At 36.4% G+C, this 129,012-nt stretch overlaps 1 protein-coding gene and 1 non-coding gene across 2 annotated transcripts; one reads left to right on the top strand and one right to left on the bottom strand.

The window, feature by feature from the left end:
- Nucleotides 1–10,461: 10,461 nt before the first annotated feature.
- RANBP3L (RAN binding protein 3 like) lies at nt 10,462–76,965 on the bottom strand. The gene is made up of 14 exons (XM_049768278.1): nt 76,414–76,965; nt 38,513–38,571; nt 36,717–36,756; nt 35,563–35,640; nt 34,734–34,808; nt 32,639–32,710; nt 32,154–32,293; nt 29,310–29,413; nt 27,671–27,752; nt 24,835–24,937; nt 23,853–23,983; nt 21,444–21,564; nt 20,362–20,504; nt 10,462–10,843 (listed from the first exon to the last, which is right to left on the bottom strand). Exons 1-14 carry the CDS (start codon nt 76,502–76,504, stop codon nt 10,571–10,573), a joined length of 1,512 nt encoding a protein of 503 aa, XP_049624235.1. The 5' UTR covers nt 76,505–76,965; the 3' UTR covers nt 10,462–10,570.
- Nucleotides 76,966–104,367: 27,402 nt separating this feature from the next.
- Nucleotides 104,368–104,474, top strand: LOC126002334 (U6 spliceosomal RNA). Its single transcript, XR_007493073.1, has one exon. It is a non-coding gene; the product is annotated as a U6 spliceosomal RNA (small nuclear RNA).
- Nucleotides 104,475–129,012: the final 24,538 nt, after the last annotated feature.

The raw sequence follows: 129,012 nt of genomic DNA, 5'->3' as shown, positions 1-129,012 counted from the left end.
TATGTTGATTGCTGCGTTTAAAAGGTACCACAGCTCTATTCTTACCAGGAGTATGGCCTTAAGCAACTGCTAGTAATGGAAATGTAAGCATTTCTCTTGACTCCTTTAAGATGTGAATTACCTGTTTATAGTTTGAACATTCTCTAAGTCGCTTCCTTACTACTATTCTAACACTTTGTAACCCATTAGATGTTAGGAAGAATAACTGAAAGTAATCACTGATGACAGGTTTTAAACCGGTGGAAAGGAAGATGGCAATTCCATCTGCTCCCCCCCCCCAAGAAAGAAAAAAGAAAAATGAATCTAGAAAATCAAAGTTTTAAACCAAATTCTATGAGTTTGGTTATACATATGTGAAATTGCAGTCTCCTTTTCTTTCTTCTTTAGAGATATAAACTTCAGTTTGGGGTGGGGTTTTTTGTTTGGTTGTTTGGTATGGTTGTTTTTTTGTTTGTTTGTTTGTTTGTTTGTTTTTGGATGGACCCCACTTCTAGCCACAAGCATTTTGTATATCAGTTGGGATATCCCTTTGTCATTTTTGAATCTCATTACTTATTTACCACTTTAAAATAATATCCCACCAATTTACCCTCTTAAACATATTTTCTAGATTATTATAAGTCTTCCTCCTACTGGACTTTTTTCTTTGATATTTAAAACAAACCCCTATATCTTTTAAATCGGCTTTCTAAGCCCTAATTCATTTTATTATTTGGAGCTTTTTATAGCCAATGTTTGCATTTGTTTCTTTTTTATTTAAATTTTGTTTTCTTTTGTTGTGGGGCTGCCACACCTGGCAATGCTTAAAGATTTACCCCCTGGGGCCGGAGAGATAGCACAGCGGTAAGGCGTTTGCCTTAGACCACAGAAAGACAGTGGTTCTAATCCCAGCATCCCATATGGTCCCCAGAGCCTGCCAGGAGCGATTTCTGAGCATAGAGCCTGAGTGCTGCTGGATGTGACCCAAACCCCCCCCCAAAAAAAAAAAGATTTACTCCTAACTGCACTCAGGAATTACTCCTGGTGGTGCTTGTGGGACCAGATGGGATGCTGGAATCAAACCTGGGTCAGCTGAGTGCAAGGCAAACGCCCTAACAGCAAGGTTATCATAGTTGAGTTTTAGGCATACATTGTTCCATTACCAATTCAACTACTAGTTTCAACTTCCCTTCACTAAGTGTACCCTGGTTTCCTCCCAAAACTTCAATCTGCCTCTCTAGTAGGCACACTTTAAAGTTTGGTTGTTAAGTTTGGATCTTATTCTTTCAGTGGTTTTTTTTTGTTTGTTTGTTTTTGTTTTGTTTTGTTTTGTTGGGGTTTTTTTTGGTTTAGTTTTGTTTTGTTTTTGGGTTACTCCTGGCGGTGCTCAGGGATTAATTACTCCTGGCTCTGTGCTCAGAAATCACTCCTGGCAGGCATGGGGGATCATATGGATGCCGAGATTCAAACCACTGTTGGTCCCATTCCTTTTCTTCTTTGTCCTTTTTCTTCCTGTACTGTGGGGTCATAAATGATCTAAGAAGCCTCCATTAACATCTTGTATTCTGTCATCCAGTTATTCTATATACAACAGATAAGTGAGATCACCTTGTATTTGTTCTTCTGCTTACTTCTCTAACAGGACATCATCCAGTTCCATGCAAATCGTGGTGACTTGCAGATTTCATTGTTTCTTGCAGCTCATTTGTACGAATACTCCATGTGTGTATACACCACATCTTCACAGTCCATTCAGTCCATTCCTTTGTAGTTGAACATTGGTTGATTCCATATCTTAGTTCAGCTAAGATTCTTGAAAGAGGATTGAAAGTCTCTTCCCACCACTACTGCTATTTCCATGATTACCATGATTACTAAAAATAAAAAGGTTATTGTAAACTAAGTACTTTTAAAAAGCTCTTAATAGTGATATTTATGCAAACTTTGAAATTATTATCATTCCTTCTTGGAAATTTTGTTATTTTATTAAGGCACAGGCCTCAGTTTCTGCAAAGCACTTGACTCTACCATAAATCTAGCTACATTCCAGGCCTCCACTCTTAAAATTTTTTCACTCTATCTCCCAACACATTTGTCCTTATTTCATCCTTAACTTATGTTTCTACCATCTCTCTGTTCACTTTCTGGGTTTTTCCTAGGTTCATTTTCAGAACTTACTGCTTTCCTCCCTTCCACAAGTTATACTCCCTCTTCTTACGCAAGAGTTCTTCTAGTATTGCATAATAAAGAGAGCTTGAGCTTTGAATTTTAAAAGACCTTGAATCAAATCTCAGCTTTGCCATTTATTACCTTTGTCAATTTGGATCTAGTTTTTTTTAACCTTTCTGAGCTTCTAACTTTATAAAATATAACAGTTAACAATGTAATGTACCTTTACGTACAAATGTTGTGTGCTATTCCAAATATTTACTGTCTCCTTTGTTTCAAATTCTAATTTCTAGCTTTCTATTAGATCCCTTCTTAAATCTATCTTACACTTACAGCACATCAAAATAGGATTAATTTGGTCTTTGAGAACCTCCTACAGTCCGATACTATGTCAAGTGCTGAATAAAATTAAAATATGCAGAGAATTACAAAGAATATCAGAGAAGAAAAAGGAGTTCAAACTATATTAAAATGTTCAAGACGTTGGAAAATAATCACTTCATCTCCACCTTCATACAGGGATCAGAATGAACATGAAAGAAAGATAATGATCTCTGCTCCACTTTTCTTTAACTATTTAATGAAACTCACATTCTCTTATTCTCCAAAATAATTTAACAAAATCAATTATTTTTTTTAAATTTTTATTGTGACCAAAGTGCAATACAAATCTTTCACTGCATCATTTATGGTACATAGTGACAATGAATGAGGGGCATTCCCACCACCAGTGCTGTCCTCCCTCCACCCATGTTCCCAGCATGTATCCCATATCTCCCTCCTTTACCCCCCAGAATGCTAGTGCAACTGGTCTCCACTTTACAGCTTGTTGTAGATTGAGCAACCATTCTGCCATCATTGGAGATAAAAAGGATAAGAAAAAAGAAGAAAGAAATTTAGTAACAACTACAAAAGAAAGAGAGAAAGAAAGAAAGAAGGAAGGAAGGAAGGAAGGAAGGAAGGAAGGAAGGAAGGAAGGAAGGAAGGAAGGAAGGAAGGAAGGAAGGAAGGAAGGAAGGAAGGAAGGAAGGAAGGAAGGAAGGAAGGAAGGAAGGAAGGAAGGAAGGATTTTTAGCCTGCACAGGCGGGCAGCTGGCAGACCTCCGCATGTGCCAGCGGCCTCTCCGGACCTGGGTCACCCGAACCCCCTCTCCCCCTTTCCTCCGGATCTCTAGGTGGGTTCATGGGAGGAGCTGATGGGGCACCCTGGGTTTTCCCCACTCCCAGGCCGGGTCCGGAGACTGGCCTAGGGTGGGGCTTAAATCCCTGTCCTTCGGGCTTGGGAGGGTCTCTCTCCCTTCCTGGAGCAGGATTTTTAGCCGGCACGGGTGGGCAGCTGGCAGACCTCCGCATGTGCCAGCACCTCTTTGCCCGGCCTAGGGTAGGGGGGCCCGGACCTGGGTCACCTGACCCCCCTCTCCCCCTTTCCTCCAGATCTCCAGGTGGGTTCCTGGGAGGAGCTGATGGGGCACTCTGGGTTTTCCCCACTCCCAGGCCAGCTCCAGAGGTTGGCTTAGGGGGTGGAGTTTGATCTGGGGGGTGGCAGATAACTGCTCAGCTATACTCAGGCCATCACTGGCAATTTCATACCAGTCTACATTTTGCAAACCATATGCTCCTCCCAACCATCAGTACCCCAGATTTACCCTTCTTAACTTCAGTAACACACAGTTCTAATCTCTGAGCAAAGACATACAGTAGATCTAACAAATCCCAGAACTATTTAGAAGGACACAAATTGAACACATATTGAACACATATATCTTTTGAATATTTTATGGGTATTTTCTTTAACTGCTGTAACTCTCTATATATTCTTCTACCATGATGTTTCTATCCACTTTTCATCTTGTCTTTTCTTTGTAAGCTGTTCAGTAAGGATTGTTGGTGGAACTGTCCCTCAGTTTGATGCCTATGATTGAACTATGTCATGGAAATTGCTGGTCTTATTCCTATTGCCTCCAGATGCACCAATAATGCTTCATGGCATTGATCCTTGTTTGCATAGACACATTAAAATGGGAAAACACTATACATACAGATAAGTTCTTATCTAATAAGTCTCAGTACAATGTACCTTACACCCTGAACATTGATATAATGACCTGGCACAGGCCTCAGAAGAATGGGCATCCTCCATTCACGCCGGAACCAGGCAAGCTATCTACGAAACATCCAAGGTCTTTTATAGCAACAGCTGGAAGCAGTCCTCTACCAGGAAAGACACTACCAAGGGTCTGACATCGACCTCCTAAAAAGAGACTTCCGTTTACACTGAGAAGACGTGACAACAACAATGACCTGCTCTACAGGACATGGTTCTCTCCATTGCTCCTTAAGTGTGAGGTGAAACGAAAGGATGCTCTGCACCATCCTGACTGCAATATGGGATATGCAGACTCCAGGATCTTTAATACAGAAGCATGATACCAACAACAGAGACTATGTGAGGAATGGAGGTGTATTGCCACTACAGACGATGACTTGAATTGGACAAACTAGTTTGCCTGGAGCCTAGAGTCAGTCCTGTGCCAGGAAACTTCAGGGGTAGGGTCTCCTTGTATTTAGACCATAATTTTTCTTTCCATGTCCCTTATGTTTTGGTGGGCCTATGCAAACAAATGCCACTTTAATACCATTTTTTACTATGTTCCCTCGACTCCAATCCTTAAGAAAAACAACCCACTAAAACTTTTGAGGTTAACTTAAACTAGTAAGCATGTGCATGGAACTAGATAAATGTACTTTGCCCTCAATGTTTAAGGAGTTACATAAGTCTAATGTCTTTAGATTATATTGTGTGCTGCTAAGAAATAGTATGTACTACAACTGGGGATTTGAGGGACAAAATAATTGTATTGTACATGGGTTCAGTTTTGTTTTTCTTAATGTTCTTTGGCTGAAAGTTCAAGGCTGGGATATCATCGATGGGACTACCGAGAATTCTGTTTATGGGTGATTGGGCTTCCACTGTAACTTTACCCTGTCCTCTTTCTTTGCATCTTTGTTGTCATAATTAAAATAATAAAAAATGAAAAAAAGAAAAATGCACCTGGCAAAGAAAAAAAAAACACCACCAAATAATAACCACAAGGGTGAAAAAGAAAAAGTGGAAGAAAAAAGAGAAGGAAAATAAAGTCAAAAACTAATAAATCAAAACAAAACAAGAAAAAGAAGGAGTGCTAGAGTGGCAGGGTTTGGCGTTCCCCCAACATTTTTTTTTCATAGGCACAGTAAGCATTGGGGAAGAAAGGGAATTTCGTGGCCTAAGAGATTCAGGATTTCTCCAACCTTGAAGCATACCATTATGGGATCAACCCCTGGCTCCATATATATTCATTACCCCATCCCAAAGGCTTTTTTGTGGTGCCAGGAAACTTTCCTCTCAGTTGTGGGTGAGAAAATCAAGCCACTGTAGCTAGCGATCTTGATATTTGCTCAGGTCATAGGACAGGGTCTAGGATAGAGTCTTTAAGGTACTAGAAGTTCCTATCCATCACTGTTGTTGTGTTCAGTCTTCTGTAACAATTGCTCCCTGTTTTAATTCTGTCCCTAAGCCGAAGCCTAGGATAATATGGATCCAAAGTTTCTGCTTAGTCTCTATTGTCCAAGTTGGGCCTCTGCAATAAGACATCTTGTTGTTGTTTTGTTGTTGTTGTTTTTTATAAGAGTCCTGGGGTACAGCCTAGGGTGGGTTTTCCTTATTGGTCCCAAAGTAGGTTCTGTTCAGTCACGGTTGTCAAAGTCAGTTTTCTGTTGTTAGTGCTCTTATTTTTCACTGTTCAAAGAACGATGCATCTTCTGATTTCCATTTATTGTTAGGTGATGTGATAGGACAACCTGGTCTTAGGTCAAGTTGTCATTTCCTTGTTATCATATCAAAACCGGCACAAGTTGGTGCCAGAGCAGTGTTATAAATCTCCCAATGGAGCTTAGCTCCTGGTGTTGTTGCCCAGAGCTGTATCAGTTCTAAGTCTGGGATCTGGGGTTTGGGATTGGACTAACACTGTCCAATCTCTTGGAGACTGCATTGTATCCACATGACACATGTTCAGGATGGGAGGCATCCTTCTGTTATAAAAAGTGTGATTCTTATCCCTAGAAGATAATATCTTGTTTCTGTGTCTATGGTTTCCCCTTTTTATCAAAATCAATTCTTAATGTTCTTCAAATGTGTTTCACATGTTCACATTATGCATCTAATAAAAAATTTTCCATTTGGGGACCAGAGAGATAGAACACTGGGTAAGTTGCTCATCTTGTACAGGGTGGACCTGATTTAATTCCAAGCACTCAGCTAGGAGTGACCTCTGAGTCCAAAGCCAGGAGTAAACCCTGAGCACCACCTGTGCCCCTCACACCCCCATCCATTTCATGCATTCTGCATCAGAGTTATTCTGGTTCTGAAAACAACAAACATTTTTGTTTTCTAAAAATCAACTAAATTTCCCTCCATTCGTTGACACAATGCTCAAGCTTTTCTTTTCTCTGCTTTTTCCTTTTCTCTACCATTTTTCTTTTACCCTTTCATGTTAACTTTTCTTCTTCATTTTCCAAGTGTTGCTTAAGTCTTAATTTAGAAATATGCCATTAACTACATTTCTTCTCTAAGAATTTAGGAAAATGAATGGTACTTTCAATAACTAACTTGTATAGTTATAGTTATTCAGTTTTAGGAAAAGAGCAAAGGTATGAACAATTAATGTATTAATTACAGTCTACAAGAGTTCATTCCAATTTTCATATGCTAAACAGAACTTTTAGGCAGTAACTAATATTGGTGATAAAAACACATATACTTGCTTTTATTACTACAAGAGGCACTGTAAGTACAGTTATTGATCTAACTTTAAAAAGTGTGTCCTTATACACATCTGCACCTAGTAACTTGTAAAGTTATGACATTATGCCAATTATGTTATTGAAAGCATTTTCAAAGACATTTTGAAATTGTGAAATTTGTCTTCTTGCTATGAACTGCATGCCCCCTCCAAATCTATATTTTGAAAGTGTAAGCCCCAATTTGTGATGGGGCTTTTCAAAAAAACTAGTATTAGATGAGGGCAGGTCTAAGGGGATTAGTGATTTTATAAGACACCAGAAACAAACTGAAAGTTTCTATTTACCCTCCCCCTTCTCTCTCTCTCTCTCTCTCTCTCTCTCTCTCTCTCTCTCTCTCTCTCTCTCTCTCTCTCTCTCTCTCTCTCTCTCTCTCTCTCACACACACACACACACACACCTCCCCCCAAAGATGAGGCCATTTAACTGTCACCTATATTCCCAGTGAGGAGGCTTTAGTTGTTTCTATCAAGCATACTTTGCTGGTAGTTTTATTTAGAATTTGTAACTTCTGAATCTCTGAGAATAAATTTCTGTTGTTTAATCCACTTAGTCTATATTAATTTGTTATGAGAGCCCAAACTAAGATACCTTGATAACGGGGAAATCACTTAAAGGTGGCAATCAAAGATCACTTTGAAGTTCTGGGGCAATTAAACTACATTCATGAAAACTGAAATATGACTTTAAGTACTGAGAATAATTTTTTTTGTAGCTCATGAAGTGTCTCTAAAACAGAATTTCATAAAAGGAGCCTTAGAACTCTGTTTCACAATTGTGGAGATTTCCGTAATCTACCACAATAATGCCATTTAAGAAAAAAATATTTCCTTTTTTAATGTACTTGTATGAAAAAGGTCTCCATACATAATCACAATTACTTGAATCTTACTGGCAATCTAATTACATAAAGAACAAGTTAACATACTTCACCCCGTTTACTTCGTGTTTTGATACATTGGTTAATATATTTTGCTTATTCTTTCAATTATTGGATGCTGATTCTGAGTCAAGCATATACAAAGTTGAATGATACAAGTGTAAGAACAAATACTTTTTATAGGAATTCATACCATGAATATATTACTTATAGTATTAATAAATTCAAAAATTAAATGAAAATACACATTTTTCTGAAGAAAATCTGATTTAATAAAATGTATCATGCAATATATACCATGTAATGTTTTTCAAAGATGACTGGAAATTTCATAAAATATTTGTTTTGTGGGCAGAAGATGTATGATTAAAAAGTAAATACTTAATTAGGCCCCTTTTTCTATTATCATCTATTTTACCAAATCCAACAACTTATTTTATTTATTATATTCATCAATGTGATGGATAGTTCAAATCAATTATCAAATTCTATCCTACATTAATTTCTTCAAAGTTGATACATTTTATTTCTCCACAATAATTAAATGTAAAACCAGTGTCATTAGACTGCATAAGATAAAACATTTTAATTGAGATTATTATGGTTCTTGAGCCATAAACATTCGGAGGAGTGAATAGGGTCTTAGGATGGCTTAGTTTTTTTTGAAAAGATAATTGTTTTGAAGATGTTGTCATCATTATAGTAGGTATCATTCATGAACAGGCAACTGAATGTCTGTGAGTCCACCCTGAAGTATCTGTGATATAAATTTAAATTTAAAATACTTTAATTATAATAGATTTAAATTACATGAATAATAAATAAACTGAACATCAACACTTACAAATATGTTTAATGAAATGGCATAAAATATGCAGTTAACATTTTCATAACAATAACACTAGAAAATATTGCTAGTTTTACACAGACTTCTTCAGAGAGTTATACCCTTCTTTAATTCATGGGTGAGCAAGTAAAACTTAAGCTTTTTATTGCTTCTATAACACTTTAGTATTTGTATTTAATACATTTAGAGAAGTGACTAAGTGAAAAGAGAAAGTGTTAGAAATGGGGAATTTCACAGTTACCATTTACTTTGCTTTATGTCTTTTGTTACTCATTTTTATATAGATCATTTTAAATTACCTTTCCTAAGATATAATGTAGTAAAATATAGACTACATAATTATATAATTTTTGGTGAAAGAGTTTTGCCATTTAATCTCTACTTAAGTGTTTTATATAAGTGAACACAAAAAGTTTAATGTATACAAATTTACATTATAATAGACCCCGTTTTGTTAACAATCTAAATATAATAAGATAGCTATAGTTATACATTTTACTCATTCCAAATAATAATAAACCTTTTGTTTAATAAGAAGAAAACTCATTCACTTAATTTTCTGACTCAGTCAAGCAGTTTCTGATTCTTGTCTGCATGTTTTGGGTGTTTTTTTTTCTCAATTGCATTTTTAGTAACTAGGTAAAGGGAGATTTAGGTGAAAGGAGACTGTATTCTTAGATGCATTTTTAAATTGGGTATGGTTAAAGTTAGTTTGATGATAGAAATGAATAAAAAGTTGGAAAAATATTTGCTAGCAACCCACTGCAAGAAAATTACTCAGCAGCTGGAGCAATAGTACAGCAGGTAGGGGCATTTGTTTACATGCCAGCCAACCTAGATTCAATCCCTGGCATGCTATTGGGTGCGCAAACATGGCTCTTTGTAAAGAGCCAAAAGAACTCATAAGCATCATTGGGTTTGGCCCCAAAACAAAAAGAAAAAAAAAAGAAAAATATTCGGTCTTTTGTGGAACAGAACTGAAGACTAAATAAACCCATTAATAAAAATATTGGACTGACTTCTTTTAAACAACTACAATATACATACAATTATATTATTATTTTAACAAGTTTTTCCTCCAAATAGGTAGATATATGTAAGTTTTAAGTTCATACATATTGATATGCACAAAAAATAAAATAGACTTCGTGAACAAATCTTGACCCAATTAATATATATATTATGCATATTTGAGTGTATTAAGATGCTTTACATATTAAATACATCAGTTAAATTTCAAAAAGTAAAAAGAATTGTTAGTGTTTTGAGGATCCCTAATGGTTCATTATGTGTTTTTATTATAGCACCCATGATAGGCAGTAATAGGTGAATGAGAACAAGTCAATTTCAGGGTAGTAATGTAGTATTTAAATTGTAAACATGACCTTTGTTGTGAAGGTGTAGTTGCCCAGCATTGCTTTGTTTGACGTGGTGCTTGGCCCTGTGATATAATGTCATCCCCAGCAGGGCACAGAGGTCATGCAATACCCTATCAAATTAGGACCAGTGCATGCCAAATATGTACTCCACTCCTTTGTACTATTCTCCTGGATCTGAATGTAAATACAGTCTCTTATGAAACTGATATGCAACTACCTTATTAGGATAGGACTGTTGGTAAATCCTCATACAGGACACATAGAGTAAACTAATTTTTGAGCCACTCTTCAGATTCAAACTTCTTGGGTTCTGACACCTCCACTCATTCCCAGACCTTTGGGTTTTTGGGGTTTTGTTTGTTTGTTTGTTTGGCATTACCAGAGAAAGAGATGAAACCCAGATACTCCATATGCAAGTACTAGCTTGGTCTTTCACTAAGCTATATATTTGACCCCCAACTATCCACTTTAAACAAATCAGTTCCATTTTGTGAAAAACTGATTTGATATTTTAGCATTGTGCATAGTCCTAATTTGACTAACAAAAGAAAAGTTATCACCTGATCTAATTTTGCTGACATCGATAAGATCATCTTCATCCTCATCACAGTTATCACAGCTTAATTGCTGAAGGACTGTTTCTCCCTGGGCTTCAGCTTGATATGTATCTTTCTGATTATCAAAGGCTCTAAGTGCAACAAGGCGATGATGTATTGCTGCGTACAGATATCTCGTATCTTTGGCACCAGCCTGAATAAGGAAAATTAAATTGTTAAGAATATAAATGTCAATTTATAATAGCTGCATTTTTGTCTTATTAAATTTCCACTAAAATAAGATTATATGGCATAGGTCAAAAGCTAGAATATAAGTAACCCTAGAAATTGAAAGATAAAAAGTCCACTAATCTTAAACAAATAAAATTTAATGTAATTTAATTAATAATCCCAACTTGCTCATTTTAAAATAATTCAAAATTCCAGTCTGAATTTAAGTTTAAAACCAGCCTACCAGATGGGTGTTGGAGCTTTGTATGATTGAAACTCCATCAACAACAACTTCTTAACTTGTATCTCTTGATGACTCGATTAAAATTGTTTTAATAAAACCAACCTTCCTCCCTCCATTATCTTACACCATAGAAAATTTTAGAATTGGGGGAGGTGGGAGATTTCCATTTATTTTACATCACTTTGATTAGACATCTTTGAAAAACAAATAACTATGGAAAAGTAGAGTTCATTAGAGAAGCTTAATTTACCATAAATAATTCTATTAGAAAAAAATCTGGAAAAGTTTATATTACTACCTGTCTAGCAATTAGCTAAAATTTCAAAGCAAGGAATGAGCATCAAACACTTCAGTACTTCTTGGGAAAAGTATCTGAAATTGTGTTTTTAATTGCATTTTTAAAGTTGCCTTTATTCTTTTGGGAAGAAATACCAAATTATTAGCTAAAACATTTTTTCACATATTGAATTAGATATTATGTAAATATTAGGTAAATATGTGTTGACTTATTCTTTTTTTTTTCTTTTTGGGCCACACCATTTGACACTCAGGGGTTACTCCTGGCTATGCACTCAGAAATCGCTCCTGGCTCGGGGACCATATGGGATGCAGGGGGGGGTCGAACTGCAGTCTGTCCTAAATCAGCCGCATGCAAGGCAAATGCCCTACCATTGCACCGCTGCTCAGGCTCCTGTTGACTTATTCTTGACTATATTTTTATATTTTGTGTGAAGGTGTAATGTTAGTAGGTTAATAACAAATGTTGAAAGTATTTTTATTGAAATACAAATGTTATTCTGCTATATAGACCTTGTCACAATAAATTTTAAACATATCCATCTCTAATAAGTACATTTTATTTTGCCAAATTCACTTCGATATTTTCATCCAAGGGATTCAGAACAAGAAGTTAAAAAATCATGTTGCTTATCATGAGATCATATTATGAACAACTATACTCAGCTAGGCTAGAAAACCCAGTAGAAATTGACAGATTCTTGGAAAAATACCATCTTCTGTGATTGGAAAAGGAAGAACTAGAAAGCCTAAATAGACCAATTGCCTCAGAGGAAATTGAAGATGTAATTAAGAAACTTCCTAAGAACAAAAGTCCAGGCCCAGATGGGTTTACAGGTGAATTCTATCAAACATTCCAAGAAAACTTACTACCACTTTTCCATAGGCTCTTCCATACCATTGAAAAAACAGGAATCCTCCCCAACTCCTTTTATGAGGCTAATATCACACTCATCCCCAAAGATGGCAAAGACACCACCAAGAAAGAAAACTATAGACCAATCTCACTAATGAACATAGATGCAAAGATACTCAACAAAATCTTAGCAAACCGAATCCAGCACTTCATCAAAAAGATCATACATCATGACCAAGTGGGTTTTATACCAGGAATGCAAGGTTGGTTCAACATACGCAAATCAATCAACATTTTACATCACATCAACAAGAAAGACAAAAACCACATGATATTATCAATCGATGCAGAGAAGGCTTTTGACAAAAATCCAACACCCTTTCATGTTAAAGACACTCAGCAAAATAGGGTTAGAAGGAACCTTCCTCAAGATAGTTACAGCTATCTATGAAAAGCCTACAGCCAACATTATACTTAACGGCAAGAAACTAGAAGCATTCCCACTAAGGTCAGGAACTAGGCAAAGCTGTCCACTCTCTCCACTCTTATTCAATATAACCTTAGAAGTCCTAGCAATAGCAATCCGACAAGAGAAGGGAATCAAAGAAATCCAAATTGGGAAAGAGGAACTCAAACTATCTCTATTTGCAGATGATATGATGATATACATTGAAAACCCCTAAAGAGTCCACAGTAAAACTCCTAGAAACAATTAACCAATACAGTAAAGTGGCTGGATACAAAGTCAATACACAAAAGACAGTAGCGTTTCTATATACAAATAATGAAGTCCAGGAGAGAGAGATCAAAAATACAATTCCATTTAAAATAGTATCAAAAAATATCAGGTACCTAGGAATCAACCTTATAAGGGAAGTGAAAGACCTATACCAGGGAAACTTTAAAACACTCCAGAAAAAAATTGAAGAGAATCTTAAGAAATGGAAGAACACCCCATGCTCAAGGATAGGTAGAATTAACGTAGTCAAAATGACTATCCTATCCAAACTACTGTATAGATTTAATGCAATCCCAATCCAAATTCAGACATCATTCTTTAAAGAATTAGAACAATCAATCACAAAATTCATATGGAACCACAAAAGACCCAGGATAGCTAAACACATACTGAAAAACAAGAAGCTGGGTGGCATTTCCTTACCTAACTTGAGACTATACTATAAAGCCATAGTGATCAAAACAGCATGGTGCTGGAACAGAGACAGGACCTCAGACCAGTGGGTCAGAACAGAATTCCCAGACATAAACCCCCAAATATACAGCCAACTAATATTTGATAAAAGAGGCAAGAACTTGAAATGGAACAAAGAAAGTCTAGTCAACAAATGGTGTTGGTACAACTGAAAAACCACATGTACAAAAGTGAAAATTGACCCATACCTCACTCCTTATACAAAAGTCAACTCAAAATGGATCAAAGACCTTGAAATCAGACCCAAAACTATAAAATATATCGAGAATAAAATAGGCAGAACACTCAAAGACCTATATATCAAAAAGGTCTTTGAGGATGGAGCACCAATGGCAAGAACTTTAGCATCAAACATAAACAAATGGGACTACATCAAACTAAAAAGCTTCTGCATGGTGAAAGAAACCTTACTTAACACAAAAAGACAGTTAACAGAATGGGAAAAAATCTTTTCACTTGGCATATCAGATAAAGAGCTGATATCTAGAACATACAAAGCACTCAGAAAGCTGAGCCCCCCAAAACCAAATAAAGCCATAAAAAATGGGGAGATGAAATGAATAGACACTTCTCTGAGGAAGACAGAAGGATGGCCAAAAAACACATGAAAACATGCTCATCTTCACTCATCATCAGGGAGATCCAAATCAAGACAACAATGAGGTACCACATTACACCAGTGAGGATGGCTCACATCAAAAATAATGGGAACAATCTGTGTTGTCAGGGATGCGGTATGAAAGGCACTCTCATCCACTGCTGTGGGAATGCCCCCTAGTCCTACACCTATGGAGAACAGTCTAGAGAGTGCTCAAAGAACTCAAAATTGAGCTGCCATTTGACCCAGCAATTGCTCTCCTAGGTATCTACCCCCAAGTTGGAAGGACATTTATTCCAAAGTATGTGTGCACCCCACTATTTATCGCAGCACTCAGTATAATAGCCAAGTCCTGGAATCAACCTCGATGCCCAACAACAGATGAATGGATCATTAAGATGTGGTATCTATACACAATGGAATACTACATGGCAGCCAGAAATGATACAATCACAGACTTGGCAGCAACATGGATGGACCTAGAACATATTATGTTAAACGAAGTAAGTCAGAAGACGAAAGATGAACACAGAATGATAGCACTATTCTGAAGCACCTAGAACATACACCTTATAGACAACTAATACTCAATAACCAAATAACAGGGTTTAACAGGGTAGAAACTCCAAGCACTGTAATAGTCAACATATTCTTGGGAGTAGAGTCCAAAATACAAGAAAAAGGAGCAACACAAACTCTTGACAACACATTATACCACAAAGAAACCAGCAACAGCAGAAACAGCAGCATTGAGAGGACAGGTATGTAATCAGCCTTCTAATACAAAGGCCCATAATAATCCCTTAGGATCACAGGTAAAGAACACCACGGGAAATCATTGACTCCAATGGAAACATCACATAGCACTATGTTTTAATGCCTTAATCTTACTACGTTTAAAATAACCTCTCAGTTTTTTATCCACAGGCGTTCTTGGATACAAAGGGTGGACAAACTAAGATGGCATCTTGTGGCCTAGTCACACGAGATACCATACCCAGCTTGCACTACGAGAATGTCCCTAGAAAACTCTTTAACCTACACTTTATCTCTAGGTTATACCTTCTTTTAGGATTTGATGCACGTGACCAGTCAGACCACCGAAGCAGCAACTGTGACATACAAACTTATACTACAGACCCTACTCATCGAACACATTCAAGCAAACTAGCATTCCCTTGCTATTTTCTCCTCTCTTCTCACTACTTTCTTTTTTATTTTTTCTTTTCTATACCTTTCTTCTCTTTTCCTTTTTTCTTTCCTCTTCTTCCTTTCTTTCTAATGTATCTTCTCTTTTCTTTCTTCCTACCCCTTCCATATACTTTCCCCTTTCCCCCCTTTGGAAATCCAACTATCCCTTCACCCTTCAATCCCATCCAGATCTCCCACCATATTCAAACTCTTCACCTTCAGTACTTAATCCATTAGGCATCAAGACTGACCTCCTACCCCAACAAACCAGTACCCAGCACTCAAGCGAAGGGATACCCAGTCAAACCCACACCTCGTCCCCTGCAAGAAAAGGCAACCAACTCCCCTGCAGACTCAGGCTGCGTGGCCCTTCCTACCAACTCCCCCTAACGTGGACTGTTACTTGAAACCGGACTTAGCTCTAAAAGTATTCCCAATGCAAAAGCTCTTCCAAGACCTCCCTGCCGCAAATCTTTTGCCAATCTCAAGAATGTCAGGGGCTGTGATGGAAAGGTGCCTGGGAACCCACACAACACAAGAAAATCCCAAAGACAATGGGGAAACCTAAACTTTCAACATAAGTATAAAACCTGTATTACACCACCTCCTTACCTGCTTATCCCCAAAAGTAAAGTAGTCTCTTGCATCACTTTGTTCCTTTAATTACTTTAATTCATTTTTAAAAAATGTTTGTTCTACATATACATAGGTGAGCACATATATTTTTATTCCTATTTTTATCTTTTTTGGGTGTGTAACCTGTTTCTGTTTTCTTCTCTGTCCACCCCCCAAATGCACCGACAATATAATGTAGCACCATTCCTCCCTGGAAAGGCACACTAATAAAAGGGGAAATCCTACATATAAAAACGAGCTCTTATCTACTAGGGATAAGAACTCATACTTGTTTACAATGCAGGGATATATCCCACCTTGAAAATATGGCATGTGGACCCAACTTAGACCCCAAGTGATTAGACACCATCCGTCCAGCCTTGAACCCTGGATCCCAGATATAGAAACGACAAAGTTCTTCACAACAGCTACGGGAAACAAATCCCAACTGGGATATCCTTAATTCTGCTGGGCCACCAACAAGTGCCAGATCTAATATGATATCCTGACAATGAGGAAAAACTTGACCTAGGAACAGGTTATCCTACCTCACCAGCTAACGATAAGACAAAATCAGAAGACTTGTCACCTTTTGGTCGGTCCAAAAGCCAAGATCGTGATTTACAGATGACTGGCTACTAGAACCATGACTGGACTGTATATATCTTGGGACCAATAAAAAAAAAAAAAAACTCGTTCTAGGGTTTGAATTACGACCTGCACAACAACCATGATCCCCAGTTCCAAAGGTCTGGCTGAGACAATTGCAACAGAATGGGGCTTCTGGAAACACAATGAAAGACGCTATCCTAGGTTCCATCCTAGGATCAGTGCAAAGACCAAGACCACCAACCACAGAAGATGGATTAAAATGACACTGAGGGAACAGAACTTCTAGAATGACAAAGAAAGACTTCATCATAAATCCCACTCCTGGACCTGTGCAGGTACTGAGATCTCTAGATACAGAGGTCTGATTTTATCACCCAGGACGGAATAGAAGCCTTCCAAATACCACGAAAGCACCAAGGGGAGAGTAAATGAACCTGAATGGAGTCTATAGTTAATCCCATGACAATATACTCCAAGGGTGGAGAAACCTCATATCTCTTAGGCCAAGTGAATTCCTTTTCAAATGACCCCAATATTTACTGTGCCATTGCAGGAGGGAAAAAAAAGGCAAAAAGCACAAAACATTTTTTATTTTTTACATATATTATATTTTAAATACTCATTTTTTATTATTTTTAATTTTTATTTACCTATCTACTTCTTATCGATTTCCTTGTTTTGGTTATTGAAGTTGTCCCCACTTACATTTATGTTTTTTCCTTCTTTTCTTTTCTTTCTTTATATGCCCTGCCATGTTTTTTTATCTCAAGACCATGGCTATTTTTGTGGTGCTTATCATTGTTATTGTTGGAGTGCTCACTGGATACTTGACACTTCTTTTTGTGCTGTTGGGGTGTTACACCTTATTTTTCTCCTTTGTCTCTCAAACCGATGATGAGAGCCTCTATAGAAGGATCCCACCCATTTTCGGCATATTAGACTTTTACCCCAGTTTATTACTTTTCTCTTCTTCAAACAAAACCACATAACTTGAACTATCTAGTCCTGCCTCTCAGTTAGAGGGGAAATAAGGGAGGCAGCAAGACCAAACAGGTGCAAGACTACTAAGTAGTAAACTAGGTACAGAGGGGACCACATTTTCTAGTAGCCCCGAGGGCGAGGAAGGAGGATTTGGGAGGTAGAACGAAAACGAAGGTATAGGGAGGACAAATCGGTGATGGGAATCCCCCTGATTTTATGTAAATATGTACCTAAAATATTATTGTCAACAATATGTAAGCCACTATGTTCAAAATAAAAATTATATTTAAAAAAATCATGTTGCTATATTTTAAATAACATTTTTTCCTACATTTTAACAATAAGAATTTCCAGTTTCTACATTAATAAAGTACTGTAAGAGCCGAAATTGGCTTAATCTTTCCAAAGAGAAATTTGTCAAGTGAAAACCTTTTCCCAGGCAAATTAACCATATATATACATAGGAATTTCTTTTGCAACTTCCATTCAGACTTCATAATGAAGAACAGCAAATGAACTGTCTTTAGCAAAACAGAATTAATGGAATGTATTATGGTCACAATAGATTGATTGAATTAAAAATTTTTTGAAGAATGAGCACTTAATGACATAAAATCTCTTATAGTGATAAAAGACTGCAAATGTATATTTTACAGAAAATTTAATACTTTAACAGCTTTTTTTTTTACCTAAAGAAATCTTAAATTTAACTAGAGATATTGCATTGTCAAGATGGGAAAAATTGATTCTAACAGCATTGGTAGAGGAAACTTTTTTTTGAGAGAGATTTTTAAAATTTATTTATACCTTTCTGAAAAGTTGAGAACCTTAGCCAGGAAAGTAAATCATCAATAAAATCTAAGTTAATGCATCGCCAAATAAGAATTCATGTAATCAATATGATTTTATTATCAGTAAAGATATTTCTATTTTCTGGATATGCATTGCTGAATTAGCTTTGTATTATATACTCCAATATTGTATAACCACACTGTACAGCACAGTAGCTACTACCCAGATGTATCTACTTAAAGTTAAATAAGCTAACAAAAAACAATAAAAATTTATTGTCATAGTTGCATTATCCAAATTTTTTGACTATGTTAATGTTTTTCTTTTTTTTTCACAGCATTATTTATAGTACATAGTGACAACGAATGAGGGGCACTCCCACCCCAGTGCTGTCCTCCCTCCACCCGTTTCCAACATGCATCTCATATCTCCCTCCTTTTCCCCCCAGAATACCAAGGCAACCGGTCTCCACTTTATAGCTTGTTGTAGATTGTCTATTCTGTTGTCGTTTGCGATATAAAGGATAAGAAGAAAAAAGAAAGAAAAAAAAGGAAGAGAAAAAAAATTGGCCGCAATTACCAAAAAAAAGAAAGAGAAAAAGAAGAAAAAAAATGCACCCGGCTAATGAGAAAAGACTTTAACAGCTTTTAAAGTATGTGATTATTTTCATTTGGCAGGTGACTGAAATCTTATAAGGGAGACTAAGTTGGCTGAAGATCATATAACATGCATAGTAAAAATATAATGCGGATAGAATGGTATATAAGTATTCATTCAAATATACATTCAGACATATACAAATAAGTATACTATTGAATTAAAAGTGAATAGTGACCCTCTTGAGTAAAATTAGGATGATATTTTAATATTTTTTGGTCCTTTTAAATGATATACTATAACTTAAAATGTCTGTGCAGATCAGCTATTGAGCAGTAGAATCTAATCAGGGTTAACAATCTCAATGCCATGCAGTCTCTACTTGTTTAAAATCAAAGGCGGTCTATGCTGGCAAGGTATCAAGTACCATCTTGCTCCATGAGCATCATCTCACTCTATTTCTTTTGCAGGGGTTGAGGGGCTAGTAAATTGAGCCAGACCTTGTACTCAAGGGCTACTGCTGGCTCTGTGCTCAAGGGCAATTTTTGGTTGTGCTCAAAAGACCATATATGGTGCTGGATGTTGAATCAGAGTCAGGTGCATGCAAAAAAAAAGCACCTTAATCCTAATACTATTTCTCTAGCACCCCCTTATTCTACCATCTTAATATTCAACATCACATATACCTAACAGGTATCTAATAACATGCTGGTAGTTAATATAACCTTAGGTTTTCCATCAGTAAGTGCTTGCCAACTTTCTCCCTCATTATATAGAAGCCAGTTTTAGTATCACTTTCTACCCTAGTTATTTGGGTACTGAATCTTTTCAGTCTTTTGGAGCTCTGTCCATGGAAGAAACCTAATCTGTTTTCTGGTCTTTTTCTGCCAGCTCTGTCTCTTGTGCCTGGATCTTGTATTTGAGGTCAAGCATTCCTGCTGCTGGGAACAGCTAAAGCTGTGCTCCCATTCTGTTACCTTGGAGACTGATTCATGTCCAGAATTGGAATTTGCTGTTGAAATGATAGTTTCAACTAGCTAGATCTGTATTTTTCCATTTTGACTGGTTCCTTTCCAGTCATACCAAAGCTTTCTCAGTTTAATCATGTAGTAATAGCATTAGACGATGGATTCTGAAGGCCTTTAGGAGCCATTCTGACAATAGATCTTTGGTAACTTATTGCTGACATGATTTCAATAATAAAGAAAATATAAAGGTTGATATCATGCATCAGTCAAATGTCTTGAGAAAGGTGCCAAGTTATTTCTTTATATTTTGGTGTTAATCTTTAATTTTTATGTTAAATTTGGATCATATATTACATAACCACAATGAAAGGTTGACATCTTTTGCCAATGGCACATTGACATGTATAGACATATTCATCATATAAGATGAAAAATAAAAAACAATTGAATAATTACAGAGATTTATAAACATACCAGTAAATAGATATTTATAAATTTATAAATAAGCACTCCACCACTGAAATTTTTATCACTTACCTGAATTAAAAATACTTTGATGCTACAGTCTTCTAAATCAGTAGCTGTTATTCGTAAATTTTTGTGGTTTGCTCTTTGAATCTGCATTTGAGCCCAGAGTTTGCTATTGAGAATCAGCTTCAAACTGCCTTGATTGCGCATAACTAAAGTAGGAAGATGAATATGTCAGAGGGCAGGCAGATCTGTAGATTCTTGTCTTTCAGAATTTTTCTAAATTTGCCATATATGTAAGCAAAGTAAGTCTTATTGTTCTTTGTCAAAATATACTTGGCTATTAAATTGTGCTTAGAATACACTTGGTTTCCAAATTGGGCTATAATAGGTTGTAAGGCTTAAAAAATATGTTAATGCCAGAACCATGCATTATGCTTAGAACAGCAAGCATTAATTAGGAGAAGGTTTAAAAAATGATTGTTTGGAGGTAAGGGTTGTACCATACCCAACTGTTCTCAAGGGCCTTTTCTGGCTCTATACTCATAATTCTAACCATGATGGTACTCAGCATTAGAATCAGGGTCAATTACATGTAAGGTCAGTGCATGATTTGAGGGGCAGTGTAATTACTGGGGTTAGAATCAGGGTCAGTTACATAAATGGCAAGCTCCTTATTTCCTGTACTCCTTATTTCTCTGTCCCTCCACCAGATAGTCTCTTTTGGAAAAAAACTATTTCACTTAAAAATAATTTGCATAATTTGCCATCAAAGAACCATTAGAGCCCTATTTTGTTGTGTGCCGGACTTTGTCAAGGATGGGTTGCGTGCCTCCTCATGATGTTCTCAGTCACACCATATGTCATGGCCTTCTATTATCCTCACTTAAGCTGATGCAATGAGGGTGGAGAGACATTAACTTGTTCAAGGCCATCAGTTAGTCAGTGCTGGAACCTAAATGGGGCCCCATACAGCCTGACATCAGAGCCTACTTTAAACAGGAAATTCTGGTTATGTATTAGATGCAATATTGTTTTCAACAGTCTGATTTACTGACAAATTTCATGATACACCCCAAGAATACTGTATCTCTATAGTGGCAGTGTTGCCCTGAGAAACAGTGGCTTATTTATAAAAAATGATTCCTTACTTAGTCTTGACTGAAAGGTCCCGCAGTCACTGCTTGCTGTATCATTCAATCTCAGAGATCCTCTGCCCCTTTCAATCCAGGACTGTGTTGCTTTGTTGAATATAAAGAGCTTACAGTTGATCTGAAAGATAATTTTTAAATTCAAAACACATGAAATTATTTTTGAAGTAAATTGTTTCCAATGCCCTAACTCTTTTATTTGTTGATCTTTTTCCAGAAGAATCTTGGTTAATGATTTATAAAACCAGTTTTTTAACAGTTAACCTTTAAAAACACATAGGTTTTGAATAGGTCAAGCATCAATAAGTAAAAAGATACACAAAACAAAAAGTATCCCCACCACAGCTGAAAACCATTATAATATTTCTTGTATCCTGTCATAAATAGTTGCATATATATACAAATCAATGTCTACATATATGTTCCATTATTTTTTCCTACAAATGGAAATAGAATATATGTTTCTATAGCTTGTTTCTTTTACTTGAAAATATATCTATAGGGGATGGAGCAGTGGCACAAGCGGTAGGCCATTTGCCTACCTACACACTAACCTAGGACAGGCTGCAGTTCAATACCCTCGCATCCCTTATGGTACCCCCACATCCCTTATGGTCCCCCTAGCCAGGAATGATTTCTGAGCACATAACCAGGAGGAACACCTGAACATAACTGGGTGTGGCACAAAAAAGCAAAAAAAAAAAAAAGAAAATATATTATTAATTTTCTTTTTTTTGGGGGGGGGAGCAGCTGTACATTCAGTAGTGCTTAGAGATTGTTGTTAGCCCTGTACCCAAGGATCACTCTGAGCTGTGCCCATGAGGGGACTATATGTGGTACGAGGGATAGAACCAGAGTTTGGTGGAATATAAGGCAAGCACCTAAACCACTCCTGTACTACCTCTCCAGCCCCAACAATTCCACTATATTAAGGCTTAAAATTGTTTATTTATCTAGAAGCAGGGAGTAGGATGCTGGGCCACACTGGGTAGTGCTCAAGGATATTTCTTATTCTGTGCTCAAGGTCTCCCTTGCTGGTGCTGGGGATTGAACTGGGGTTGATTGCGTGCAAGGTAAGTGCTCCTGTACTATATCATCTCTCAACCTTTATATAATGTATTTGGAACTTAAGGAATCACAAAGCTTCTCTCATGATATGAAACTCCAAGGAATATAGCATGAGAACTGGGTTACCACAGAGTGAGCTATCATAATTTAACCCTTACCAACGATTTTCAAATATTACTATGCATAGGAATCAACCAAATTATCTGTTAGAAATATACCATCACCATTAGTGTTACTTCACTATGTCTATGTTAATCTGATCTGGGAGTGATACTTGAGACACTCATATACAGTATATGTCACAATAAATTGGGTAAGGGAAAAGGAATGGAGAGAACTTTGGGAAAGTGAGGAGAACAGACTAGAAAGACAAAAAAAATCATGATTTGTTGAAAATTGATTATATTGCAGTAATTTCAGAGCCCAAATCAATACCTTTCAACATTCAAAACCTGTGTAGATCCAGAGAAATTCTTGATTTATGAGAAAAAAAAAACTAGAAACATACCAAAAGGAACATATAACAAATAAAGATTTGTTTTACTATTCTGAACTTAATTAATTTTATCAGCATTTAAAAAATTTCAGTGTAAAAAAGGGTATTTTTTCGTCATACGGTAATGGAAATGATAATGAAAACAAGTAAAACTTATGAGCACAGGTTTTAATTATACCTATGTGTTGTGGTGGGAGTAGGATTTGGGCCACACCCAGGCATGTTCAGGGCTTATTACAGGCTCTGTGTTCAGGGATAACTCATGGTGGTGCTCAGGGGACCATATAAAGCTCAAGGGATTGAACCAGAGTCGGAGATTTGAAAGGCAAGTATCTTAACTCCTATGTTAACTCTTTGGCCCTGAGTCACTTTTTAACAGAGTCCTTGTTTGTCTTATTTCTAAGGAATTAAAAAATAAATTGTAAATCCCTTAACTTGTTTTTTCTTTTGAAAATTACACTTGCAAATGTAAAAATGTAACAAAATGTCAAATAAATCTTTGGAAGCCTCTAACATTCATTTCAACCCCTTAGTCGTCATTTAAATTACACTTAAACCATTATTTGTTTGGGAGTATGAAGGGACTACACCTAGTAGTATTGGGGGGCATGCTCACCTCTATGCTAAGGGATGCTCCTGGAGGAGGTCAGGGACCCCATGATGACAGAGACCAAACCCAGACCTCCTGCAAGCAAAGCATGTGCTCAGTAGTGTTGCCAATTCTCCAACTCCCCCTCCCCTGTCCTGCCATCTTTATTTTAAAAGATGTTCTTGCTGATGGTAACTTTATTATGTGTCTGTAATAAGTGACTTCAACCAGGAAGTACAGTGCATAATATACAGACCTTTAAGACATTATGTTCTGCTTCTTCCCCTGTTATCACAACAATTTTTTCCAGCAAGCATTTTGATGATGGTTTAGAAGAAAAAGCAGCTGCTGATTCAATTAGTGTTATATTTTGAATAGACTCTGTTCCTAAGAGAAAAAGAAAAACACAAGGAGGGACTTCATTTTCTCTATGGTGAAAGCTTTCTCTGTCTCTGTCTCTCTGTCTAGCTCTCTCTGTGTGTCTCTCTCTGTCTCTCTCTGTCCTTACCCTCTTCCCTTTTTGCCTATAGTATCACACAGGTTTCCCCAACTTTTTATAATGAATGTTTTCTAAAAAAAAAAAAAAGCCAAATTACTCTTTAATAATGTTCTGTATCATTAAGTCAAAAGTATAAAAGCTTATATAATATTTTGCTGCAGAAAGTCTCAATGAAAGCTCATGTAAAAACAAAGCAGCATTCCTTGAGAAATCAGAAAACACTGCTTTATTACGCTAGTGGACCCAGTTAGGATCATGCTCCAAAACTGGGTGCAGAACAAAGGCAAGAGCTTTGTCTTAGGATATCTGGTGGGGGATGAGCATTTGCAGACAGCTGGCAGAAGTCTGTAAAGCAGAAATTCCCAAGCATATTATTTTGTAAAGCACCATCTGGACCACCTCAAGGACGTGGCACTTTGAGACATAACATATTCCCAGGTTACCAAGGTTACAAAGCAAGTCCCTGACCATCTCAAGGACATCCTGAACGTATTCCTTGGTTATGTCAGGTTGCCCAGAGTCCGTGGTCCTTCGGTAGATCTGGCTCCCTGGCTTTAGACTGACTGAACAAAGTGAGATTGTTTGAAATGTGGGCAGGGATCTATTTTCCTCAGCAATGTAATAACACTTATATGCCTTAAAGTTTTTAAAGAAAGATTGTAGTTTTGTGTTTTAATCAATATTAAATAGATAACATGAGAAATCAGGAAATAAACCAGATGAATGAAATAATTCTTACTTGAACTTGGAGAATCAATAGGAAATTTTAGAGTGGATTTGATTAATTTTTCCTTGGTGTAGGAATCATTTTCTAGTTGAGGCTGGGTGAGCTTTTGAATCCCCTAGGTGATGAGAGACAAAAAGTAGTATTACTAAGTTTTCTCTTAAATATTTGCAGGGAGCCCAAAGATACCTTTGTTCATGTATTTCAACACAATGGTAAACAAATATAGCTGCTATTTCTGTTAGAAGATTCCTCTGTGCTTATCAGACCTTGCTGCTGAGTCTTGGGAAACAACTCATTCCCCACAAGCATACTTGGGTGAGACCTTGATAAGAAGACAGTTTTCATGGCCCCAGAAGAAACAGCAGCTGTACCATGCTATCAATCAGCTATAAGAAAGTGGTGCTAGTACAGTCTCTGAATGTATTCCAAATTTCTAGTTATTCACTCTTTGAGTCTATTTCTCATAAACATTTTTAAAATATTCATAAACTGCACTGACTGTCTCAGAGAGTTTCCTTGTAGAAAGATTCTTAACTTTTCTACTAAGATAATTTCTGCTGACAATCACTTTAGGGTTGCCTTTTGGGATCAGCACATGAGTTGTAATCAAGGCTTCCTTTTATGAGGAAAAAAGAGACCAAGTGGTTGCACTGCCATTTATGCTCCAGTGATAATTCCACAAGGAGGAGAACATGTAGCACTTAATGATGCCTCAGATTTGAAGCATCTGGGTTTTCCCTTATAGTCCTAGATTATTTCATTTTAATTAACTGTACATCAAGATTTTCCATTTTAAGAAAATAGAAAAAAAAAGTCGTAAGGTGTAGCCACTTACTCTAAAATTACATGATCAGAGAATAAATCCAAACTTTGCTTTCATAAGATATTTTTTGGGATGTTTTAGGCCACATCCGGTGACGCTAAGGGGTTCTCCAGGCTATGTGCTCAGAAATCGCTCCTGGCTTGGGGGAATATATGGGACACTGGGGGACCGAACTGCGGTCCGTCGTAGGCTAGCGCAGGCAAGGCAGATGCCTTATCATTTGCACCACCACTCTGGCCTCTGCTTTCATGAGATGTTATCATCTGGAAGAAAAAGGGACCCCACTTTCCTCTGTAAACCAAACTTTAAGTTCCAGTAAGAAATGGCAGCGATGTCTCTCCCCAAAGATTCCATAAACCCAACTAGAGTTTATATGTATAGGTTATCTTGGTCTCCCCTTACTAGATGATCAACACCTCTAAAGCAGAAAGTCATCTTTATTTTACATCACCATCGACCCATTACGTAGACTCCCCTACAGAAATTCTAGATCTAAATGAAGAGATCCAAATAAAATTATTTTTCTTCTCATCCCTTCTCACACCCTTCAAAGTTGTTATTGCTGCTGTTGCTACCTTCATGATGGCTGGGAATCATACAATTTTGGTGTAGGTCTTATACATACTTGGTATGACATAGGAAAGCAGGAAATAAACCAGATGAACGAAATCATTCTTTCTTGAACTTCAAGAATCAATAGGAAATTTTTAGAGTAGATTTGATTAGTTTTTCCTTGGTGTAGAATAATTTTCAAGTTGAGGCTGGGTGAATTTTTGAATCCCCTAGTGAAGAGAGAGGAGGTGGACTAGAGGTGGCACACTTGGTTGTGGTATCAGGATAACAAATAGCAGTGCCAGCAGAATTTTATTCAATGTGCAGGCAGTGCCAGGGATCAAATTCAAAGCCTCATGCCTACAAGGTAGTCACTATATCACTGGGCCACAGGCCACAGTCTTTGGCCTCATAAGAAAGCTTTTACATGCTTAGTAGATGTTTCTAATATAATGCCAAATTAGATTGATGCCAATGTTCTGTATATCATAAGGACATAATATGTTTGTCAAGTCAAATATGAAAGTGAATTTTAAAGAGGCTTAGACAATATTTCATGATCTCACAGAGCTATGATTAATCTAGTGTCAGATTTAGGAGTAAAGGTTGTAGCATTAACACCTTGACCTAGCTCAGTCAAAATTCTAGGCTAGATGAACATTGGCAAGGGTATAGTGATGTGAGGCACTAGATGAAATCAAATGTATCTACAGCTTTCACTTTGCTATAGAATATTTTGCCATACACTTTTCTCTGGTTGAAAAAATAATAGTTTGAAAGATAGAGAAGTTAAAGATGCGTGTGCATGCAGCTCAGTGCTCAATATTTAAGATGCTGGTGATATAGTTAATGTTTCCACTTGATGAGAAAATTTCCCTAGAAAAATAAAGTACTGTTTCCCCCTTACAGCTATGCAGGGAGAGGAGAATTATAGTAATACTCATCCATTAGAAGCTTGAAGAATGGAACTGGGTAAATGAAAATATTTTGTCAAATTATTTTAAATGTACCTGGCCACAAAAATATCTCTCAAAAAGCTATATTTAAAATATCACTACCAAAAACAATATCACTACCAATTGTGCTTATTCAAGTACTACAGATTATTCTGGGATACATTATTCTGGGCTTTCCTTGGATACATTTAGTTTAACACAAATCAAATAAATATTTAATATTTCTCATAAATAATATTTTATAATTGTACAACTCTGTGGATTCCTATTTATTAATTAAACATCAGGACTTATTTCCCCTTGAACATTGTCTAGTCACAAACACAATCATGTTTGTAAACAAGGTGTTTAAATAAAATATTAGTTAAAAAAAGAAAATTGTCTTGTCAAAGGAAAAGTGCCTTTGATTCAAGAGATAAAAATAAAATATGCTCCAACTTAATATTATTTTAATTAATTTGTTTTCAGAAATTTGAAATGTCAATTATATACAATAGAAGCATTTAACAAACCTTACCAAAACTCTTTCCACCATGTTTTCTCCAAATATGAAATCAGAACTGCAGCTTTTAAGGGATTTCTTCTCCTCAGTTAGTTGACTATAGGGAAAGATATAAGCATTTGCTATCAAATAACAGAAAAAAACATTTTTTGTCTTAGTATGTGAGACATATGGTTTAATAATAGATTTCTGTAAGGCGTGAAAAAAATCTACAGATCATTTTATGTGATATGCATGAGCTATGAAAGGGAAATCTATATAGGTACTACCCAGGCTATATTCATAGTATCTGACAATTTGGCTGGTAGAGCACTTGCCAGGGCCAGTCTGAATAAGTCATAAGCCCCATCACTGTACTGAATATCTGATCAGTGAGGGGAGGAGGAAATGCTGCCTAATATATATTATATTATATTATATTATATTAATTCTATTCTATTTTATTGTATTCTATTCTATTGTATTATATAATGTTATATTAATTATATTATATATGTTCTTATATTATAATGTATAATTATATATATATATATATATTGCTTTCCCAGTAAAACCTTCCAACCTGCAATTTCATTCCCCTCCTTTTCAAGTGGCCAATGCTTTTTTAAATTAGTGATCTTCAAGAGGAAACCAAGTTAAGCTATCTCATTATTTACACGTATGTGTGCCTTGATTTCATTTTTTTTTTCTCAGTAACCCTTTTTGAAAAGTTGAAATTAGGGACTGGAGAGATAGCACAGCTGTAAGGCATTTGTAAGGTTGTTTGACCCAACAACCAATTAATCAATCAATAAATAACGTTTTAAAAAAATTGAAATTATTTTTACAGGATAAAAAACTTGTGGCTATGCAGGCATCTCTCTGCAGCAGATGTACTTCAAGTTCTGCACTGCAGCCCAGTGTACCCACAGGTATCTGTCAGACTGACCGTGCAAAGAGCCCCCATGAATGTGAGTCCATTATGTCCATGACTAGTTTTGATGTTTTCCCCAGTCAAACAGGCCTTTTTCCCTGGTGTTACAAGCAATATTAACTTTTACGTAGCATATTTATTTTGCTTTCTAAGCTGCTTATCTCTCCCATGTCAATAAATTAATAATGCCAAAAAAATGCAACTAAACAAGGAGGAAAAGAATGTTAAGGAAAAGGGAAGAAAAGGTAATTTAGCAGCCATGTGCTTCACTAAATAAAAATGTATATATATTAGGCCCGGAGAGATAGCACAAGGTGTTTGCCTTGCAAGCAGCCAATCCAGGACCAAAAAGTGGTTGGTTCGAATCCCGGTGTCCCATATGGTCCCCTGTGCCTGCCAGGAGCTATTTCTGAGCAGACAGTCAGGAATAACCCCTGAGCGCCGCCGGGTGTGGCCCAAAAACCAAAAACAAAACAAAAAAAATGTATATATATTGTAAACAGTTTCATAAAAGTCAATGAGATAAAGAAGACATTCTAATGTTTATTAGGACCACATTTAAGCATCAGCTATATTGTGAAAACATTTCAAACTTGTATTCTTTATAATATTGCCCTTTAAGCAGAAATCATGGCAGTTTTTCTCTACAAGATTAAAAATAATTTCTAAATAAATTTTCATAATGATATTAGAATGAAAAAGTAAATGGACAGCATTTATCTTTGCTCATCATTCACTTACTCTACAGATGCAGTCCCTAAAATATTCTGGTTCATATTCAAGTGAACTGAAATCCTGGCACTTGGTAAATCTTCATTTAGGAAATAGGCATTCTCTCCAGAAATCTGAAAGAAAATAAAGGTTATCAAAAGGTCAACTTAAAGAAATCTAAATCGGGACCCAAGTGATATAGCACAGTGGTAGGGTGTTTGCCTCGCACGCGGCCGTCTTGGGATGAACCTGGATCCCCAGCATTCTATATGGTCCTCTGAGCCTTTCAGGAGCAATTTCTGAGCACAGAGCCAGAATCCCTGAGCATCGTGGGGAGTTACCCAAAAACCCCAAAATGAAAAAAAAATCCAAATTAAGACAACAATGAGATATCATCTTACAGTAGTGAGGATGGCACATATCAAAAATAATGGGAACAATCTCTGTTGTCATGGATGTGGTGAGAAAGGAACTCTTATCCATTGCTGGTGAAAATGTTGCTTGGTCCATCCACTATAGAAAACAATATGGAGGGTTCTCAGTACATTCAAATTTTAGCTGCCATATGACTGAGCAATTCCTCTTTTGGGTATCTATCCCTAGGACAGAAAAATATTCATTCAAAAGAATGTCTGCACACTGCTATTCATTGCAGCATTCAGTACAATAGCTAAGAGTTGGAATCAAACTAGCTGTCCAACGAAAGACAAGTGGATCATGAATATGTGGTACATATACAATGAAATACTACATAGCTGTAAGGAATGATGCAATCATGCAATTTTCCATGTAACATGTAACATGGATGATACTGTAAAATGGAGGGATAGTATAATAAATGAAGTAAGCCAGAAGGATAAACACAGAATTATATCAGATATATGTGGTATTTAGAAGAACTTCATGAAGAAATGCAATGGTCCAAATGGGAATTGTCTCAACACCCTTGTCCCAGAGTATAGCGAGGAGAAAGAAAAAATAAAAACTGAGTGGAAGAGGAGAAACACAAATATGAAAGAATGAGGGCCAGGTGCCAAGTGGTCTCAGGTGCATTGGTGGAGGAAAAAAAAAAGGATAAAACCAAATATCCAAGCCAAAGTTAACAACAATGAAATCAAGAGACCCAAATTTGAACAATCTAAACTTTAAATGGGTCTGGGGTAAAAGGATGGTGGTTGAGATATACTTTAAGAACATGGTAGAGGGAGGTCGACACTGGTGGTGGGACTGGCCTTCATTCATTGAATGTCTGAAACTCAACTAGAAGGATTTTGTAAATCACAATCGTTTCAATAAAATTAAATTAAATTAAAAGTCAACTAAAGAAAGAAACATCTCGGGGCAGAGAGATAGTATTGTGGGTAGGGCATTTGCCTTGCACATGCTGACCCAGGTTTGATCCCCAGCACTATGGTCCCCTATTCAATATGGTCCCCTATTCAACGTCAGGAGTAATTCCTGGGTACACAGCACCACCAAGTGTGCCTCCCAAAAAGCCCCAAAAAAGAAAGAAAGAAACTACATTTAAGTTTGTTGAAAAGGTACCATGTTGGAGCTGGAGCAATAGCACAGCTGGTAGGGCATTTGCCTTGTATGAGGTTGACCTGGGTTTGATCCCTGGCATCCCACATAATTACTGAGTACAGAACCAGGAGTAACCTCTGAGCACCATCAGGTGTGTACTCTAAAATTAAATTAAATTAAACTAAAAAGAAAAGAAAAGAAACCATGTCTAAGTACTAAACATTTTATATAAATTATTTCATTTACTGCTTATGACAACTCTATACATGGATCCCTCTACAACCCACATTTTACAGGTGAATAAACTAATGAAAAGAAAAACTAAAATTGGTTGTTCATGCCTGGACAGCTAGAAACAAGAATGACATGACATTTGAGCCTCGGTTTGTCTGACACCAGAGATTATAGACTCAATTCTTTCTGACTTTTTTTTCCAAATGGAGCTAATTCTTCTGTCTAGATTAGTAAATCTATTTTGAGGGATTACATAATACCTGTAAAAGTTTAGGAGTTTCACTATCACAGCTGCTCAGTGTCTGAGCAGTGTCTGAGCAGTCAAATGTTTTATTTAGAAACATGAAACATTTGACTGCTAATGGAATGAATTAGTTACTCTAATTGAAGTGCATATACAAACCCACATTACCTATATTATTAGTAAACCAATGAAAGAGGGAGAACTGAAAGAAACCATATGGACGAAGTGATCTGGCATCTCCCATGTTTTATGTTCTCTCTCTTCTAGGGATTTGCAAAGATATTGAAGATATTGTTTTAAAATAAATCTATTTCCATTTTCTTTTATTTCAATTTTACACATTAAAATGATTTGGAGTACTTTCCTCTTTAGAACTAAATTTGAGATTCTGATCAGTACCCAAAAGACTTCTCAAACCTTTTGGATGAATCTGTGGGCAATTCACGGCTCTCGTAGGCCATGAAGATGGGACAGGATAACTGGCAAAGCTGCACTAGCCTGTTGACCAGATGGAGAGACAAAAAGTTCATTTATTTTTGTACTTCTTTTTCTAGCTCCTGCTACCTCATTAATAGCCTTATTCTTATGTGGCACCAGTGTTACAAGAACAAGAGTTCATGGTGTAGCTACTGAGGTCTCAGCTTTACAACTTAGGACAGATGTCACAGCTTGCTCTGTAAACATCTCTCTAAGATAAGAGAACCATTGGAATTAGGCAACCTAGAGCAGCCAGTGTTTCTTCAGTTTGTGGGAATGTTTCAACAGCAGAATAGTGTTCAGGAAACCCCTACTTGGGGATGTGGGACCCACAAAAATCTACTCAAAGAAGGACAGGATAGTGAGATCAGGCCTACCATAAGAGGTTTTCTTGCCTTGTATTTTGCTATTTCTTTAGTCTTGCAGGATTCCAATGCATTGTGTCCAAATGTTAATTTTACTTTTTCACATCTTTGTATTTTCGGTGGTTGCAAAGTAGCAGGTCTTAGAAAATGGTCAGAACATTTCATGGTATCTTAAAGCAACAAAATTAAATGGTCATTATATTTCATTTAAAATTTTACATTAACATAACATTACATAACATAACATTACCTGAGAGTACTATATTTTAATAAAATTCTTATTAATATTTTTATTTTAGTTAATATTTATTTTCTAAAGTCATGGATGGTTAGTGTTATCTAATCAAAACTGGCAATGAATTAGATTTTTAATGCTTAACTTTCATTAACTATTTATTTTGACCTTTTTTCTTCATGTTTTATCTTTTAGTACTACTGCCACTTCCCTACCCCCACCACAAATAAAAATGGTAAAACTATAAAATTATAAAGAACTTTTAATATAAAATGTAAACCTTTTTCTTTACTGTTCAAATCAACATCCTTTTGCACGATATTTGACGTCATAAAAACATTGTTTTTCTTTACTGTAAAAAAAAGAAAGAAAATTTAGTTGAAGCCAGAAATAGTCATATATGGAAGCTAACCAATAGATGTCGCTCTTGGCACTAATAAAGAGGCGGACAGCAAGAATGAGTCTGGATTCCGCTGACGCTGGGTGATGGGTAGTTTGTTGTCTAGTTCTCAGAAATACAAGCGCAAATTAGAACATCAATGGAATAGTCTTCTGTAGATTCATGATAGAATACCGAGAATGTTCAAATGATAGGGTCTGAAGCCCAGAATATTATAAAAATTAACAAATTTTGCCTCTCTATTCTTTAACGATATCAGAAAAAAATAAGGATGCATATCAGGCCAACTTATTTTTCTATGAGATATGTTGGTAGGATAAAAATGTAACTGCGAATAAAAGTTAGGTCATTCTTGTTTACAAATTGCAAAAATAATAACCTTTGAGAATTTGATGGATGGAGATGAGAAATGACTCAAAAAAAGCTATTCCAGGAATCATCTGATAAATACTGGGGTTGAATTGCTTCTCTAATTTAAGTTCAGTTAAATTTTCTGACCTTTATTATTAAAAATCAACAAATTCTCATAGTTTTCTTTATTTTAGTATCACTAGCATGCCACACACACCTATAAAAAAGAATGGTGTATGCTAATATCAATGTTTGTTTTTGGGTCACACCTGGGATCGCTCAGGGGTTACTCCTGGCTCTGCGCTCAGAAATAGCTCCTGGCAGGCATGGGGGACCATATGGGATGTGGGGATTCGAACCACCATCTCTCCTGAATCAGTTGCATGCAAGGCAAATGCCTTAGTGTTGTGCTATCTCTCCAGCCCTAATGTTATTTTTTTCACAGTTTTTTTCAGTATATGTGCCAAAGCATTATGAATTTTGCATAAAAAATAATGCTTTTATCAGCAAAAGTTTCAAAAGGAATCATATTTAAATCTTTATATATAACTACATATAAAGATTTATATATAAAACAGTATCCGGGATGTAACCCAGAGCCTCACACATGCAAGACATATACTCTGTTGTTGAGATAAATCCTCAGCCTCACAATTTAATCTTGAAGTATAAATTTTATAGGATAGAGTGAAAGTTTGGGGCTTAAAGTGGTTGCCTTCTATGCAGCCAGTCTCTCAGTTCTATCTTCATATATGGTCCCCCAAGCATTGCCATAAGTGACCCCTGAACACAGAGCCAAAGATTTATCCATTGGACTACCAAGTGCGGTCCAAAAATGACATAAAATGCATACATTTTAAAATAAAAATTTAATATATCTTTTTTGTTTGTTTGGTTTTTGCTTTTTCTTTTGGCCACATCTGACAGTGCTCAGGGGTTACTCCTAGTATACAATCAGGAATCACTCCTGGCAGGTTCAGGGGACTATGTGGAATACCAGATATCAAAACTGAGCTGACCGCATGCAAGGCAAGCACCTTAACCATTATATTATCACTCCAGCCCCAAATTTAATATATCTTAAATACAACTATATATTGTAAACTATGTTATTGAATAATAATAAAGAAAATAAATTTTTATAAATGATTTTATAAAATGTATAAAGTATATAGAATTGCCTTATGTAATAATTATAAACATGAAGTAATAAAAAAATCAAGTTCAAACTCTGCACCCATAATAAACTGATACAGAATTTAAATTTATGAGATTGAAATTTGGAAGTTACTTTTTCAAGCCTACTTTGCTAAAACTTATGTGTTACTACTAAAATGTTAGAATTTTAGGGCAATTGAGAGAAAGCAAACTCATCATGAATGAAAATAAATATTTATATTCAGGATATGAACAGCTGGAGAAAGAGTGATAGCACAGAGAGTGATAGTTGGAGAGCATGTTTGATGTGTACAGGACCCTGGACTTGATCCAAAGCATTGTATGGTCTCATGAGCATCAAAGGTGTGACCCTGGGCCCAGTGATACTCTGTACTGCTTGAAAGGCCCTACACCAAAGCAGATCACTCAGATTAAGAACATTACATTTTCAGAAGTTTTTTATTACCTGGCCCAGAAGGTGGGAAGGTTGGGAGGTCAGTAAAGGATGAGGATCTTGTTCGTTTCTGGGGCAAGTTTGACACTAAAAGCAGAATACAAACTAAAGTTATTAGGAGTCAGGTTTTTGCTTTACTTGGATTTTTGCTGTTTTGAAATTTTTTTCTCTAAGACTAACTAAAAAATTATATTAAAATACCATGCTTTGATAAATATTAAACATGAATTTCCATCAATATTTGAGTGTGTCCTTTGTGTAAGATCTATCAGGTCTGAGTGGATCTACAGTGATCTATCGGGTCTGAGTGATCTACAGTGGAGACAGACACAAATAGCCTTATCACCAGGCAGAAGGCAACACTATCTATCAGGCTGTCTACAGGGCTTTGTGCTTTGCAAAAGGTGAACTAAGTTACTGATTCACTTTGTACTCAGTATATGATAAAATTCTTAGAATAAAGTTTCTTTATAAAGTTTAGTTTTCTGTTTATTTAAATAGATGTTTACTTGAGGGAGAAGGCAACTTTCTCCAATTACAAAGCTAATGCATGCTTCATATAGAAATACATAATACAGAAAAATTCAAAGACAAAGAAAAAAATCTTTAAATTGCTTGTAACCCATTATCTAAAGTCAGCATTAAACAAAGCAACTATATATTTCTTTGTTTATATTGACAACTTGAAGTTTTCATTTTATTGGTTGCTATTTTCATGTAACAATAGAATAAAAATAACAATCAATGGGCATACTTTTAAACAATACCCATATGAAAAGTTGCACAGTAATTATACATTCAGAGTAATATAACAATGAACAGTCAGCAGCAAAATACCTACCTCCTTGGGACTGAAAGTCTGTGGTATGCAATGTAAAAGATGAAGCTCGTACACGCTTACTCAAAAAGTCATTATATTCTGCAAGAAATTCAATGGAAAAGGCAAAATGGCTTGTAATAATTTGGTTTCAATTCTTGGGAAGGTATTTCCTTTAGTCTTTATAGATTATATAACATGTTGACTACAACAGCAACATTTTATATATGGAGATCAGTAGCTTCGAAGATAATAAACCAATAGGCACATTATCTCAGGGTGAAGCAGCCAGAAAGGAGTAACTTCAGGAAGAAATTGCACATGAATTTTGAGATCATACAAATAAAAATTTAAGCTTGTTTTTAGCAGCACTGGAAAATGCTTTGGTTTCGAGTTTTGAACCTCACCCAGTGATGCTCGTGGTTTACTTCTGGCTCAGTGCTCAGGGGGTTCTACTTGCCATGGTCAGTGCTAGAGATGGAGGCCAGGCTTCCTGCACACAAAGCATACACTAAGTTTTTGAGCTATCTCTTCAGATCTAGAGGATTGTTTTTAGTAGGTTGAGGAATAGGCAGTGCCCATCAAGATATTAGGACTGTTTTCAGGGATCTGCAAGTTGTTTTTAAAAACAAAGGCTGAAATACTTGAATGTTTAAATTAAAAACAAAAGGGGCCAGAGAGATTGCTCAATGTGTTAAGGACATACTTCATATGCAAGAGCCCTGGGTTTAATCTGGGCATTTTATGATCCCCTAAGCACTATTGGAAGGGACTCTGAGCACAAAGCCAATTGTAGTCTCTAAGTACTACCTGGTATGATCCCCCAAACCAAACCTAAGCAAACCAAACCAATCCAAACCAACCAAAGGAAAAATTCATTAAGATTTACATAGTGAGGGGCCGGAGAGTTAGCATGGAGGTAAGGTGTTTGCCTTTCATGCAAAAGGTCATCAGTTCGAATCCCGGTGTCCCATATGGTCCCCAGTGCTTGCCAGGAGCAATTTCTGAGCATGGAGCCAGTAGTAACCCCTGAGCACTGCTGGGTGAGACCCAAAAACCAAAAAAAAAAAAAAAAAAAAAAAAAGATTTACATAGTGTATATCATGTGTTAAAATATTTGGGTCTGCTTAATTTTTTCCCCTAAGACTGGCTTTGTAATACAAGCTGTAAATCATTACCAGGCTCCACTGCTTCATATAGGCTGTCTTCTGCAGGTCTCTGGAAGGAAACAGCAATGAGAGCTGAGTGTTGGCTATTTCCACATCAAACTTTCATCCCATCATTTCATAACCGAATTCTTAGAAGTCTGGCTTACTCTGGGAAGCCAGGCCAAAGCCGCTTCTCTTTATTCACTAGACTTGAACTCAAAGAAAGAAATGTGTAGCAGAAAGATTTCAGATTTCAGTAACTACAGAAACTCTGTGTGAGTTTATTTAAATAGATTTCTGAAAGACCTGGGGTATGGTCAAGATCCTACTTTTCTCCCCTTTTTTATAGTATCTTTACTTAAGTACCATTTTTACAAACGTGATTGTAGTTGGTTTCAGTCATAAAAAGAACACATCCCCCTTCACCAGTGTAACATTCCCACCACCAATGCCCCCCTTTCCCTTCTACTCTATCCCCTGCCTGTATTCCAGACAAAAATTCTGCTTCTCTCACTCATTAATACTGTCATGATAGTTGTTAGTGTAGTTCTCTCATTTTTTTTTTAATGTGTGAAGCCCTTATCTGGTTTTGGTATCAAAATAATGTTGAACTCATTCAAAGTATTTGGAAATATTTCTTTTTTAATTTTTTGGGAGTAAAACTTGGAGAATAGGTCTAAAATTCTTCTTTAAAAAGACCTGGTAGGGGCCAGAGTGATAGCACAATGGTAGGGCATTTGCCTTGCATGCGGGTGACCCAGGATGGACCTGGGTTCTATTCCCAGCATTCCATATGGTACCCCTAGCTTGCCAGGAGCTATTTCTGAACACAGAGCCAGGAGTAGCCCTTGAACATCTCCAGGTGTGCCCCCCCCCAAAAAAAATCCCCCCCCAAATAAAACAAAAAAAGAGCTAAAAAGACCTGGTAAAATTATTAATTTATTTATTTTTAAAACTTTATTTGTTTATTGACTGATTGGTTTGGGGGGGGCACACCCTGTGGTGCTCAGGGGTTACTCCTGGCTTTGCACTCAGTCCTGGCAGACTGGGAGACCATATGGGATCAAACCTGGTTTCTCCCGGTTTGGCCGCATGCAAAGCAAACACCCCACTGCTGTGCTATCTCTCTGGCTCCCATACCCTGGTAAAATTTAAAATGCTACTAATATCTTGTCACTCTAGGTGATTTCATTATGGTACCAAAAAATCAGAGTTCTTAATTTATTTTTTTAAAATAAGTATGATTTTAAAATTTACTTTATGGCTAGTGTTAAACTGAGTCAAGATTTACAAAGAAGCTTTAGTTCCTTTAAAAATTTCCCCTTTAGATTTCTTCTGAGAACTCTGTTTATGGGCGATTGTTCTTTCACTGTAACTTTACCTTGTCCTTTTTGCATCATTGTTTCTCAATGAAATTGGTGATGGGAATCCTGCACTGGTGAAGGGGGGTGTTTTTTACATGACTGTAATCATACAACTACAATTATATTTGTAATCACGGTGTTTAAATAAAGATAATTTAAAAAAATTTCCCCTTTAGTCCCTCATTTTTCCAGCTCAAGACAAGTCAATTATATATATTATATTTTATATATATAATTTTAGTAAAATTAGTTATAAGCATAACTAAATATAGTTAAATAACTAAAATATAGTTACCTATAGTTTCAGGACAAGGTATCTTGAATTCCTATTCCTATTTCCTTCCAGTAAATCTCCACTATGTAAATATTCTGCTAGATAATAGGCAAAATTTTCACTATTTGCTTAAACAGAATTTTCCTTATCAAAGTAAAAATTGAATAAAAAAAGCAATTTGATCTTACCTTGAAAGTTTGTTCCCTTTTTCCAAAAACAAACATTGGTTGAGCAATGACAAATTTATCTGTATAAAAATAAAGGGCAAAAAATCAAACTGTATTCTAATTTCTAACACAAACTAAAACTATAAAATTTTTGTTCTATATTTTTCCCAACCTCCGGCTAAAATTCAAACTCTTTTAAATGAAACATTTACAAATGACTTCAACAGATAATTACATAAATAAGCTCTTAGGTAAAGTGATAATAACATGTTTACATACATAGATTATCCCATTAAAAGAACATGCTTTAAGTATTTAAGGAAACAAAATATAATCATCTGCCTTAAGAATCTCATCACTACATGGTGATTAACATTTCAACTTACTTAAAATGTTTTAAGAGGTGAAAATCTCATTGAGAATAGTACTCTTTGAGTACTCTTTCCACTCTTTGAGTGGAATCTCAGTGCAGAATTGATGTAGGTGTACTACATTCTATACTAATATTATGCAGCAATAATTTATATTTTCTTGATTATAATAGTCGAATTTTAAATAATGGCTTCAATATTAAAAATTAGAATCAGAGCTGGAGAGATAGCATGGAGGTAAGGCGTTTGCCTTTCATGCAGAAGGACGGTGGTTTGAATCCCGGCATTCCATATGGCCCCCATGCCTGCAGGGGTGATTTTCTGAGCACAGAGCCAGGAGTAACCTCTGAGCGCTGCCAGATCTGATAAAAAATAAATAAATAAATAAAATAAACAAAGTGTCATTTGGGGCCAGCGAGGTGGCGCTAGAGGTAAGGTGTCTGCCTTGCAAGAGCTAGCCAAGGAAGGACTGCAGTTCAATCCCCTGGCGTCCCATATGGTACCCCCAAGCCAGGGGCAATTTCTGAGCACTTAGCCAGGAGTAACACCTGAGCATCAAACGGGTGTGGCCCGAAAAACCAAAAAAAAAAAAATTAGAATCAATAGTAAATTGTGTTGTAGAGTAGATCAATTTTGTCTTTTTGCCCTTGCTTGCTTTATTTGATGTTTTACTATCTTAGTGAAGACAATAGAAAAATTTGCTTTCTCTAAGGTACAAATTCACTTTTAAATATTAGTGTCCCCCACACCCAGCGTTACTCTGGGGTCATGCGGTACCAGGGATCTGAATTCTACTGCATACAAGGCATGCATCTTTATCTCCTGTACTAAGGTCACCTCTTAAGTGGTTGAATATTTTGAAGTTCAATATTTAGATAATACAAAGAGATGATAATAACATGGAGAGCTAAAAAATCAAAATAAAACAAAAGGATGACATTTATTACAACCAGAAAAAAATAAACAAATGGTTGGACAAGGCAGTGTTATTTTTTAAATAATTTTTATTTTGACCAAAGTGAATTACTAATCTTCCACAGTAATATTTTAAATTCAGAGTGACATTGAATCAGGACATTCCCACCACCAGTGTTGTCCTCCCTCCATCCCTGCCCCAAGCATGCATCGCATAGCCCCTCCTTTGCCCCCCGGGCTGCTAGAATAAGTGGTACCCTCTGTGTCTAGCTTATTGTAGATTGTGTATTGATTCTGTTGTCATTGGCTTTGGATTTGGTGTTTAAGTCTAATCATTTTTTAATTTTTACTCAATTTCCATATGCATGTTTGGTCTTGGTACCAACCATTATTTCCCACTCAATTTATGAAGCAGAACAAGATGATTCAAGTTATATGGTTCTGTTTGAAGGAAAGAAAGAAAAGAGGGGGGGACAAAAATACAACAAATAAAAAACAGGAGGAGTCCATCTAAAGGTTATAAATATAAATTTAAAAGAAGAGAAGGGGGAAAAGGAAGAAAAATATAACAAAAATACAAAAAATAACCGCTTGGGAGCTGGGTGATGGCTCATTGGGGCAGGAGGTCGGTCTCTATTCCTAATGAGTTAAGAACTGAGGATAAAGAGCATTAATAAGGGGGGATACACCTATATTCATTGCAGCACTATTTACCATAGCAAGACTCTGGAAACAACCAAGATGCCCTTCAACAGACGAATGGCTAAAGAAACTGTGGTACATATACACAATGGAATATTATGCAGCTGTCAGGAGAGATGAAGTCATGAAATTTTCCTATACATGGATGTACACAGAATCTATTATGCTGAGTGAAATAAGTCAGAGAGAGAGAGAAAAACGCAGAATGGTCTCACTCATCTATGGGTTTTAAGAAAAATGAAAGACATTCTTGCAATAATAAATTTCAGACACAAAAGAGAAAAGAGCTGGAAGTTCCAGCTCACCTCAGGAAGCTCACCACAAAGAGTGATGAGTTTAGTTAGAGAAATAACTACATTTTGAACTGTCCTAATATTGAGAATGTATGAGGGAAATGCAGAGCCTGTTTAGAGTACAGGCAGGGGTCGGGTGGGGAGGAGGGAGATTTGGGACATGTGTGATGGGAATGTTGCACTGGTGATGGGTGGTGTTCCTTTTATGACTGAAACCCAAACACAATCATGTATGTAATCAAGGTGTTTAAATAAAAAAAATAAGGGGGGATATCAGATCGGGATTGGGGGGTAAAATGATAGTAGGATTTCTGAAGGAAGGAGAAATTATAGTATATAGTAGGGGCTATATACACTATAGGCATGGATTGTTTACCATTTAGGTTTGGCGCTCAGAGAGGAGTCCTCTGTTTATGTACGCATGCCCACATAAAGACATACATTAATGATCTAGTCTTATGTTGTTAGAGGTCTGACCCTAGTAGGTTGGGTTTGAGCTCTTAAGAACTGGTTTAATTAAGATAAATAATTAGCTTAGGTATAGCTTAGAAAAGAGAAGATGGGAGAGCAAAAGATAAGAGAGAGGAGAAAAATAAATAAATATATTAAAAATAAGTTAAAAATTAAGTAGGTCAAATAAAAGAGATTGAGCTGGTGCGTCGGAGTTGGGGTGTTTTCCCAGTTTCTAGGCACTTCATTAGTGATGGGGTTGGGCCTTGTTAAATGAAGTTTTCAGGGTTAGATGATGGCTGGAGCAGTTTAAGATATACATAGGTTTCGCATCTTCAGTACTAAGCAATGTGGTAATGAGGCCTACCTTTGTAGGTGGCTACCCTATGTAGTATTGTCTGCTGCATTTTATGTATAGAAGTTCCTTTCCTAAAGAGAAAATATCGGTGCAGGTTTTATTTGACCTAGGTTGAATTGATGATGAAGAAGAAGAGGAAGAAGAAGAAGAAAGGAGAGAAGGAAAGAAGTAGGGAGAAGAGAGAGAAAGGAAATGTTAATTTGCCAAAACATGTTTGATGAGTAGGTCCTGTAACGTAAGTCTGTGGTTTGCAGTTGACTATTTCAGTGGTCTGAATGATCATATGCTTCAAGTCCTAATAGAGGACCCAAACCAGAGGTAAAGGGTATATTGGAGTGTTTTATCAAGACATTATCAACTGAATATGGTATCTAGTTTGACTGAGCACTGAGCACCTCCTCACTGGAGGAGGTGCAGAATCGTCCTCCAAGCCGCAGCCCACAAGCGCCCACAATGGCAACCTCCGCGCTGATAGTCCGCCCTCCAAGGTGTTATTTCTTAAATCATAATTTGTCATATGTTTACAAAAATGTCAGTTGATATAGTAAAAACGATGATGTTTTTAGTACCAGAGGGCTAGTAAAGTGGGTATGGAACCTCAGTTTGGTAGTACCAGAGGGCTAGTAAAGTGGGTATGGAACCTCAGTTTGGTCTCTGACATCTCACATGGTCCCTCCAAATCTACCATGAATAATTCCTGAGTGCAGAACCAGGAGTAAGTTCTGAGCATCACTGGGTGTGCCCCCCCAAAAACAAAACAACAAAAACAAAATTATGATGTAATAATTTTGTGAAGAAGGGCAAATAGAAAGTATGATTATTGTTATGGTGGTAGGACCCAGAGAAATATGCAGCAAAAGAGTTAAATTACTTTATACTGGAAAATAAGTAGCTCTTGAACATAAAAAAAAATAGTATTAAGGATCTGATCATTGAACATGTGAGGTTAATACCAATATAAAGATATGAGAATTGGATATTGTTAACCTGGAGACAAAGCAAAGGAAAAACAAAAAAAGGGGCAACAAAAAATTATTTTTCATACATATAGACATATATATGCATACTTGTATTTATACACAGAAATATACATAGGTGGATACTCATTTAGTAAGTATATACATGCATAAAGGCGTAGCAGCATATTAGACTACAGTTGCATAGAAGACACTGAGTGAAAGTTTATTTCCTTCCATCTCCTTTCCAGTTCTTTGTGATATGCATTCATTCACTCTCTCTTAGCTCTTTTTTTTTTTTTGGTTTTGGGGCCACACCCGGCGGTGCTCAGGGGTTTGGTTACTCCTGGCTGTCTGCTCAGAAATAGCTCCTGGCAGGCACGGGGGACCATATGGGACACTGGGATTCGAACCAACCACCTTTGGTCCTGGATCGGCTGCTTGCAAGGCAAACGCCGCTGTGCTATCTCTCCGGGCCCCTCTCTCTTAGCTCTTATCTCACTTTCTTTGTGATATGCAGTCATTCAACTACTTTCTGTTATATTGTTCCTCAAAAATCTTTTTCCCCTTTTCTTCATAGAAGTATCATAGATTACAAAAGTATTGAGGTAAGTTTTATATTTGCAGTTTCTCCACCAATCCTTTCATCAGTGTTTCAATATCTCTTGAGCCATTATCCCAGAGACTCTTCCTCTCTCCCTTTCCTAACTCCCTCAGTTAAAAGTTCTATTGATCAGGCCATAGGGTTTGTTTGCACTGGGGTTGGTCTCATCCTTCAGTTTGTATCTTTATGTTTTGCATATAAGTGAGATCACCTGGTATTTATATTTTATTTATTTATTTCTGACTTACTTCATTCAGCATAATTCTTCTCCAGTTCTAAGTTGCATCAAACTGCAAAATTTCATCTTTTCTAATGATAGAATAGCCTTTCATTTTGTATCTATACAAAGATAATTACTTTATCTGCTCATCTGTTGTTGGGAACTTGTACTATTTCCAGATCTTGGTTATTGTAAATAGAGCTGTTTTGAACAATTGTGTGCACACCTCAAAGGTCTTTCTTTTCCTTTCACTTATTACCATATTCTTGGTCCTAATTTTCTTATTACTTCTCCTTGTTGCATCCCCTTTAAAATTATTTTTAATAACAAAAGTTTCATAATGTGATCTATAAAACATGTTTAGAGTCCCTTGCTCCTCTAAGTGTGGTTCAGATAAACTAGCACCATTGATTGGGAGCGTATTATCAACACAAACTCTCTGGCCCCACATCAAACCGGTATTAGTCTTTCTTTGACTTCTTCCTCAAAAGATTTGTACACATATTTGGGAAAAATTTTGAGCCCTTCAGATTTCAGTCCAACTGAGACTAAATTCAGGAGGAGGGCAGTGAACTCGTCAAGTTAGTGACTATTGCTTCTGAATATTTTGAATAACTTGACAATTATTGGAAAATAATTACCATTCAGCCCAAAACTGTGATGACTATGCTTTAATATAAGGTGAAGGGCTACTCTCAGGACTTTAAAATTAATATCTGTAATAAGGATATGAAAATATTGATATTAAAGCTACCCAGGTATTAGAATATTAGTAATGAATAATTTAATCTCTATGCAAATATTTTAATTATTTACTTATTTTATTGTTATTTTGGTTTTGTTTGTTTGTTTGTTTGTTTTGGGACCACACTCAGTGGTGCTCAGGGATTACTTCTGGCCCTGTGATCAGAAATCACTCCTAGAATTCAAAGTACTATATGGGATGTCAGGGATCAAACCTGGGTTGGTAATGTGCAAAGCAAACGCCCTACCCACTATGCTATCATTTCTGCCCCTATTTATTTATTTTATTGAGGTTTTGTAATTTATAATACCATTAATGATGGTTTCCCATTCACATAATTCCAATACCACCCCCATCACCAGGGTACCCATCTCCTGGTTTTTGTTTTAATAATCCTTGACCCCCTTAGTAAAAAATTTTGGAAAATGATTTGGCTTGGATTTCTGTCAATGATATATGATATAACCATAAATGACTTCAAAATTGTTTAGTTTTAAGATTCTTTGTTTTGTTTTGGGGCCACACCGAGAGGCTCTCAGGGTTTACTCTTGGCTTTGTGCTCAGAAATCACTCCTGGCAGTGTCTAGGAACCATATGGGATGTTAGAAATTGAACTCAGGTGGGCTGTGTACAAGGCAAACACCCTACCCACTTTGCTATTGTTTCAGCCCAGTTTTAATATTCTTTAATAAGTAAGTGAAACATCTTAAGTCTCAACTGTGAAAAATGACATATATATGACATATACATATAAGTATATATCTGAGATCAAACATCTGAGGAAACCTCAATCTCTATTTGAAGTCCTAGAAAAAGAAAACTTTAAGGGTCTGAATCACATTCTTGATTTTTCAAAAAAAGAACAGGCAAAAATAAGAATTCCTAAAATATTCTGTGACAGTTTCCAATGGGGAATTTCTAGGCTGATTCACAAAGCACTTCTTCAACTTGAGATGCAAGATGAACAACTTCTAGCCTGGTCTTCTCTACTAAATTTATAACTATGTTTTATACTTAAATACAACTGTTTTATAATAAATACAGTCTAGAAAACAAGAGGACAAAACGCACACCCTTTTCAATTCAGTTTTGAATTTATAAAGAGTGCGGGGGAGTTGGTCTGCTCAGGTGTTACTCCTGACTCTGTGTTCAGAAATCATTCCTAGCAGGCTTGGGGGACCATATGGAATGCTGGAGATCAAACCGAGATTGGTTCCAGGTTCACCCTGTGCAAGGCAAACATCTCACTCGCTGTGCTATCACTCCAGCCCCAATTTTGAATTTTTAAAATAATTCTACATTATTGTTGGAAATAAAATTACAAACTGCCAACTCTAATACTCCTAACATTTTATTATTATGAAAATATATATTATATACTGGGGCACTGATGAGGGGGAATCAACACTAGTATAAAGAAAACTATTATTCCTTTCATCACCAAGTTCATGAAGAAATTACTCATTTTCAGAATGGGAATAGTATAATAATAGAAAATTATAGGATATGAGAAAATTCCTTCTTAATTAACTCATTTAAAATAATGATAATCACTCAAAGCTGTATCTAATCTATCCCATGATTTTTTGAAATCATTTATTTTTGATACTTTTCAAGGAATTCTTTCATTCTAACTCCAAAAGAACTTAAGCTCTCTGCTTCATTGTTTACAGATAGATGTAAACACAGACCAACTCTGAAAAGACAAAATAAGATGTAGAGGTAAGTGTCTGATTCAAGTGAGAAGCAAGATCCAGAGGGTATGTCAAACTATCTTGCTAACCCCTTCTAGGGGTAGGACTACCCACTCTGCCCACCCAAATTCTGTACTGAATGTCCTCTTACCTTTACCTCCACTCCCATCTGTGATGGGTCACACCTGGCTGCGCTCAGGGGTTACTCCTGGCTCTATGCTCAGAAATCGCGTATGGGATCCTATATGGGATGCCAGAATTCGACCACCGTCCTTCTGCATGAAAGGCAAATGCCTTACCTCCATGCTATCTCTCTGCCCATTCTACTTTAAAGTCATTTACTTCACTAACTTTATAAATTTTTGTAGACTGAGAAAAATACATAATTTTAATGAAATCATTCAATGTAAATCACATAGCAAAATTAGTCTGATAATTGAAAAGCAATGATGAAGGAAGATTCTGGCTCTATCCTTTTGAGAGTGCTCTGAACTCAAAAGGAAAATCAGCCTGGGCAGAGTGCGCTATATTGGGGGATCATAGTGACCAAAGAAGTCTATAAAGACCTTATTCTTCAATAGACATGACTGCATCATGTTCCATTATATTTCATTAACGTTTCACTGTCAAAAGATTATCCTTTGTGGGGCTGGAATGTTAGCACATTGGTAGGTAATTTACCTTTCATGTGGCTGATGAGGGTTGGATCCCAGGCATCCTATATGTTTCCCCTGTAAACACACTAGGAGTGATTTATTTTTTTAATATTTTATTTAAACACCTTGATTACAAACATGATTGTGGTTGGGTTTCAGTCACGTAAAGAACATCCCCATCACCAAAGGAGTGATTTCTGAGCATAAAGCCAAAAGTAACCCCTGAGTGCCACTGGTGTGGCCCCAAAACAAAGATTGTTGTTTGAATTTCCTTTTCTATTCTTTCTCCTGATAAGTTTTTCTATCTTTTAACATACTTAAATATGTCCTAGCTTCTCTTTTGCCTTTTGAAATGTTCAACTGACCATGACCTAAAAGAGTAGTATAAAAAATTAGATCTTGTTGGGCCAGACAGATAGGACAACTTGCCTACATGCAACCACCCTAGGTTCAGTCTCCAGTACCTGTGTTCCCTGAGGACCATTGGGAGCAACCCCTGAGCACAGTGCCAAGAGTTGCTTTCAAAGCCTAACTACCTTCCTTACACCTCAAAATTGGAACTTGCATGTGCTTATTTTATGCAAGGCAATAAAATTAACTTATTTGCATGTGCTATTTATTGCAAAATGTATTTAACTATATTAAAGTGGGAGCCAGAAAGAATGGCTCAAAAGAACCAAAACAGACTTGGATATAAATGACATTTCCTCAACTACCTCACTGTATGAATCAGGTCATCTGAACCCTCTGAGTCCAGCTTTCCTCAACTGTAAAGTGAGGGTAAGAAGATGTGCTTCAAAGGAATGTAAGGATTCAGCAAATTAATGTAGACAAGTGGCTAAACCCAGCCTGGCACCAAAATATACTCAGCATGCTGTAGTTCCTATTGCATACTAGGGGCCTAAAGAGTTTTTGTTTGTTTGTTTTTGGGTCACACCCAGCAGGCTAAGGAGTTTCTCCTGACTCTGAGCTGGACTTGGCATATGTGGTCTTAGGGATTGAGCCCTGGTCAGCTGCTTGTAAGTCAAGCTTCTTGCCTATAGTAGTACTTATTTCTCCAGCCTCATAAAGTTTTTAAGAAGTAGTTTATGAAGCTGTTGTACTTATAAGCTAGTTAGCAAGAAGATTATCTAGCTGGTCTTTTTTTTTTTTTTTTCTGTTTGTACTTTGACTCAAAAGAAGTTTGAAAATGTCACTAGGTAAATGACATGAGTCATATAAAATTTCCTGGTCAATGTTGATTTTCCATAAAATAACATGCCATAACTTGGAAGAATGTATTACTTTTGACATAGTATCTCCAATTTGAGGACATTATTGCACCTATAAATAAAAGTAGAGGCTTCTTTTGTGATAAGTTTCCCTGAAATCTTTGATGATTTAAAATACTTATCAGCTGCAATGTAGGACCTCTCTAGAGATAGTGTCAGAAAGAGCACATGGCTATTTTTCTACCCTGTTCCCTCATTAGGCTTACAGGGTAATAAAGATACAGACTGAATGATAGGATGTGCTTGGTCAACTTTGTACCATTCGGAAATACCATACTTCACTTGACGGCATTTATAAATTACATATTTTCCCCTCAGAATAACTTGCAGTGTAAAAATGCATCCATATGTTAGAAAGGGTCTCTAGTTTGCCAAGGGTCAGGGAATTGAGATATAATCTAGGTTTCGTGTCATGTTGATGATAAATACTAAGCAGGCACATGGTGGGTTTAAAACAGTATCTTGAAGTTAATTTAAGTAATTCCCTAGTGTTTTCTGTTTTGCTAAAATAAGTTAAAAAGTGATTTTGACACAAAATGCATTACATTACTCATTATCAGGTTTATTAATAGTTGAACTTAATATTTCTTCAGATGCTGAATTCAGGTTTATTGAAGCTCTTTCTCTACATAAAGAAGCAAACTAGTTTTAAACTTCTTCGTGGATTCCAAGAATCTATAGTCTTGGAAAAGTCTGAAAGCAAAGGAAAAGTCTGAAGCAATTTCTTTCAATTCCAGAACTTTTTTTCTTAAATGTAGTCCTTTACCCTGACTGAGCCTTTAAGAGAGCAGAAAAGATTCCCTGCTTTCCTGTAATCATCCTTATGATACCTTATGACATCCTTTCCTGACATCATACTTAGGGGTGTCTAATCTGTCTATTTCTAATACTGAAGGTTTTTCTCCTATTTTATTTCTCTCTAGATGGCAGCATCCATCCTTGTTATGAATCACTTTTATCCAAAGAAGAAAGGAAAGAAAAGATTCGGTGACAATTGCCATGTATTTTAGGTCAAAATATGTTTATTTTCCATCCAGATGGACCCCCTACTCCAGAGAGAAGATCAAGTTATTAAATTCTTTCTGGAAAGTCAGTAGTTTCTCTAATCTGTTAAGGAAAATAATTTGTGTCTTGTTAATACTAGGTCCTTTTAGGATCTCAAGTTCACCCTGCATTAATACGCGTCACTTATAAAACCTCTGCCTCACTCCCCCATTTGAGGGTCCCATCTTCTCCATTCTAGTTTAACCCCCATCCTTCTGCCTTCACTCACAGATGTAGGCCTTCTACTCAGATGTTGTGATAGTTAGCATTAAAATGTTGATCAGTACATCACCACATCTACATATTATTCCTATGACCTGTTGAGTGCTTATTTCCATTCATAAGGGCTGAGGTATCTAATCAATGGACAAAAGAAATGCAGTTTCTTATGAAATATAGGTTTTTACTCCATTTGACTCCCAGCTTTTGGACATTATGAAAGGTTTTCCAAGACAATATTAAAAAGAAACTCATATGTAAAACTTATTTTTGTCTACATGCTGATTAAAATGTTGAGTTGATGATTTAACATTAGTTGAGCCAGCTTTTTAAGGACTTAATTAATTGAAACAATGACTATTACTTAAGCCCTTTTAATTTGGAACTTTGTTTATTACTTGTTTATTAAAAAATAAAACTTTCTAGGGGCCAGAGAGAAAGTATAGTGAATAGGGTAATTGTCTCACATGCAGCCAACCCTGGCTGTCTTTCTGTCACTGCAAATGGTCCCCAAATCACCACTAGGAGTGATGGCTGACTAAAGAGCCAGGAATAAACCCTGAGCATTGCTAGGTGTGGCCCCAAATCAAATCCAAATAAAACAAAAATGAAATAACCACTCTCAATACACAAACTTTCTTTCCAAGGTCACATCAGCACAGTTCCCAAATGGGCACATTGCTGTCCTTCATACTTAATGTGAAATAAGAGATAGGGGCTGTAGTTATTTAAATTTCAATGAAATATACTTTCCTAGTAAGGAAGACTCTTGTTCTAGGCTGATATTGCATGACTAGAGTGCATATTTTCACCTATTTCTTTCAAAGTCAAATTCTTTTCTTTTTTTTTTCCCACCCCAAAGTAAAATTCTTTTGAAAAACTATTCTTTTGAAAGCCAATTGGATGAAATTAACTGGTGACTTTAATATCAACACATATTAAGCAACTGAACCATTATGGGAGTCTAGAAGTTTAGCCATCACTCACAACTTTCAAAGGTGCTTAGCTAAATATCTGTTGTGTGTTCCCACAGAATGACTAATATTGTTTTAAAGCACAGATTTTGGAGCTAAGAGTTTGAGGGTTATAAGCTTAGCTCAGCACTCTTGTGAAGTTCTAATGTTACTTACCTCATTTTATTTTAGTCCTTGTTTTTAAGAAATAAGCAATGCATTTAAACTGCTTGGAATGTGGCAAACACACCATAAATGTGATTTGTTTCTAAGTGACATATTAGTACTGGGGTGTTGCCCCCAAAAGTCACCATTTGCTTCTGTCAAAGAATTTGTACAATACTCTTGCATTTACAACAGCACTATGAGTGAAGCAAGGGCAAGTTGTAGCACGGTATTTTCAAATGGTTTTATAGGATCTCTCCCAAAACTTGCCATCTAAGTTGTCTAGAGCAGTATTTATTAACCTGAATTCTTAAGGCCCATGTGGGCCCTAGAATTTTCCAAGAGAGTCACAGGTGAGTAATCATATGAGTGAGGTGGCAGGGGATGGGGGCAATCAAGGCATGAGACTAAGAGGTTAATTCCTACAACAGGGAGCCCATGGGAAGGAAAGAATGTTGGAAGGACAGCATGAGACACACTGTACTTGTTGCAGACTGACTGAGCCAGACACTAAGGGATTCATGGAGTCCCTTTAGGAATGAGAGTGCAGAAGTTGGCAATGGGAATAAACTCCACACACTCAGAAGTGAACTTGAATCTTAGTTCATTTATTGAGTGTTACAGGGTTATGGAAGAATTAAAGGATCCTCCATAGAAAGTCATCCAAAAAATAGCATATCAATAGAAGTAAAAAATATCTGCTAGTGCCCAAACTTCCTAGACTGTGTATAGAAGCACTATGAACTATGCATGTTTCAAAATGTTGGTCCTTCAACCCACAGCATTAAGACTTGTATCTTTGCCCTAATGTGTTGTGTGTTCTTGGTCAATCTTAAATGTATGTTCTATTTTTACAAAAAGGGGAAAACATTGCAATTGGCTTTAGAATACACACAGGGCTGGAGAAATAACTAGTATGGCAAGTGAGGCAATTGCCTTGAATCTAGTCAAAACAGAAGCATCCCCAGCATCATGTATGGTCCTCAGGAATGATTCGTGAGCACAGAGCTAGGAGTAAGCCCTGACTATCAAAGATGTGTCTCCTAAACACATTTTAAAAGGAGAACAAGAATCACTAGCAAAGGCAGCATGATTTGTATGTGAATGTGAGATTCAATCATACCACCTTAGGTGCAGTATATTGACCCAATAAGGAAGTTGTAACCCCCTCGGTGGTTCAGCCTTCTAATCAGGAAACCCACATCTCCAAAGTGTCTTGTTTTAGCTTTTAAGTTTCTTTTTTTAGCTTTCCATCTCAACCATTATAAGGCCATGTTAAGTACCATAGCAAATTTTGGAAATATTGAAAATTTTTATTTTTGAAATTAGTATCATTCAAATTGGATTATTTAAAATATGTTAATGATATTTTGTGATTTTTATATACATTGAACAGAAGTGTCAAGATCAGTGGACTGTTTTCTTAGCTATGGTAAAGAAAACTTTTTCAGCTGAGTGGGAAAAAATATTTAGACTCAACACATCAGATAAAGGTTTGATATCTATGATATACAAAGTATTCACAAAGGTTAACTCCACAAAAAAAAAAAAGAAAAGAAAAAATATCAAAAGATGAAGAGAGAAAATGAATAACACTTCTCTAAAAAAGATCAACAGATGACCAACAAGCACATTAAAATGCTCATCTTGGGGCCAGAGAGATAGCATGGAGGTAGGGCATTTGCGTTGCACACAAAAGGATGGTGGTTCGAATCCTGACAACCCATATGGTCCCCCGAGCCTGCCAGGAGCAATTTCTGAGCATAGAGTCAGGAAGAACCCCTGAGTGCTGCTGCCAAGTGTGACCCCAAAACAAAACAAAACAAAAAAACAAAAACAAACAAAAAAAAGCTCATCCTCACTGATCATTAGTGAAATCCCAATCAAGAAAACAATGAAATATCATCTTACACCAGTGAAGATGGCACATATCAAAAATATTGGGAAAAATTTTTGTTGGCAAGAATGTAGTAAGAAAGAAACTTTCATCCACTGCTAGTGTGAATGCTGCCTGGTACAATACCTATAGAACACAATATGGAGGGTTCTCAGTAAACTAAGAATCAATCTGCCTTATGACCTAGCAACCCCACTTTTGGGTATCTATCCCCAGGACAAAAAAACATTGATCCAGAAGAATGTATGCATACCTCTATTCATTGCAGCACTCAGTACATTAGCTGAGAGTTGGAATCAATCTAGATATCCAACAACAGACAAGTGGATCATGAATATGTGGTACATATATACAATGGAACACTACATTCTGTAAGAAATGATGCAATCATGCAATTTGCCGCAACCTGGATGGAATGGAAAGATATGTTAAATCAAGCAAGCCAAAAGAAAAATAAATACAGAATGATATCACTTATATGTGGTATTTAGAATAACTGCATGATGAAATGCAATGATTTAAATGGGAGTTGTCTGGAACTCTTGGCTCCAAAGTATAACAAAAAGAAGGAAAAAAACTGAGTGGAAGAGGAGAAACATAAATATGAAATAATGGGGGCCAAGGCCAAGTGGTTTTGGGTGCAGTGGTGGTGTTAAAAAAAAGTTCAGAACTAAATATCCCATCCAAAGCCAACAACGATGAAATGGTGAGACCCAAACTTTAACAATCAAAGCTTAAAATGGCCCTGTTATGCTGGCAGGATGGGGCAGGGGTGATGGATGCGAAATACTCTGGGAATATTGATGGAGGGAGGTGGACTCTGGTGGTGAGAAAGGCCCTGATACAGAGTATGTCTGAACCTCAACTATAAAATCTTTGTAAATCACAATGGTTTTAATAAAACATTATTTAAAAAAAAGAAAGTTTTTTGTTCCATTCATGTAGAGAATTCTTAGATACCAGCTTACTATATACAAAATATAGCTATGCATATGGAATGTCTGTTTAAAAAAAAAGTCCCTGCCATACTCAGCCCCTGAAATGGCATTTTTTTCTAATAAAACCTTTTATTGAATACTTAGTTTGTGCATGGAGAGATAGCAAAGTGTGTAGGACATTTGTCTTGCATATAGCAGATTTGGTTTCAATTCCCAGAACCACATAGAATCCTCTGAGAAATATCAGGAGTGACCTCTGAGCACAGAGCCAGGAGGAAGCCCTGAGCCACGTGGTCACCATGACCCAAAACTACCATTGCCCAAAATTAAACAACAAAAAAGATTTAACCCAATTATCTGAAAAAGAAACTCTGAGCTGTCATGTGAACTGTTTTATTCTTGCTAGTTAATAAGTGTCTAATTAACTACTGGCTATGTGAATAAAGTTTGCCCATGATTTACTTTCATTTTAAAGTGGTTATGATCAGAAAAAGAGACCCCTGCCCACATTTCAAACAGGCTTACTTCAAGCAGGCTAACATCAGAGAGCAGGAGCTGCCTGGGGGCAGCGGTGTCTGGGCGACATGATATAACCATGGAATGCATTCGGGCTGTCCTTGAGATGGCTGCAGTCTTTTTTGTAACCTTGGTAACCTGGGAATGTGGTCCAATGTGCTCATGCCCTTGAGGTGGTCCAGACTCTGCTTTGCAAAAGAATGTGCTTGGAAATTTCTGCTTAAGAGTTTCTCCTGCCAGCTGCCGCAAATGTTCCCCACCCCCACTCAGAGATATTCTATTAAAAACAGGGCTATTGCTTTTGCTCTGCACCATGTTCTGGAGCATGAGCTCATTTGGGTTTGTTAATGTAATATGACAAAGATTCCCCACTTCTCAAAGTTGGACTTGCTACTTGGTTTCCCCTGAGTTTTGGTGGGAATTTCCACAACATTAATGAAATTGTGGAACTAAAGATAAACTTTTACCCTATATCTAACATTTCAGTGGCTACTATTATCTCCTAAAGAATATCTGAAAGCCGTGACTGATCAAATTATCACAAGTTGCTTTGTAACAGTGCCCATCTCACAACCAAAAGCCACAGCCAGTAAGACTTCCAAAAAACTTCCTTTTTCTCTCCCCTTATCCTAACTTTAAATAATTTTCTAATACTTGAATTAATGTTTTTGTGTCCTTGGAATAGAAACCAAGATGTAGAAAAACTTAGTCATATTAAAAACTCTAAATTTCTGTTTTCTTGAGAAGTGTTTATATTGTTTTATATAGAGGCTGAACGAAGTGATGTTTCTACCGATATTTTCCACCTTATCCCTGTCAACTTGATTTCCAGTCTTTTTGAAAAATGTCATTCTCATTGGTGTGATAGCTTATTGTTATTTTGATTTGCATTTCTCTGATGACAAGTGAAGTTGAATACTTTTTCCATATATCTACTGAAATGGCCATTACCATGTCATCTTCAGAGTAAGTGCCTGTTTATCCTCTTCCCACATTTTTTCCATGATTAAAATGCTTTATTATTGACTTTGTAAAAGAGATAGTTTTGTGAAAGCCATTTGTGGAAATATTCTAAAATAATTCTAAAACATATGTTCCCAAATAATTTTTAGTATGCATTATTATTCAAAAATTAACTTTAAAGTAATTGTCTTTTTTATCATGTTGATTGTATTAAGTTTGTATTTGCTCCTATAAAGTTTTTTATTTTTGTTTGTTTGTTTGGTACCATACCAGCCAGTGATCAGGGGTTACTCTTGGCTCTGCACTCAGGAATCACTCCTGGCAGGCTTCGGAGATCCTATGGGATGAGGATCCATTCTGGGTTGGCTGCGTGCAAAGCACTCTGCCAGCTGTTACTATCACTTCTCCTGATCCTATAGAGTTTTATTCTAATCTTCTCATATCATTTGTGTGACACTATCCAGTCTACTTCTTGGATGTAACACATCCAAGCCCATAACTGACGGAAATAGCTTGATTAGCTAAGCTTGCATTGCAGGAGAAATTCTATAATGTTTAATGATGGGAAAGCCTTCAGTTAAATTATTTTCTTAATAAAATAAATCCAAAACAATAACCTGGATAGACACAACTATTAACTCATATAAATGTATTCTACTAAGTACCCTTTATTTTTTTTTTTTTGAAAATTCAAAAATTAAAAACAAAAGCCAACAAAAGAGGAAAAAGTCCAAGAAAAAAAAACTGGCATGAGGGACCTAGCTATAGCACAGCGGGAGGTGTTTGTCTTGCAAACGGCCAATCTAGAACGGACCTTGGTTCCATCCCTAGCCTCGGATATGGTCCCCTGAGCCTGGAGCGATCTGAGCACATAGCCAGGAGTAACCCCTGAGCATCACAGGGTGTGACTCAAAAAGCCAAAAACAAAAACAAAAAATAGCACAAACGTAATTCTCACTAAACTTCATATCTTCAAACTGAAATGTATGTATTCATAAATTCATATATGATTATTTAATATTTTTATAAATATTTTTTATAAATTACATGAAACAAAACCAAATTAATGATTGAGAGCTTTAGGAGTGCTGTGATAGATATGGTTAGAGATTTTTGTTGTTGCGCTTTGTGTGAGCTTTATATAGCATGCATATTAGCCTTTTATATGATGCATAAAGATGTATAGTGTAAAATTATTTTCTTCCATCTAGAAGGACTTCTTTTCATTTTAGCCTGAGTTTCTTTTGCCATGAAAAAACTTTGACTTGGTGTAGTTCATTTTATTTTATTTTTTTTGCTTCTATTTTGTTGTCTTTGCCAATAGAATCAAACACCTCTGAGATCTATTATATTCTTCAGATATCAGTTTTTCTCAATTTATTTTTTTTTCCTGGTATATGTTAATTTTTATATTGACATGTATGGATATATATTAACATATTTATTTATTTTTTTTTATGCATAATTTTTTTTTATTTAAACACCTTGATTACATACATGATTGTGTTTGGGTTTCAGTCATAAAAGGAACACCACCCATCACCAGTGCAACATTCCCATCACCCAAGTCCCAAATCTCCCTCCTCCCCACCCAACCCCCGCCTGTACCCTAAACAGGCTCTACATTTCCCTCATACATTCTCAATATTAGGACAGTTCAAAATGTAGTTATTACTCTAACTAAACTCATCACTCTTTGTGGTGAGCTTCCTGAGGTGAGCTGGAACTTCCAGCTCTTTTCTCTTTTGTGTCTGAAAATTATTATTACAAGGGTGTCTTTCATTTTTCTTAAAACCCATAGATGAGTGAGACCATTCTGCGTTTTTCTCTCTCTCTCTGACTTATTTCACTCAGCATAGTAGATTCCATGTACATCCATGTATAGGAAAATTTCATGACTTCATCTCTCCTGACAGCTGCATAATATTCCATTGTGTATATGTACCACAGTTTCTTTAGCCATTCGTCTGTTGAAGGGCATCTTGGTTGTTTCCAGAGTCTTGCTATGGTAAATAGAGCTGCAATGAATATAGGTGTAAGGAAGGGGTTTTTGTATTGTATTTTTGTGTTCCTAGGGTATATTCCTAGGAGTGGTATAGCTGGATCGTATGGGAGCTCGATTTCCAGTTTTTGGAGGAATCTCCATATCGCTTTCCATAAAGGTTGAACTAGACTGCATTCCCACCAGCAGTGGATAAGAGTTCCTTTCTCTCCACATCCCCGCCAACACTGTTGATTCTCATTCTTTGTGATGTGTGCCATTCTCTGGGGTGTGAGGTGGTATCTCATCGTTGTTTTGATTTGCATCTCCCTGATGATTAGTGATGTGGAACATTTTTTCATTTTTTCATGTGTCTTTTGTGTATTTTGTGTATTTCTTCTTTGTCAAAGTGTCTGTTCATTTCTTCTCCCCATTTTTTGATGGGGTTAGATGTTTTTTTCTTGTAAAGTTCTGTCAGTGCCTTGTATATTTTGGAGATTAGCCCCTTATCTGATGGGTATTGGGTGAATAGTTTCTCCCACTCAGTGGGTGGCTCTTGTATCCTGGGCACTATTTCCTTTGAGGTGCAGAAGCTTCTCAGCTTAATATATTCCCATCTGTTAATCTCTGCTTTCACTTGCTTGGAGAGTGCAGTTTCCTCCTTGAAGATGCCTGTAATGTCCTGGAGTGTTTTGCCTATGTGCTGTTCTATATATCTTATGGTTTTGGGGCTGATATCGAGGTCTTTAATCCATTTGGATTTTACCTTTGTACATGATGTTAGCTGGGGGTCTAAGTTTAATTTTTTGCAAGTGGCTATCCAATTGTGCCAACACCACTTGTTGAAGAGGCTTTCCCTGCTCCATTTAGGATTTCCTGCTCCTTTATCAAAAATTAGATGGTTGTATCTCTGGGAAACATTTTCTGAGTATTCAAGCCTATTCCACTGATCTGAGGACCTATCCTTATTCCAATACCATGCTGTTTTGATAACTGTTGCTTTGTAGTACAGTTTAAAGTTGGGAAAAGTAATTCCTCCCATATTCTTTTTCCCAATGATTGCTTTAGCTATTCGAGGGTGTTTATTGTTCCAAATGAATTTCAAAAGTGTCTGATCCACTTCTTTGAAGAATGTCATGGGTATCTTTAGAGGGATGGCATTAAATCTGTATAATGCCTTGGGGAGTATTGCCATTTTGATGATGTTAATCCTGCCAATCCATGAGCAGGGTATGCGTTTCCATTTCCGTGTGTCCTCTCTTATTTCTTGGAGCAGAGTTTTATAGTTTTCTTTGTATAGGTCCTTCACATATTTAGTCAAGTTGATTCCAAGATATTTGAGTTTGTGTGGCACTATTGTGAATGGGGTTGTTTTCTTAATGTCCATTTCATCCTTATTACTATTGGTATATAGAAAGGCCATTGATTTTTGTGTGTTAATTTTGTAGCCTGCCACCTTGCTATATGAGTCTATTGTTTCTAGAAGCTTTTTGATAGAGTCTTTAGGGTTTTCTAAGTAGAGTATCATGTCATCTGCAAACAGTGAGAGCTTGACTTCTTCCTTTCCTATCTGGATTCCCTTAATATCCTTTTCTTGCCTAATCGCTATAGCAAGTACTTCCAGTGCTATGTTGAATAGGAGTGGTGAGAGAGGACAGCCTTGTCTTGTGCCAGAATTTAGAGGGAAGGCTTTCAGTTTTTCTCCATTGAGGATAATATTTGCCACTGGCTTGTGGTAGATGGCCTTCACTATATTGAGAAAGGTTCCCTCCATTCCCATCTTGCTGAGAGTTTTGATCAAGAATGGGTGTTGGACCTTATCAAATGCTTTCTCTGCATCTATTGATATGATCATGTGGTTTTTATTTTTCTTGTTATTGATGTTGTGTATTATGTTGATAGATTTACGGATGTTAAACCAGCCTTGCATTCCTGGGATGAAACCTACTTGATCGTAGTGGATGATCTTCTTAACGAGGCATTGAATCCTATTTGCCAGGATTTTGTTGAGGATCTTTGCATCTGCATTCATCAGTGATATTGGTCTGTAATTTTCTTTTTTGGTAGCGTCTCTGTCTGGTTTAGGTATCAAGGTGATGTTGGCTTCATAAAAGCTATTTGGAAGTGTTTCTGTTTGTTCAATTTCATGAAAGAGTCTTGCCAAGATTGGCAGTAGTTCCTCTTGGAAAGTTTGATAGAATTCATTAGTGAATCCATCTGGACCTGGGCTTTTGTTTTTCGGCAGACATTTGATTACTGTTTTAATTTCATCAATGGTGATGGGGGTGTTTAGATATGCTACATCCTCTTCCTTCAACCGTGGAAGATTATAAGAGTCCAAGAATTTATCCATTTCTTCCAGGTTCTCATTTTTAGTGGCGTAGAGTTTTTCAAAGTAGTTTCTGATTACCCTTTGAATCTCTGTCATATCAGTAGTGATCTCTCCTTTTTCATTCCTGATACGAGTTATCAAGTTTCTCTCTCTCTCTTTCTTTGTTAGGTTTGCCAGTGGTCTATCAATCTTGTTTATTTTTTCAAAGAACCAACTTCTGCTTTCGTTGATCTTTCGGATTGTTTTTTGAGTTTCCACTTCGTTGATTTCTGCTCTCAGCTTTGTTATTTCCTTCTGTCTTCCTATTCTTGGGTCCTTTTGTTGAGCATTTTCTAGTTCTATTAGCTGTGTCATTAAGCTACTCAGGTAAGCTCCTTCTTCCTTCCTGATGTGTGCTTGCAAAGCTATAAATTTTCCTCTCAGTACTGCTTTTGCTGTGTCCCATAAGTTCTGAGAGTTTGTGTCTTTATTGTCATTTGTTTCCAGGAACCTTTTTATTTCCTCCTTGATTTCATCTCGGACCCATTGGTTATTGAGCATGAGGCTGTTTAACTTCCAGGTGTTAAAGTGTTTCTTCTGAGTCCCTTTGGAGTTCACAAATAATTTCAGAGCCTTGTGGTCAGCGAAGGTAGTCTGCAAAATTTCTATCCTCTTGATCTTATGGAGGTATGTTTTATGTGCCAGCATGTAGTCTATCCTGGAGAATGTCCCATGTACATTGGAGAAGAATGTGTATCCAGGTTTCTGGGGATGGAGTGTCCTATATATATCCACTAGGCCTCTTTCTTCCATTTCTCTCCTCAGGTCTAGTATATTCTTGTTGGGTTTCAGTCTGGTTGACCTGTCCAGTGTTGACAAAGCCGTGTTAAGGTCCCCCACAATTATTGTGTTGTTGTTGATATTATTTTTCAGATTTGTCAACAGTTGTATTAAATATTTTGCTGGCCCCTCATTCGGTGCATATATGTTTAGGAGAGTGAATTCTTCCTGCTCTACGTACCCCTTGATTAATATAAAATGTCCGTCTTTGTCCCTTACAACCTTCCTGAGTATAAAGTTTGCATTATCTGATATTAGTATGGCCACTCCAGCTTTTTTATGGGTGTTGTTTGCTTGGATGATTTTTCTCCAGCCTTTTATTTTGAGTCTATGTTTGTTCTGACTATTCAGGTGCGTTTCTTGTAGGCAGCAGAAGGTTGGATTGAGTTTTTTGATCCATTTAGCCACTCTGTGTCTCTTAACTGGTGCATTTAGTCCATTGACATTGAGAGAAAGAATTGTCCTGGGATTTAACGCCATCTTTATTTCAAAATTTGGTGTGTCTTTTGGGTAGTCTTGTCTTAGATTAGGTCTTTCAGTTTTTCTCTTAAGACTGGTTTTGTGTCTGTGAAGTTTCTGAGCTGTTTTTTGTCTGTGAAACCATGTATTCTTCCATCAAACCGGAAAGTGAGTTTTGCTGGGTATAGTATTCTGGGTGAAGCATTCATTTCATTCAGTCTTGTCACAATATCCCACCACTGCTTTCTGGCATTGAGTGTTTCTGGTGACAGGTCTGCTGTAAATCTCAGGGAAGCTTGCTTGAACATGATTTCCCCTTTTGATCTTGCTGTTTTCAGAATTCTGTCTCTATCTGTGGGATTTGTCATTGTGACTAGGATGTGTCTTGGGGTGGTTTTTCTAGGGTCTCTTTTGGTTGGTACTCTTCGGGCATGCAGGATTTGATCACATATATTCTTTAGCTCTGGAAGTTTCTCTTTAATGATGTTCTTGACCATTGATTCTTCCTGGAAATTTTCTTCCTGGGTCTCTGGGACTCCAATGATTCTTAAGTTGTTTCTGTTGATCTTATCATAGACTTCTATTTTCGTCTGTTCCCATTCTTTGACTAATTTTTCCATTGTCTGCTCATTTGCTTTAAGTTTTTTGTCCAATCTCTCCTGCTGTATGGAATTGTTATGTATCTCATCTTCCACAGCACCAAGTCTATTCTCAGCTTTTGATACCCTGTCCCAGAGCTTATCCATTTTGTCATTCACTTCGTTTACTGACTTTTTCAGTCCTGTTAGTTGACATGTTATTTCAGTTTGGAGTTTTGTCATTTCTGCCTTCATATTTTCTTGGTTCTTATTAGTGTTCTGTTCAACTCGATCCATGGTTTCTTGGAGTCTGTTGAGCACCTTCCATATTGCTAGTCTAAAGTCCTTATCTGAGAGGTTGATTAGTTGTTCAGTCATTATCTGGTCCTCAGAATTGTCATCTTCATTCTCTATGTCTGATGCTGGCCTGCGTTGTTTCCCCATTGTCACACTTGTATTGTGGGTTTTTCTACGTGTTGTGGTGGTATTCATTGTCTATATGATGTAGGCAGCACACTCCTCTGGCTCCTCCCTTTCTGGATGGGCTGACTTGCCTCTAAGGGAGGGGAGTCCTCCGTGGATGAAGCCTCACACTGGGTCAAATCTTTGGCCTGAGCATGCAACAGAGAAGACAGTCCAGAGAGAAGTGTTTGCTTCTGTGATATAGCGCCGTTCTTAGTGTGATTTTTCCTTCTTGTTGCAATGGAGTTCTTTCCTTAGAAAGAGTGCACGGCCGCGTAGCGAAGTGGAGCTAAGTGCCTTCTGGAGCCTCTTTTCAGCCCACTCTAAGGAGGTTTACGCAACAGGATAGCAGAGAGACACACACAGGCAGCACTCACAGTTTTTCACAGTCAGGCCCCACTGGTCAGGCATAGTTTTCACTCGCTCGCTGGGCAGCTTCAGAATGCTGTATTTTTGGGGTTCACTTCCCAGGACTCTGAGGAGAGTCACTGGCTCGCTGGGTAGCTTCCGAATGTAGTTTCTTTGGGGTTCGCTTCCCAGGGCTCTGAGGAGAGCTTCCAGAGTTCAGGAAAGACAGAGAAGGGTAGGACAGGGCTCGCTTCCGGTGCTCAGTTTCCTCAGAAGAAGCACAGCCGGGTGGAGACTCTGCAGGTAGAGCAATCAGCACTCTGCCTGGAGACCCCCACATCCAGCCATTTCTTACTCACTCACTGGCTCGCTGTGTAGCTCCCAAATGTAGTTTCTTCGGGGTTCGCTTCCCAGGGCTCTGAGGAGAGCTTCCAGAGTTCAGGAAAGACAGAGAAGAGTAGGGCAGGGCTCCCTTCAGGTGCTCAGTTTCTGGTTCGCTGGGTAGCTTCCAAATGTAGTTTCTTTGGGGTTCGCTTCCCAGGGCTCTGAGGAGAGCTTCCAGAGTTCAGGAAAGACAGAGAAGGGTAGGACAGGGCTCCCTTCTGGTGCTCAGTTCCTCAGAAGGAGCACAGCCCGGTGGAGATTCTGCAGGTAGAGCAGTCAGCACTCTGCCTGGAAACCCCCACCTGCAGCCATTTCTCACTCACTCACTGGCTCGCTGGGTAGCTCCCGAATGTAGTTTCTTTGGAGTTAGCTTCCCAGGGCTCTGAGGAGAGCTTCCAGAGTTCAGGAAAGACAGAGAAGGGTAGGACAGGGCTCCCTTCCGGTGCTCAGTTCCTCAGAAGGAGCACAGCCCGGTGGAGATTCTGCAGGTAGAGCAGTCAGCACTCTGCCTGGAAACCCCCACCTGCAGCCATTTCTCACTCACTCACTGGCTCGCTGGGTAGCTCCCGAATGTAGTTTCTTTGGGGTTCGCTTCCCCGGGCTCTGAGGAGAGCTTCCAGAGTTCAGGAAAGACAGAGAAGAGTAGGACAGGGCTCCCTTCCGGTGCTCAGTTCCTCAGAAGAAGCACAGCCCGGTGGAGATTCTGCAGGTAGAGCAGTCAGCACTCTGCCTGGAAACCCCCACCTGCAGCCATTTCTCACTCACTCCGGATATATATTAACATATGTTCCCAGGTATGAATTAATTTTTCATAAAGGAGCAAAAAATATGAGTGGAACAAAAGAAATCCTGTTATACAAGTGATACTGGGAAAATCCCAGTTTTTCTCAATTTATTTTATGGATTCTGGCCTAATAACAAAAGCTTTGGTTCACTTGGAATTATCTTACATGCATTGTGTGTGGTATAAAATCTTTCATATTTTTACATGTGGCTACCCAATTTTCCCAGCACTATTTGTTTGGAAATAGTGGGTAAATTTGTTGGGAAACTATCTCACTATTATAAGAGGTTTTCCTTGCTCTGCTTCATCTACCTAGTTTCTCTATGTAGATTAATTGTCTACCTATCTAAGGGTTTAACTCTAGACTTTAATATCTATTTTATTGGTCTGAGAGTTTGTCTTTATTCCACTACCAAACTGTTTTTCTTACTATAGCCTTATACTGTGATTTAAAATCAGAAAATGCAATATCTTCCATCTCCTCAGAATTGCTTTGACTATTTGGAAAGTTTTAAAATTTTATATGTATTTTAGTAACAATTGTTTTAAGTCCTTGAAGAATATAATCAGAAATTTTTAGGGGGTTACACCTGGTGGTGCTCAGGGGTACTCCTGGCTCTGCACTTAGAAATCACCCCTGGCTTAGGGGACCATATGGGTTGCTGGAGATTGAACCAGCATCAGTCCTGGGTCAGCTGCATGCAAGGCAAACACCCTACCACTGTGCTACTTGCTCTGGCTCCTATCATCAGCATTTTAATCAAGATTGCATTGGATCTGTATTGTGTTTTGGATAAAATAGTCACTTTTTTTTTGCACATGGATGATCATTTTACCAATTTAATTATTTTAATTGATGAATATGGAACATTTTTCCATTTTCTGGTGTCCTACTTATTTAGACAGTGAATTATAGTTCTAGATGTATGTTTTCCACATCCTTTGTAAAGTTGAGTTCCAGGTACTTGATAATTTTAGAAACAATCTTAAAAGAATCATATTTTTCTCTTTTTTATTATATAAATTTTTATGTAAACACTATGGTTACAAGGTTGTTCATAATACCGTTGTTTTTTTCTCACAGATAAAGTTGTTCATAACTGAATTACAGTCATTCTTTCTCTTCTTTTCTTTCTCCTCCTCCTTCTCTTCTTCTAACTTCATCTTCCTTCTTCTATCCATCCACCCAACCATCTGCCTATCCATCCATCCATTCAACCATGCATCTATCTATCTATCTATCTATCTATCTATCTATCTATCTATCTATCTATCTATCTATCTATCTATCTATCTATCTATCTATCTTTCCTTTTTTTTTCCTGTTAAGCATGTTGGTTTGCAGTACAGTGCACATTTCCTGCCACCAATGTTTCCAGCCTCCCCCAGCTTGTCTCTGGGGCAGACTTTTTTTTTTTTTTTGGTTTTTGGGCCACACCCGGCAGTGCTCAGGGGTTACTCCTGGCTGTCTGCTCAGAAATAGCTCCTGGCAGGCATGGGGGACCATATGGGACACTGGGATTCGAACCAACCACCTTTGGTCCTGGATCAGCTGCTTGCAAGGCAAACTCCGCTGTGCTATCTCTCCGGGCCCAGGGCAGACATTTTAATTCTCTCTCTCTCTCTCTCTCTCTCTCTCTCTCTCTCTCTCTCTCTCTCTCTCTCTCTCTCTCTCTCTCTCTCTTCATTTTTGACACTGTGGTTTGTTAATGTTAATTGTTAATGTAGGGGTGCCATGCATGTCACTTTATCTCCTTTCAGAACCCAGCCCAGAGTTATTAGTTCCAACTACCACTGTCATAAAAGACCTTGTCTTTCTCTTTTAGTTTATTTTTACATGTAGAAATGCAACTGATTTTTGTGTATTAATTTTGAAGCCTGCTACATTGTGGTTTTGACTTATTGTTTCTAATAGTTTTATTTTTAGTGCTTTAGGGTTTTTATATATATATATATATTATGCTATCTGCAAATAATACTACTTGAATATTTTTCCAATTTAAATTCTTTTGGTTTCCTTTTCTTGCCTGGTTGTTTGCTTAGGACTTCCTAGACTATCCTGAATAATAGTGGAGAAAATATACTGTGTCTGATCTCAGAGGAAAGGTTTTTTTGAGCTTAAATTCTCAGGATAAACAGTCTCAGAGTGAAAGGTTAGAAAATAATTGTACAGGCCAATGCTAAACTAAAGTAGAGATGACCATATTTGTACAAACCAAACAGTATCCAAGCTAAAGAAAGTACTAATGGAGAGAGAGATGAACATTACATACTAAGTGATCAATAGATCAGGAGAACTTAACATCTAACTATCTATGCACCAAATGTTTTTAATATTATTAAATACTGTTTTTAGAGCAACTGTGTGAGCAACATAAGGAGATCCAATGACAGCAACAAAATAGAAGTGTGTTACTTTAACATCCAATTTTATCACTAGGCAATAAGGAGACACAACCCCTAAATAAAGAATAAGGAGAGTTGAGATTAATACTGGAAACTTGACTCCTAAGAAAGCAATTACACATCCTTCTCCAGGCATTCTCTAGGACAGATCACATGCTGGGACACTATTAGAATGTTGTTAAAGTCACAAAACTAAAAATCATATTAAGTAACATTATAATTCTATTGGGTGAAATTGAACTATAAAAAGAAAGTCAGGAAAAATTCTAACATTTGGAAACTGAGCAACATTCTGTTAAACAACCATTAGGCCAAAGAGAAAATCAAAGAAAAAAACTCAAATCAATAACCCACTATCACATTTTGAAAAAAGAAACAATAAATGAATCCCATGGTAAGTGGAAGGAAGGGAATAATAAAGATTAGAGCTAAAATTAATAATATTAAAATAAAGAAAATGGCTAAGGGACCAGTGTGATAGCACAGGGGTAAGATGTTTGCCTTGCCTGCGGCTGACCTAGGACAGATCTGGATTCAATCCCTGGCATCCCATATGATTCCCCCAAGCCAGAAGCAATTTCTGAGTGCATAGCCAGGGGTAACCCCTGAGAGTCAACAGGTGTGGCCCAAAACCAAACAAAAAACAAACAAAAATGGCTAGAAGGGTAAATAAAACCAGGAACTTTTTTTTTTCCAAAGAAAATCAAACCTGGGACTGGAGAGATAGCACAGCCATAGGGAGTTTGCCTTGTATGCAGCCTACCCAGGACGAATAGTGGTTCAAATCCCAGCATCCCACGTAGTCCCTGGAACCTGCCAGGAGCGATTTCTGAGTGCAGAGCCAGGAGTAACCCCTGAGCATTGCTGGCTGTGACTCAAAAACAAAAACAAAAAAATTAAAGGAAAACAAACGTGAAAGACCATAGCTAGAGTCACAAGGAAAGGAAGAAAAAAAAAACAAATAAGTCAGATCAAAGAAAAAAGGAAAGAAATTATAACAGACATCCCATAAATAGAAAAGATTATGAGATTCATATGAACAACTTTAATGACTTAAGTTGGAAAGCCTAGAAGAAATAGATTAATTTTTATAGAAATTCCCAAAACTGAATTAGGTGGAAGTAGAAAAATCTGAAACAGAGAAAAGAGAAACTAGAAAAAATATAAATAAATAAATAAATAAATAAAAAATAAAGAGAGAGAGAATAGAGAAACTAAAACAGTAATTTAATCTTCCTAAAACCAAAAACTCAGGTCCAGATTGGGCTTTACCAAATCTTCAAAGAAAATTTACTATCTTTATTCCTTAAACTCTCTATATATACACACCCATATACATAGACATACACATATCTATATACGTATCAAATTCTTCCTAAGAACTTCTATGCAGCAGTTGTGTTTTAATAAACTATTCAGAGCCAAAGATCAAACTGGGGTGAACTGTGTGTAAGGCAAATGCACCTACTCCAATCCCTGAAGCTTATTCTTCACCTAGGTTTTTTTTTTTTTTAATCTCTGCCATGTTCTATGACACATCATCACTTCTTTAACATTTGCTTCAATATTTCTTTCTTGGTTAAATCTTCCCTGAGCACTCAAAATCCAATTTCTACTATTGTACTTTTTGCTACTTAATTTTCTCTGCTTTTACCATTTCCATTATATCATTTGCACTATTTATTTTGCTTGTGCATCCTTATTGTCTGTTACCTAATTAAATAAGTTTAGTGGGTAGAAATTTTTTCCTGCTTTACTCATTAGAGCTTAGAATCATGCCTTATAAACATGAGGGGGACTAAATAATCATTTTCTGAATGGAGAGTATGTAAGTTTAAACAACAGGAAGAGGTTGGATGAGACAAGTGTTTATGAAGTAGTATGTTTGAACTAATTATGAAAGAATAAATCATGAGTCTATCATGATTTTAATGAAAACACTAAGCTTGAAGCCAGGCCAGATAGTACAGTGGGTAGAATCCTTTTCCTGCACATGGTTGACCTTGGTTCAACCCCGATCCCACATACAGTCACTCAAACACCACCAGCAGTGATCCCTGGACACAGCTAACTAAGAGTATGCCCTGAGCACTGCTGGGTGTGGCCAAAAGCAAACCAAAAAATTAACATGAATCATTGATTTTAAAGCATGTTTAAAAAGAGAATGCATGCCTTAAATAGAGAAGCAGTAGTCTGATTTCAGCTGTTAGTGGTTAGTCAGTATATCCTATACTGATTTTTTTGATTTGCTCATTTTTATTACTATGTTTTCAATAAGAAATTCTAGGATTTAGGGTCGGATAGCATAACAGGTAAGGCCCTTGCCTACCCTAGCACCACATATGGTCCCCAAAGCCCTGCCAGGAGTGATCTTGGAGCACAGAGCCAAGAGTACACCCTGAGCACAGCTGGTGTGGCTGAAAAACAAAACAAAAAATCCAAAAAGAAGTTTTAAGTTTTAGAGATAAAGAAAGTATCAAATATTATTAATTAAACATCTCAGATTTTGTTATTTATATTTCATCTACAAGACTTGGTATTCCTGAGTTGAGACTTAATTATTCTACCAACATTGCACTATGTTCCTGCACAAGTTATTAAAATCCCTGGAACATCTTCTTCTATTCAGTGTCTTTATACATGCAGTAGATTTACTGGTGGATGACTAAAGGAAGTTTTGAAATATGAGGCCACCCAGACAGTCTCTAGTTTTAAAAATTAAGGACATAATATGCACTGATGAATTTCAGTGAAAGTATGCACTGAATTTAAGAGTGCTACCCACGATTTCTTGATACCCTGTTTTTGTTCTCCCTTCACTGTAGATAGTAACTTCTTATTTTTATTGCCATCGCATAATGTTGCCTATTCTGGATCTCTGAATGCTTGGAATAATTTGTGTATCTGCCCCTCCCCCACTTTTGAGATTTGTTCATGTGATTACATGTATCAGTGCTTCGTTCCTTTCTACTACTGAAGAGTACTCCAACTACATATAGATTACACATGTGTATTTATGTTTTATTAGTTACATACTGAAATTCGGGGAAACAAAATCTGTTAAGACTATTCTTGGGAAAATTTTTAGTATGCATGTCATTTTTATTTATTTCTCTTGGGAAAACACTAAATTACAAGATAATAGCAATTTATCAACCATATGTGAATGGGTCCATTTCTGGGTTCTTTCTTCTGATCCAAAATTAATTCTTTACCTTCACACTGGTATTATGACATTCTAATTAATAATATTAACAATATAGTATTAGTAGCTATAGCCATCTTGTTGTACATGATCTCCCCAAATTTATTCATCTTATAGCTGTAAGTTTGCCTCTTTTAATCACCTTACCTAGTTCCCTCCATCCTCACCTCTGGAAAGTATCAATCTGGTTCTGTGAGTTTAAGTATTTTTATATTTCACATATAGTTAGTAAGAACATATGTTTTTTTTAGGAATTTTCCCAGAAATAGAATGATTGGATCATAATGTAATTCTAGTTTTAATTTTTCAGAAACTGCTATACTAATTTCTATAACATGTGCATCATGTAATATTTCTACCAGCAATACATAAGGTTACAATTCTTTAACTTCTTGATATTTCTTATTTTATTCTTTTATGTATAGAAACCATCATAATGAGTATAAGATGGAGAAAATAAAATTTAAGCCATGACATTCTAAACCTTCACATATTCATGAGGCTTGCTAGGAAAGGACTCCTCTCTGGTGGGGGACTTTAACATGGCAAGATCTAAAAGAATATGGGTGACCTCCATTCTAAGTACTTTTTAATATACTATATGTGTATTTCTATCAAGTTACCTTAAATACCAGAGGTAACTTTGTAGATAGAATAACATTCATTTTAGTGTTTTGGAGACTCACTTTTGGAGAAAGTAAAACACAAATATGTTTAATTTTTCTTCTTTTCTTGTGAAAGAGACATTTGAGTCATATCCAGCAGTGCTCTGGGACTTTTTACTGGCTCTGTGTTCAGGAGTAATTCCTGATGATGCCCAGAGGATCACATGTGGTGTCAGGGAATCAAACAAGGGCCACCACAAAAATATGCAAGGTGAGTGCCTTCCTTAATTCCTATGCCATCTCTTCAATCTTAATCCCAATTTACTCTAATTATCAATCACTATACATATGCCAGTACCATTAAAGAAAAACAGAAATAAGTCTTTTTCTTTAATCATAGCTTATTTTAATAATTAATAACCATATATGTAATATATGCAATATTATTACATTAGAATCACTCATAAACTATTTTGAGAAGCATAACATTTGTATTTTTCATTTTTAATACTTATTTAATTGTATAAAGCTATTACATTTTATACCTTGACTATATTTTCATTCTCTAGTGTTCAAAGTGTTCATTTCTGTTCTCAGGTGTTCAAAGTAAAAATATTCAGTAGTGCTCATATAAAAATTAAAAGGAAAATAGTATATTTGCAACAATTTATGTGTAATTCATTTTTAGTGGTATAGATTCAGAATAAATTTGATGGTAGAGTAATAGGCAGAGATTAGTGTAAAATCACCCCCTCCACCATATCTCCTAGCCCAGGCAAATGAGTCTAAAGCAGGGTCACAAAAGAAATAATCCAAACCAGGCTGAGGGTGAAACAAGTAGTTTGGCAGTCTTCTCCCTAGTATGGGGACTGCTGCCTGCCATAAGTACCGCTTTTATTGAGTACAGGGACCATCTTTGGGTGGGGCAGTAAACCTGCCCAGGTTTACAAGTAAGACAAGTTCTGTTTGGAGGTAAGTTCAAGTTGTAAACAAACATATAAAGAAACCAGGGATGATCTTTGTTTTGCGTAAAATAAGGTGTAACCCAGCAATTTAGTTCATATGTTTGTATACATGTATATTTATGGGGACTGGAGCAATAAGATAGTGGGTAGGGCATTTTCTTACACGAAAATTTCATATAGTCCCACCAACCTGTCAGGAGTGATCCCTGAACACAGAGCCAGGAGTAAGCCCTGAGTGCTGCAGGGGATGGCCCCCAAAAGAAAACTAAAAAGCTAAAAGAAATGAACAAAAATATGTATACAAAATTCTCACCCAGATTCCATGTACTGAAATCTTTGGGAGGGTAGTAAGGAATATGTATAAAATCGTAGGTAATACAGCAAAGTCAGACATTATGAACTGTGGGAGTTTCTTCCATCCAAAAGTTGAAAGTACATTATTAGTTTAGTTTTTATTGCTTACTTCAAAATAAATTCATGATAGAAAACAACATGAGAGAAAAATAATTGTATTTAGTGTTGAATAAAACATCCTATGTGTGTTCAGTATTGAGCAAAACTGCATTGAATAAATAATTGGCTTGCCACTGGACTTCTACTTGAAAATTTTCTTTCTGCTTTTTCTTTTTCTATTTTTCTATTTTAAAAATAACTTTGCTTTTCCTTTCTGGAAACAAATGTATTATGGTCAACTATGTCACTATGTAATGCATTTTCTTTCAATAAAAAAAAAAGAGAATTGGTTGAAAGCATTCATCATTTTCTTGGTTTCTTGACTTACAGGGAACTGCTTTGACATTAAGAATAGGCCACATCCAAAACTATTATGAACAATGTGTGAGAAATAAAAAAATATATCTAGTCACTGTCTCCCAATCCTAGCACAAAATTTTAAAGAAACCATGGAATCTTTGGAGACTTGTTATTTGTTATGCTAATTAGTTTTTTTAATGGTGCTTAAACACTTGCAAGAGAGAGAGAGTGATTAATCACTCTACAAAGAAATGGTGGGCAAGTTTAGAAGGTAGAATTTGCAATTCCTAACTCCAAACTCCAGGAAGAGAAGAGGAATTTGAGATTAAGGTTGATCATTATTAATATCATAACTACATAATAAAGTGTCATATAAAAAGCAGACATGGAGCTCCATGGGTAGATGAATGCATTGGAGTTCTGAGAGAATGAATTATCCTCTGACTCCATTGGGAGAGATCCTTCTATTGCTCAGAAACTTCCAGATCCCCGAGAATCTAGTTATCTAGCTAAACAGATATTGTTTCATGTTTGTATTCTTTATGATAAAAATAATTATAAGTACAAATGTAGAACTTTTGTAGGTTGCATGAGTTAGTATGGTAAATTGTCAAATGGGAGGGGCTTTTGAACAGCCTTGAATTATCCAAGCAGGAGTACAGGAGGTTTAGAAAACTTTGACATGTGGAGCTGACTGTTGAGATTGTTTAATCTTGTGAAACTGAGTTCTTAACTTTTATGAATTTTGCTAGATTTGCATACTGTCAGAATTAAATTGAATTATAAGGTATTTTGATGGTATCCTGTAATCTGTGTCAGAATGCACAGAAAATCAAGGGGAATCCCAATGTAATTTGGGTATCTCCAGAGATGTTTCTTTGATGTGAATCAATAAAAATGAAATATTCTAGCACTAGGAAATAACAATTTTATGAAATGGTGTATATATTGAAAGTAGTCCCTTGAAAAATTACTTGACCTTGAGGATATCAGTTTTTATGTCTTTTTTAAAATTGAGGAAAATTACACTAATCTGTATGTTCAATTTGGTTACAACACAAAGGCAGATAATTATATAATAACATAAAAATGATTAAATGGGGGGCCGGAGAGATAGCATGTAAGGTGTTTGCCATGCATGCAGAAGGACAGTGGTTCAAATCCCGGAATCCCATATGGTCACCTAAGCCTGCCAGGAGCAATTCTTAGCATAGAGCCAGGAGGAACTCCTGAGTGCTGCCGGGTGTGACCCCACCCCCCCCCAAAAAAAAAACGAAACAAAAAAAAATGGTTAAATGGAAAGTATACTATGTGCTAAACTTTTTTGAGACTTCATAGATATGAGTATTTAAAATATATTTATAAATTAAAATAATGAATAAATGGATTTTAAATATCACAAAAGTACTACCAGACAGCAACAAACTGAGAGGCTTCTGGACTGACAGACACTTATTACCACAGATGTAAACCCCATGTGGATGTAACTAAACTCAATTGACTCAGTTCATTTTGCATACCCAGCATCTGCTACAGTGTTTCACATAGTTATTGCCTAGATAATTTCTGGAATAAGTGAATTTTGCCTGATAACCCAAAAATATGTTTTGGAGTGTCTAGGAAAAAAGAGTTAAATTTTTACAGTTAACAACATAAAGCATCCCTCATATAGTATAGGAGGATTGAAAATATTTGTAAGTGGAGTATGGTCATACTCTTTAAAGAATCAAATGTCAATCAATTGGATATGTATGTTCAGATAGAAAGTTGAACTCTTAGACTGCTGGGGCTAGACCAAAGCTACATACTCAGAGTGTCTCAGTGAATAAATGCATAGCTGAATGAACTTCATTGTCTAAAACTAATAGCTTGGCTTCCTTGGACATTGGCTGAACTTCGCATAATAGAAAGATGTAACTATAATTTAGAGGAAATACCAGGGTTACTGTTCTAATGAATACCTTTAAATCCTATGACATTAAGGGGTATGATATTTAGCAGCATAGCAAATACTGCTCAGTGTCACTTGTGAACTCAGATCTCTACATGGCATAGCAGTCATGGCCAGTCTGGAATACATTAAAATGCTTTACAACTTCATGGATTGTGGTTTTTGCGGGAAGATATTTTGAGATTCTGCTGTAGAAGAATATGGCTGCTTTCAAAACATTCTAGGCAAAAGCTTCATTCTGGGAAAGGAGATCAGGCTTTAAGGCTTGTTAGTATTTTGGAAAGTACATCATCATCATAATGATATCATAATGATATTTTAAGGCTACTTGGGATATGGCCAGTAAGGGAGAGATCATCAGAATAATTTGTCTTTAGAAACCACTTATAAAACTGGAAAACAAATGTTAAATTCCAAATGTTGCTGAGGATATTTTATATTTATTTAGTATTTATATTTATAATGTAATGTAATATATAATTATAACATATTATTAATTATTATATATAACCAAACAATACATACTGTATTATATATTATAATTAATCATTACATGCTGTTATATTTTATATTATATATAATTACATATGTTACATAATATTTATATTGCTGATTGGAGGATATTTGGCTCATCAAAAACAATTCTGAAAAACATCTATACTGACAATCACCTCTTCACCAACTACGGCTCTCTGCAGTCACCAATCTGACCAAAACTTCAAAACTCTAGGTATGCCAGTATTTGTGCTAATATCACCAGGACTCTTTTTTTTTAATTTTTTTATTTAAACAACTTTATTACATACATGATTGTGTTTGGGTTTCAGTCATGTAAAGAACACCACCCATCACCAGTGCAGCATTCCCATCACCAATGTCCCAAATCTCCCTGATCCCCACCCGACCCCCGCCTGTACTCTAGACAGGCTTTCTATTTCCCTCGTACATTCTCATTATTAGGACAGTTCAAAATGTAGTTATTTCTCTAACTGAACTCATCCCTGTTTGTGGTGAGCTTCATGAGGTGAGCTGTAACTTCCAGCTCTTTTATCTTTTGTGTCTGAAAGTTATACAATGGAATATTATGCAGCTGTCAGGAGAGATGAAGTCATGTAATTTTCCTATACATGGATGTACATGGAATCTATTATGCTGAGTGAAATAAGTCAGAGAGAGAGAAAGATATTAAATGGTCTCACTCATCTATGGGTTTTAAGAAAAATGAAAGACATTCTTGCAATAATAACCAGGACTCTTTTTAGAATGAGTACAGATACTCCCCCTGCTTTCTTGTGCTTCCAGAAGCCCGGGTCACTGAAAACATACCCAGCAAAAGCCGTAGAATCAGCAATAGTGTAAGGAATTCCTGGACAACTCCATTTTTGTTTAATACTACATCCTGGTAGGAACATACCAATATAGGTGCCAATGTGTATCTGAAGCCAACAATGGTCAGAAACAAATGAAGTAACAGAATGGTCAACTAATAACAAGAGCTTACTAACCTGCAATAACTTAATGACCTCATTGCTAGAAACAATAATTTCACAAATTTTCTTTTTGTTTTCTCTTTTTCCTTCCTTCTTTTGTTTCTATTTTACTATTCTCACTCCCACTTACCGGGAAACAAATGTATTATGATCAATTATGTTAACTATGTTATACATGCACTTTAAATAAAGTAAGTTAAGAAAAACAAAGCATCAATATTTCAAGCCCCAATATCACCTCAAAGAAAATGAACCAAGAAAGTAAGGTCCCTATGATTATTATATATAAATTTACTTTTAAATTTTCGTTGTTACACAGTTTTGCTTGTAGTAATGAAAATTTAGAAGTAAATGAAATGTTTAAGGAATTGACTAGAGCAATTTTGCTGCATCCATCCATATGAAGAAAGAGTATAGTTATAAGACAATAGAAGATTATGTAATGAGATACATAGTAACATGAAAGCTCATTTCTAATCTGCTAAATTAAAGTAGGCCACAAAGCACTAGAAAATATGGTTATTTGTTTAAAATTAAAGAAAAAGTAATGTTACATATGCAGAGAAGGAAAGATTGTAAGACTGCATTGAAATGTTAATAGCAACAATTTTTGCTTCGTCAATTTTATATAATAAATATCATGTCAGCAATCAGTAGATTATAGAGGTGAAAAACATGCTTTAAACACTTTAAACAAAATTAAAAGCAAACAAAAACACGATGATGAATTAGGATTGTCTGTTAATAGAGAAGGCAGAAAATACACTCGCATGCACTCATACATACTAACATCCACACACATTCCATTAGTTAGCTATATGGAAATACTATGCGTAAACCCTAGAATATTCCAAAACTTTGTAGTCTACTGCAGTTAGTTTAAAATACTTAGATGATGGGGCCAGAGCCATGGCCCAAGCGGTCAGGCGCCTGCCTTGCCCGAACTACCCTAGGACGGAGCAAGGTTTGATCCCCTGGCGTCCCATATGGTCCCCGAAGCCAGAGGCGATTTCTGAGCGCAAATCCAGGAGTAACTCCTAAGCATCACCGGGTGTACCCCGCCCCCAAATAAAATAAAATATTTAGATGATGGGGCCAGTGCCGTGGTGCAAACGTTAAGGCGGCTGTCTTGCACGTCCTAACCTAGGACCGCGGTTCTATCCCCCAGCATCCCATCTGGTCCCCCAAGTCAGGAGCAATTTCTGAGTGCATAGTCAAGAGTAACCCCAGAGCATCACAGGCTGTGGCCCAAAAAAGTAAATAAAATAAAATATTTAGATGAGACCCGGTGGTAAAAATTGGTCTCCAAAGTTTGCACTGTTTCCACTTAATGAGCCTCTTTCCTCTACCTATGCTATACTTGGAAGCATGCAATCATATTACAGAGTTTTAGTGACTGACTAATACATTAGTGGCTGCCTGATACATTCCCATCAGTGTTAGCACACACATGCCACCCTGGAAAGGGGGAGTTTTAGCCCCTGAGTCAACACTAGATGCTTCTACAATCTAAAAGTGTGACTAACTGTGACTAATAAAGTCAAAAGTGCATTGCTTAGACATCAATTATAGAAAGAGCCAACAGGGGCTTTTGAAAAGCTGGAAGTTTTGGGTAAATCTTTTCTGGGAGGGAGGAGGAAATGGATGGATGATGTCAGCCCTGACAGCATGCAGTCCTTCCTATAAATGTGCTTTGCTGTCCCCAACAGAATGGTTAGGAAGGATGATTTTTTAAATTCATGTCAACCATCTGTCACTAATTGATGCAGCCAGCTGCTTAGTGGATTTGAAATTTTAAAAATCTAATGGTGAAAATGGCTGCAAGGTAGACAGCTTATTCTCAGTGAGTGTCCATCATTTGAAAGGTGATACTCTTCCTTGTCTGTCTCCAGCTGTTCTTGGGCCATATAGGAAAGGAGTCAAGAATATATTTGTTTTCCCACAAGTGAATGAGCCAGAGACCCCCCAAAATTAGGTTTAAACTTTAAGGTTAAAAAATGTTCAGAATTCACTAAAGAGTGTATAACAATACCTGCCGAATCAACTAGCCCTGGAAAAAAAATTAAAAATGTGCCATTAGTGGTAAGACAAGAGAGACAATTCCAGACTAACTTACTACTTCTAGCCAATTCAGCCGCCTTTTTTTTTTTGGGGGGGGGGTGCTTTAAATCATGCAACCTCTAGCAGATGCTAGAAAAAATCAAAGTAAATAGAAGTTTAAGCCTTTAAGCGTCAGAACTACTACTCCCTAGAAAATGAGCGCTTAATAATCTTCTGTAGTCTTATAAAATAAATCTGTGAGCCCAAGGTAATCTACTCATTGCTATTAAGTCTATTCTCAGAGTTTTAAAATGGGAGATAGTGAAGAATTTAGAGCTTTCCCCAAAAATTCCCCCCAGTCTGCCATTCTTTCCAGGAATGTGACTGACAGAAAGACAGAATACAGTGCCCGTTAGTCTGACTGACTCACCGTGAGGTCTCTGGTCCTCTGGAGACTGCAGTTTACAGGTGTGCAAAGTATTGAAGAGGTGGCAGCTGCCTTTTCTTTGTACAGTAGACATGGTTCTAGAAGTTTGGTCGTGACTCTGCTATCACCAGAGCATTTCCTCCCCTGAGCTGGACACCTCAAATGGCCTTCACAAGATACCCAGAAGCAGAGCAGTACATGCAGATCCTGTCCTTGCGTGAAAAACATTTATTTCTCTTAATAAACTTCCAAGATTTTCGTAGTCATGATTCTTGAAATAAATATTTACCAACGTAACTTCTCTTCCACTGAATGATGCCAATACAACTGGTAAAAACACAACTTCTTTCAAAACACATCGAGACTCTCTCCTTTAGACTTTAAAATCCTACCTACAAAGTGTTTATTTCTAACAGATTGCAGTTTGGTCAGTAGTTTTTCATTTTTTATTCCTTCTACTGACTAGAAATTCAACACTCCGAGGAGGAGACTGCTGAAATAACAATACAAAGAGAGAAAAAAGTGTTGAGTTAAATCAAGGGTTTCCAAAGCCTGGTCTGACTTCCCCTCCCTGAGAGCTGAAAGAACACTTCTTAAGGAAGACTGGAAGAAGGAGGAGCCAACAGGGCTAGACTGATTAGCATAAAGAGGCAGGCGACAAATCACACTGATGATGCCTTGACAAAGCAGATTCTAAAAACATGCCCTGACATCACAGTAATCAAGTACATTACTTCTGCTACTTTCTTAGTAATTGAAACAAAAACTTCAAGCAGGGATACCCATCACTCTCTATATGCAAAGATCTGAAGTGTATAAATGGAACTGGCAATGAGCTCATGGAAATTTACTGCTGGAACTTTCAATTTCTGTAAACACCCCTGAGTCTTTTAGAAGGCGGCACTTAACAGGGCAGCCTGCCTGCCAAGGCAACTATTTGGAATTCTGAAAGAAAAATAAATACACAAAACATTATTTGTGCAGAAATCTAACTGTTTTCTCTTAGATTTTCTGTTGTTACTTCTGGCTCATAGGACCAAGCAATTTCTTTCCGTGCTTTTCTCTTGTGCTGAAATAGCCTATTTTGTTTAAACATTAAAAATAGTTACTGTTTCATTGGCATTAATAATCATATTTCATTGTGTTAAAAAACTCAAACTTCAGATGTCAGAGAAATAGTCCAGTGGATTGGGTGGATTACCTTGCACACAACCCGAAATTGATTCTGGCACCCCATGTGGTGCCCTGATCCCTGCCAGGAATGATACCAGAGCTAGAGCCAGGAGTAAACCCAGAGCTCAGCTGGGTGTGACCCCAAAACCAACCAAACAAACAAAAAAGCAAACTCCCAACATCTTTCATTTAATTTTGAGCCAACTACAATTGAAGTCTCTATAAATGATGGTCAATCGTGTCCTTCAGGATCTACAGTTCTGTGCAGATTTAAAGAGTTGGTGGGTGATGACAAAGAAGAAAGCAAGGATGTTTCCATCAAGAGCCTGAATTGGCAGCTTTGTGCACATACAAGTTTACCTTTTAGCCTGCTCTTCATGTTTGAGGCATTTGCTCAGCTTTCAATTTTCTCTGAAGCAATTATAATTTCCCAACCATACTGTGAACTTCCAAAAAATTCCCATAAAATACTCAGTTGCTCTTTAACAATTCATACGATTTGTTAAACTATTTTTATTAGATTTAGTAATCTTTTTTAAATAATATCTTTATTTAAGCACCATGATTACAAACATGTTTGTTGTTGGGTTTCAGTTATAAAAAGAACACCCCCCCCTTCACCAGTGCAACATTCCCACCACCAATGCCCCATCCTACTTCTCCCCCACTCCCTACCTGTATTTGAGACAGGCATTCTATTTCTCTCATTATCTGCTATTGTCATGATAGTTGTCAGTGTAGTTATTTCTCTAACTGCAATCACCACTCTTTGCAGTAAGCTTCATATCATGGACCTGTCCTCCAGCCCTCACCTTTATTGACTCTGTGTATTATTACAACAATGTCTTTTATTTTTCTTAAATCCCATAGATGAGTGAGACTATTCTGTGTCTATCTCTCTCCCTCTGACTTATTTCACTCAGCATAATAGTTTCCATGTTCATCCATGTATAGAAAAATTTCATGACTTCATTTTTTCCAGATGGCTGCATAGTATTCCATTGTGTATATGTACCACAGTTTCTTTAGCTGCTCATCTGTTGTCGGGCAACTGGGTTGTTTCCAGATTCTGGCTATTGTAAATAGCGCTGCAATACCCATCAGATAAGATGATAATATCTAGATGTACAAGACACTGACAGAACTTAACAAGAAAAAATATCTAACCCCATCAAAAATGGGGCAAAAAAAATTAATCGACATTTTCTCAAAGAAGAAATGCAAATGGCCAAAAGGCACATCAAAAAAAATGCCCCACATAACTAATCATCAGGGAGATCAAATAAAAAAACAGTGAGGTACCATCTCAAGCCATAGAGACTGACACACATCACAAAGAACAAGAACAATTGGTGTTGGCAAGGATGTGAAGAGAAAGGAACTCTCATTCACTTCTGGTGGGAATGCCATCTAGTCCAGCATTTATGAAAACAAGATTCCTCAAAAAACTGGAAAGTGAGCTCCCATATGACCCAGCTATATCACTCCTAGGGATAGGAACACAAAACCACAATACAAAAATGCCTTCTGCACACTTATATTCATTGCAGCTTAGTAATCTATTTAATGTTTAGGTCCCTCCTAATGTAACAGGTCATAGAAATGTTTAGCCACTCTAAAAATCTTAAAATAAGAATTATGATTGTTATTTTAAAATAACTTTTTTAAGCTTTAGGTAAATTCTTTAAAAAATTCTACTTCACAATAGTCACAGTTGAAGATCAAATCATTTTTTTCCCGAGTGACATAAAGTTATCAATATTCTACCAGATTGTGGGCCACATTAATAAGCATAATATTATTCAGGTAAATAAAAAAAAACCAGAAACCTAGGGGCAAGTGAATTAGTTTTCCCTTTTTTATCGATAAACTGGGATTTACAATATGGTTAATTACACATTTCTTATATATGTCATTCCAATACTACACTTGTTACCTACCAGAGTGCCCACTTTCCTCCACCAGTGTCCCAAGGATCACTCCCAGCCACTCCCCGTCTCATATAAATTCAGTTTAATAGACAAAATCTCTCAGCTCTCGGGGGCTGGAGAGATAGCACAGCGGTAAGGCATTTGCCTTAGATGCAGAAGGATGGTAGTTCGAATCCCAACATCCCATATGGTCCCCGGAGCCTGCCAGTAGTGATTTCTGAGCATAGAGCCAGAAGTAACCCCTGAATGCTGCTGGGTGTGACCCAAAAACCAAAAAAAAAAAAAAAAAAAAAAAGACAAACCCAAAAAAACAAAAAAGAAAAAGAAAACAAAAATCTCTCAGCTCTGGTAACTGTGGCCATTTATTTTTCCTTCCCCATGTTTTTTAATATTCCATATGGCGGGGGTGGTGAGACCTACACACATATACATGATTAAAGCAAGGAGTCAAAAAGATAGTACAGTATGCATCTGATTGCATGGCATATGACTGACCCAGGTTCAGTCCTTGGCACGATATGGTCTAATGCTAGGAATTATCCCTGAGCACAGGACCATAAGTAAGACCAGAGTTCTGTCAGATATGGACATCCCTAAAAAACAAAAACGTTGCTAAATGCCCTGAAGTCCTACAAACTGTAAATCAATGGTAAGCAGAAAAAGGATTTTTTTTTCAGGAACTGTGTCTTTCTCTTTTCGTAGGTATATAGATTTAAAAAATAAAAGTAATAGTAATTTTACAGTTACATTTAAAAATTATCATCAAATAGGAAAATTCTACAAACATGCATGATAGTAAGAGGGAGGGGAAGAGAATTAAGAACATTTTGAGGGAAAATCTGAACACACCTACATAAATACAAGTGTGTATTATTCTAAAAAGAGAGCATAGCTTTTATTAAGACAATAGTATATGATAGATCAGCTTCAGTATCTGTCCTAATAGTCTCTTCTTTTTTTCCCATTCTTTTCTTCTTATGTTCTTTCTTTTCTTCTATTTACCCTCCCTTCTTACTTTTCTCTCATTTCTTTTTTGTTCATTTTAATTTATTAGGCAAAATATATTTTGTCGATATATTAAATCAAATTATTTTATAGCTATAATTTGTTTTCAGATACTTTGAGGAAGACATGGGACATAGATAAAATAATATTGTTCACAAATTGATATTTAGTAAACCTGAGTGATAATGAGACTTAAATGTATATATTCATATCACTTTTACTCCTGGCTATGCACTCAGAAATCGCTTCTAGCTTGGGGGATCATATGGGACACCAGAGATCAAACCGAGGTTTGTCCTGGGTCAGCCACGTGCGAGGCAAATGCCCCACTGCTGTGCTATCACTCCGGCCCTTTATATCACTTTTGTCATTTAAAAAGTTTCACATAAAAACCATAAATGTAAATTTACTTTTTTTGTTCAGGGTTGCTTTCAAACAGTGCTCAAGGGGCTCAAGTGATATTCTGGGCAATACTCAGCTAGCAGGCCAGCTATGCTAGGACTGAGATTTGATTTGTTGGTGCCGGGGCAGCACTATACTAGAACTACACTGTTGGTGCTGCAGGTCACGTGGTGTCAGGGATCAGACTTGGGCTCCTGTACATAAGGCATGTCTCCCTGACCACTGGTATACCCTTGAGCTTCTTACACATGTTAATTTAATCAGTCTACTTAGCAGTCCTCTATTTTCTAGTACTGTTTTCATTTGCCATACTATATAATTGATTTGAGGAGCTAGAGCAGGGGGTCTCAAACTCAATTTACCTGGGGGCCACAGGAGGCAAAGTTGGGGTGAGGCAGGGCCGCATAAGGGATTTCGCTTACCAAATATTCGCAATAAAAAATCGCATTAATAAGGAAAAAATCGCAAAAAATCGCATTAAACATTTGCATGCCCCGAACGGAACTGCTCGGGGTATGCGAATGTTTAATGTAATTTTTATTGCGATTATTCGGTAAGCGAATAATTGCGAATACTGAGATATTTGAAGGTCGGCCGCGGGCCACAAAATGTTGTTTGCAGCCCGCGGGCCGTGAGTTTGAGACCCCTGAGCTAGAGTCTGTAGTATTTTAACCTAATAAACCAGTCTCTTTATTAAGGACAAGTAAGTAACATAGAGAGTTCATATCTTACCTTTCATTTATTCTTTGAAATGTGGATAAGAGATACTCTCTATCTGATTCCCTATAGTATAATGCAGTTGACTTTAAATAACATAATTTGACATATATTGGTCCACTTATATTCAGATTTTCATTTCTGTGTCTTCTAAAACTTCCAAAAGAATTTTTAGCCTTACCATACCACCATCCCCAAGCTCTAGGGGCCAGTCCCATGATCACAGTTACTCCCTCAGCTATTTCCTCCCAATTCCTGCTCTTTCCCTCTGATAAATATCTTATTTTTGAAAGAGTCATGTGTGCATATGTTTGTGAGGTTTATTGTGGCACATTTTTTTTACTTTCTAACTTAGTTTGCTTACAAATTTTTCCTCAAGTTTTACCACAAGAAGCGAGATTTAATCTATGAAAAATAGATTATTATGACTATCACAACTTCTTTATCTAGTCCTCTGTAGATGAACATTTTGGTTGTTTCCATGTCTTAGCTATTGTGAATAATATTGCTATGAATAAGGGGTGTATATATTTCAAACACTTTTTTATATTTTGTTGAGTTTATAGTCATTTTCAGTGGAAAAAATGGTCTGGAATAAGTCAACCATTATCATGAGATTTAAATGATTGTAGATAAAAGAAAATACCATATGCTATATTCTTCTGTATAGTTATTTGCTATTTTTTTTTACAAGCTTGACTGCTTAAAAACCTTGTTTTAATTGATCTAGAAAACAAAGTTGTAGATTTAAAAGAATAAAACATAAAAGTTAAGATTTATTTTAAAAATGAGAATATTGCCATAAAATCACTTTTAGACTTTAGCCCAAATATTTATTAGAAAATAAATGCTCTTTATCCTAGCCATGGGCTAATTTGTACCAGGTGTAAGCATTTTTTAATAAGCAGAATGGTGCTGATAAAATTTGGTATTATAATAAACAAGAGAAAGAAGTCATTTCATCAACATGGGCTGGCTTTATGCCATCCCTACAGATGTCTCATCTTTCTCTATAACCAAGCTGAGAGCAGCTGGGTACTTGTCCTTGGGAACAACACACATCTTGCCAGTATCAATACAATATTTGTTCAGTTCTAAACTTTCTATTCCACTCCCTAATACTGCATAGAGAAGTCACTGGTATAGAAATCTGTTGCCATCAGTCTGGGTTTTTCAGATTTTCACCTCTCTCTGAATTACACTCTCTTGCCTTTTCACTTGTTTTCTGGAGGGGTGGATCTTCCAAGTGGTGCTTGGAAGTCCTGGGACTACTCCTGGCTGTTCTTAGCCAACTGGGCCAGACTGGCTGTTTAATGCTAATGCCCAAGGATGTATTGCTGCCTGGTCCTAAGGGCTCTAGAGCTTGTATAACTCCAGAACTACTCCCAGCAGTTCTGGGGAACATGATATGGAAATGAACTGGGTTTAAACTCTGCTATTCATATACAGTCTTATTTTTATTTATTATTATGTTTTCCTGTGCAACAAACACCCTGCTACGGTTACTCCTAGCTCTGCACTCAGAAATCACCCCCGGCAAGCTCGGGGGACTATATGGGTTGCCAAAGATTCGTCCCAGATCAGCAGTGTGCAAGCAAACACCCTAATGTTGTGCTAGTGCTCCAGTCCCTTCATGTACATTCTTTAATGCTTAGAGAAAGCTAGTTTTTTTGGTGCAAGTTCCTTGGCCACACCTTCTTCAACCTAAAGGTAATCACACTTTTTTCTTGGAAACTATATTTTGAGTATAATCCTATTATTTCTTATTAAGTAGGTATATCTGATGTATATCTGCATGATGATTGTCTCATATTCTTTTTCTTATGAGTAGACTTATTATATTAGGATTAGAAGGAAGAAAGCAATGGAAGCATTAAGAAAATGAACAATAATAGAAGGATAGATGAAGAGAAAAGAAAGAACAATGTTAAATTTTCTTTCCTTTTCTTAGTATTGTGAATAATATTGCTATGAATACAGGGGTGTATATATCTCAAACACTTTTTATATTTTGTTGAGTTTGTTTTCATTCTTAGTGGAAGGATTGGTCTGGAAGAAGTCAATCGTTATCATTACATTTAAATAAATGCAGATGAAAGATCACAGATTATGATAAATAATCTATGATATATCTATATTTTAATAGATTGTAACCCAAAGTGAGAATTTTATGCTTTATCCACAGCTAGGTACCCCCAAATTTGAAAAAATTAAATCCAATTTTTGGAGAAAAATTATTTGAGAATGAAACTATTTTAAATAATTTATGATATTTAGAACAAAGAGAAAAATAAGATCCTATTGAATGACCTAAAAACAATATGCTACACTCTGGACCACTTAAATAAATAAGTATTATTGAGTAGAAAGGGCCTCTGAAGTCAGGCAATTCTCCTGGAACCTGGTCCTCAACCTTTGCTAGCTGTATGAATTCGAACAATTTACATGTACCAACATTTCTTCCAAAATCACACACAATGAGAGCAATAATATTGTTTTGTAAGTTAATATATAGTTTACATAGAATTAAAATTGAATCTAGCTCAGCTGTCACAAACTGTTTAGATATTTAGAGGATGTTAATATCTTCCATTCATAGTCCAGTGTTATCTTAGGAACTTTATGTACTTCTTCCCATTAACATACACAGTATATATGTTTACACTTCTTTGTTTTATATAGCTATGCATATAAGTAAATGTTTAGAACAAATATATCTTATTCTGATTAATGTATACCATATTTTCACATATATAGTGAATTAGGGAGAACCCATGGTGGAAGTGAAAAGATGAACAAAAATTGACTTGAATATAATTACAAAAGGAGTTTATTATAAATTTTATCCTCTTTACTAAAGTAGTGCATTTCTATGGGGGCATTTCTGAGAATGGCTCAACATTTTTTTCTATACAAATTAATGATAAGTAAGTAGCCAGACCTGCCTTCTTCCAGATAATCTATGAAATCAGGCCAAATAGAAGTGTTCTGTGTTTAGATAGTGAGAGGAATCTGCATGAAGAGTGTTTTACATTTCAGATATATTCTGATTTACTATACATTTCTATTTTATTTAGGAAGATCTAGTTCTCAAAAGTGTGAATATTTCTGGGGAAATGGTAAAACCAACTTTTTGATCCACCTAATCAGAGACATGGAGGTCTCAGATAACTTAGTAAGAGCACATAAAATGTTTTGACCCTCGGATCACATCTAATCAATTGGGGGTCAAATATGTGATGCTGAATTCAGCACTTTATAGGTGGCAATGAATTTCACTGTAAGAGTGAATTTGTGAAATCACACTCACTGTCCAAACTCAGTCGAGTTGTTGAGATTTACATCAACAGAGAAACCCATGACCCCTTGTGGAATTTGTCTCTGATGACATCTTTTTAAAAAACTTGGACAACTGTAGGAAGGAAAGAAATAGGGCTTCATTCTTCTTACTTTCCCTACACTTCCATGCCAATTTCTCTCAGTGCAAGAAAGCCTTTGTCAGTTCTGTGGCTGAGGAACTTCAAGCCTTTCAGCTATGGGGAATTTCCAATTGTACGAGAGAGCTTCATTAAAAAACATCTCTACCCTCACTCTCAAAAAAAAAAAAAATAGAAGTACAGAAAAAGAGAAGCATATGATAAATAATGATTTTTCAAAACCTAGACATTTTTGTCTCAGCTTCTTCCTTAATGGGCTACTAATTACATGTTTAAAATTATGCAATTTTTATGATTTATAAAGTTCTAAGTTAACTACTCTGTACAGTCACAGAAAGCACAAGCAATGAAAACTAAATAAAATAAAACTTGGAGATAACTGCCCAGTCTCAACTTAAAAGGAGAATCCCATGGGAGCCAAGTGCAAGTTGTTTAGTCAGCGTTTGGCAACCTCAGCACATTACAGTTCCAGCAGATAACCAAAGGAATTATCTGCAATATTTCAGGGAGATAGCCAAGATTAGCATGAGAAAGACCATTATTATTTAGGGGAATTAGAATCATGAGGTAAAGTATGAAAGTGAGAACTTCTTAAAAATAATTACATTGAAAAAAGTTTCTTCCTTTAAACTTTATTGCAATGAACCTTATAAACTTCCTTTTGAGCTTAAATGTGGCCAAGTATTTCTTTTTGTTTTGTGTTTGGGCCACACCTGGTGAAGCTCAGGGGTTACTCCCAGCTCTGTGCTCAGAAATTACTCCTGGTTATGTGCTCAGAAATTGCTCCTGGCTTGGGATACCATATGGGATGCCAGGGATCTCAGACTCAGATCTGTCCTGGGTCAGTCGCATGCAAGGTAAATGCCCTACTGCTGTGCTATTGTTCCAGTCCCAAATGTGGTCAAGTATTTTCTAGTTTAAAGAGACGATATGTTTTAATTCTGAAAGACTTCAGAAAAGTTATATGTCATTTGCTTGTTTTCATATATGTTTTGAATAGAGTATTATTTCTGAGAAGTTTGTGTGTGGCTTAAAAAATTTGATATTGGACTCAACATCATATTAAGCTCCAGGATTAAAAAAAAGTCTGAAAAGAAGAGATGTCCTAAAACTGATGAGTCTAAGTTTCTCTATCCTATTCCTCTGCCAACCAGCTGGTTTTATAAAAGAATATAACACCATCAGGGTGTTAGAACTCTCTGGACAAATAGCTGGGTTACTGCTGCTGTCCATATATATATATATATATATATATATATATATTTTGGTTTTTCAGGCCACACCCATTTGATGCTCAGAGGTTACTCCTGGCTACGCGCTCAGAAATTGCCCCGGCTTGGGGAGACTATATGGGACACCGGGGATCGAACTGCAGTCCTTCCTTGGCTAGCACTTGCAAGGCAGACATCTTACGTCTAGCGCCACCTCGCTGGACCCTGCTGTCCATATTTTTTAAGAGATTCAGAACCAGCTGAATTCAGTCAAGGTCACAGATAGAAAGTGACCAGAAAGGAAGTGTATGAGTTATGGTGCATGCCTTGCACAAGGCTGACTCCAGTTCAAGTGTGGCCACTGCATGCCCAGAAATGACCCCTGAGAACAGAAGTAGGAGTACATTCTGTGAACATTCTGGTCTGGTGTGACCCCCTAAAAAATAAACAGTAAGAATAGAAACACAAGGCATTCACTCAGTATTGTTTCTCTTCCAACAATTTTTTCTTATTTCTTGCTGTCCGTTAGAATATCTTGGAGGAAGTTTAAAGCATTCTGATACTAGGGCCTCATTCCCAAAAGTGTCAATAAGTTGGTTTAGAGTTTAGTTTAGTTTAGTGTGTGTGTGTGTGTGTGTGTGTGTGTGTGTGTGTGTTTGTCTTTGAAAATGATTTTATTAAAGGTCCTTATAGAATATTCAGACCTAGCTGCCAAGGAGACCCCATTACTCTGTGGGTACTGGCTGGGGCAAAGATTTTGTGGTTGTTGTTGTTGTTGTTGTTGTTGTTTGTTGGGAAACCATACCAGGCAGTGCTGGGGACTACTCCAGTTCTATGTGAGGTTAGGGTTGGCTCCATGCAAGACTAGTACTGCAAGCTCTGTGCTATCTCTCTCCATTGAGAATGCCCAACATCAGCTCTCTGCACTGGTCCTCATGTGTTAGAAAGGTTAAAAACTAAGGGCCTACCTCTTTGATTATAACTGCCAATGCATAAACTTATGTGCAGGACAAATGCTAGTCCACAGGGCCTATTTAAAAAATTTGGATAAAGTATTTGACTAGGTTGTGAAGAAAAATGAGCTTCAGTACAGTTTGGTGAAAATATAAATTGTAAAACTCAATGGAAAACTGTATGGAGGGTTTACAATCAAGATTCTCCTTTTGTTCTTGTCCATCAACCTTCCATATCATGAGGCTCCCTTGGTTCCCTGGCAGAGAGCACAGTACCTCAGTTAAAGCCTGCCTGTGAAACTGACACTGTGAGTTGACATTCAATGTTTTTAACTCTCTTCTGTTGTCTGGGACCAGTGAGTGTGTGTATGTGTAAAGGGTGATCATACTTTATGGGTTTGGTCCCTATATTCAGTGTAGAAGGTTTGCTTTGATTCTCTTCACCTTGCATATGGGTTTAACCAGATCTCTGGTTCCAAGATGCTGGTTCTACTATCCAGTGGAATTTCCTTCACATGAAAATGTGAGTGGGGCCATTGCAACAGTACTGCCATTGAATTATCTAAGTAACTCATTCTTTAGATAGTCATACACAAAACATGTGTCTGATTATTTCATACTCTTGAGTTATCAGTGCCTCTAAATTATTGACTCAGAAGCTTGTAGAAGGGGCCGGAGAGATAGCACAGTGGTGGGGCATTTGCCTTACACGCAGCTGATCCAGTACAGATAGTGGTTTGAATCCTGTCATCCCATATGGTCCTCCGAGCCTGCCAGGAACAATTTCTGAGTGCAGAGTCAGGAGTAACCCCTGAGAGTTACTGGGTGTGGACCCCCCCCCTTCGCAAAAGGCTTGTAGAAATAACTGATCACTGTCCTACCTTGGATAGACAATATTAACCCTTTTTTTCTGGGAGGAAATCCTAAATCTTAAATCATAAATTGTAAATCCTAAAGAACTTACGAGCACAAATCAGAGCACAAACCAGTAAAATGCAGTTGCCCACATTTTATTTATTCAGATGACATTAGTACCTACATTTTTGTAAAGATGGTGCAAGAACATTTCCAAATTTATAAAAGCAACTTCCCCCAAATTGAAATGAAAGAAGTCCTTACCCATTCTTTTCCTCTGTATTCTCAAAATTATTTTCAACTTTTCAAAAGTATTTCAAAATTATTTTCAACTTAAACCTAACTTAAAGTTATGTTTTAGGTGATACAGTTATAATAAATAGTATTACTGTTTTCCGATATTTGTGTACAAAATTATTATCCCCTCCAAACTGTTTATGACTTCCTACCACTGTCTTTATGTTGCCTCTATTCAAATCTTCATCCCTACCATCCCTCCTCATTGTTGTTAATCAGTTTGTAACCCAAGGCCAAAGGCTGTCATTGTTCAATACTGTCTATTTCCTTGTTTTATCTCTATTCCACAAATGAGTGACATCACCTCTGACTTTTTCCCTCTGACTTTTCTTACTTAAAATGATACCCTCTACTTCTGGTTAACTTGTAGCAATTGCATGATTTAATCTCTTCTTACAGTAGCACATTATTCTATTGTGTATATATTAAATTATGTCATTATGTATCATTTATTTTCTGACAAAACTTTATACACTCCAGTTTACAAAGTGCTCACAATACAGTTGTTTCAGGTATTCACTGTTCCAACACCAATCTCATAGCCAGTGACCCTCTCTCCTCCAATTTCTCATTTCCTATCTATCCTTTCATGTCTGCTCCCTTAGGAGGCACAAAATAATTTATTTTATATTGCTTGTTACAACATATATCTCATAAAGGTGTTACCAAAGTCACTGTGTGAGGATATACTGAGCTATAGGTGCTAATGGAGCCTTCTGTGTTTTTTCTTCACTCATTGAACTTATTGTGCCTTTATGCAACTGCTCCTACTGGGTTCTGAGCTCTGTAAAATTTGGACAGGTCATGCAGCTGCAAATGCTTCAGAAGCTTTGGAGGTAGGACCACCAGCTACTTGCATCTTTTCTTTTTCAGTTGTGAAGCTGGTCTCTTTCTATGGTGATAATAGGAGCCAGATGTGAGTAGGTGGAGACTTGGACCTTTGTCAGGGCAGAGACCTTTGCCTCTACATCCCCATCAGTGCTACAGGGATAGTATAAGGGTTAAGATGTACAATTTGCATATGACCAACCCCAGTGTGATTTGGCAGAGAATTGCTGGTAGTAGACCCTGATTCTACTGAACTCTAGTTGGGTGGATCCTTCTTTTTATAAAAGGTCCTAATATGATTTTTAGTGAATCTTAAAGGCATAGATAAGCAAAAACTAGTTATATAATTACTATTTCTTAGGGAATTTATTGTTAATAATTGTCAAAGAATATATTGAATATATTTTTTCTGGTTAGCTTATAATATTTCTTTTATTTTTTTATTGTGGGCAAAGTGAATTACAAATCTTTCACAGTAATATTTAAGGTACATAGTAATAATGAATGAGGGCATTCTCACCACCAGTGTTGTCCTCCTTGCACCCCTGTTCCCAGCATGCATCCCACTTTCCCCTCCTCTACACCCCCTTGTAATGCTAGTGCAACTGTTCCTCCCATGTACAGCTTGATGTAGATTGGGTATCGTTTCTATTGTTGTTGACTTTGGATTTTGTATTGAATATATATTTTAAATAATATATTTGATTAAAGAATATATTGAAATTATTTTAAATATCTGACTTATCAATAAAGTATTAAATAATATAATACTCTGATACATGTGTTTGTTGTATCTTACTATATAACATAACACATGATTAAACTTAATCTTGTTCATTTTATTATATTTTCCCTTATATGGCAATCAGAAAATAAAACTGTATGACTATGTGATATAATTCAGTAGTTCAACCTTCTTTGGATGATTAAATGCTATGAATTCAGTTCATGGTACTGACCCACGCTTCTGAACTTGGTCCCCAGTTTGTAAATTTTGATGCTATACATATGTGACCTTTGGTTAAATGAAGTGATTGTGTGACCCCAATGAACACTCCAAGTCCTCAACCAGTTGTACATGAACCTCAAACAAGTGTGCAATCACTGCAACCACATGATCAAACACCAGTGAACATTGCAACCAAAAGCTGTAGAAATTTATATACTATTACCACCAACATGAATAAATGGAAGTGGGGCAGTTGGAGAATATAAAATAATATATGTAATGTTAATTTGTTATTCACAGTATAATTTTGGACAGCATTAAAAGGGTGGGTTTTTGTTCTTTTTAAAAATTTTTTTTATTTTGGGCCACACCCGGTGATGCTCATGGGTTACTCCTGGCTATGCGCTCAGAAATTGCTCCTGGCTTCGGGGACCATATGGGAATCCGGGTCTGTCCTGGGTCAGCCACGTGCAAGGTAAACGCTCTACTGCTGCACCATTGCTCCGGCCTCTAAAAGGGTGTTTTAAAGAACACCATCAAGTAGAAAATAAGGGGGAAAGAAAAACAAAGTTAAAAAGTATCCTTTCAGGGATTCTGTGAAATGCTGGGGTTTTCTTAGTATCAGTGGTATTGCTTATTGACTCAGGCCAGCGATCCAGCCAATTATAGTGACATTTCAAAGTTATTTCAGTAAGGTTCAGTTATCCGTTCTCTGAGTTGATAATTAATTAATTGTGACAAAAATTTGAATATCTAATCTGAAAATGCTGCTTTTTGCCCTTTGCTAATATCCCTTCTTCAGTGTGTCACACTGGCATGTGTGATAGAAAAAAGCAGAGTGAATTAGAAATGACTTAGATGCCTTACTCCATCTGCTAGAAGGTCTTTGGAGAATTTGAGAGAAAAATTGAGGAGACTTCTTTAGAATGATAAGAGTTGAAACAATTCTTTCATACCTCATGCACATGAGAATGAGGACTGTGTATCAATGTTCTTATAAGAACAACAGAGAATATTTGTTAGCACTCAGGGAATGATGCCAACTTCTCATATATGGAGTGTATTGAGCAGCATAATCTGTTGATATATCTGGTTGCCAGGACACAGGCAGAGAATAATAAAAGATTTGGTACACAGGTAGAAGGCATTAGAAAAAGAGGCCCCAAATCACCTTCCAGTTTTCCATGGAGTTAAAGTGGTAGTAGAGTTTGTTTCCTAGGACCTAGAGGTCCCCTAAGAGGTCCTCATTTCTTGGACACACAAGCAAAGGGACCACTGCCAGCTTTGGTCACAGTCAGAAGGGCCCTTTCCTGAACCCTATGTCTTAGCAGGTTCAATATCTTAAGAAGAAATGTATCTGCTAAACAACACAAGGTATTGCTGCTGCACAGAAAGTAACTAGAGTTGGGGCCGGGCGGTGGCACAAGAGGTAAGGTGCCTGCCTTGCCTGTGCTAGCCTTGGACGGACCACAGTTTGATCCCCTGGCGTCCCATATGGTCCCCCAAGCCAGGAGCAACTTCTGAGCTCATAGCCAGGAGTAACCCCTGAGCGTTACCGGGTGTGGCCCAAAAACAAAAAACAAAACAAAACAAAACAAAACAAAAAAAGAAAGTAACTAGAGTTAATAACATGAGTTAGTTTTATCCAGTGTCTGAAGATTTAGGGCTATGCATGTTTCTGCAAAGTCTGCTCGAAAGTGTGGGAAGGTTGAATAAATTCAGCGAAATCAACAAGAGAAGAAACATGTCTGTTTAATTAATTACTTGGCAAATTCTTCTTTGGAGATAGTATACATGCTAACATTATTTTATAATGGTGTATTGGCTCCCTTATGAAGATAACTGTCCATTTTCATCCTTATCCTTGTGTTTTAGTCTGTTGATTCAATAATTTTTCATGATAGGTAAGAAATCACTACAACATTATTGTTCATATTACTTTGCAAGAGTCCTGCCCACTGTACTATCTCTTTAGTTCATTTTATTAAAAATGTTATGGCAAAATGAATATTATTTCATAGTCAAAGCCAGAATATGTTAATTCAGAATTATGATATGTTAGTTAATAGTTGAAATTAATATTATAATTTGTACTTTGCTTTCAAATTTATTGATTTAAATATTCTAGAAGAAACGCGAATATATAGGAACATTCTCATTTTTACCTATTTACATTTAATTAAATTTAAATACTTTGATTGTACATTTACTTTGATTTAAATACTTTTGAAGGGGGTAGGAGGAATATCACAGTAGCTTAGGGCAAGGCTCCCTAAATTTTTTTCACCTGAAAAGTGAACTAGTGAGCAGTGCTACAAGAGCTTGAATTCATTAAGTGGTTGATTTTGCGTTGATTTTTGAGAATATTTGCATTTACTTTTTCAGAATACTTTACATTTTGAAAACATTTTGCCATTGCCAAATTTTTCTGACTTCCGTATTATGATACAAAATCCCAAATGATCATGATGTACAGCCATAGTATCTTCTACTAGGGCTTTGATTTAGAGCAACTGTCCTGCAAGCACTGGGTCCTCAGTTCCAATCCCTGGTGTCCCCCTGGAAGCTCTGCTCTCTTTGATTCCTGTGTCACAAGAAAAGTTATTTCTATCAGTTTTGGTTACACACAGTCCAGTATGTGTCAATACTACAAAGGGATACTACAAACTCCCAGTAGTCACAACTAAAACGAGATGCAAACATCATAGTTAGGAAATGTGAGACCTGGAGAGGATGGATGTGAGTATAGCAGTAGCCTCCAGCAAATGCCATAACCAGAACTTGTGTGCTTTAACTAAGACTGAAAGTCCTAGAGAACACAAGGGTAAATGCTAGAATCAAAAGGACTGCAAACTTCTCTGAGTACTGTGTCTGAGTGAGCCAGCATCACAATCAAATGTGCAGACTCCAGGTGAATACCTCAGCTAAAATTGTGAAAGCACCATAGTTAATAGAAAAACAGCAAAGTTGGAAGGAGGAAGAGATTAAAACAACTAACCAAATCTTTGCAGGGAAGAATATAGTAGAGTGATTAGGGCAATGGCCAGCATGCATCTAAGCTGACCTGGGTTCTGTTCCACTCATCATATAACCTCTAAGCATTACCAGTGCACCATAAAGGCCCTAAGTATTTATGGTATGCCCTGGATAATCTTTATCTCTGTAGGACATTTGTTTTGAACCAAGACTCACTGGGACTGTCCCAAGCACTACTTGACCCCCAAACAAGCAAACCACTTAAACCTGTAATATAAAAAGTCCTCTTAAATATATGCAAAAGTTTACAATCATTGATTAGAATGGCATAGTATATTTAGTCTATTTCATCACTGCTGACATAAGATTGATGATATATGTTAAAATTAATTTGTCAACATAATCATTGACTTGAAATGATGACCACAGAAGTTAATTATAGGAAACAAATATGCTAACTGAATAACTTACGTAAATGTTTTCAAACCCTCCAGAGAAAGTCTAGGCATGAATAATACAGGTTCAATTCAGTCTATTTCATTGGCATCTTATTACTTTATGTTTTATTTATACATATTTATATATATTTATAATTAATCATTCTAATAGTTTGTTTTTTAAGTTTAAAGACTAAAACATACTTCATTTAGTAACTTGTCAACTTGATTTATAGTATTTATATATAAAGACTGATTTGGGCCTTCATGGCTTCTAGGTCTTGTAAACACACTGTGCAGATGAAGCAGAAGAGACTCTAGAATTTTAAAGGACTAAGCCTACAAGGATTAGTGTACCAGCAGGGACATGCCCACAACTAGATGGGGAACTGACACCAGCAAATAGAGTCAGTAAAGAAGCACAATAAAGAAGCTATTCAGCTTCCTATTCTAGGGACCCATGAAAGTTAGTTCAGTCTTCCTGTTCTTTCTATCCTTGCTGTGCCTTCCCAAAAGTCAAGCATGAAATGCCTTTCCTGACTGTTCTGTAAAAGTTGGGAATGAAGTAATCTGAAAAACTTTCAATGAGATAGAGACTGCAATGATTTCTGGGGTTGACTAGATATGTGAAATGAGATGGATGCTTAACTTAATGTACTACATTTTTTTTTGCTATAGAATATGAGTGGTCAGTTGTAAAGGAAAACAGGCATCACTACAGAAATAAAATATGTTGTACTTTATCCAATATCTATGTAATGTTTTTCCAAGTTTACTTGTAGTACCTTCGTCTAGGACACTGTATGAATGAGAGAAATCAGGAAAGGCAAAAGGATGGTGATTATTCATTTGTTGTCTAGAAATAGTAACTTGTATCACTACTTGTACCATAGAATCAGTTAAAACCTTTAAAAAAAATTTTAAATTACCTTGCTCACTCTAGATTAATTGAGCCTGAGTTTATGGGTACAGGGCTTAGAACCTATAGATCATTAAAACAAGTTAAGTGATTCTAATGAGCAGTCAAGATTTTAGCCGATTGGGCTGGTGGTATCTTTATGTCAGTACTTTGTCACCTTTTTATCTTTTTGTTACTAAATCCTGGCAGGGCCACCACTTAATACAAAATTTTTCTGATTTGTTTAGTTATGGTCCAATAGCCTGCCAATCGTTTAGGTCATTTTTGTCTCAGATGTCTTGCACAATAGTTTGTTTACTGAGGGATGTATGACAGCCACATGAGTGACCTGGACAATTTAAACTGTGCCAAAGGCAATTAGTCCAGTTTCCACTTTAATGAAGTAAATCAATAACATGAGGGCTGCACTGGAAAATTTCTGAGCCTGACAGAAATTAGGCTATTAGGTACCAGATTCAGCATGCATCTATTGATATCCAACTAAATGCTGGAAATACTAGAAATAAAGTGATGAATAAATATGCACTCAAAATTTTAAAGAACTCACAGTTCTTTTGTCATCCCAGAAATAAACAATTTTTTCAATTCCCTATAGTCCACCTGTTCTTCCCCAATTTGCCACTTCTTTTCAGATCTTGAAATTCAATAGGCCTGGAATGGTTTTCATTGAAAAAATAACAAATTTGTTATTTTGCAAAAGGAAAGATAAAGTAAATTAAAGTCATTAACATAAAATGTGGCAAGGATAAAATTGCAGCAAAATGAGCTCATTTAAATGAATATTTAACATTTATTTTTAAAACTTCAGTATTTTTTGTAACCGGCTCCTCTAATTTCTCTAAAATATGTTTAAAATTAATTTTTTCTTTTTATTTTCTTCTCTTTTATTGGGGGAGGGATTAGGTCACAGCTCGAGGTGCTCAGAGGTGGCTTCTGGTTCTGTATTCAGGGATTCCTCCTGATGGGACTCAGGAGACCAATATGTAGTTCTGGGGATTGAACCTGCATCAAACTGGCTCCTCTTTGTTTCTTTTTTATTTTTCCTTCTTCCTTTCTCCATGTTCTACTTTCTAATAAACAATGCCTAAAACTTAGTAAAATTGATATAAAATATTAATGATATACATTATTGTCTAATAATGTAACATAATCTAATAGTCATACAAAATTAATAATATAGTTAATAGAGTTTTCTTTCTCCAAATAAATATTCTTGTAATTAAACTATATAGTTCCAAAGAAGATAAAGTAACAGGACTAAGACGGAGTTACTCTCCCATTTAAAATGATCAATAAGTGAATAAAAAAAAGAAAAATAGTTTTTTAATACACTGGATATCATACTATAAAGTGAAACAACTGAGGTAAACCTTAAGATGAGTTCAGTTCCACATCATAAAAGAGAACAAATCTAGAGTGCAAAGATAGAAAAGTTAAGTGGCATCTTAATGATTCCGATTCAAGATGGAACAGAAAATCCGAGGAGACATGAATTCACAGAGAAGAGTGTCCTAGGCTGTACATGTAGAAATAGCCAGAGATCTACATGTCCTACAAGTTTTCAATGAATTATTAGGAAGTGCCTGTGATTAGAGTCTGTCTCCATTGAAAGGAATAAAAGGCAGAATTCCTGGCATTCATGCAGAATTAGAGCAGTGTTTGTACTTAGAAATAACACTGGAAAATTTTATAATTCATGAGTACTATGTAGGGTATTTGGAAGACTATTTTGTTCGTAGTAAATGATAATAATAATTATAATTTAATTTAAATGGGAGAGTAACTCCGTCTTAGTCCTGTTACTTTATCTTCTTTGGAACTATATAGTTTAATTACAAGAATATTTATTTGGAGAAAGAAAACTCTATTAACTATATTATTAATTTTGTATGACTATTAGATTATGTTACATTATTAGACAATAATGTATATCATTATTATAAATTATAATTAATTAAATTATAATTATAAATCCCACAAATTTATCATAAAAGACCCCAAAATCAAACTTTTCCCATAAAATGATATCCTAGTACAAAGTTCAAGAACATTTATAGAAATACAAAACATATATCAAGGTAAAATTATATTGGTTTGTATCTAATACAAAATTACACTTATAATTACTATTATACTTGGCATACAAGTTGTTAGAAATAATAAAATAAACCTACCTGAGAAAGAACTTATTGAAATAAGCCCTAAACTAAATTAGTCTAGAATTAGTCGACAAACTATTAAGGCAGAAGGGCAGGAGTGATAGTGCAGCAGTAGGGCATTTGTTTACATGAGGTTGAACCAGGAAAGACCTCAGTTCAATCTTGGGTGTCCTATATGGTCTCCCATGCCAGGAGCTATTTCTGAGTGGATAGCCAGGAGTAACCTCTGAGCGTCATTGGGTGTGGCCCCAAAACCAATATATATATACATATATATGTATGTATATATGTATATGTATATATATGTATGTATATATATGTATATATGCATATATATTAAGGCATATATTATAGCTGCACTTAAAGTTAGAGTCATGAAAGGTAAAAAAAGTAAGTTCAACAAAGATATGTGAAGTGCAACATCTGGGAATAAAAATCATACCAATTAGGAGTAGCATCAAATGGAAAATTGAAAATGAAAAAAGAGTAGTGAATTTTCAGATAAAGTTACAGACACTATCCAAAAAACTATACAAAATAAATATTAAAATTGGCAGAATTTTCATAACTGTTGAACAATTTTAATGTGTAACTTGAGCAAATGATGAAAAAGTAGGAGGAAGTTATGAAAATTATTTGAAAAATCTAAGTCTCAACATTTCCAAATTTGATTTAAAAAAATTTGGTAAAATTTATAGACCTGTAAGTTCAAGCACAAAAAAGTAAACAAAGCTATACCAAGATACAAAATAAAATTCTAAATGTATTTGACAGGAATAGGCAATTATAAGGGATAATTGTGTGAGAAGATACTGTAGCAATAACTTTTGAATACTGAAAGAACAACACTATCAACCTAGAATTCTATTCCAAGCAGAAATATATTTCAAGTTTGAAAGAGAGAGAAACCCAAATTAACCGAATCAAAAATGAAAAAAGAGGGGCCTGAGAGATAGGATGGAGGTAGGACATTTGCCTTGCATGCAGAAGGACGGTGGTTCAAATCTCGACATCCCACATGGTTCCCTGAGCCCGCCAAGGGCTATTCCTTTTTTTTTATGGCACCATTTACTATTTTTTTTGTAATTTTTTTATTGTAAGAATTTATTCAAGAGACAAAATTGATTAACATAATGAGGTAAACTAACATAAAATAGTGACATAACATAACATATAATATAATTGATATAATAATACATGTAAGTCAAAGAAAGTTTCTAATTAAAAACACAATTTTTTTCAATAATGGCTTACATATCTTTCACAGTAGTATTTTAGGTACATATTAACATTGAGTCAGGGAATACCCATCACCAACTATGTCCCCCCCATTCCAGTTCCCTTTCTACAACCCATATACCCCCACCATCACCCCCCGCCGGCTGCTAGAGTAGGTGGACCCCTCTTTGTCTGGCTTACTATTAGTGATCACATATCTGTTTGGGCCTGGAACCCTCCCTTGTTTCCCCCTTTATTTAAGAGGCAGAGCTAGAAAAATCGAGGTATGTGGTTTTGTTTGAAGGCAAGAAAAGCAGTAGATTGGGGTACAAAATAAGAGGAAAAAAAAAAAGAAGTCAAAAGTCAAATACGCTGAAAATGGGCTGAGTCCCTCTAGAGGCTTCCAACCTCAGTTTGAGAGAGGACGTGAAAAGGTAATTGAAATACCACAACAATACAGAAAAAAATATCGAATTAAATAACCGGTGAGCACTACAGCAATAAAGACAGGCACCACACAATAGTCTCGGTTCTGAAATCAAATCATGCTCGAGTGCATAAAAAAAGAGAAAGACAAGACAAAATAAAATAAAATAATATTGGAGACATCAACTGTAATCTCCACACCAAAATAAAGACATCAAAAAAATCGATCAATCGATAAATAAACATGTAGAAAAATGATTGTTTTGTGCTTTTTTTTTTCTCCTTTTCTTTATCCCCCTGCATAGGCACAGTAACTATTGGGGATATTGTAGAGGGAATTCCCTTGACCTAGGCTTTCTCCACCCCTGAAGTATACTGTCATGGGATTAACTCTAGACTGTCAAGAGCTATTTCTGAGCATAGAGCCAGGAGTAACCCCTGAGCGCTGCCAGGTGTGACCCAAAAACCAAAAACCAAAAAAAAAAAAAAAAAAAATGAAAAAAGGGAACATTGCAACAGATACCAGTAAAATTTATGGTAAAATTCAAAAGATCATCAGACATTAATTTGAAAATATTTATTCCATAAAATGAGAGAACCTAGAAGAAATTTATAAATTCTAGAACTCCTATAACCTTTCAAAGCTGACCCAATACATTTTGGCATACCTAGACATAATTCTCACTATCAAGGAAGTTGAAAGTGCAATCAAAAGTCTTCCCGAAAACAAAAGCCAAGACCATATGGATTCAATAGTGAGTTCTTGAAAACATTTAAAGATGACCTACTACTAATCCTTTTTAGGCTCTTTTGGGAAAGTGAAGAAACAGAAAAACATTTCTGAATAGTTTCCATGAAGCAAAAATTATCTTGATATTAAAGCAGGCAGAGACAGTTCAAAAAAAGGATAATTTGGGCCCGGAGAGATAGCACAGCGGTGTTTGCCTTGCAAGCAGCCAATCTAGGACCTAAGGTGGTTGGTTCGAATCCCTGGTGTCCCATATGGTCCCCCGTGCCTGCCAGGAGCTAGTTCTGAGCAGACAGCCAGGAGTAACCCCTGAGCAACTCCGGGTGTGGCCCAAAAACCAAAAACAAAACAAAACAAAAAACAAACAAACAAAAAGGATAATTTACAATTCAATAGCCATGATGAGCATAGATAGAAATATCTTCAACAAAATACTATCAAATTGAATCCAATAGAAAACCAAGAGACAGATCCTCAGGTATATTGTCAATTACTCTTTGGCAAAGGAGTAAAATGTATGAACTAGAGAAGGAAAGCCTCTTTAACATGTGGCATTGAAAAAACTGCTCAGCTACAACCAAGATACCCTTCAACAGATGAATGGCTAAAGAAACTGTGGTACATATACACAATGGAAGATTATGCAGCTGTCAGGAGAGATGAAGTCATGAAATTTTCCTATACATGGATGTACATGCAATCTATTGTGCTGAGTGAAATAAGTCAGAGAGAGAGAAAGATGCAGAATGGTCTCACTCATCTATGGGTTTTAAGAAAAATGAAAGACATTCTTGCAATAATAATTTTCAGACACAAAAGAGAAAAGAGCTGGAAGTTACAGCTCACCTCATGAAGCTCACCGCAAACAGGGGAGAGTTTAGTTAGAGAAATAACTATGTTTTGAACTATCCTGATAATGAGAATGTACGAGGGAAATAGAAAGCCTGTCTAGATTACAGGCGGGGGTTGGGTGGGGAGGAGGGAGATTTGGGACATTGGTGATGGGAATGTTGCACTGGTGATGATTGCTGTTCTCTACATGACTGAAACCCAAATACAATCGTGTATGTAATAAAGTTGATTAAATTAAAAAAAAAACAGAAAAATTGTCAAAACACCAATAAGATATCATTCATACCTCAGAGACTTTTTATAAAGAACAGCAACCAGTGTTGGCAAGAATGCGGAGGACAAAGGGCCTTCATTTATTTATTGCTTGTGGTAATGTTGACTGATGCAGTCTTTTTGGAAGACAAAATAAATATTCCTCCAAAAACTAGCAATTGCACTTTCATATGACTCAATAATTTCTCTCCTGGCAGTATATCCCAAGGTCCCCAAAGCACAATGCAGAAAAGACTTCTGCACTTTTATGTTCATTGCAGCTCTCTATATAACAGCCAAAATAGTGAAAATAACCCAAATGCCCACAAATAGAGATTGGATAAAGAAATTATGGTATATATACACCATAAAATATTAATCAGATATTAGAAAATGTAAGTAGTGTGATTTTATGCAACCTGTATGTATCCGGAGTTTTGTATTGTGTGAAATCAGCCAGAGGGAGAGGAACAGACAGAATAATCTCTCACATGTGGTATATAAAAACTTTGTAAAGAAATAAAAAATGCACAGTGGCAATAGAAACAAAGACCAGGAGAACTGATCTTCTGTTGGAAGCTTAACACTAGGGAAGGTAATAAGTTAGGGGGGGAACACTAGGATAACTGTTGATGGAAAAAGTGCCTGCCCCTGAGGCAGTATGGGAGATGGAATGGAAACTGCAGACATTGGTGGAGGGTAGTGGGCACCGATGAAAGGGTTGGTATTAAAACAATATATGCCTAAAACTAACTATAAATATCTTTATATTTCATGGTAATTCAATTCATAATAATTCTATAAACAATACAAATTATTTCTCCTGTTTAGATTATTTTCTTTATCCTGGGGTATAGAATGACCGGGGACTTGTTAACTTGTTATTCCATTGAGTTAACTTTGATTTAAGTTTTTATACTGTCTGATAAATAGGAGTGTCACATCCATCCTGCCCCCTAATATGAGAGGTGTGTGTAGTATTATTTTATACTGTTTTACTATATTTTATGTTAGAAGATAGATGGATGTGAAACTGAGAGCAGATATGGTGTGCAGGACAGAAGGATGGGGCTTACAGGCATGTAGACATGATGAATTTTAGGACCTCAAAAAGTTTTAAATTCATTTCTAGTACCAAAGGAAATAAGTGATCTGGTGTGTTTAGGTCTTAATATTTTGGCTAGATACAATGGTCATTTCTTCTCAAAGAAGAAATCCTATCTGGAAGAATTAATAATTACTAAAGATGGAATATTTGTTTTTCTAGCTTTATTGATGTACAATTGAGAAAATTGAACATATAAAATATTAAAGTATACAACATAGAGGTTGGAGAAATAGCTCAACAGACTGACCACATACTTTGCTTTCAGGAGGCCCAAGTTTGATTCTCAGAAATGCATGGTCCCTGAGCGGAATTGGGAGTAGCTACTGAGCACTGTCTGTGTAACTCCAAAACAAAAACAAGCACATTTTTTCATTCTTTTTGATTTTTTATTGACATCTTGGTTTGCAAATTAACTCATAATAGAGTTGTCTCAGGCATTAGAATGCTCCAACACCAATCTTACAACCAATAGTCTTCTCTAAACCAGTGTCCCTGGGTTCTCCTCCACCTCTCAGCCTGCTCCCGTGGCAGGCATATGACAAATTATTTTTCATTGTTGTTTATTGTTTTGTTTTGTTTTGTTTTGGGGTCATACCCAGAGGTGCTCAGGGGTTACTCATGGCAGGCTCGGGGGACCATATGGGATGCCAGGAATCAAACCCAGGTCCATCCTGGGTCGGCCTGGTGCAAGACAAATGCCCTACCGCTGTGCTATCACTCTGGTTTCCACATGACAAAATTTTAACACGTCTCTCCAAAGATGTTCCTTGTATATAATATTGCTTCTTCAAAAAAAATTGAATAATAATTTAGCTAGATTGAAGATGCTTGGTGAGATGTTTATTTTCTTGAGATTTTGCACTATATTCTTCCATTCTCTCCTGACTCCTAGGGTTTCATTTGATAGATCTGCTGTACATCTCATGAACTTTTCCTTGAACATAAGTTGCTTTTTTAATCTTTTGGCTTTCAATATTCTTTCTCTATCTTTGGATTTTGTTATTTTGAGTATAGTGTCTCCTGGGGTTTTCCTTTCTCTATCTTTGGATTTTGTTATTTTGAGTATAGTGTCTCCTGGGGTTTTCCTAGTTGAGTTTATTTTCTTGGACCTTGGTGCCAACATTTCTCAACTCTGAGAAATTATTTTTGATAATTTTTAAACTATTGGTTCTTCATTACATTTGCCTTCCCACTCATCATAGACTCTGATGATTCTTATATTGTTCCTCTTGAACATACTCTATAGTTCTCTTCTATGATATTCATTCTTTTCAGATAATTTTTCATTTTTTGCTCAATTGTTATTATTATACTATTCAGAGCTTCTATTGAGTTTTTATATCACCTACCCTTTATATGTTATTTCTAATTATATTAGTTTTATTATTTCCTCTTTTATACTTCCTCATGCTTTACTGATTACCTGTACCATCATTTCTTTGAGTTTGCTAAACATTCTCATAACAGTGTTGCTAAAGTTTTGTCAGAGAATTTACTGAGCTGGTTGGTGTTATTTGTATCTTTAGTGATACTGTTTATGCTCATTGAACTTTATGGCCTTCTATATTGTTTTCCTATTGGTTTTCTAGTGTTTTAGCTAGGAGTTAAATTTTGTAGTTATACCTCCTGGAATATGCTAAGGGATTTGGCTGGAGATTGCTCTGTTTTTTACTCTGTCTATTTCACTGAATAGTAAGAAGAATTACTGTGAGCAATATGTAATATTTTTAGTAGCTCTGTGTGATTGAGTAGACTTGCTTCCCATTTCAGGGTAGGTTCAATCATATTAGCCAGTAGTAAACCTCTCCTAGAAAGGTAGAACAGCAAAGAAAAGGTCAGGAAAAAGCTGTGGTGTGGGCATTAATATGGCCTGAAGTAAAGTATTCTTCCTTCTTTTTTCTTTTTTTAATTGAAATAATTGTGATCTAGAGAGTCTTTTATAGTTAAATTTTATATATACAGTGAGTCAGGGCCATTCCCACCACCAGTGTCAACCTCCCTCCACCAATGAACCCAGAGTGCATCCTTTGCCCCCTGGCCTGCCAATTTAGGTTTAGATAGTTTAAGTTTAGGTCTCTTAATTCTATTGTCATTGACTTGAAGAAAAGTATTCTTAATGGATGTTCTATTTCAGTCTCAAAGTTCTTAAAAAAACAAAAACAAAAACAAAACCCCTCATTCTGATCATATAGGATGCCACTCCTTTAAGTTTGAATAACTGCATGTACAGATATATGTCACTTAATAATGAATACACATTTTAAGGAATGTGTTAAGTAATAACATAACTACAAAGATCATAGCCAATACGGGACTGGTGATATGAAACAGGGGTAAGGGGTATGTAAGCCTTTTCTGCAGCTTACCCCAATTCAATATGGTACCATATTCAATTTGTACCTCATATTTACTTTATATATTAATCCTTCCCACTTTTTTTGCCGGGGGTGGTGTGGGAGGAGAAGGTGAAATTCATCACATTTTTAACCTTTGTTTATAAAATTTGCTTTTCAGATAGTTATTACTGTGATGTATACCTTTTCCAAGTTAAAATATTATGGATAAATTCAAATAAAACATTTTGCTATTTTCTTTGTTCCTAGTACACATTGCAGCAACTTTTCTACTTTAAACCTGTAACACATTTATAGAATTTATCTGTAGTTACAACAATTAAATTTATATAAAATAAGTGTATTTATAGAGGAAAATAAAACTTGGGTCTTTTCACTGTTTTTCCAGCTGTTTCTCTTAGAACTCTTGCCAGTTGCTTAGAACAACATTTTCTTCCTGCCTGTGAGATCTTGAGATGTTGCATCTTACGTTATTTATATATTCTTCTATCAAAAAATCAAGAAGTACATATTTGGGCAATTAATAAAAATGACTAACATATGTGAAACCCCAAGTTTGATGCCTGGAACTGCAAGACCCACTGGTTAGCCCTGGTTGTTGGAGAGCATCAGAAGATATAGATCTGGTAGCCCAGAGCATTGTTGTGTGTGGACCCTATTAAAAAATTGAGGAAGACACCATTGAGCAGGATAAGTATCTACTCTTTGAAACTTGCACTAGAGGAGAGTGAAATGAAAATACAGATAATAGTGCTGCCTTTGGCAGCATGTATATTAAAACTGGAACAATACAGAAAAAATTAGCATGGCCCCTGTGCAAAGATGACAAAAATACAGATAATAAACCATAAATTAGAAAATGGCTCCATGCATCCATTTCCTGCTTTGGGAAACCATGTGAAATGGAAGGAGCAGTAGCTCTCAAGCATCTGGCAGATAAATACTTGGTTTGGGGATAGCATTTCGTATTCCTCAATACTTTCACCAAATTAAATAGAGACTATGATATAAACAATCTCAAATGACTGACAGAGCAATCATTCTCTAGGCAGACTCTGTTAACTTGCATTGTCTTCCTTTCTTGCTATCTACCCTAATATAGTTATGGGGTGAAAATCTCTCCATTTCATTAACCTATTGATGAGTTTTAATATAAAATAATGTGAATCAAACATTTTATTAAGCCCACATTGATATTCTTCTAAATAAAGTGGGCAAAAATGAACAAACCATGCCATCAACTCTCTACAAAGACCTCCCCTCCTTTTGTAAGTCTCCATCTGCGTCCTCATCCCATTTTATTTATCTCTACATCTTTGTGGTTCTTTTTTCTCTGAGCTAGAACTCTGAAATGAACCTGTAGATGGGAATTATTTCCTTTTAGGTCCAGAAAGTTATTAACTCAAAACATGAATAGAATTAAAGGAATTCCAGCCACACTCATTCCCAGACCCACATTTTACTAATAAATGAGAATAAACATCACCAGGCTAAAATCTGAGAATGTGTCTTATTGGCACTGTTGTTCTTATTAACTTTAAAAAAAAAACCTGATGTTTCCATATATACCACATACGAGGGAAGTAATAATGTTTCTGTATATACCACAGATGAGGGAAGTAATAATATGTCTGTCCATCTTTCTGACTTGCTCAGTATGATACTGTACAGATCCATAGGGTTGCTACTTTAATAACTCCACATGATTTCTCATACATATTAAAATGTGAAATTTTATAGGTGTCAAATACAGATAAAATACACTTACCAGTATACAATTAATTTTTATAATTATTGTTATAGAAGAATAAAAATTAAAAGGTGATATTTTTAAATAACAAAGGAATATATACTGTGGAATTTTATTTTCATGGGACTAGAACTTTTTATGGAATATGTGATCCACATTTTTATAATAATTACAAGTCCTTTAATAAAGTTGTATTTTTAAGTTGTATTTCTATTTATTTTAGGCTATTATCACAGTGATAAATTTTATGGTATTGATGTAAAGAAATTACTATACTCCACCACATCAAGGTACCAAAATGAACTTTTATCATGCTACCTCCATTGTGATCTTTCCCTTCCAATATTGCTTTTTAAGTTGTGCAATCCAAGGGTGAGGAGCTATACCTTGTTTTGTCTTTCTATATTCCAAAGATGAGTAAAATCACCCAGTATTTTTCTCCCTCTGCCTTATTTTGCATAGCATGATCCCATTCTATTTCATCCATGTTGCCGTAAACTGCATGATTTCATTATACCTATAGCTGCACCATATTTTATTCTGCATATATAATATATATATACCACATCTTCATTATCCATTTGCTATTGGACACTGGTTGTTTCTGCAATGTGGCTATTATACAAAATATTGCAATGAACAAAGGAATACATTTTTTTTTGAATTAGAGTTATTTGTGCTTTGGAGGTAGATACCAATAATGGGATTGCTGTGTCCTATAAAAGTTGCATTGCTACTAAAGTCTCCATTACTACTTCCAGTTGAAGCTAAACCAGGTGGCATTCCCATCAAAAAGCAAGTCTTTTTTTTTTTTTTTGCTTTGTTTTGTTTTGGGGCCACACCCAGTGATGCTCTGAGGTTATGCCTAGCTCTACAGTCAGGAATCACTTTTGGTAATGCTTAGATGACTATATTGGATGCTGGAAAATCAATTCCCAGTTAGTTGACTGCAAGTCCAGTGCTCTACCTGCTGTACTATCTCTCTACCCCTTTTCTTTTATGTTTATCTGATTCTATTGTACAATTATTTTAGTATTTATTCAGCAAACAATTGAATAAATAGGACCAGACATGACTGTGGTTGAGAATACCTATAAGGTATAGTACTAATGAAGAGAGAGGGGGAATATTGAAGTCATATTGGTGCCTACAAAACTACAATATAGCAAGGCAAGTTTCATGATATATGCTCAGCATTCATGCAAAATAAACTATAAAACAAACCATGTGCTAACAAAGTGCTGATCTCCTAACTTATGCAGGTGAGGCTGTAGAAGGGTAAGCTTTCTGGTTTTTGGTCACAGACAGAATATTCAAGTTAGAGTTATTATGAGTTTTAGAAAAAGAAAATGTTAGAAAAATAAATGTTTAACTTATACAGAAAAAAAAGCAGTCTAGACATGTCTATAACTGGAAACAAATATTCCTGATTTTAATGGACTGCTTCTGAATAGCGGAACTAGATTTCTTCTCTTACATTTCAAATATTGTTAGGCATATTAACACTATTCAATAGTTGATTAAAAATATTAAAGAAAAAACTGCTATTTCAGCTTTTGCTGAAACTTTTCTATCCAAGAATTGAATTTTTGAAAAATGCCTAGTGGTTTAGAAAAGCACCTAAATTTATATCTAGATTTGCAGACCTATATCCCAATCCTCAAATGTTGAGGGTGGAACAGGGTTTAATTCAGATCTATGCTATTGCATTTTAGGGTGAATAATTCTTTTTCACCATCAAGGTGACAACCCAAAAAGCATCAGCAACAGACCACAAAGGCAGCAGTGTACTTTGAAAGACAATGGGTACTTGTCCTCTGTGTGTGTGTGTGTGTGTGTGTGTGTGTGTGTGTGTGTGCATGCTCGGGCATGTGTGTGTATGTGTTTAATAGGATGTAAAGCAGTGTATCTTGGCTAGACAGACCCCAGTAGAAAGTCCCTGCTTAGTCAGTCCAAATGCCCTAGAAAACTGGCAAATGTCCCCAGGAGAGGGAAGACAGGATAGACCCTAGCTGAGAACCATTAGATTAGAAGGATCAACTGTTCTGCTCTAGAAAGAAACAGCAGTGTGAGGGATTAAGCTGTTATCAATAGAGAGAAAAAAAAGAGAGGTAGCTTCCAGCAACTAGCATGCAGGCTTTGAGAAATTCCTATGTATAAAGAATTCCTTGGTTTTGAAAATAATGGTCTAATAAAAAGTTTTAAATTGTTTCCAGTTTTGTGCTCAAGTGGAAAAAAATGTTTAAAGTCCCACAAACTTTTAGTAAAATTTAATTGCCTAACAACAAGGGAATTTATAGTCTCCTCTACTTGATGAAGTTAGTTGTCACTTGCATTCTAGTTGCCAGAATTCTAGGCAGGAACCAATTGTGAGCTGATCGTCCTTGGATTTGTGCAGAGCTACACTGACTTACACACCCCCTTTCCACCAAGTTATCATAGGAAAGTTGAAGGTTGTCAATTCTTGCATAAGTGAGTTGAAAAACATAAATTTATGAGTGACTTATAACACTCAAAACTAAAGAGATAGGGAAGGGACGTAGCTCAGTGATAAATCTCGTTCTTTGTATGCATAAGGTTCTGGGTTCTATATATGGAAACCGATATACAGAGAACAAAAGATGGGAGACACTGCGAGAGAACAGAAAAGATTATGCAGGGTCAGAGAGATAGCACAGTGGTGTTTGCCTTGCAAGCAGCAGTCCCAGGACCAAAGGTGGTTGGTTCGAATCCCGGTGTCCCATATGGTCCCCCGTGCCTGCCAGGAGCTATTCCTGAGCAGACAGCCAGGAGTAACCCCTGAGTACCGCTGGGTGTGGCCCAAAAACCAAAAAATAAAATAAAATAAAATAAAATAAAATAAAATAAAATAAAAAAAAGAAAAGATTATGCAGTATCTGGTATATGGAGATGAAGTATTAGAATGAAGTTGAGCAAGCTGAGCTCAGGGTCTACTGGGGACCCAACTGAGAAACTTGTGACAAAACACCTAATCCTTGTAGGTCTCAATTTCTTCTAAGAGTCCTATACATCTCTAAAATAATTACATGATTAAAAATTAAATTGGGTGATTTTATGCTGAAAACTATTAAGAAATTTCAAATTGATTTCTATACAAAGAAAATATTCTAGCCCTTTTGCTCTTGCACTTTGTTCTTTATGTAGTTCTGCTGCTAACCTGTGTCTTTTCACACTCAGATTGTTTGGTCTGAGTCACTAATTATTGGAAACACACTGGTAAGAGATAAATCTAGTGCCCAGCACATGTTCACTGCACTTCCTCTATGAACTTTTATGCTGGGGATTTTCCACTCTGAGGTTACTGCTTAGGGAAAAATTTTAGAGTAGAAGAAAAAAAAACATTGATGATCACTCCTGTTATGATATAAGTAATCTTGATTGGCTTCTTTAAGCTCACTAGGGATATATCAGCTAGTTCTGATTTTTTTCCACACACATTTTGTGAGTTTGACTATAGTTTCCAGATATATATTGATGATTTCATTGAGCACAAGGGAAATATGTTATATATGATATATAAAAGATATCTAATAGGTGATCTATCTAATATATACACTGACTAGTAAAATACAAACATTTGACAAATTGAAGTTCTATATTTTCAATAGAATGGGAAACTCAAGAACAAAACAATCCCAAAACTACTAGGAAGAGGAAATAATCTACTTAAAAGTAAAAATTAAAAAGATTAAAAACAGAAAAATAGAGAAAAATCAATGACCAAAATATGTTGGTGCTTAAAAAATAACCAATAGTTTGACATATTCCATCAAAACTAACTAGGAAAAATAGTAGATACACATTATAAACATAGATATATATAAAATAGTGGATATTACTATAGACCTTTACTGACATCAAAAGAACAATAAGTGGGGACAGAGAGATAGCACAGCAGATAGCTTTGCACGTAGCCAAACCAGGACAGACAATAGTTTGAATCCTGGCATCCCATATGGTTCTCTGAGGCAGCTAGAGGGATTTCTGAGTGCAGAGCCAGGAGTAACCCCTGAGAGCATTGGCTTTGACCCAAAAATCAAAAAAAAATAATAATAACAATAATAATAATGAATAACTGAATATAATGATCAACTTTACACACAAATCTGACAACTTACGTGAAATGTACCATTTTGAAAAGCAAAAGTTGCCACAGTTCATTTCACATTAAGGGTATAATTTGAATAGATATATAACCAGCAAGAACTGAATAATAATACCAGTAATATCAGAACTCAAAAACCACAAAACCTTCAGTTCCAAATGGTTTCACTACAAAATTCTACCAAGAGTTTAATAATGAAAATATATTATCCATGAAATTATTAAAATTTAGATAAACAAGGGTCAATTTCAAAATAATTGTTATATTTCTCGATGTTGTTACTATCAAGCCATTGTATGAGAATTTACTGAGTTATGGTTGGTGTTAGTTGAGCCTCCTGTATTACTGTTCAGGCTTTTTTTTTTTTTTTTTTTTGAGCTTTTCCCATCTGTTGCTATGACAGATGGGACTGTCAGATGGGTAGGCTGACACTGTCATGCCATTTTGAGATGACCATGATTTATAGATCTAGAACAAATTTGATTACTTGGAAACTTGATGTTTGATAAGACTAAGCTTTAGAGTTAAACTATTTCTGTCAGAAGGTGGCTGTGTAGGAGCCAGAGACGTGGTGCAAGTGGTAAGGCGTCTGCACCAAGTCAGGTGCGATTTCTGTGTGCATAGCCAGGAGTAACCCTGAGTGTCACCGGGTGTGACCCAAAAACAAACAAAACAAAGCAAAACAAAACAAAACAAAACAAAAGGTGGCTGTGATAGTGGATTGTTGTGGCTTCAGGCAAATGCCCCTATCCATTCTGAGAAAGCTCTAGACAGCTTTCGGCCCAAACCAGACTATTTGGAAAGAGTAGATAGCCATCATCTTTGGAGCTTAGTCATTCTGCTAGGTATTTATCTGCCTGGATGGTAGCGAGTGTGGGTGGACCTTGCTGGGGGAATAGAAGGAAAGGGTAGTCTTGGCTCACCTCCATTCTTGATTACCTGAGACTTTTTAGTCAGTTTAGCTGCTCATATGAGTTTAGTCGTGGAGCTAGGCCATTTCTGTCAGAAATGGCTGATGTGGCTTCAGGCAAAAAGAGGAACCTACCACCACACATTCTGAAAAGGTCCCAGAATTTTAAGCCTAGATCAGACTACCTGGGATGAATTTTATATTTTATGTGATTTTATTTTTAGATACTCAGAAGGACGTTACTAAATGTGATAATAAATGATAAATAAATAATAAATGAAAACTCAAGACTCACTACTAAACATAAGAAATGGATATAATCAATATATTTAAGACATTCCCACTCTCATCTCCTGCTTTTCTCTGAATTTATTCCCTTTGCAAACATAAATACTATGTTGGTTTTGGTGTCATTGTTGTTTCATTTTTCTCAAATAACTATATTCCCAAGTAATATGTTATTCTATTTTGCATAAGTTTTGTAATTGAAATATATACTTGCTTAGTTTACTTTTTAATTCAGCATTATATTTCTTTATGTTTCTTTGATTTATCTTGCTGATGAAGATATATTCTTCATAGAATATATATTCTGATATGTATATATTCTGATATAAATGCTGGTATTTCTTGTGAAATCAAGAATATATTAAAAGTGAAATGTAAAATTAAAAAATATATTATCAACCCTACACAATTTCTTCCAGGAAATAGAAGAGGAACACTTTTCTAATATTCAAAATTAATTAAGCTTCGTAATTAATCAATATTTAGATCATTTAGATGTTCAAATTTCATTTTTTCTTATAAACTGGTGATAAAATTTTCTCCTTAGTTTTTCTTTGACACTCAGAATATGTACAAGATAAATATTGAGGAAAATTTCTCTTTGCTTTGTTTCCTGGCTATGATTACAGAAACGCTGTCTCTAGGCTGCATAATTTTTCTGTATAACTTATTCTCAAGCATCCTAATATTGTTTTTTTCTGACATCTTTTTGAGATAGTTTTAATGCTAATATAAAAAAGTAAATTTAATCAAGCTCTCCTCTAAGAGTCTTTGAAAATTTTTATTTATTTAAAAAACATATTAATAATATCAGTTGTTCATTTTATAAGACAAAACTCCAAAAATGATTTAAGATTGAGTGAACCATTACAGTTTTGTCTTGGATCAGTATTGTAGCTACAATCTATCAGAAACTAAATTCAGGTTGTCAGCTGTGAGGATCTCATTCTCTTCAGGTGTCCCCTCCATAATGGTAGCTTGAGCTTCCTTATATGATTGTATACAAAATGCCAAACTTTTAAATTTTGATATGTCAAATGTCAAATTTTAGCATGCTAAGATGGCTTTATCTCAGGTCTGTTCCTTTAGCCACGATAATTGGATTAGATGGTGGCCCAATGGTTTCTGTAATGAGATAGTGATACTTGTTGTGGCCCCACCTTCCCATTCTTCCTTGGATAATTTGATTTTACCTGTAAGACCCCACCCATTCCTGGGCATGGTCTTGGAAAGGTTAGATAAGGGTTTGACCAGAGGGGATTTAGGTCTTTTGGTCTTTGCCAGCATGGAGGCCAGAGGGAAGATGGCTAAAGGACTTAAGATGCAGGGCAAGCTAAGAAGGGCATGCGTAAATGGTTAGCAGTCACATCTGTTGGCTAGGGCTGAATAAAGATGTTATCTCTCTGGGAGCCTGCCTGTGAGTGAGTTCAATACCCATCACTTTACTGGACCCAGACCCGCCGGTTAATGAGGAATGAAGCCACGTGGCCGGGGCCTAAAAACAGGGGCCTCCATCCACCATCCAAGTCCATCCTAAAGGATTAATACAACACTTGTCATTGTGACTCAAAGCAAATGAAGCACTTAAGTGTAGCCCAGAGTACAGTAGGACAATATCACTTGTACCACATTTTGCTGAGCAAAGAAATTCACAAGGTCAGTGTATAGTCAAGGGAAGGACTTCGGCTCTATCTCTAGATGGGACAAAAGAATAGACTTTCTGGTCATTTTAAAGGGATTCTTTAGATTTGGGACTTGGGTGATGGGAATGTTGCACTGGTGATGGGTGGTGTTCCTTTTATGACTGAAACCCAAACACAATCATGTATGTAATCAAGGTGTTTAAATAAAAAAAATTATGCATTAAAAAAATAATAATAAAGGGATTCTTTATTATTTATTACTTATTTCCCTTCCTTGTAGGGAGTAAGGCTTATTATGATCCAGGATGCTAAGTCACTAAATATCAATGAGGTTCCTCAAGTACAATGCTCTGGCTGCAATTAGTTTGGCTATTCTCTATCCTAAAATAAGCCAAATTTATGGAAGCTATGTAGTTGACAAAGTATCATTTCTGCTGCTTTTTTGCTCAGAGATTACAAAGACCTTTCCAAGATAAAAAGAAAAAGAAGGTGAAGCTAAATTTTGTGGTTATCTTTAAGGCAGAAGAAAGTTAATGACTTTGAGAGTATTAGATCCTCTACTGCTTCTTTATTCAAAGATATTGCTTTATATTTTATATTCTACCATCCACAGGAAACTTTGAGAGTAAAGAAGCATATAAATATTTAATAAAATAAATCATTTTAATGAGTTCTTAATCTTCTTTCCAAACCTTAAACATTGGGAATACTCAAGTATTCAAATTTGTCCCTATTCTTCTCATATTGCATTTTCCAGTGATTTGATCTATGCATGTTTTTAAATTTTTTTAATTTGTTTTTTTTTATTTGAGCACCATGATTACATACATGATTGTAGTTGGGTTTCAATCATAAAAAGAAGAGCCCCCTTTTACTAGTGCAACCTTCCCCCTACCAATGCCCACTATCTCCCTCCTTCCCCACCCCATTTTACTTCTTTCACTCATTAACATTGTAAGATAGTTAGTGTAGTCATCTAACTACACTCACCACTCTTTTTGGTGACCTTCACATTGAGAGCCAGTCCTTCTAGCCCACATCTTTGTTGTCTCTGGGCATTATTACAATGTCTTTTGTTTTTCTTAAACCCATAGATGAGTGAAGCTATTCTGTGTATATCTCACTCTCTCTAACTTAATTCACTCAGCATAATAGATCTCATGTACATCCATGTATAGGAAAATTTCATGACTTCATCTCTCCTGACAGCTGCATAATATTCCATTGTGTATATGTACCACAGTTTCTTTAGCCATTAATCTGTTAAAGGGCATCTAGGTTGTTTACAAAGCCTGAATATGGTAAATAGTGCTGCAATGAATAGAGCTATGAGGTAGGCATTTTTTTTATCTTTGTGTTCCTATGGTATATCCCTAGAAGTGGTATAACTGAATCATATGAGAGCTCAATTTCCAGCTTTTTGAGGAATCTTCGTATTGTTTCCCTAGACTATACTAAACTGCATTCCCACTAGCAGTGAATGAGAGTTCCTTTCTCTCCACACCCCCACCAGCACCAAATGTTCTTGTTCTTTGTGATGTGTGCCATTCTCTGTGGCATGAGATAGTACCTCATAGGTTTTTTGATTTGCATTTCCCTGATGATTAGTGATGTGGAGCATTTTTATGGGCCTTTTGGCCATTTGTATTTATTCTTTAAGAAAGTGTCTGTTCATTTCTTCTTCCCGTTTTTTTCTCACTTTTAATCTTTATTCTAGTTTTTTTTTATTTTATGAAGACAAAGATTCAAAGAAAGAGGACAAGATGAAGTTACAGTGGAAAGACAATCACCCATAAACAGAATTCTCAGAAGAAATCCCCTTGCTGACACCTTAATTTTGAATTTTCAGCCAAAAAACATTAAGAAAAAAACAAAACACATGCGCAATTACTTTGTCCCTCAAGTCCCCATATTGTAGTACATTATAACTTTTTTTTTTTTGGTTTTGGTCACACCGGCAGTGCCCAGGGGTTACTCCTGGCTCTATGCTCAGAAATCGCCCCTGGCAGGCATGGGGACCATATGGGATTTCGGGATTCAAACCACTGTCCTTCTGCATGAAAGGCAAATGCCTTACCTCCATGCTATGTCTCCAGCCTCACATTATAACATTTCTTAGCAGTACACAAAGCAATCTAAAGCCACAAAATTTATGCAACTCCTTTAACATTGAAGGCATAGTATTTTTTTACAGTTTCATGCACATGCATATTAATTTAAGTTAACCCCAAAAGTTTAAGTGATAGACTTTGAGACATCCTGATCTGAAGTTTAATACTATTATATTAGTCTTCTTTTGACTTTTCTTTTTCAATTTATATAAAGAAAGTATATCACATAATTCACACAATTGATCATAATACATTTGTTTTAGGAAGAACAAAGGCAAAGTTATTATTTTCTTCTCTCTGTCTCTCTCATTTTTTAAGGATAAAAGTCAAAGGAACACAGCAAAAATGTGTTAGAGTGGCAATTGTTGTTTGCATAGGCCCAGCAAAATATGGGGGGCATGGAAAGGAAAATCCTTGGAATAAATACAAAGAGACCTTACCCCTGGAGTTTTCTGGCATAAGACCAACTCTAGGCTCCAGGTATAGTAGATTGTCCATACTAGGTTGTCTCCCCATTTTTAATGGGGTTAGATGATATTTTTCTTGTTAAGTTCTGTTAGTACCTTGTATATCTTGGATATTAGCCCCTTGTCTGATGGGTATTGGGTGAATAGTTTCTCACATTCTGTGGGTGGCTTTTGTATCTTAGGGTCTATTTCCTTTGAGGTGCAAAAGTTTCTCAATTTAATTTAGTCCTATATGTTTATCTCTGCTTCCACTTGTTTGGAGAGTGCTGTTTCCTCCTTGAAAATGATGCCTTTAGTCTTATTGTCATGGAGTGTTTACTATGTGTTGTGCCATATACCTTATGGTTTTGGGTCTGATATCAAGGTATTTAATCCATTTAGATTTGACCTTTGTGCACAGTATTAGATGGAGGTTGGAGTTCACTTTTTTGCAAGTGGATGACTAGTTGTCCCAACACCACTTGTTGAAGAGGCTTTTCTTGCTTCGCTTTGCATTTCTTGCCCCTTTATCAAAGATTAGTTGATTGTATGTCTGGGGATCATTCCCTGAATACTAAAGTCTATCCCACTAATCTGAGGGTCTGTCTTTATTCTAATACCATGCTGTTTTAATGACTATAGCTTTGTCATACAATTTAAAGTTGGGAAAAGTGATGCCTCCCATATTCCTTTTCCCAAGGGTTCCTCTAGCTCTTCGTGGGTGTTTATTATTCCAAATGAAGTTTAGGTGTACTTGATTCACTTCTTTGAAGAATGTAATGAGTATCTTTAGAGGAATTGTGTTAAATATGTACAATGCTTTGGGGAGTATTGCCATTATATTTATTTGTTTGTTTGTTTGTTTGTTTGTTTTTGAGTCACACCCAGCTGCACTCAGGGGTTACTCCTGACTCTACGCTCAGAAATCTCTCCTGGCAGGCTCAGGGAACCATATGGGATGCCGGGATTTGAGCCATCATCCTTCTGCATGCAAGGCAAACTCCCTATCCCCATGCTATCTCTCCATCCCCAGTATTGACATTTTAATCATGAGCAGGGTATGTGTCTCCATTTTCTTGTGTCCTCTTTTATTTCTTGAAGCAGGGTTTTGTATAGGTATTTCATCTCTTTGGTTAAGTTGACTCCAAGGTATTTGAGTTTGTGTGACACTAATATAAATGGAATTGTTTTTTTTTAATGTCCATTTCTTCTCTATCATTATTGGTGTATAAGAAGGCCATTGATTTTTGCATGTTAATTTTGTAGCCTGCCACTTTACTATATGAATCTATTTTTTCTAGAAGCTTTTTGGCAGAGTCTTTCAGGTTTTCTATATATAGTATCATGTCATCTGCAAACAGTGAGAGCTTGACTTTTTTCCTTTTCTATCTAGATGCCCTTGATATCTTTTTCTTGCCTAATCGCTAAGGCAAGAACTTTCAGCACCATGTTGAATAAGATGGTGAGAGAGAGCAGCCATGTTGAATAGGATGGTGAGAGAGAGCAGCCTTGTTTTGTACCAGAATTTAGAAGAAAAGTTTTTAGGTTATCTCCATCGAGAATAATATTTCCCATTGGCTTGTGATAGATGGCTTGGACTATATTGAGAAAGTTCCTCCCATTCTGATCTTGATGTGAATTTTTATCAAGAATGGGTGTTGGACCTTATTGAATGCTTTCTCTGCATTTAATGATATGATCATATGGGTTTTATTTTTTTATTTTTATTTTTGTTGATGTGGTGTAGGTGTATTGTGTTGATTGATTTAGTATGTTAAACCATCCTTGCATTCCTGGAAACCTACTTTGTTGTGGTGCATGACCTTCTTGATTAGGCATTGGATCCTATTTGCCAGGATTTCTTTTGAAGATCTTTGCATTTGTGTTCATCAGGGATATTTCTCTGTAGAGGTTTTTTTTTCAGCATCTCTGTCTGGTTTTTATTCAGGATGATATTAACTTCATAAAAATTATTTGGGAGTGTTCCTGTTTCTTCAATTTTATTAAAGATCCTGAAAAGGATTGGCAGTTTTTCCTCTTGAGAAGGTTTGAAAGAATTTGTTAGTGAATTCATTTGGGCCTACGCTTTTGTTTTGGGGATGAATTTTGAATACCATTTCAATCTCCTCGGTAATGATGGATCTGTTTAGGTATGTTAGGTCATTCTGGTTTAACCATGAAAAATTATAAGAGTCCAAGAATTTATTCATTTCTTCCAGGTTCTCGTGTTTCATGGTATAGAGTTTTTCAAAGTAGACTCTAAGTCTCTGCATATCTGTAGTGATCTCTCCCTGTTCATTTCTAATCTGGTTTATAAAGTCTCTCTCTCCTTTTGTGTGAATTTTGCTAGTGGTTTATCAATCTTGTTTATTTTTTCAAAAAACCAACATTTGCTTTTGTTGATCCTTCAGATTGTCTTTTTGGAATGCCTATTCATTGATTTCTGCTTTCAGCCTACCAATTTTTGATTCCTTTTGTTGATCATTTTCTAATTTTCTAAGCTGGCATTAAGCTATTCATATAGTCCCCTTCTTCCTTCCTGATATGAGCTTGCAAAGTTATATATTTTTCGCTTAATACCACCTTTGCTGTGTTTGGTACATTCTGATAATTTGTGTTTCCATTGGCATTTGTTTTCAGGAATATTTTAATTTTCTCTTCAATTTTATCCCTGACCCACTGGTTGTTCAGTAGTGAGCTGTTTAATTTTTTAGGTTTTTCTTCTGTGTTCTTTTGTAGTTCACTTATAATTTCAGTGCATGTGATCTGAGAAGGTTGTCTTTATGATTTCTATTCTCTTGATTTTATGGAAATATGTTTTATGGGCTAGCATGTGGTCTATCCTAGAGAATGACCCATGTGCTTTGGAGAAGAATATTTATCTAGTTTTCTGGGGATGGATGCCTTATATAAATCTACTAGTCCACTTTCTTCCTTTTCTCTTTTCAGAGCTAGTATATTGTTGTTGGGTATTATGTGAGCTAAATGAGTCAGGCTCGCTTGGAGGGAAACCACACTGTATGACAGGTAGAACGGGAAGGTGAAATTGACACAGGCTCAGACCTCCGCCACACCTCTGACAAGTGAAGGGAGAGGGGAAACCTTCCTGCAGTTGGGAGGTGGAGGGGACCAATTTCTTCTGGCAGGTAAAGTGAGGGAGGAGACTTGAGGGCGAGGTCAAACATCAGTGACCGCAGCTATCATACCTACCTAGGGCCTCATTCCAGAGAAAAGACCCAGCCCATGCCACAGGTAACAAAGGAGGGCTGAAATCTGAAGGCAGTACACTCTAAGCCAAACCACCAAATGCAAAGACATATGGTAAGACTAAGGAAGACACTAACAACCAGGGATATGGAGAGAAATCCTAGCAAGTCCACCAAAAAGCACGGGACCAATAGATGAGGAACTAAAAGCATAATGCAAGCCAGGGCAAAAGAAATCAAGGAATCACTAACCAGTGAGTTCAAGAAATCCATAGATAAACAAATCAACCAATTCAAAGAAGAACTAAATCCATACCAATGGAATTAAAGAAAATAAAAAAACTTTTTAGCATGCCATAATAGCAGAATTACACAGTTGGAGAATCGCATAGAAGAACTTGAAGAAAAACTACAAACCAAAAATGACAAAGAAGCAAATGAAATAAAAGGTAAAGCATTGGAAGAAAAAGTTAGGTATTTAATGAACAAAAAAAATCTGACTTTCCATCATGGGTTTTTAATGTTTGGGAGGATTTTCTCTGATCTATGTTAATGTAGAATGCTTAGAAAAAGGTCAGTGAAACACATTTCAAGACTTAAGAGTCTACTACTCTGCACTAGTTTATGGTGATTAATGTCTCCTACAGGACCCAATTATAGAAACATTCTGTGTCTACCCCTTACAAAGACTAAAATTATATGTAAGTACTCTCTTGAGAAGCTCAAATTGATATAAAAGACACTAATATGTTTTGTGTCTTTTCTCCTTTAGGCATGTAGCTAGAATTTTATCTTTACTGTACATTGGAAACACTCCTGCCTCTTGTTATTAAAAGACTCTCGGTTATGAACTCATTTCTAGTTGGGTAAAAATACTTAACTTTGATAAGGTTGCTGCTATAATAATTTGTGTGGTATTCTACTAGACCTGCATTCTACTAGACCTATCCATGGTATCAAGCACATAATGAGTGTTCACCAAAGAGATGTTGAAAAAAATCTATGAATGATTCAGTAAGTGTTTATATTTATTAGCTAGTAAACCTAGGCAGATTCCTCTTATTTAGAAGAGTTAAGAAAAATGCCCCTGATTTCTTAGACCACCAGGAGGCTGGGTTGGTATATCTTTGTTGATAGTGAGCAAGTTCATACAATTGCACAGCAGGTTTAGCTAAGCATTTATGACAAAGGTCACTTAGTCCTTACATCTTTCAAGTTTAGCTCAGCTGTTAAGTACACCCTCTTGGGCTGGTTGCACAATAAATTTACTTTAGCATTAAGTTATTCTGTCATTCATCAATCTGATTTTAAATAAACCTAAGGCAATTCCCATAGGAATGGACCCAAAGTTGAGTATCATGGTATTAAATCATGGTGGAAATTTAGCCATGTCTTTTCAGATTTTTGTAAAATTTTTCAGAAGGACAATCTCAGTTAACAATACCCACAGGAGCAAAATTTTAAGGACACATTTCCTTCCAACAATCTCTCTCCCAAAGACCGTAGTGAGCAACCAAAGTTTTTGCTTAGAGAGGAATAAATACCACTGCATTTGAATCACAAGAAACATAGTCACTTTTCTTAAGTCTTTGCTGACATTTTCTTCAACACCCATAAGTCATTGGTTTAATATACAAGTGTTTAAAGCCTATATACCTTAGCATATATCGGTGGAAATTTCTTAGATGATAGAAATGTTCTAGACCTATTTTGTACATAATGGTATCAGTGTATAACTATTGAGCACTTGAAATATGGCTATTATGTTTGAGGAACTTTGCAAATATACTTATGTTTGGTTAATTTAATTTTTAATATTCACATGTGAATAGCAACTACATATCAGAAAGTATGGCTCTATACAATTGAAATGTATAAAAGCTTATATATACAGAGATATTTTCCTATGATCCATGATATCATAACTATTCTAAAACTGTAGCAGATACACATCACTAATAGATAAACATGTATATGTGTGTTGTGGGGAGTGGCATAGCACACCTATCAGAAACCAAATGTTATCATGGTAATATGCTACCCTTACTATTATTTTTATTTAAATTTATGAAGAAAGGAAAATGATATGTCTACAACCATGCTTAGAATGGCCAAAAGAATGTTAGTGGCATTCCATATGAACCTGATTCTGACTGGGTATAATAACTATGTCAAGATCTATCTCTGCAGAGACTCAGTTCAGACAGTTGCCTTTATGGAGTCAAAGCTACTCTTTTTATCTTAGCTGTTCATCATGCCCTAAATGCCCACAGTATAGAGAACAGTACATTTCTGTTAACAGAAAACTATTATGTATGGCACCTCACAATAATTTAGCCTTTGTTTTCTCAGGAAAGGTATTGCCTAGGAGCCAGACCCAAGTTTGAAGCATATAAGGAGATGTAGACAGCTCACAAGCAATGCTTAGCTTCTGGAACAAGCAGAGAAAGCACCTAGTGGACAAGTGAGTGACCAGAAGGAAGACTGAAAAAACCATCTTTATATTTTAGTCTTGGAAAGGATCACATAGACTGAAAATATTTTTATGTATGTATTCAGTAAAATAGACAATTTATACATATAAATGTTATACTGGGGGCTTTGAGAAGAATGCAGGTATATTGGTCAAAGGGTATAAAACACACACACACATTCCCACATGGATTTTGGGGGTCTGGTCAAGAGATAATAATCAGAAAAATGTATATTCTTAACTACAAGTTGAAAAAGGCAATAGGAAGGAAAATATGTAGAAATGTGAATGAAGGAGAATAAGACATCTTTGAACATGAGAAGGGGCTGGAAAGATAGCTTCAATCAAGGCACTGCATAACATGTGTAAAACATGGAGTTTCATCCCCAGCACTGCATGGAGCCCCCTGCTCTATTACTACTTTGTGAAGCTCTAGTAGCCCCAGAGCATAGGCTGGCACCACCTCTGACAGAAGAGACCCCTATTAAAATAGTCAGCAAAGTTTTATTTGGAAAAACAAAACTTTCAGAGGCATAAAAATCAGGAAGGGTTGTTCATGTGAAGTGTGTGTTTAAATTTTTGTGGTGTGTGTGTTTTCAATGCAAAAAAAATTTTTTTGTGAAAGCCTGCTAAAGCAATGCTCATATCATAGTGAATGAAGAAAGAAAAAGTGATAACTTGACCTGTGTTGGAAAAATAAATAGGATCATGCAGGCCTATAGGGCCCAAAGGGTGTCTAAGCTAATTCTATGCAAAACAGAAAGATAAGCTATAATAAGCAGACAACATCAACACTGGAATTGATTTGATGTGAACCACCATTCTAATTATTGAGGCTATTGCATGGAACAAAAACAAAACAAACAAACAAAAAAAAAGTTCAATGGAGCTTACATTATACTAAGAATAGAAACAAAAATAAATTTGAGTTTAGAGAAATGTTTGGAATTCAGCAAGGTCCTTTTAAGATCACAAAAGAATCTGCCAGGCAAACAGGGATAATTCTACTGCAAACACTTAAGATTCTTTTCCCTTTTATCTCTGACTCACCTTGCCCAAATATATATATATATATTTGCAAACCTAAGTGCAATTTCTGATCTGATAAGCACAGCATTGCTTGCAGGTAGATCAATTCTCTGAGCTATGGTTTCTGTATTATCCACTCATTTCCTTCATGTTGCAAACTGGTATGGGCTGAATGTTTCAAGTTAGTCAAAACCCAAGACTTGGGCCGGGCGGTGGCGACAAAGGTAAGGTGCCTGCCTTGCCTGCACTAGCCTTGGATGGACAGCGGTTTGATTCCCCGGTTTCCCATATGGTCCCCCAGGCCAGGAGCGACTAGCCAGGAGTAACCCCTGAGCGTCACCGGGTGTGGCCCAAAAACAAAACCAAAAACAAAACAAACAAACAAACAAAAAAAACCCCAAGACTTAAGTGTAGGCAAGTGTCAAGTTAAATAACAAATACTCCCTCCAGGAAGAATTTCATCTGCTCCCTCATCTTCCAGAGAAGCACAGCCAAAATCGAGTCAATCTTAAATTTATTGTCAATTGATTTCTTAGAGAAGCTTAAAAATGTACTGGGTATTCTGTCCAGTTCCACCACAGACCAACAGCTCATCCTCATTCCTGTCATTGGCCATCTCTACTCTTGGAAATACAGCACAAAACCAAAGTGGAGCTTTAGCATGGATTTCTAAGGGAAAGGACAGAAAGTCCAGTTGATTTTCCTATTCTAGATGCGGTTTCTAGAAATTCTCTTAGAGATTATCCACCATTGAACTAATGACCCAGATGCAAAATTTAAGAGCAGGAAAAAGTAAAACTCAGTAATATGATAAATTATATTTCACTACACTATTTAAAAATTCAAAATTAATGCAAAATCCATGGGAAGATATTCTCATTTTAACCAAAGATGGTATCCTTTGGAGTAAAGACCCTATACTGGGCTTTGTAATCCTTTCTCTGCAAGATTTTGTTATTCCACCTGTATGCTCTCAGTTTCCCAAGGAACAAACTGAAATCCAGAGAAGAGAGCAGTCTCTCAAAGAAGTATTAAAGAAGTCAAACCCTCTTGAGGAATAAAAAGTACATATAGTTTTAGAACTTTTTTCTAGAACTGTTGATGTAGTTCATTGATATATGTCTTGCATATGTGAGGCCCTGAGTTTTCTTCCCTAAACCCACAAGGTAATAATTTAAAAAATTCAGTCTAGTATTTCTAATGTAAATTAAGGTTGAGAAGAAAGAAGGAAAAAAGCAATAATCTGGCTGGCCTAAGAAATTAATTGCAACTAAAATGTAAATTGCTAGAAATTGACTCCTACATGCCATCTGTCACATGATGTCAACACATTGCCAATTTCAAACAGTAAGACATAGGGCAGACTGGTCTGCTTTCTACATACAGCCCACTCCTGCTTTATTCCCAGATGTATCCTGAGCACCATCTGTAATAAACCTATTTCAGGCAAAATAAAGAAAAAGGAAGGAAGGAAGGAAGGAAGGAAGGAAGGAAGGAAGGAAGGAAGGAAGGAAGGAAGGAAGGAAGGAAGGAAGGAAGGAAGGAAGGAAGGAAGGAAGGAAAGAAGGAAGGAAGGAAGGAAGGAAGGAAGGAAGGAAGGAAGGAAGGAAGGAAGGAAGGAAGGAAGGAAGGAAGGAAGGAAGGAAGGAAGGAAAGAAGGAAGGAAGGAAGCAGGACAGTAGGGTTAGTGGAAGAGTGAACCAAGTTTACTGAGCTCTTCCTGCCAGCCTCATGCAAGGTATTCAACATTTGGTTTATTTCCCCTCATCCCCATCTTTAGATTATGTCAGGACTATTGCAGGTTGATGCGTCTGGGGGTGGGGGGGTGGTAGATTAAACTACCAAAGTACTTGTAGACATAGATAAGATATATATTTAAAAATTAAGATTAAAATAGTTCAGAGGCATGAATCTTTTGTGAAGGTTTAGTCACATTACAGTACAGAAATGTAAGACCCCTTGAGGAGAGGATCCCTCAGGAACAAGGACTGGCAGAATATCAAAGGAGACCATCAACAGTTACTAACTCTCCACCTTGCAACCTGCTGATCCCATTTCAAATCCTGAGAATAGAACTAGGAGTGAGTCCTAAGCACTGCACGGTGTGGACACCAAACAAGAAAAACATTTTAAGTTTTTGAGGGTTTTTTTTTGGACCATACCCAACAGTGTTCGGGGTAACTTATGGCTCTGTGCTCTGGAGTTACTCTTGGTGGGGTTCAGGGACCATATGCAGTAACAAAGATTGAATTGAGGTTCTCTGCATGCAAGACAAGTACCTTTAACCCTATATTGTCTCTGCAGTCCTTAAAAAAAGATATTTTACTTCACTATTCATCTCCTTCCTGATATTCTTTTCTGTGAGGGCAAAGGATAGAACTGAAACATTTTAGGCAGAGATCAAAACTGACCTTTTCTTTCCTATAAAGACTAAATCTTCACTGCAGCCTGATTCCACAACTCCCTGAGGATTCAGGTGAAAAGGGCTCCTTCCTGTAGCAGGTCAATCAAATGGAACTCAGGTATAGTCTGACAATTGTCTAGAGAAGCTGGTGAGCTGCAAGAGTTTACACTAAGTAGGTGTTCATGAATGAGCATTCTGGCACTTCCCCCAGGTGTGAAGACATGTGAAGACGAGGGTGAAGATAAAGGCAGTAATACTCCCCTTTCTCTAGGCTATAATCCCTTTCACTTCACAGTTGTTATGAGCAATAGAAAAATACAGAGATGAAGAAGTAATGTTTATCTAGAAAGCCCATGATGAAAACCCTCCATTTTCCTTACATTTTCCTTACTCTGTCAATAGGTCACTGAACCTTCTCACTTAACAGACGCTTCACAATTTCCCAAATGTCTGTCCCCATAAAGAACATGTTAGCATTACCAATAGCAGCCTTCTTAGAGGTGATTGGGAAAAAATTTAGGAAAACCACTCTTAATCTGTGTCTGGGACCTTTTGGGACTATAAGCATGTCTGACAGAGGTGTCAAGACCATGCCTGAGGGGTTAAGGAATGGCTCCAATCCAGATAAACCTTGGGGAAACAAGATTATTTTACCTAAGTCTTTTCTCCTGTTAATGTGCTTTAGTCTCCAACTCTGCAATGGAACATTTTCTGTATCTCATTTTTTATCAGGGCATGGTAAGATGAGAGAGTACACTCAGTTGTGTTCCTAGCTTGTTTCTGGCTCTGTGCTCAGGGAGGACCAGGAACAGAGCAGGAAATCAAAATATCTCTCCAGTCCTATGTATTATTTTTAATTGTCACAACAACCTTATGTGGTGAAGAACTTAAGTGTCAGTGATATTAAGTATTTTTACTGGTTTCTCACTGATGGCTGAATTTGGATTCAAAATGTTCTTATATTATAGTTTCCACTCTGCAGCGTAATCTATGCTTTTCCAGTAGAAGCTAGTTAAAAATGGAGTACAGTATAATACTGTCAGAATAGGGTGTAACATAATCAGTGTAATTCTGTCAGAGGAGGGGGCAATGCTTGTTTATAAAGATCTAGTAACTTCCCATTCATAATAGCATAAAATTTCCACCATCTGGGTATTTTCCATTTTAAGGGGTAGCATACATTTTATTTACGTCAAGGGGGGCTTGCTCACAAGCCTAAGGAAATGCTACAAATTAAGAATGCGCTATAGTAGCTATTTGACCTCAGCCCATAATTATGTAAGCTGACTTCTGAGCATACCAGTAACTTTCCACTTCAACTAGATTGGAAATATCCCCCACCTCTCAAACCTTGTTTCTATTATATTATTTTTGAAGCAGAGGACACACAGCAATTTCCATTGGTTTCTGATTTTTCTTTTTCTTCCTTCATATTTAATTTGAATATATGCTTCATTTTTGAATTCTATTTCTAAAAATTGTGGAACACACAGAAAATGATTGAAGCTAAAAGCTGTGATTTGCCAATGTTTGTATTTCTAGCACCTAATAGTGTTCAATGTGATCTAGGCACCCAGGAAATCACTGTAAACAATTCAGTAAGTTATCTCAGAGGCAGAGAACATTCATTCTTGTTTATATATATTATTTTAATTGAATCACCATGAAATACCCAGTTGCAAGGTTGTTCATGATTGAGTTCCAGTCATACAATGTCCAACATTCATTTATTGACCAGTTTTTGTTGCTTTGGGTTAACATTTAGTAGCTCAGGACTTAGTCCTTATCAACCTTAGCTTAAAACTTTGACTTCATGCTCACGAGATATTTCTCTTTCCATATCCTAATTTTCATGCAAAATAACAAAAAATAAAGGTAAGGTGAAAGCAATAGTATATTCCAGCTGAATCAACCCTGTAACAACTTTTCATAAACCATCCCAGAAATTTCGCTTATATTTTGCTAACTACATTGTTTCTGAAACAGATTGGGATTGACTTTTCAATAAAGAGAATGTTAATAATTGTCGAACTTTCAAGAATAGATTTAAAGCAGCAACTGAATGTAAGTAGAAACCTGGAAATCTGAGCCACTTTTGGAGCAAATTGCAGAAGAGGGTATTAGAAATACCCTATGCTTCCCAAAAGTAAAAAGGGAGGAGGAGGACAAGTTTTGAGGGAGCAAAGGGACGTGGCAAAGAACACATTTGTAGCCAGCCAGCCACCCCTCCTGCACTTGGAGTTTGACTTTTCTAAGTGAGTAAATCCCTCAGGGTTATCAGAGGCTTTCTGTCTATCTGCAGGAGTGGAAAAAAAATACCTTAAGCAAACAACCTGTGGAACACTGGAGTCTTGCCCCAAGATCTCCCAGATAGAATGTTTGAAGACTATAGTCATGGGAGTCAAGAGGGAGGGAGTGTGATAGTTGTCAAGCAGCAGAAGAGAAGGCTGCAAAATTAGCATATTGAGTGGATAGGTGAGGAATAATGAGCATGCTTTCTGTGCTCAAAATATGAAGCCAATGTATGGATGAGAGAATTGTCAGGGTGACTTGGAAAACGTGGGGCTTGTGGAGGATTCTGGGAAGGATGGACAAAGAAAGGATAAGAGCAGTCTCACAACACCACCCACTGGTGCATTACTCTCAACAGAAATCTCTGGAGATGTTTCCACTTCTGGAAATTCCAAGATTTTCTAAGATGCCAAGTTGGCAGTTAGCTACATAGTCTTTTCTAAGGGTATCAAAAAAGAAAAATCCCCAATCCAAAATTATCTCATCTTTGGAGGAACTCTTTTTTTTTTTCTCCAAATAAGTTCCTTTGAACTTGCTATCCAGAATATTATCCAGAATAATTTCCAGAATATTCTCCCTGAAAATATATTAGTCCAGGCTGAATCAATCAATAAAGTAAATAAATATATTTATTTCAGAAAATAAATAAGTTTTCTGTCTGTAAAATTTTCACAACTTTTCATGATATTTCTCAGACCTTTTCATGACTGCCCCTAGCTTACTTACATTTCTATCCTTTAGAACTACGCAACTTTATAATATCATCCCATGTTTATAAACTGGTCTCCCTGATTAATGGGGAGAGGGGTAACAAAAGTCACAAGAACTTAGTGAAGCAGTGCCCACTAAGTGCTTTATACAGAGCAAGAAGCTACCAGGACTTGTTCATGAGCATATGTGGAAACACCTTTTGGCAGTAATTAATAGAAACTGGGCAATAAAGATATGGTTTTGCAAAATGAGAAATTTGGAGGTAAGCAGTCAGAATTAAATCTAGGTGAATGCAGAATGTGACCACGGAATGGCAAAACTGATTACTCCTGGAATTCTGACTTAAAGGCCCTTGAGAGGTCTTTAAATTCTCCCCACCACTGAAAGGAAACATTTGAAAGAAGAAGCAGGAATATATATAATAAGGGGCCGGGCGGTGGCGCTCGAGGTAAGGTGCCTGCCTTACCTGCGCTAGCCTAGGAGACGGACCGCGGTTCGATCCCCCCGGCGTCCCATATGGTCCCCCAAGCCAGGAGCGACTTCTGAGCGCATAGCCAGGAGTAACCCCTGAGCGTCACCGGGTGTGGCCCAAAAAAACCAAAAAAAAAAAAAAAAAAGGAATATATATAATATATTATATATGTAGTAAAATATATAGAGAAAGATGGAGTGATGGTGGCAAGTGGTACGTGACTCATAAAGGCAGGAATCTTTTGAGAGAAAAATGGCTCTCACTGAGTGACATTTTTCATCTATTTTCAGAAATGCTCTAGGAGAACTTTCCAGAAAACAGGAGCCTTAAATATCAGGTTCTGGAGAGAGCCTACCAATTATGGGTATATCTTGCATTTACATGGAGAAGCTAATGATATTGGATTTGAGTGAGTACATGTGCATCCAAGTGGCCTTCAGCTTAGAGATCTTCCTTAATAGTCCACAACCAAACCACACTACTCAGAACACACTGATAAATTCACTAAAGGGTATAACTGACTTATGGAGGAGAGGTAACTTAAGATAAATCTAGAAAGGAGAGGGTATGGGAAAAGAATAAGGTATATTATGAGGAGACAGAAAAATAGAGGTCCTGGGACAAGTCAGTGGCACAGCATATTTGTTTATTTTTTAATTTAATTTAATCTTATCGAAGCCATTGTAATTTATAAAGTCCTTCATAGTTGGGTTTCAGACATACAATGAATCAAGGCCAATCCCACCACCAGTGTTCCTCGGATATATCCTCCCACTCCCCAGCTTGCCAGTATAAAGGCCCATTTTAAGTTTAAATTGTTAAAGTTTGGGTCTCTTAATTCTATTGTTGCTGACTTTGGGTTGGATGTCTAATTCTGCTTGGCCCATGGCCCCCATTTTTTCATATTTGAGTGTCTATTTCTCCATTTAGTTTCTTTCCTTCTATATATACTCTGGGGCCAAGGCTACCATAAAGATGTGGTATGTATATACAATGGAATACTACACAGGTATAAGGAATGATGCAATTATGCAATTTGCAGTCATGCAAACTGGATGTAACTGAAAGATATTATATTAAATTAAGTAATACTGAAGAAGGATAAATATAAAATGATATCACTTGTGGTGTTTACAATAACTGAATGAAGAATTGCAATGATCAAAATTGGTGTTGTTTCAAACACTCTTGGTACAGCATATTTGTTGGATAAAAGAATGGACAATCTGAAGAATAGTGTAAAATTTTAATGACTGGAAGGAAGAAGGGATACTATTGGATATATTGCTAGGATATGGGATTGGTACAATAGATTACTGAACACTGATATGGTCCTTGTAGTGAAACATAATAGTGAAAATATATCATAGAAATTTAGTAGTCTGGAATTGTAGTCTGGAATAAATGTATACACATACATATATTTTATTTTTAAAAATAATATTATTTAATCACGATGATTACAAACATGTTTGTAGTTGAGTTTAGTCATAACAAAAACACTCCCCTTCATTAGTGTAACATTCCCACCACC

This window comes from Suncus etruscus, chromosome 2 (assembly GCF_024139225.1).
Source record: "Suncus etruscus isolate mSunEtr1 chromosome 2, mSunEtr1.pri.cur, whole genome shotgun sequence".
Lineage (NCBI taxonomy): Eukaryota > Metazoa > Chordata > Mammalia > Eulipotyphla > Soricidae > Suncus > Suncus etruscus.
This window is presented reverse-complemented; position numbering and strand designations above follow the sequence as displayed.

Coding starts and splice junctions, on each gene's coding strand:
- RANBP3L (XM_049768278.1), bottom strand. CDS start 76,504: ATGTCTACTGTACAAAGAAAAGGCAGCTGCCACCTCTTCAATACTTTG. Junction 35,641..36,716: donor ATATGAAGCAGTGGAGCCTG/GTAATGATTTAC, acceptor AATTTCTTGCAG/AATATAATGACTTTTTGAGT. Junction 29,414..32,153: donor AAGAAATAGCAAAATACAAG/GCAAGAAAACCT, acceptor ATTTTCTTTCAG/ATTTCTGGAGAGAATGCCTA.